This window comes from Copidosoma floridanum, unplaced genomic scaffold, assembly GCF_036245765.1.
Source record: "Copidosoma floridanum isolate Cflo_tuat_1 unplaced genomic scaffold, Cflo_Japanese_pri ptg000009l, whole genome shotgun sequence".
Taxonomy (NCBI): Eukaryota; Metazoa; Arthropoda; class Insecta; order Hymenoptera; family Encyrtidae; genus Copidosoma; species Copidosoma floridanum.
The window spans coordinates 6,266,382-6,410,560 of record NW_028321886.1 but is presented as its reverse complement, the minus strand read 5'-3'; the positions used below and the strand labels follow the sequence as shown (position 1 = coordinate 6,410,560).

The 144,179-nt window shown below is 43.0% G+C and overlaps 6 protein-coding genes and 4 non-coding genes across 10 annotated transcripts; 5 read left to right on the top strand and 5 right to left on the bottom strand.

Annotated features, from left to right (window-relative positions):
- Nucleotides 1-45,298: 45,298 nt before the first annotated feature.
- LOC106636112 (muscle-specific protein 20) lies at nt 45,299-67,082 on the bottom strand. Its single transcript, XM_014348403.2, has 5 exons — nt 66,812-67,082; nt 55,648-55,729; nt 48,350-48,479; nt 45,883-46,003; nt 45,299-45,774 (listed from the first exon to the last, which is right to left on the bottom strand). The coding sequence occupies exons 1-5, from the start codon at nt 66,833-66,835 to the stop codon at nt 45,583-45,585; spliced, it is 549 nt and encodes a 182-aa protein (XP_014203889.1). The 5' UTR covers nt 66,836-67,082; the 3' UTR covers nt 45,299-45,582.
- Nucleotides 59,132-59,272, bottom strand: LOC111643220 (U4 spliceosomal RNA). Its single transcript, XR_002759668.1, has one exon. It is a non-coding gene; the product is annotated as a U4 spliceosomal RNA (small nuclear RNA).
- Nucleotides 60,577-63,490, top strand: LOC106636113 (myophilin). The gene is made up of 4 exons (XM_014348404.2): nt 60,577-60,722; nt 62,012-62,211; nt 62,274-62,394; nt 62,475-63,490. The coding sequence occupies exons 1-4, from the start codon at nt 60,717-60,719 to the stop codon at nt 62,655-62,657; spliced, it is 510 nt and encodes a 169-aa protein (XP_014203890.1). The 5' UTR covers nt 60,577-60,716; the 3' UTR covers nt 62,658-63,490.
- A 1,450-nt stretch (nt 67,083-68,532) lies between the features above and the next one.
- On the top strand, nt 68,533-68,614 carry TRNAL-AAG (transfer RNA leucine (anticodon AAG)). Its single transcript has one exon. It is a non-coding gene; the product is annotated as a tRNA-Leu (tRNA).
- A 6,721-nt stretch (nt 68,615-75,335) lies between these two features.
- On the top strand, nt 75,336-75,409 carry TRNAT-AGU (transfer RNA threonine (anticodon AGU)). The gene has a single exon. It is a non-coding gene; the product is annotated as a tRNA-Thr (tRNA).
- Nucleotides 75,410-75,751: 342 nt separating this feature from the next.
- TRNAS-GCU (transfer RNA serine (anticodon GCU)) lies at nt 75,752-75,833 on the bottom strand. Its single transcript has one exon. It is a non-coding gene; the product is annotated as a tRNA-Ser (tRNA).
- An 852-nt stretch (nt 75,834-76,685) lies between these two features.
- Nucleotides 76,686-80,528, top strand: mal (molybdenum cofactor sulfurase). The gene is made up of 6 exons (XM_014348241.2): nt 76,686-76,903; nt 77,038-77,194; nt 78,081-78,731; nt 78,803-79,734; nt 79,824-80,218; nt 80,290-80,528. Exons 1-6 carry the CDS (start codon nt 76,825-76,827, stop codon nt 80,473-80,475), a joined length of 2,400 nt encoding a protein of 799 aa, XP_014203727.2. The 5' UTR covers nt 76,686-76,824; the 3' UTR covers nt 80,476-80,528.
- LOC106636017 (migration and invasion enhancer 1) lies at nt 80,500-81,340 on the bottom strand. The gene is made up of 3 exons (XM_014348243.3): nt 81,189-81,340; nt 80,981-81,078; nt 80,500-80,872 (listed from the first exon to the last, which is right to left on the bottom strand). The coding sequence occupies exons 1-3, from the start codon at nt 81,227-81,229 to the stop codon at nt 80,709-80,711; spliced, it is 303 nt and encodes a 100-aa protein (XP_014203729.1). The 5' UTR covers nt 81,230-81,340; the 3' UTR covers nt 80,500-80,708.
- Nucleotides 81,341-82,023: 683 nt separating this feature from the next.
- On the top strand, nt 82,024-84,662 carry Rab27 (RAS oncogene family member Rab27). Its single transcript, XM_014348250.2, has 5 exons — nt 82,024-82,220; nt 82,608-82,676; nt 82,827-82,943; nt 83,234-83,346; nt 84,352-84,662. The coding sequence occupies exons 1-5, from the start codon at nt 82,074-82,076 to the stop codon at nt 84,536-84,538; spliced, it is 633 nt and encodes a 210-aa protein (XP_014203736.2). The 5' UTR covers nt 82,024-82,073; the 3' UTR covers nt 84,539-84,662.
- A 19,789-nt stretch (nt 84,663-104,451) lies between these two features.
- On the bottom strand, nt 104,452-126,463 carry LOC106635970 (uncharacterized). The gene is made up of 9 exons (XM_014348169.3): nt 126,394-126,463; nt 110,646-110,909; nt 110,065-110,542; nt 109,608-109,965; nt 108,866-109,498; nt 107,744-108,567; nt 106,344-107,143; nt 105,484-105,824; nt 104,452-105,243 (listed from the first exon to the last, which is right to left on the bottom strand). The coding sequence occupies exons 2-9, from the start codon at nt 110,866-110,868 to the stop codon at nt 104,701-104,703; spliced, it is 4,200 nt and encodes a 1,399-aa protein (XP_014203655.2). The 5' UTR covers nt 110,869-110,909; nt 126,394-126,463; the 3' UTR covers nt 104,452-104,700.
- Between the last annotated feature and the right edge of the window lie 17,716 nt (nt 126,464-144,179).

Genomic DNA, 144,179 nt, shown 5'->3' with positions numbered 1-144,179 from the left:
AAATAGAAACAAACAACGGTGTAAGTACGTATTATTGATATTGCGAGAGCAAAAAAATTAGACGCGCGAGAAGATGCATTATACATATTATATAGGCGGCATTTGCGATACGCGTAATGCAAATCGACGCGTATACACACCCACGGACGCACGACTACGTTAATTAAAATCCCAATGCAGGGCACATAAATAACGCGCATAGCGAGGGAGGGGGAGAAAAATATTTGTCGCCCTGCAATTACGGGCCCGCGATGAATATACAATACGGTTCATTATTGAAAGATAAATAATAAAAGGCGGGCAATGATAAATCAATAGAGGACGAACTGAGGGGGGGCGGGGGAGGGAAAGAAATCGTTAATATTTCACGCTGGCTTGTTGAACATGGGTTGCAGTAGCGGCGCGATTGGTTTTGTTGGCATTCGCGTCGCGCACGCACAAGCTGTCGAATCAAAATTTACCCATACCCTGTGTCCGTGTACACAGTGCAGCCAAATCATTCCGAATATTTCTCATAATGGGTGGGAAATATCATTAGCTCGCTGTGAAAGCCGGATAGCGCACATCGGCGACGTCACGGCATTTGCATCGTCACCTGTGATCTACCATACCATACGTACTGGAGGGTGTGAAAAAAAAAGTAAACGAGTTAGATTGGACCGTAGAAAACGGCATTTCAGTGCAAAAAGGAAGCCGGGCGAGTATCCGTACGTACATGGCGACAATAATCGGTTTACGTGGGCGGAGGGAAAAAAAAAGATGCACCAATACAAGTACATGCAGAGACGCAAACGCTGATGCTGCACGGACACACGCCAGACGTGTATATAGGTATATGTGTACGAGGAGAGGAGAGAGGAACTCGTCACGCACGGGCGCTATCCCTCCATCCGCGCGGCCCTTCGACGCCACCGATACAGCAGCAGCTAAATTACGTTTTCCCATAACGCGTTTACCCGCGAATCACATTGCGAGCGAGCCGTGTAACTCGAATGAAATCTACCGATAATCCGACTGCCAAGACACGTAGGGAGGAGTTAAAATTGGCGAAAGTACGAATAAAAAGGTATTCGTGTAACGCTTTACGAGTCTTGGGAAGTTAGAGGAGCCATGGCTTACAAAAAAAAAAAAAAAAAAAAAAAAAAAACGTACAAATTTAATGCGGGAGGACAAAGATTCTAAAAGGACATCAAATACAATTTTCAATTTTTAAATTTGTTTTTTTTTCATCTTTAGTTTATTTTTGTCGTACAAGAAGCTTCTGTCCTAAAATAGTGGAACACTCAGATTAATTTCAACTGTCGCAATGAATGTATGGACTGAAAAAAAAAAAAAAAAAAAAAAAAATCATCAGGTATACAGATTTTAGAGGAAATGGCAAACCATGTGTACAGCCTCGCACAAATTGAAAAGTAAAAATGCATGACCACAAATCTTTTTCCCAATAACCCAACCGATGCCGAAGGTTTCATCAAGAGTCGTAAGTGCGCATAAGCAGCGTATACATACATAAAGTGAAACTGCATCATCGAAAGTACACATTAGGGGGGAAAAAACCAATTTGATTTATCATCGGCGATCGAGTGTGCTTAAGCAGCAGCAGTAGCGGGTCAGAGTTAATGGATCCACGTAAATCCTTCGCTTGAAACAGTGCCTTTTTCAGCCTCCCTATACACCCCCACCAGCAGAGCTACACTTGAACGAAAGAGGAGGACAAAAGTATCAGTACTTTTATTGCTGAGCGTGTGCGCGTAAGTATACACATCGAGATGCCGATGCACAGAGAGAGGATGGGGAAGGGGGTTCGTGTAGGTATAGCCGGCTAGCAAGTAAGGGTGGCTTTAAATCAATGCGTGATGTATAACGCGCGTCGTTGGTAGCTCGATAGGGGTTGGGCGCAGGTAGCCTACCGTATAGTTACACACGCGCACGCGGCGTCTCTCCTACGCTGCACATTAGGCTCGATCGGGTTAGCCTGGACGCGCCCGACCCTCTCTCTCTCTCGATCTTTCGATAACCTCGTCGCACCATCGTTGCAGCGTGTGTGGGGGTGGGGTGAGGGGTGTATTGGATTACCACCACTATATGCGCCGACTAGGGGCTCAGGGGGGGGTGCACAGGCCACTCTCTGTTGCATTGCGGTGTGGCTACTGCCCTCCTCCACCACCCGGCTGAGCCAGTCTCTGTGCACTCACTCTCGAGCCACCCGGCCGCTCTCGTACATTTCATTCGGTCCACGCTACCTACCCCTCCGCCACCCTCCCCCACCCCTCTATTAGCTGCACACACCCGCACGCACAAAATCTAGCCTATCTAGCCCGCTCACGTTGTACACGTACACGTACAGTTTCCTGGACGCAAATACGAGATGAGCCAACACATAAACCAGGATGCATATATTATACACGCGTATACATTAGGGTACACGTGTATTATATGACATAGGTATATATTATACCCATATATATATATATATATATAAAGCAGCGTAGAAGAGGAAGGTTGGGAAGGCAGAGCTGTGCAGCGGAGGTGAGTATAGGGAGTCGGGTCTCCGCAGCCTCCGGCCAGAGAGATATCGTTAGCGTGCCTTGCTAATCACGGACTCGATAATAATACCGTGATTGATAGGACGAAGCTCGTGTAGCTGCCCCCTTCTCTTCTCTCTGCTCCCTCCCCCTTCCCACGCTCCCGATCTCACGTATATACGCTCGAGTCCTTCGATGGTATATATATATATATTATACCGTGCGTACAGCGGGGGAGGAGGAGTGCGTATCGCCGTTCCACTCCTCGATGGAATCCCTGTTATTTGAGTTTTTTCCCCTCCCTCTATCCTAACCTGCTCCTCTTTTTATACTTTTCTCCTCCCCAAATGACTTTTATCCGCAGCATTTTAACCCTCGACGAATAATGTCATTACACCTGTCCCTGTTTCGTCTTCGCGGGGGTTTCGGAGCGGACGATGCCGATCTGTCGGACGCTTTTATTGCCGCGTTATTGGGTTGTACGGGAATCGCCGGATGGGATATCGACAAGTCGCGGTCCGATGATGCGTTCGCTTTTTCCTTTTTTTTTTTTTTTTTTTTTTTCTTTTATTTTATTTTATTCCGGTAATTGTTTCATTGTTGAATACGATACGATACACTATTTCTTATTTTTTCAGGAGGAATTGAGGATGAAAAAAAAAAAAAAAAAATCTTTAAAGATGGTCGCAAAAAAAATGAATGGCACACCTTTACGAAATTAATAAATGCGCTACGATAGGACGCGTGGGCATTATGATGGCCCGAAGAAACGGAAGTCGAGCGAGGGGGGGGGAGATAGGACGCGGCGTTGCATTCGCGAGCGCAGATTTTAAACGGCCGAACGAGTTTGCACCCTCGTAGCTATATATACACACTGCACGATGCAGCAGCACTCGTGTATAGGTATACATATATTCCTCGTCACCGTCTCTTCGGACACCTCGGCCCGTGTGTGTGCGTACGACGTGATACCTATACGTGTGCCTTTACTTCGTCGCTGTTGCGAGAACCGGAGCACGTTCCCGCAAACGAGAGAGGGAGGGCCCCAGTCCACGGATATATATACCATTAGCATCGGTGATTAATGTATGCCGAAGCTCGTTTCACGCCGCTGCCCGATTTGCCCCCGTCTATACCTTTACATCCATCCATCCATCCATACATACATACATACATATATGATACCATAAACATCAAAAGTAGCTATGTAGACGCGCTGCTGCATGATCATGTATGGCCAGTGATTGACTTGCCTGCAGCATGACGAACCTTAACTCGCTTTCTCCTGCATCCCCTGGCCCGCCCCCGAATTCATCCCTTCTTCCCCGTTCTCATGATTCTCGGGCTCTTCCGGGCTCCTCTGCCGTGTACCTATATATACTTACATGCGATATATCGGGAGCTCGGTGTCAGAGTCTCACAAGTGATACTCTAGGATTAGGATCATATAGAAAGCCGATGCGCATGCACCCCCACTCCGTCCCCCGAATGACCCTTCGAGAATCGGAGGTGATATAGCAACACAATGCAAGTACGAACACCGCTCCCCCCCCCCTCCCTCTCTACTGTATGCTAATTGCTGGCAAATTGCGATCTCTCGCGAGCTCTCTTCGTCCCGGTGCCTTCGGTACCACCTTGTAAACGATATTCGTCATCGGTCCACTCGATAAAACAACCATTGCTCGCGGTTACCGCAGCACAGGCAAACTATACCGTATGTAATGATAACACGCTCTTATACACATGTAATGTATGGGTTATATATGATATTACAACGATGCAATAAAAGAGGTAAAAAAAAAAAAAAAAAAAAAAAAAAAAAAAAGAGTACACTTGTCATAGCGTCAAGTGACGGCCTAGAGTGACGGCCGGAAGCTCCGAAGACGGACAGGTCCGACTCTTTTATAATAACGCGTGTGTATATTTTACTCGACGCGACCATTATTCGGAGAAACAACGAGAACGACAAAGCAACCCCTCCTCCCCTTCGACCCCAAACTACACGTGTCAACCAAACCGCGCAACGGAACAGATATGATAATAATATGCGCTTCATATTATACGTACCAACGATACATATCACTCATCTCCGCGGTCGCGTGCGCCGGCGCCCGTTCACGCTCGTCTGGCCCTTGGAAGTTCGAAAGAGGGGAAAACAGAATCAAACGATAAATTTCCGTCCCGTGTATTTTATATAAGTAAGTATATGTATACACACGGTGCTCGGTCGAGCAGTGGGAAAATCGGCCGAGGGATATCGATCGCCCATACCTATATGTATATGTCTACACGCTTGTACGTGCATACATATACACACATAGAGCTCGGAAGAGAAGAAAAGCTCAGTCGCTCTTGCTGTACCGTGTATACAGGCGCACACACGGACGCACACTTGCTCCGAAACGCTGCTGGTATAATAATACATACGGTGTATGTGACGACGAAGGCTCGCGAGCCTGGAACACACACCCACACAGCAGCGTGTATGGCGAGAGAGAGAGAGAGAGAGCGGAGACGGCTTACAAAGCGGCGCCCTCCATTAAGTATTTATTAACTTTACGAATTTATAGATGCCTCGTGGGGTGCCCCCTGCCTCCCCCCCCCTCCCCGAGTGAGCTCGTGCCCAACGGCGCCACCACCGCTGCTACCGTCGCCGTCATCGTGCCTTATATTCTCCGTTCCTTCTACTCCTCTGTGTACTTCGTTCCCTCCTATCCCCCTCGGCTGTGCCCGTGATGCAGTTCTACGTTTCGGTGCCCCCCCCTACCCCCCATACATACATGTACAAGGAGAGAGGCCAATACCCAATACTCGGCAGTCGCTTGGTATTAAAATGAATTATTTAATATTAAACTTGGTAATTTTTAACGGCACCGTGGCACATACGACATTATTTACGATCTACTTCGTCGCTCGAGCAACTCGGCGTCCTCTTCCATTTTCTCCGCCTCATCCCTAAACTTTTTCTCTTTTTTTTTTATTCTTGTACTTTTACTCCCTTTGTTTTTGGACTCTTCACCCTTTTTATGGCCCCACGAGGGTTATGCAAGTCGATGCCTGTTGTTTTGCACCCGTCATGATTCAAAAATTTTGTTTTCAAAGATAAAGAGGTTGGTTGCTGGTAAGAGATGGAGGACACCGGGACAACCCAGCAGCCCAACCACTCGAGAATTAGGCTAGTTTGGAGTTTACAACTGCAGGAAATCTCTTTGAAATGAAGAAAAATCAACAATCGTGTACCATTGTTCTCGAATTGCGAGACAAATGAAAAAAAAAAAAATTAAATTCTTAATATCTGAAAACACGGGTATACAGTATAATATATTATGATGAAGGTTGCAACTCCATCGTGCTCCGAGAACGACAACGACAACGAGTATATTGAACAAGAGGATCGGAAAAGATGAGCTTCTGTTTACATACAACTCACAGGTATAGCCTGCTCATCAATCCTATACATACACTCACGCGCTTATATTTATATTACAAAATCCAACGAAACACACGCACATCGAAGTAAGTATACAGGTATACAAATACACGTACGATATGATACAAGCACGAGCTCACGTAACAGATAAACAGACGGTCAAACCCAACACGTGTACATGCGTTTTATATCGTAACATGCATACATATAAACCGCGATCAATAAGATAAATATAATATTGTTGATTCGTTCGTTATACAGTTGACGTGCAGGGTATTTATACGTTATATGTATGTATGTATGTATGTATATATAGCGAGAAACATATACATACACGGGTGTTCGCATTAAATGGACTTATTTCTCAAAGTTAACATTAATTAGCGAATGAATTAATTGGGTGTATTGAAAGAGGGCAGGAGGGAAGCACAGCATAACAACGACGGCAGCGGTGTGGTGACTGTACTGTCGAGGGGGCATCATAACAATGATAATAATAATAATATCGAAATCCCATCTAAACAAACAAGCAGGAGGAGTATATATAGGAGGGAAGTGCACACGAATGATTAGCGCGATTGTTAAGCGCGATATGCGATACGAAGAGGGTACAGGGGAGGGCGGTTTATCGGCCAGAGAACGATACGGCGGCGATATCCGCGCGTCCGCGCATAAACTATACGTATTGTGTCCCGAACACCCACCCGCCGAAACCCCCGTTTGCTTCCGTATTAATTATTACGACGCGAAAGGCAAATAATTATTATAATTGTCCGGCATAATGACAGAATTCGCGCAGCGCGACTGCCACCACCGGCCTCGCAGCACCGAAACACATTTAATGAATGTGAACACGATCGCGCGCGCGCGTGTGTGTGTGTAAGTGAGTCTTTGGAACGCAAATCCATGTACACCCTTTACACGTATACCCACACGTGTGTGTGTAGACCGAAAACTACGATACAGGTTTCTCTAAATGTGCGACTTCACCCCCCGACTCGGTTGCGTGTGCGCGCTTTTGTTCGTTGATTGGCTGCGCGCGTATAAGTAAATCAGCAGTTGCTCGTCAAGAAATCAGTGCGACTATACCCCCGTACAATCTCAGTCGTATTGTACCAATGCGGTGCGTATACAAACACGTCTCTGTACATACAGGTATGCTCTCGGCGATGACTATTATTTTAGGCGCGTGTGTACCACACAAGACATTACGCGCGACAGTGTTGTCATCCCGATGGGAATCTCAAATATTTCGCCGGGCTTTTTTATACGTGCGCGTGCGAGCGCCCTTGGATTCAATTTTGATCTTTTTTGTACTCTTTAGCAACGAAACTCGCTGGACTGTTTCAATTTTTGTAAATATTCATATACACGAAGACCAACCGAGTTTTATTCCTGGGTGGCGGGAAACAACGTATTCGGGGAGCGGCAAATAATCAATTCGAGTAAAATTCGGTTGTACTTAATAATGAGTATAGTGTGCGGCAAACACAGCTTGGGTTATTCATAAAGAGCATCGTATATTTTATACATACCCGTGTAATGCGTCGAGTTGTGGGATACCTAATTAGGTCGAGGAAAATTTTTTATTTTTCTCACTTTACATCAATATACATCTATTACGTCTGGGTTGGGCGTCCGGGTATTATTGAGCACACGTTGTATTATTAGATCGAAATAGGCCGATCAAACATAATTTTTACATAATACATAAGAGTATATCAAAGTACCGACGAGTTCAAGTTGTGTGTATACGGATAATGCGGGGAGGACGCGTATCGGTTGTCAATGTTCCTTTTACCGTACAGTAAACTAGACAAACGTTCGTTGCATCTAGAAAAAAAAGAAACGAAAAAGAAATTGACATCTTTGGCTTATTAAAGCAATCCAAAGCAACAACACACTTGAGCTGGGAAATTGTTTCCTTCCCGTGTGAAAACAAAGTTATCCAGCAAACTCGAGCTCAATCGGGTGCGAACTGCCAGAATTAGTACGAGGAAACTCGATTATATACGCACACGTGGTGTAAAAAAACAGGTATATCTCGGACCACCCTCCCACCTGATGTTCAAAATTTTGTTTATCCCCCAAAATAAAGGGACACACTCGCGATTAAACTTCTTGCTCATCCGGCGGGTCTTTATACGAGGGACGGTTTCGCCGTTGGGTGTAGTCGTGCAGTCTAAAAATAAAAACAAACAAAACCACTCGCTCGCGCATGCGGTCAATTTTTCAGAGGAGCCGGTGGGCGTATACGGATGAGTCAAGAACTCGCGAAAATTCGGCTGGCTCTGCAGCTTTGATCCCCCCTCGGTGGGCAGCTTTTTAGATTTAGCTTGGTGGCGCTATATTTATACACACACGCGCAAAAGCCCGCCACCTCCCCTGCACGCATGCACATGTGTTATACGACGTCACGGGGTTGGGATTTTCGCGCGCTTGTGAGAAACAGCTCTAGCTGGATCAGCCTTTGCACGCGCGTACAACTTGTCCCGGTGCTCCCGACCCTCCTGTTGTTGATGCGTATATATACGTGTGCCCCACACCTTGCGGGTGTCCGAATGAAATCTAAATCGACGACCGGGGCTTGCGGAATATGCCCAACTACATTGAGATAGAGCTGATCGAGTTTCGCGCGGAAATATGGCGTTGGATCCTTTTTTTTTTTTTTTTTTTTTTTTTTTTTTTTTTTTTTTTCTATCGCTCTTGTCGAGCCAATGGCTCTCAAGATTTGGTGTCAATTGGGACAACCCCGTAAGGACTCTTTTTGGATTCCCTGCAAACTCATAGATGCCGTTTGGTGATTTTCCATTGCTTGAAAAGACTCTCGAGTCTGATTTTTTACTACGGACTGAAAAGCCAACTGATGTTTGTGGTGCCGACTATTTTCCCCATTCTCAAGTCGAACGTAAATCGACTCGTGAAACAAAAAAAGAGCCAATTTTCAAACGAGTGTTTGTCAAAGAGGAATAATAGTGTAAGGAACAAAAAAAAAAAAAAAAAAAAGATAAAAAAGATAAAAACAGGTGCACGAGATGATTGAAACGTATGATTGTCTTCTCGTATTGTTAATAATATTAAAGTCGGTAATACACAGCGTTATGTAAAAAAAAAAAGAAAAAAGATAAAATTCCAAGACTCTTATGTAATTATGTATATCGATTCGTGCTAGTCGAAGGTGGGTCACGGCTGGTCTTACGCAAGTAAAAAACAAACAAATACGCGCCAGTACGGTTACAATGATCACGAGGTGTACCTATATATACACATGTACGGGAGCACGCGCTATCGCATGTAATACTTATCATCCGATTGTATAATATACATATATAACCCATAGCTGACTGGCAAAAAGAATGTGATACGGTGATCTGTTTAGCATGTGTAGGAAAGAACGGAGCTTTTCTCAATGCCTAATCGCTGACCTCTTTGATTGGGTTGTCGTTATATATATATATATATATATACACCTGCAGGTACACGTGCATCCGAAGCCACTGCTTGTATATAAATGTACGATATCATCCGGTATTTATTAATTTCCGTACGCAGGCGACGTCAATCACGGTTTTCAGAGCGGGACGTTGGCTGTGAGCGCGCGGATGAATATTCAAACTCCAGCTGACGATTTAATTGTTTGCCGGTTATTACCCGTTGGATAATGTATTGCCCAGGTTACGCGTATATACTTGTACGTGTATACGTTGAAAATATGTATAGGTAAACGACTGTACGATACGATACCGACAAGTGCAGGTTATCCCTCGAGAAAGTCATTTGATACAGGCGAACTCGACGCTACTTATTACTACGTGAGCATCAGTTGGAGAGACAAAAAATAATCAATAGGTCAAAATCCAGCGTCACTTTATCGATCTCTTCGTGCCCGTGTATTTGTTGAGAGTCTCTGTCATCGAGCGATAAATAATTCTTTTTCGCCGCTCAACTGAGCTCGTAATGTTATTCGTAAAGCGTCCATCGATCCGTCAGCAATGAGCTTTTGTCTTGCTCGCCGGAGCGAAAATAACGCCGACTCGTAATTGACGTAATCGATCGTTGTATCGCTTCACGCGCAGGTATATATACGTACACTTGTGTTGTACAATGATGTATTTTTTTTTTTTTTTTTTTTTTTTTTTTTTTTCCCTGTAAAAATCAATTAGCCGTCAAAGTGCTATAAAGAATTAAATTATCATCGGGTGTATATTTGTAACATTGAACGACTGCACTGTAGATATGATCCGCAGTGGATTTTCAAATTCACTGTCCATCTTCGCCGCGTACACTCAGAGTTATAACTCGATGCACGCTACGCTAATTCGACGATAACACGTCGGTAATGTACTTATCGCTCCAAATAAGTTTCTTTTTGAAAACCACTCGTATATATTCAGCAGCAACAACGATTGTTGTAAATTTTACGATTTTGAAATGTTATTGCGTTTTTTGTAAAAATAATACTTCAACGAAACAAAGCTCGATTCCTCAAGTTCACGTACGAAGAAGCAAAAAAAAAAAAAAAAAAAAGAAAAAAAAAATGTAAACGCATCGAGTTGTCTATTGTCGTAATACTGGAATCCGAGTGAGTCATTCAATATAATTTCACGAGCCGAGCATCGAGTACTATATAAGCTTCAGCAAATTCGAGGGAAAGAGCTAGAAAATTCAACGTCTCGCTAATGCAATGCACACACGCGTGTGTTTGAAACATATGCATTATATCAAGCGGAGCGGCAGTTTTGTTCGCCATACAACATAGAATCGTCATCACACAATTATTTACAGACAGACTACAAAATACAGGTTGCAGCGAAGCAACGCTGGGCGGCTACCGATATACCGGTAAGCCGTTCACGGGCGCCACGGTGAAAACGCCTCGGAAAACTATAAGCACGGAATTTATCGTAATGCGTGTATACACAGTGGGCACGCCCACGCATCTCCATATAATAATGTATTAAACTCGCGCGTGTAACATCAATGGCAAATATCCTTGAACGCGTTGGGTTTTATTTCTTACACTCGCGCAATTGCAACCAACAACACAGACGGTGCAAAGATAGCCGCACACGCGAAAGAAGAGACTATGCTCGCGCGGTGTGTCCCATCGGAAGCTTATGTAAATTCCAAGGCACGCTTGGATAAAAATTCACTCCCCTCCGATAAATGCGCCAAGGTCTCGTTTCCGCTTCCTGTCGAGCGTATAATATATACCTGTATATTACCGATCCGGGCGCCGGGACTACTATTATTATCATCATCGTCGTTGTCGTCTTCGTCGTATTGGAAAAATCGTCATATTCCGCACTTGTATGGACGTATACTCAATAATACTAGACATGCAGCACTGAGAAAACAAAAGTATGTATATATATACCAGAGGAAGACGTCTTTTTGTTCGCCGACCAAAAATTATCGCTCTCCCAGGGAGTCCTTACATACGACAATGGCCAATGCAGGGGAGTCGGGAAAAGCAGCATCAGAAGCGATATTTCAAGGATCGCCGGCCATTTATTATCCCAGTGCTCGCTGCCGCGGTCGATGGCTCTTTCGAAAAAACAGTGAGAAATATAAAGTCAAACAAAGGATTCGAGAAGTCCGCGCAGCTATACACATACATATATATGTGTATATAAATATGTATACCTATATGTACTCATATATGAAAATAATGAGTTGATTGCTGTTCAAATTAAAAATATCAGAAATATATGTTTTTGTATAAATATTGAACACAAATTGTAATTAACAACAAAGTTGAATAATCTGGAAAGAGAATAGAATAAAGAGATCTGAAAAAATACTATTTTTATTTTATTATGTACTCATTTTGAAAAATTTTCATGAGAGTATTTATTTAGGCAAATTAAATTCCATTGGAATTTTAAATTAGGTTTTTTAAAACTGTTTTTTAAGTTACATTTTAGTATGAGCTTTGATAAAGCTCCATTTGAACTTAATATAAAATTTTGTTTAACTTTTTTTTTAGATACATGTGCTCATAACTTAGACAAAGTTAAGTGACAAAAAGCAAAAAAAATTTATTCAATTTAGAAAAAAAACTTTTTACAAAGTTCGAAGAAACTTTTTTCAAACTTGCGTTTAAAGTTCTGACCAAGTCTGTCTCAAGAAAAAACTTTTTTTAAACTTTTTCAGAACAAGAACAAAAAAACTTTTTTCAAAGTTTATTAAACTTGATTTTTTTTGTATACAAGGGAAAGAAGGAAGGAATCGAGCCGCCCACTGCAGTCGGGAGAGCGCGGAGGAAGGAGCAAAGGGGAACTCTCTCTCTCTCTGCACCGGGGGGACCACACACACGCGAGGCGAACGTGACCGAGCGCCGGTCCCGCGAGTTTTCATATTGTAATGCCCCCTCTCGAGCTCTCCTTCTTTCTCTTATTATTCGCCCCCCCCCTTTCAATCTCTGCATGATATGTTCGCGGTGCATTATCGTGCAGGTACTATACATGTCTATACGCTCCGTTTAGCAACTGCTTCCGTTCGTTCGTTGATTTTCTGTATTTCGTGTACACTCAATGTGCATATGTAAAGGGTGAGATAGTTTTGGCTCTGGTTTTTTTCGTTCTCTTTGTGTTGCCAAGTGTCCTCGAGGGCCTTGAAAGCTTCAAAGGGGATATATATGCTTTATAATTATTTGTACCTAAACAGTGGGGGATAGGTACGCTTTCTTTTTTTTTTTTTAGATGTCTGATTGCGGAGTAGCGGTTTTGTCAAACGCGCAATATAAAACGGCACCTCCAAGGAGTAAATCGATACGAGGGATAAGTGAATTTCGGTCACGATAAATAGGCTTGTAAATTGTTGCGTGTGGAGAGAGAAAGAAAAAAAAAAAGAAAAGAAAAAAAAAAAAACGAGAGATGGAGCAAAGTAAGTTGTATTTCTGCAACGTGGAGAGAGAGAGAGAGAGTACTGTACGGGAGGGAGTAGGTGTATAAAAGGAGAGGAAGAGGGCACATGTACGTGTACCGTACAGGGGAGGAGCGGAATTGAGTTGCAAGAAAATTGAGCGGCAGCCAGCAGCAGCAGAGGAAACAGCGACGACTGTGGGCGAGCACATATTGTATACAATTCCAAGATAAACGAATCACGTATTATTATAATGGCCAGTTGCTAAATGGTTTTTTTCAATCCACCGCAACTCTTGCGCCCTTCCCTTGCAAAGCTCACCACCACGACGATCTTGGCGTATACACACATTTCATTGGTTGGAGCGTATATTTCATAAATATACACCTATGCGGCTTCGTTTTCTCCCTGTTTGCTGTTTCCACACACACACACATGCATGTACACGATCGCCGCTCCCGCTTCTACTCGTCGCTTAATATTTCATTACAAACCACGTGCTGTGCATGGGAATAATAAGATGGAATTTGTGCCGTGCCGACCACGGCAATGTAAACACACGTGCACCCACCCCCACGACTGTAATTCCACGTCGATCTTCTTGTACATTGGCGAGTTAAATAAAGAATAAGAAGAAAAGAAAAAAAAAAAAAAAAATAGTAATAACAGTAGACGAAAAAAAAGAAAGAGAGGAAAAAAAAATTTCCAACCATGTGAAATCGCTTGTGCGATGTGTATATCGTTTGTCTATGTAAACGCGGACAAAACGGCAATGGCGCACAGAGTACAAAGTATATGTATATAGTTCCGCGATTCACGGATAGGTACATCACACGAGAATGAAGGAGAAGAAGAAGAAGAAGAAGAACCTCCGCAGCGCCAAGATGAGGGATTTTCATTAGCATAACTTCCCTCATTCCCTCTTCTCGTACTCTCTCGCTGGGCCGACAGCTTCCTCGCTCGTTTTTCGACCTTTTGCGGCGGAAAAAAAAAAAAATAAAAAAAATAAAAATGAAAAAAAAAAGAGGCAAGAAGCTGCTCCCTCCCTCATACACACGGCAGTGGTGAAACTCGCTCTTTCCTCGTCCTCCCCACTCCTTCCCCGTCCGTCTTGCGCAAAGTAGCAGCAGCAGCAACTCCGAGCCTATCATTATAGAGAAGGAATCATTGGATGATCTTAATCATGCGAACCTCTCGCCGGGCCTGCTCGTTGGCCAATCCTGTGGGCCGATTTCAATAATGGCTCATCCACTCTTTTCTGCCCGCACATAAGTATACATACGCGGAGCTAATAGCCGTCCGCCAACTTCCCTCCCCCTCGCCCATCTCTCTCTTGCGTATATATATATTGTGTACGTAAAATGTGTACATATATATATATATATATACAAGTGTATCTACGCATGAGGATTTGCAAACTTGCGGGAGTTATCAAGCACTATAGGTACATACGCCCTCCCTTGTCTATATTTGGATGAGCACTCGTGTGTTAGTATCATACGTATATCACAGGGATACATCGCCATTTTTTTTTCCCTCGATGATTGTTTCATCTCGAGTACCTGTTATCTTTGAAAAAATTTAAAAACTCCATCAGCCACTTAAATCCATCCTCGCACCTATATTTATATGTTTACTGGCATGCATAGCAGGTATTCATTGTGTACAATGCAATAGCGTTTCAGGCTGCGTCTTGAGAAAAACAATCACACCTAAATAACCTATACGTATATTAACATACCGATCATGAGAAAATGAGAATGTTTTTTTTTTTTCCACACCACGTACACGCGTACGCCCACTTTGTGTGAGTTTGCACGATCATTTGCATAAGTTTTAATATGCTTATATCCGATGCGCGAGAAGGAGCGTCATATATAAGATGGGAGTGGATTATTATGTTACGACAATATAATATATAATAATATCGTCTGTTATGGAGCCGATCGGATGCGTGTGATGTTGTAATGATACAAAGGTATGACAGTTTGTCTATATGGACACGTACGCTGCTGTGAAAAATTCTAGCTAATAATCCTATACGAACCATGTGTATATAGAAAAAATAAACAAGCGATGATAAATCATCATTTAGCGCTCGTAATATTAAAAGCACCTGCGTGTATCGTATAGCAGTGATGTTACGTAAGTTGGAGGATAAATCTACGTTTCTGGAGATACCGATTTTTCTTGATAATAAGTTGGGTAGGTATATGTTGCAGTTTACAATATACAAGGTAGCCTTCGATCGCGAGCATTTGAGGGGGAGAAAGAAACAAGAATCACACGGACAAACGTTCAAAATAAATATGAAAGTCAAACCATAATACGTTTTTTGCGTACATGCAGCAACAAATATACAGTCACGACATTATTGTGGTACGCCACGCATCGGACGTACCGAAAGAGCCAAGACCAGGGATACAAGGACCAAAGCTCGGAAATCGGTACGCGTCTGTTACGGCACCTCGAATTTCGGGGTGAAAAGTAAGTAAAGAAGCCAGATAGATGCTCGTGTAGCCGAGTCAAATAGTGGAAAAGCCGGTAGGAAGAGAAGAAAAGGGAAAAAGTGGACAAAGTTCCGTGCACCAAGGAAATCTGAACCCTTGGCCCCGGAAAAACCCATGAAAACCACCACTTGTTGCCTCAGCCTGGAGTAAGTAGCTCGATTGAGCGAAGCTTGCACGTATACATAATATACGGAAGTGTGCTACTGTCGCCGTACGGCTGTGTTACATGGGCACTGCTACCTACCGAGGGATTCTCTCGGCTGTTGCTCTTGCCGCTATCCTGGAAAGTATATATACACTCGTGGAAGCTTGAAGCGAGCCAAAGGGATGAAAGGACAGAGGGAGATGGGGAGTCAGAGAAAAAGGGGGTGCTAACGCGTGCGCGAACAGGAAGCGACGCGTGTCGCGCATCCGTATGTTGTATCACGTACACCTGAGGGAGTACTCGGGTTTTGCTGATTTATTCGAGTGAAATGGGTTAATTACCCCATTGCCCTACTGTATATTTATACGCCTTTTGGGTGCTTGATTTTTTTTTCCTCTTTTTTTATTTCATTAAGTTTATCGTTTATAATACCATTATCATGACTACACTGAGAGAAAAAAATTATAAAAATTACTATGGAATAGTAATCTAGTAGTGTTTGGTCGTCCAGAGATTTTTTACTATTTGAACAATAATTTTTTAATATTTAGAACAGTAATTTTTGTTGTAAGTATAACGATTTTTATTGCTTTTACCTCGGTTTTTACAATACAAATCACTGTCCGGAATGGGTAAAAACCAGATTACTATTCTAGGAGGGGAATTTTTTTTCATTTTTCTCTCTCAGTGTATAGATCGACAGACAAAGACGAAATTCAATCGCGTAGATGTTTCGTATTTTATTAAATCAATTAAAACGAAAAGACGAAATCGAGGGTTAAACGCAACTCAATTGCCCAATTGCTCCTTCTCTGATGGCATAATTTTTTTTTCTCTTTCATGCTTTTCTATACTAATATGCGCTACGAACGCAACAACGTGTGACGCAACGCGCTCGTCCTCCCATTCAAACACACGGGCATCCTATTAGCTTAACAAATACGCTCGATTATAATATTACAAGTTAGTTATTTGCACAGCATTGTGTAGCAAACAATGTCAAAGTAAACATCGTTATGTAAACAATGACAATATGGCATACATCACGGTGGTATGTTGATTGAAATACAAAGCGTCGCTAACTTTGACATCATCACCACCGCCGTACAGTCGCTGAGAATGCACTCGTGTACCTACGATCCTATGGAAAAAAAGGGAAAAAAAGTAATGATGGGTAGTCGGGCCAAAGTCGGGCTTCTGAAAAAACGACAACGCGAATCATAATTCCCCCGACGGGAGAAAATGATCGGAGGATGATCCATTGTTGTTTTTTTCTCAAACTCCGAACGAGAAAGTCCACACAGTGGCATTTGGGCTACGTATACACATGGCATAGAGATCGAAGCAAGGTATTAGAAAGTCGAGCGAATAATAAAGAAGAGGCGCAGAGTGCAGCTACACAGGCTCTCCGAATTAGAGACAAAAAAAAAAAAAAAAAAATCCGAGCTCTCTTTCGAGATTTGAGGCCTCGACCGTACCTGTACTATCACGTATAGGCTATATAACGCTCTGCTCCCGAGTCGCTGGTCCCGCGGTAGCATTTGCATGAGCAACGTGCAATTTCCCCGTCCCTCCAGTTTTTTTTTTTTTGTTTTGTTTTTTTTTTTCTTTTGCGCTGCGCCAACTTTCTCTCTTCCCCGGTGCACTTTCTTCCACTCTGCCCCTTTGTGCTGTCCAGCTCTCTTTTTTGGAAGGCTTCGGCAGTACAGTCGCGCAACCTGCACTTACGATCGGCTAGACGCAAAAAATGTCGATGCGGTAGCCGATGCCAGTCATCAGAGAAAGAGAATCCATCGCTTCGGGCAACCGTGTAATCCCAGCGCCCGCGAGATATATAATATAATATTATACTCTCGTCATCGGGAAGCCACGCGTTTAGTCGCCCGTATGAGCCCCGTCATATACCTGCGCTATACTTTTATTCGCCTCTTGGTTTCCGCGAGCGTTATTTATTGTTACTTTTTTGATTTTTTTTGCAGGTCGCGTATGCGATGTATTATTATTGGTACGTGTGCTCGTGTGTATACGCGACGCTTGCAGTTTTATAGGCGGGAACGAGGGCTACCGGGTATACCACCGAAATTAGCTCGGAGAACGGCAGCCGATCGATGTAATCATCGGTCTCTCACCTGCGCGTTGTGCGTCCTTCGCATTTTTCCTTTTTTTTTTTTTTTCTCTTTTCTTTTCCTCGTCAGAAAATGTACAAAGGTGGCAAAAGGGACTCGTAATTCACTGTGGGCACACACGTATGGGCATTCTAAACTTGTGCACCTATGAAAATTGCGGCCTGAGAGGACGAAGAGATGAGTTCGGATGTTTCAGTTCAAAAAGTTTCTCAGGTTGTGTATAAGTTTTTTCTTGGCCCCTATCGGGAGAGCGAAATGACGTTTCAAGCAAGTTTCATGATGTCTCAGGAAACGTTAATAGCATTAAAAATGCCTGTGAGATGGCACTCAAGTGGTGATAACTCACACTAATCGCAGTACATCTTCCCGCAGGTATTTCAACCTATATTCTTGTCTGCACGTTTTTTTTTGTAAAGTAAAACAATTATTTTTCACACAAAAAAGACGAGAAGTATACTTGTAAAAGGAGTCGAACAAAAAAGAAAGAAAAGGTAGAATAAGCGCGTTTTCGCAAAAGTTGCATCCACGAGTGAGCAGGATGATAACGTTATTAATGTTGCTCACGAGTTTGGGTGCAATTTCGCAGACCAACGTGTATACAACGTATCACAATGTACAGCAAGCAAAGCAAAGTTCGAGTTCCCTTGAAAAATAATAATTATGCATTTGTAATGGCGGGTCTGCTGCGAGCCTATACATATATAAATATATGCTCACAGAGAACATCACATGCGCGCACGGCACATAATATATATACGGAGGAGCGCACCGTAATTTCGCGGCCAGCTGTCTTAAATACGTTTCCCGAGCCAAGCAAAATGAGATAAAGAGAGTGGGGGGAGTGGATAGAAGGATGAATAATGTGCGTTATCGAAAAAAAAGTAGAGAAATCCGCAGCAACTGCCTTAAATGCGATTAATCCCCGCTCGTTCAACTTTGTTGCGAACGTGTTTTTTCACGCGTGTGCAACACTTACGTGTACCAGCATATACGTATAAGAAGGAAAAAAAGGGTTGGAAAGAGGAAGGAGAAAAGTCCTTTGTGCAAAGGATGGAGAGGGAGAAAAAAAAGCGATGGAGGGCAGATAGCCGCTTAGCGTTGTGATTTATCGCGAGAAATTATTCGAATGCTAGAAAACAGCGTATGATTATCCTGTCCGTGTGTGTTGCATATTCGATGCACCCCGGACGCGCATGGGTTGTTCATCCGATACCCTCAAAACCGCGCTCGTCTTACACTCACGCACACACACACACACACACACTTGCACACGGCGTTGTAATAACGCGAGCAACAAAATACTTGCATCCGACCAATTAACGCGAGCTGTATCGGGTTTCTTCGCGCGGAAAATCATCCCCTGTAAGGGTATAAATATATACACGCCCGAGTGCGCCAAAGGGACTTTAAATCACGCGTTTGGCCGATCGTTTAGCCTTCCCTCCTTCCTGCCCTTGGTCGTACATACGTATATATATATATATATATATATGGCAAGCATTTTTACAAGTGACCCTTTTTATTTTTATTTTTCCCTTCGGTTCTCCCCCTACACGTATCTCGTATGCATATGTATATATACATACACCGCACGTTGTACCTTTCGTCTGGCTCTTTTAACGTTCGCTTTGATGCTCCGCCAAAGGGAGATGAGACGTAACATCCTATGCAGGCATCCTAGAACGAGAAAGAGAGGGGGTGGGGTGGGGTGTAAGTGGGCTTTTTCGGTTATTGGGTTATACGCGCGTCGTGTGGTCGCGAAGGCAAAAGGGAGGAAAGGGCCCATCGAGGGGGGAAACGCCGAAAAAGCAAAGACGAGCTGCTCTCTCTCTCTCTCTCGTGTGTTGTCTACCGCCGCATGTGTATATGTATATAGTAGTCCGGGTAACCGCTTTATCGGAGCTTATTTGCGGGTAATTTGGTACCTACCCTTCCATCTCTCTTTCGACAAAGACATTATCGAGAGAGAGAGAAGTGGACCTCGTGTACGTTTTGCACTAAATTGCGTTACTGAGTATACATGCATGCACCGCCTGCGTTTTCATGCAGCAACGGCGAGCGTATACATATTGTTCGATTGAACAGTCTCCTACACACTACCGTCCTGGTTGTCCTCCTCTTTCTTCCATCTCTCTATTTCTCTTTTGTGCGATATGCCCATATATTTGCGCCGACATGGGAACCACAGCAGCTATGCGCAACGTACAAGAAGGAAGTATATGTAATACGCTCACTTGACTCTCAACGGAACAGATTGACTTTGCATTTCGCGACCAAAAAGTGGTTATACGGTATAACGTGACCGCTTGAGCTTTGATGTAACGATGGGACGAAGGTATTGTTTTATTGTACATTTTGTCACTTCATTTGCGGTGGAAAAGGTCAACAGGAAGAGGTCAAACCAAAGGCTTGTCCAAGTAAAAAGTATTTTTTTAATCTATATGCAACAAAAGTCAAGAATTTATTCATTTTCTCTTCACTTTGAGCATGACGCTTTTCGCATCGAGGAGCGCCTCCACCCCCGATAGAAAGACATCTCGTGGGATTCTGCTCACGTATGGAAATTAAATCGAATTCTGCCAAATGCCCACACACAAAGAGCCTGATCGATCCACCCGTACGGAAGATGGATAGACGTGTGCGTATATGGACCTACAATTTAGATTACCTGACGCAGCATCCGTGAGACAAACTCCCCCTCTGATGCGCGTTTTTGCGCTCTCTTACACCGATCTGCATATCACCGGTCTCGACCGGTGTTGTCATGCAACGATGCTTCGAAACGCACATGAAAGGTAAATTATACTTATTCAATAACAATAGTTGACCACGTACCCATGTGTGTGTGTGTTCTTTCTTTCCAAGGACAGAAACTGGCAAATGAGTAAAGGCAAAACAAACAGAGAGAGAGAGAGAGAAATCACTCAGATTTTTGCAGGACGTGACGGAGCCTCTAATCGTCCTCATCGGGGAAGAGACCACCTGTGCGCTCGGCTCTCCCTTAAACGTCGTCCTCGTAGTCGCGCGGGTCATACACACGTACACAATACCCGCGCTCGTCCTCTTCCCATGCCCGGCATACTCCACCGATCCGCGATCTCTCTCTCTCTCTCTCTCTTTCAACTGTTGCAACCTCGTACATGTATATATACATACACACACACACGTACGCCTGCAGTTGTTGCATTACGCGGAGACGTAGCATTGCCGTGGCACACTCGGCTAATTTCAGGCTCGAAACGTTCCATTAAAGATTCAGCATGTAATTGCGGACGATCGCGCGCCCCGGCAATGCTCTCCTTGCCTACTCCCCGCAGTTTCTCCTTTTGCCCCTGCACTTGCCCTCCCGAACGAACCCACCCCCCCCACCACGATTATATTCTTACTTTGTTTCTTTCCTCGTCATGTGTATATATATATATGCGGCGCTTTTAGGTATTATAATACGTAGGTATAAGTATTATGTATGTGCCTCTACTCTCTCGTTCTCCTTATTGCCACCTTTCTCATATATGTACGAGGTAGAGCCCACGCGCGGGGCCACCTATCATACATGCATACATCCATCAAAGGGCCAAGCGAAGGGAGTAAGAGAAAGCAGCTCCCCTGTCTATCACATCACAGTCGACGCTCGAAAAATCATTACGTGACGCGCACTCGTCTCTTTGGATGATGCAGGCCTATAGCTCTTTCTCTCTCTCTCGCTAATCTTTCCCTTTACCCTCTTCTCCCCTTGCCACGGCAATTTTTTGTTTGTTTTTTTGTTTCTCTTTCGTTCTCGTACAGCCGCTTTCGCGACCTGATATTTTGCGTATACACACAGTCTCGCTCTCTCAAATTGCATTTATTTTTTTGAAGCGGCTTGATTTATAATTCAAGCCCGCCTGCAGATGTGCACGCGGATGCATTAATTCGCTAATGAGACACGATCAAGCTTTCTGATGCGGTATACGTTGCTATACGTTGATGCGGATGATTTTGATGCGCTGTAAGCGATCTCTCTCTCTCTTTTTTTTTTTTTTTTTGTTTCTATATCGTGTACAATTCAAGGGTTGATGCAAGTTGAGACGATTGGCGGTTATTTGGAACAGGCCCTTACTCAACGGTACTTGAAGGAAAATCTTCAGCCTCCATTCTAGATTTAACTCTATTTGTTAAAAATTCATTTTAAAATTTAAAATTCATCGTATAATAGATCTTTCTAAGAACCCTTTATTCGTATGACATGATTATTACAAGATTTGTCAGTACAAGCAATTGACAGAATTCAGTTTAGTATCATTAGATACTTGAAGCACCCCTAAGATTTTTTTGGTACGAATTGAAAAAAAAAAAAAAATCCTCAAGCTAACAATGAAATAAAGGCAGATTCTAGTTTGACGCAAAGAATTGATTGTTGGGAATACAATACCCAAAAAATCGAAAAAAAAAAAAAAAATGTTTTGAAACTTGCAAAAGTAAAGGTCACAGAAAGCAAACCGACAAGGATCTTTTTTCTTTCGCACAAACGCGAAAATTACTCCGATTAAATAGACATCGACATCGGGAATCCTGAGATCCAACTGATAATATAAATATGATATACACTCAGAGACGCAGAGGGAGTATTTCGATTATCATTGCCCGACATCAGGAGACGGTAGTCAATGTACACACATGTACCTATAAACACGAGGGAGGATATATATATAATGATTCGCTCGCTCCCCTTCCTTTTTCAAGCCACCGTGTATAGGTATATCCCGCGTGTCACTCGTGTGCGCCCACGACAATTATCGTTAATAAATAAAAGCGCTGTACCGCCGAGGTATAGATAATACAGTGTATACGTATGTACACGTCGATTTCCATCGGCTCAGCAGGCCTCTTGTGGCAAAAATCCACTGCCTGCTTGGCTGCCGTTCATCGAGATTCTCGGCTCCGCGGGGCTTTTTTTTTTTTTGCCATGAAAAGAGAGGGACGGCCTGCCTGATTCTCATAAAATTCTCATTCGGCTCGTGAATTATCGATAGGTGCGCTAAGCTCATACACGCATACCGATGGGTATGTATAGGAAAGGGACGTTTACAAAAGAGACGGCGTAACGTCAACGCGCACCACTCGCTGCTGCTCCCGGAAAATGGCCTTTCATACAGAAGTTCTGGATTATTCAGACGATCGGAATCCAGCGCGTGTACGTACAGTAGTATATATAAGCACACTATAGTACAGATCGCGACTGCACAATGAACTTGCAAACTCCTTCTTGTTGTATATAGGTATATACGTGCACATCCGTATAGGTATATAAGGTATACCTCGACACTCGATTCTTTCGTCGAGTTTACTCCCCGTCTGTTCGTACTTTACTTGTTTTATCGCGATTATTTTTTCCTTCTCGATTTGATTTCGCTGTACAAACGGATACGTGCGAATTTTAGTGCGAGGACAAAAACGATGTAGGTTTTCACGATCCGACGGCTTTTAGGAAAACCTAAATATAGCCGCCGCTATCTGAAAAATTTAATGTTTGCCGTCTGGTGTAATTATTAGCTTTTCAATCTGTAAGCATTTTGTTTTTGTTTTTATTGATTTTAAAAATGATTTATATCAAAATGATACTGAGTCATCAAGAAAACCAAGCATTGGATAAAGTGACCAGAAATTTATGAGCTACAGGGCGTTGAAGGATGGAGGAAGGAAACATTTGAGCTTTTAAAAAAATGAAAAAAAAATTTTTATTTTTTTTTACGAGTATTTGAAGGGAATAACAAAATAAATTTTGAAACTGGCTAAATTCTTATAAATGAGCTGAAATTTCCCTTTTTTCAGTCTCATTTTTTTTTTCAACTAATTTTTAATTCGACTCAAACAGTCTTTTCTCAACAAAATACTTCACTGAGCTAGCTTAGCGACGACGTTTTTGTTGCAGCTCCAAAAAAAAAAACTGGCATTGAGTACTTTCGGCAAACAGCGTTGAAAAATGCATGCGCAAATGTTACACGCCTCCCCCACAAATCCAAACGCGATCGTTTATCGACCGAATATACACAGTAAAAAAGAAAAAAAAGAAGAAAAATCCTCAAAATCGACTAAATTATACAAGACGGTTTACGTCCATTTTTTCCACCACACAACCCTTTGTCCGCGTGATCGATGAATCGTTAATACGACGGATCGGAGCACAAGAGCTTATCGAACTGTTGGGCCGGAGATAAAAAAAAAAACAAAATTGCTCTCACACGATCGATATGTGTATATATATATATATATTTTTCAAAAAAACTACACCATAATCTTGGTTATAAATTTGCGCGTAGTAACGATAGGACGATAAATTTTTGCAAAGGGCTCGCGATGCGCGCGCGCGTCGTCCTTCCAACCGATTATTTCGCGTGTTGTAAAATATTATACAAAAGGCGGGCTGGCGCAAATTCTAGGCTATCGCGCTGAGGTACACTTTGATCGGATCGTGAAAATATTTCTCCTTCCCCCCCTCTCCCTCGATCGGCAAGGAAAGAAAGGATAACCGAGCGATCGGTAGTTATAATGGAGAGGCTCATCGATAAATAATAATTGTATCACGAAAAAAAAAAACAAAATAAAATAAATAAAAGAAAGAGTAATAGGGGCACAAAAAAACCGTCGTGTGGGTATATAATGATATTGTTCGAGGGGTATCGGTAACATGCAAAAGGCTGCAAGTGAGCGAGAGTTGGGCGGAGGGGGCAAGGGATTGTAATGGGTACGTATCGATAGAAAAGTTGCCTGACAGCTCTAATTAAACAGTGCATTTAAGCGTTCATTGAAGGTACTCGAAATCAGTCATGCTCGCTCGTTATGCTCGTGTGCTCCGGTGCTCACACACGCGGAGTAGGGAGGTGGGGTGGAAAGGAGGAGGCGATCGAAAGGTTATCCGAGACTCTTGAGGCGAACGGCTCCCTCTTCACTCCTCGCACCCGATATCATTAATAATAATTATACAATTACATGTATAGACATGCATACATACATACATATATACTATGCGCGTGTATATACATTATACACGCGGTATCGGACGTATATAGTTTAGTGGCGTGTTATTATCTCTGCGCTCTCGAGTCGGAGCAACATACAGATACACGTATAACATGCACGTACGGAGAGGAAGAGAAGGACAAGAGAGAAACCCACGGCTGATGGTTGTTGGTCGGGCCGGCACGTATACATATATGTTATTACTTATAATATTTCATCTTCGGAATTAGCGGTTGCGCGTTTTGTTTATGCCATGGGAACGCGTGCAGCGTAGGTATTTAACGGGCGCGTCCTCTCTCGCCACGCAAGTATATGTTATACGTGTGTATACACGGACACGTACGTGTACTGTATAATACTCGAGCGTGTTTGTGCACACTCGGAAAGATCCATATCAAACACAAGCGGAATATTTTAAAGCTGATGAAAAGCACATGGAGATATTATATAAAATATTTCACCGGTTCCCTCACTCGGCGTCAGGATGGACAATACAATACACGTACTTTCGCTTAATGAGGTTTTTGAATGGATGAGATGATAACATCGGTTTCCAAATTCTACGTTACGCATCGTGACGATCATGGTGATTTCCTTTTTTTTTTTTTTTATTGTTAACGCCATACACGTATACATTTTATACATCGTAGATACAGGTGCTAGAAATTGCAATTTTCTTAGCAGTCATTGGGCATATAATATACATATATATACTTGAAAGAACGAGCGTCCTCTGGAGAATCCATCACAAAAGTTTCACAAGTGAATAAAGCTCGCGATGGGGAAAAAGAAAGACTTTTGCTTCTCGCGGATTTATCGAGATCGACGTTCGCATGGGAAAAACTGTACGTGACTCTTGAAATATCGGCTCAACTTACGTGTCCACCGTACGTACATTTATATACCGCGTAACTTTTATCGTACGGTCAACACTAGTTAACGTTTGAGCGACGAATTTAGTAGGCACACACTGCTCGTCTATGCGCTCATAATATGCACATGTAGAAAAAAAATGAGGAGGTGAGATGAAATGAAATCGACAAATGTCTACTGTATTACCATAAAAGGCACATACGTGTTTTGGACTTTTGCTTGCAATATGTTATGTATGGATCAGGTAGCAAAGGTGAGTTACAAAAACACACACACGGCGAGCGCAACCCTTTGTTTTCCTTTGCGCAGTGCTTGAATTTTTTTTTTTTTTTTTTTTTTCTTCAAACGACGCCTACATGCCGCAAAAGTAATAAATTTCCTTCGGAGCGTGTATTTACAAGTCGCGAGCAAAAATTAGATGGCAACAATAAATTCCTTATCGCAGTCAGATGGCAATAGAAAAGGAGCGCGTATACGCTGTGTATGGTCTACGGGCTGTGTATGGTTGGTAGTGGCGGCTGAGTAAGTAAACTAATAACCTGCCACCTCTCCCTCTTTTATAACTTGAGTTGGCGAGCGCGGCTTTTTTTTCCAGATAACGTCGTTTCCTCCGTACATATAGAGCTATACGGTACAACTCCGGCATTCTTTCGCTTTTACTTTTCTTTGCTCGCTCGAGCAGAGCTGTACACCTCGATGTTTTGCCATTGCAATTATAATCGCCGGTTCTTGTTATAGTGTATTATACCACTCGAGGGTCGGAGCGATTTATGAAATATCGTTTAATCGAACACGGCACACGCACGCGCTCAGCATTACGTATTATGCATTGTTTCGCGCATATTTGACAGTAAAAACCAATACAAACTCCGTCTGGTTAAATATAGGCGGCTCGTTGTGCTTGCAACTCCTTGCACCTGCTACGCAGCAGAGGCGGAGGAACAAGAAATTGCTCAAAAATAACCCTTTGCTGAAAAGAAAAGTTAAGTCATATCAGTTGTGGTGTAAGTGTAGTGTTAACTGCCACGCAAATGGAAGTAAAAGAGAGAAAAAAATATACATGTCCCACACATACATGGTGGACGGAGGAAGGAGCTTGCAAATATCTCATGGACAGTATGTACTCGATTGCTACCAAAGAACTGGATATTGTTGTATGATTTGCTTATAGTCATCGAAGGTGTTGATCAAATTCCTTATGAGTATAGGGTTGAAAGCATTCTTAAGAATAATGACGTGATAAAGATACATGCATGAGCAGTTGGTTCCGCATATACCTTTTTCTCTGCTGCAATTTCAATGCAAGAGAACACTCCAATTGGACATCGTATACATCGACACTCCATTACATAATAAGCACCTACATTATATCTGAGTGTGGAGAGACGTACACACCTTAATGTTTATTATGAAATATCGATTTGTAAAATGTTATTGAAAACTTGTTAAAACAGACCCACACACTGAATAATCGAACGAATCGTAAGTGTATCTACATTATTTTGTAATGAATATTTGAGTCATCCATTTGGGCTACTTTATGATTCATGATCGCATGAATTTGTCAAAACGCGCAAGTTTTAATGCACCGCAGGTAAAATAATCGTCGCTTTTACATAATTCATTCGTACAATGTAAATATCTGCGTAATGAGACAGTGAATTTTCACGTATACGATTCGGGACGGGGGTTTATTTATAGAACTCGCTATCGAGGGGGGAAAAAAGTGAACACCAACAAGCGAGTGGGAAGAGAAAAAAAAAAAAAAAAAAAAAAAAAAAAAAAGAAAAGAATAAACGATGACAGAGTGTCGCGAATTGACTTGTTCGGTGGGTCTATGCATAAAATATACGTAAAAAGGCTGTCGGCAGGAGAGGGGAGTTATTAATGATGCAGAGAGTAATTTGCCAAATTGGACATGACTGCGCGACAAGGTGAGAACAAGAAGCCAGGCCAACAAGATTGCGAGACCTCCTCCTACGTGTATACTACCTACACACACGCGCGAATCGCAGGGGCTCGTTCATTATCGTTGTATTAAAAGTCCAATGTACGTACGTAGACACACGTGTGACGAGCGCCGGTGTTTAATTTCACACGTCGTGACAATTATAATACGAAAGAGTTGGAAAAGAAATAATCGGTATAACACGCGCCACGAGCCATTATCACACGTGACCGAGAGACCGAGGCATGCTGATATTGTTACTACAATAACCAGGGCGGGGGGACCACCCAACTGCTCGTTGTTATCTTATACCGTATGCGTTACCCCCTTTTTTTTCAGCGAAATGCGAATTTTCCATTGCTCTCTCTTCGCGATTGTTATAGAGTACATCTACTATATTTTAAAAATAAATACATGAAATGAGCTCAATTACACTTACTCGGTGTAGCTACAACTTGTCATAATTTTCAAAGGGGGTGACTACTACTGCTGCCATTTGGAGGTAAAAATCGGCCAAGCCGGCTATTTTGTCATCCGTTCGTTGACAACTCGCGATGACCTTCCCCCCTCGACCGCTAACTTTTTCACGGAGACGCTTGCTCGCGACGCTCTGGCGCGTCACTCTCGAGAGCGTCCCTCTTTCTCCATACACCTATTATCCTGCAGGGATACTCGCCCCTTGGTTATAGTTAAAAATGTTGGCGCTATGCGTCTTCTTCCCAACACATTCTGAAAGTTTCTCCAATGATTAATCGATCGGAGGTAAGTATATTCGTATGACGGCGTCCCAATTATCCCCCGAATAGATCCGTCAAATGAAAACTGCCGATCGCGGGCCTGTGGTGTACGGACACGAACGAGCAAACGAGGGAGATCGCGTATCAGATAAAACTCCATATATAGTCCTTTCATCCAAGGTAATCTGGGCGTGCATATTATACATATAGATGGCAAAAAAGAGTGCGCACATGTATGTATATATATATATATATACGCGTCGATCGTTAAGTGCAATGGGGCCCAGGGTGCTCCTGCCGACTCTGATAACAGTGCGCGCGGTTGTGCGGCCGTCCTCCCGTCGATGCGTGTGCCCACAACACCGGGCCCCCTCTCTCTCTCTCTCTCTATATGTTTATAACGCGCATACACCGACGAAAGGGCACCCTGTATATTATAACGTGCGAGCGCGTATACATCCCCTCGGGGGCCCCTCGCTTAAGCATATTTTTCGAGCCGCGAATCCCATGTATTTACGCGCGCGTTCGAGCGTTATGCGCCCGGCACGCCTATAAAAACGATACGTATATGTACATATATATGTATATATATACGCGGGGTGGCATATCGATGCGAGCACGAATGCATTATCGGTAGGAATAACAACAAAATCGCCAATTATATGCATACGGAGGGATATATGGCGTAAGAAAAGAAAAGAGAGGCAATAACAATAACAATAATAATAATAATAATAAGAAGAAGAAGAAAACGAAAAAAGCAGTAGTGGGGTACAACACGGGGTATAGTCAAGACTGGTAGCCGATCCGTCCGAGGCCCGCGGCCGTTCCCTCTCTCCCTCGAAAACCCAGAATTACCGGAATTACCGGCAGTAGTAGCCGGTGCTCATATAGGGCCCGGCCAAACAGCGCATTATCGGAGTATGGCCGATGCTTTCCACTCCCCCTTCGCACACGTACATATTATATACACACGTTTAATGTGCCTCCGTAACGATACGACACGCACACGCGGCTTCTTGGGGTGATGTGTTTTTTCCTCTCCGCCACCCCGTTATCAAGGCGAAAAATATCTGTAAGCGCACGTTAGGCCCGTGAGATTCTCTATTTTTTCCTCCTCGGCTCCGCCAACAAAGGGAATAAACTTCTCACGTTGGGTGCGCGCTGTGCAACTTTTACTTATACTTTATTTCAGATAACAAAAATCCTCCCGATACGTCCCGATGACTATGTCGATCTTTGTATGGACGGTGCTGATTTGCGTTTTCACAAACTATTTGGATAATTGTTCACCGAAGACTCGTTCGGTCGAAATACGTATATGGGTTTTCATTCGAGTCTTCAAGACACGAATAAATGAAAAAAAAAAAAAAAAAAAGGAAAAAATGTAAAAACACGACGTTAAAACTGGCTGAATAATATGTTTTCTCCCCCATGTCGAGGGACAATGTTATTGTTGTACAGTCGACTACAGCCTCCGCAATATTTTTTCGTCTTTGTCTCGATTCGCGGATTGTGCGCGCGAGCAAAAGATGAACCACGTATACACACACACACACCTCCCCCGATCGGCATTTGCATATTTATAAGCATCAGGTATATAGGAGGAGGTAATGGCGTATATAGCCGATCCTCTCGATCGCTAGCGCCCAGCTATACCATGTATATGTATACATTGTACCACTGTGGGCGCTTGTGTATGCCCCTTTTTTCGCAGCCGAGGAAAGAATACACGACCAAAATGGCGGCCAGATTCGAGCCCGACATGCGATCCCGATTTCCCCTCCGTTTCACGATGCCTATACATATATATTACATCGCAGATAATATACCTTCTCTCTTATTTCTCGGGGCAGCTTATATACAGCGAGATACATACATATACTTAATTATCGGGTAGAAAAGCGCTTCCGACAGACGTACCTCCCGGTCTCCTTCCTTCGAATCGGCCCAAGAAGCCGCGGTGAGACACGGTTGGGCGTATCATCTTCGGCTTGGTGACCAACACTTGTGGGTTTATTGACAGCAGCGGGGCACATTTTTTTTTTTTTACTCCCTTTCAACAACCCCCGAACTGTGCGAATCGCTGCAACTCTGATGCATTGATTGTTTGATCAATCACGCCACAGCTGTATATATATAAAAGCGCATCATCGGCCATTACCTTGCACCGCTGAGTCGAGATAATGTATATACATTATACATAAACGTGTGCTCGGCAGCATCACTCGCTATTCAAAACAGTTAACCTCGGCCATAATCTCTCTCTCTCTCTCGCTTTCTTCCCGCCCCCTTTTTTTTATCCTGCTCCTCCTACTTGAATTTTCTCGCGAGTGATGCACATCTCGTGCGTATACGTAATACACACACCTTATACTCGTAGGAGGTATACGGGGGTCCAGGACGGGAGGTGATCGCGTTGTATACACACACATACCTACCTATAAGTATATATACATATATGCGCTTTTCTCACGTGATTGGCGGACATACGGGTGCACCATGTACATGTGTACATGTACAGGTATACCTATGAGTTGTATGAGGTAAGTTTTGTACACATGGACGAAAGTGCCCATGATAAGTCAAAAGTATGGAGAAAGGGAAGGTCGGCTAAGTGCCGGCAAAGTGGCAGTAGCTTCTCCTCTCTGGGGGCGCATACATATAGGTATATATAAATATGTGAGCGACGAGCTGGGAAGTCGTCCCTCGTTTTCTCGGATAGATAGATGTACACCTACACACATATAATATATAATGTCGTACCAACCAACCTGTATAATACCGTGTACGTGTTTGTATGGATATGTACACGTAAGCTGTATAGGAGAGACCGGCAGCGCAGAAAACAGCAGCGGCATCAATGGTCACGATCGGCTTGTTACCGGCGAGGCTTGATCACGCGGATCGTGAAATCATCTCCTCCTTGCCCCCCCCCCCACCGACTCTTACATGTATATGTATGTAGGTACATTTTGCCCCCGCGGTGTGTATCATGTCTTTACGGCTCCCGAGAGCGATCATACTGCTTAGCGAGGGCATTTGGTATAATGCATAATTCCAGCAGCGACTGCGCCTGTCTTCCACTGTAGAGAGAGAGACAGCCGCGGCCGAGCTTCATGCTTCACCTTCTCACGAGAGCACGAGCAGTTTACCAGAGGATAAAAGGAGGTAAGATTGCTATGATACCTCGTGACTGCTGCTTCTATACGGCCGAGGATTCAGACCAGAAACCGACTCCTTCGCCTCTGGTTTTCCGCTCACAGTACACGCTCGATTTATACGTATCTGGATAATACATACATGTCGGTATTACATCCGCAGTTGGGTCCGAGTCGGGGATCATTCGCGAATTTTCATCGCAATCGAGACTCCATGAATACATATATATGTATATTTCTATGTGTATTTCAATTATATTGTATGCGTGTATTTGTATAGTATCGATAAGAAGCAGTCGCGTCCTTTTTAGAGATTAACCAAACTGTGTGTCGTTTAATTGTTAGGCGATTACTGTAATTTGATGTAGGGGAAATATTGAAATAGCTGATGAACGCGAAGCCAAATTACATGTGGGCCACTAAACGACTAAAGTCGGCATATTTGGTGTATTATTCCTCAAGTTTGGGGAGAAAATATCTTTTAAATTTTGTTGCAAATTTTGGAGTGGTTTTTATTGTAATCCAGATATTATTTCTCAAGAATGATAGAAAAAAAAAAAAAAAAAAAAAAAAAATGTACCCATTTGACATTAAAATAAAATAGACCAGTTAGTGCTTTACGAGGCATTTGAAGTTTTTTTTTTTATTTCCAAGTACTCCTCGTGAAACGGACAAAAAAATAAAAAAATAAATAAAGTGCAATTATACCGGCAACTAGCCCTCGTCTCTCTCTCTCTCTCTCTCTCTCTTGTGTAAACAAATACAGAAGTGCGCACAAGTGCAGGGGGCACGTTGAGTTGCGACAGTTCCAAAGCCTGAAATTGAAGCGTTAATCTTTTTAGCCGCGGGGGTACGCCGTGTGTATGAACTTACGCGCGTATAAATACACGCAGTCGCTGCTGATGTTGCGGTACTGGCGACAGCCCCCCCCCCCTTTTTTTTTTGCCCAACTCCAACTGCTGCGTATACGCAATGTACGTGTGCTTTCGGGGGCCGAGTAATTGGGTGAAAGCCGAGCATGTGGATATTATAGAACACGAGAGTAGGAAGGAGGAGGCCCCCGACGATCGGAAATGATGAAAGTTTGATCGACAGGAGGGCCTCGTCACGCCCGGGGTAACCTACCCTGCGCAATGTGGCCAGCCGCGACGACACTCCTGCTGGCGGGTATTGTATATACGATGGGTAAAGTCGAGTCAGCAGCGTGACCTGTTTTTTTTTTTTTTTACCTCTTCCTTGTTTTCCAAATAAATAGGCGAAATAGGCAAAGTCGACTCATTGTCGTAATGAACGATTATGTTCGTTTATACTGAATGATTCGTGAATTTATTTCGTACAGGTTTCAAGGTATTATTTTCATCCCTAATTGGTGATTACGGAACACCCGAGAAAAGTACGGGGAGGTAACGTTAATCGTCATCCAATTTAACAATTGGTCTATGATAAGCTGTAAATATTAAAACGAACAACGTAATGTGTACATGCGTGCACGAAAAGAGTTACGATAATCGTTAATTCTATTTAGTAGTACCTACACCTCGACCTCTGCGTTAAAGTAGAAAAAAAAATGTATTATTTAATCTGGAGAAATCGTCGAGTAGCGTTTAAAAATAAATATACTGCAAGGAAAAACCAGAGACTCGGTGCTTGTACTACTATATGGCTGCGAGGATTTACCGATACACCGCACTGTCTGCCCAAAACGAGTCGTACTACTTGAGACCTTATGCTCAATCTGTAGGAAAAAAAAGGATGAGTAGTAACAACAACAATGATAGCAAGTAAAAAGTGTATAATGATGACTGAAGAAAAGCCATAGTCTCTCCGGGAGTGCGAGGACGGAGTCGTAATAAAATTAAAATTTCGTCCGTTGGGAGCCAAGGGGCAGGATAGTGTATTTAGTACGCACAAAGGCCCAGCGTGTCGTCACGCAAGGACCGGCCGCTTAAGGACATGATTACAATATCCATCCCCAATCGAATGATGGACTAGAAAATAGTAAGCTCTTGAGCGCGCAACTGGCTGCTCTCCCGAGGACCCACCACGCCGCACTCGACTCTGCTACTATTTATACCCCTCCCCGCCGCTCGCATATGTCGAGTTTTTGTACCCTTGTTCGCTTTTGTAATCCTTCCCTTCCTCCCCCGTGGCGCCCGCGAAGCTCACCCGAACTGCAAGGCTCTTGCGGAATCACGTCTTGTCCGCGGCTGGTCCGGCGATAAATTTAATTCGATGCGCGTCTGACGCACTGGTTTCTCGGTTTTACGCGCCATCGCGTTCTCGCGAGTGTCGCCGGTGCTAATGGCTCGTAAAAACCGAGACTGTCAATCTGCTCGTTATTTATTCGCCAACGCGAACGTGTTACCTGCCGTGCGCCCGGCCACCCTCGTAAATTTACAAAAAATACGTTCATCCGTTGTATAGGCGTGTGAGTGCCATTTTTCTCTTTTTTTTTTTTTTTTTTTTTTTTTACCATCGTCTAATTATATTGCCAAACGATAAGCGTACGGTTTGTGTTTCGATTGTAAACGCGACACCCACAGACATACCTTATACAACTAAGTTCTCCCCAGTTCTTGTCTTTAATCATAATAATACATAAATAAGTTGTGGCGTGCATGTGTATATGTATGTAATTCAATGACCGAGTGAGCGTTTGTATCAGAGCAGAGCCCAGGGTATGATTAATTTTACGAACGCGGGGCTTAGTACCCCGAGGACGTGGCAGCGAATGGGCTTTGACTGAAACTTTGGCACAAAAGGCAGAGACAATGGATCGGAGGTTACGCTATATTGGCGGACCGACTGTACAGAACTGGTTTTCCTTTACGTATACAATGTAAGTATTGTACATTCAATAGATCGCGGATTTACGATCGAGTGAATTTTTCACGAATAACGTCCAAGAAAGTTCGGCCGTCGAAGCGACCGATGAAAAATACCACGGACCACTTATTTACGGGTTTGTAACGCAGAGGAGTGTGGAACAGATACATTTATACAGAGACGAGAAAGAGATATATACATGCAGATAAACGAGTGCAGAGAGGCACATTGTGGGCATGTATATATATAAGTATTGCTGCGAGAGAGTCGGCGTCGCGGTTACTCGGACACGGGCCGGTACAAGCGCGCAGTTAATTGACGGTACAGTTACAATTTACATACTAGGCGCGCGTTTGCAGCAAAAAACCGACAAATCAGCGTCGATTTTTAATACCCTTTATACGCAGGCTTATCCGCAACTGCAGTGAACACCTTTTACACTTGCATCCAAAGCCGCAAAAAGCACTCTCTCTCTCTCATTTACAGAGTCTGTTGTTCTTGCGATGTACATACATTCTATGAAAACAAAAAAAGGGCACTGTATCAGTGACTTGCAGCAGGACGACGACTCCGGCGGTGGCGGTGCAGACATCCCTCGGGTCGGTAATCGTCGTCCTGCAAGCCCAGCCCCTGAATTATGCGGCGCAATTACGACTGAATTTTCCACGAAAGCCGCCCACTCGTCGCTGATCTCGACCCGGCGTCCACGTACCCATGCTGTATTATCCACATATACCTATAAACACACACACACACACGCGCGTGCATACTGTTTAATATATACATCCTTTATTATTGTAAGCTAATGTTTGCACGCTGTCCGCAAGTATAACATGGAGACATATATATACGTAATACAGAGTTGTGTGGCGTATACTCTGCGTCCACCGAAGCGCGGCTGTATACTCTCGTACACCCGAGAAAAGCATTCAGGGATGCACGGAATCGTGACAGCCTCACTGTAAATTAACCCATTCCCAAATACCTACATACATTATAATTTTGGCCCATACACGTGGCGTTACATGCATTCCCGTATCATGTGTGCGTGTGTAGGTTAAAATGAATTCTTGGTGTGGGGGGGATTGTCAAGATTTTGCGGATAATCCATGGATACCGATGCGACGCATACACACACAAGCGATTCTAGACTGGGAGCTGCATCATTTCAAAAACACGCGACTCGATTCGCGCTATCGCTCCTATATATTATGACATTATATACTACTAGTGCACACTCGCGGCCGCACGAGCGTGTCGGTGTGCTCTCTTGGGTGTATTATTGGTATGGGCTATACGGTCGATTGATTTCATTCAAGTATTTTGTCAACATACGGGTGCAAGCATCGGAGGCACGCTATATCGGGAGCGCTGTTTTTCCTTCGTTTCTTTCGTTCTCTTTTCCCCTTTTTAACGACAAAACTCGAGCTAAATCGTCGCTACGCGTTTTATTTGTTAAAAAAACACTCGAGGATTCCGTCCATTGTCGCATTACCTACTCGTACGGGAGGGTGTGCACATGAACTGTGTTCTCTATATATTAAAAAGCACGCCCGTCTCTGTGGGTGTTGAATTCAATAAACGTATAGGTAAAAAAAGAGGATATTATTATTACATCGGTGTCCACACGTATATGCGCAGTGTAATGGGATACCTGCTTATCTTGAAGGAAAAAAAAAAAAAAAAAAAAAAACAGTGAAAAGCGCTCAATTTTCACGACGCTTTAATAATGAATCGCTCTTCCGCGGTTGGGTTGAGTTATTATCGATTCCGATCGGCAGCAGTAGGTATAGTTATGCATGAAAAAAAAAAAAAAAAAGAAAGAAAAAAAAAGAAAAGGAAAGCGTAGAAAAACAAAATCGACTCGACGCTGATTGTGAGTCACTTTGTTTTAGCTATCGTGTAATGATTTGCGCGACGATTTTCACGATAATCCATGAAAGAATGCCGAACGAAATCAACATGGAAGGAAAGTATATTGCTTGTTGTTTTTTTTTTTTTTTTTTCTTTTTTTTTTTTTTTCCTCCATTTTCTCAAACAATCGCGCTTTGTGAAACGCGCCACGTATTTTCTTATCTCCAAACACCGGATACGGATTGATTTTTTCTTTTTTTCTTTTTTTCTCATTCACGCCCCCACTCGGTACTTATCGTGAAAAAACAAATTCATCATCGTTTATTTAAAAAATATGAAAGAAAGAAAAACACACGAGCGTAACAAAGTTTATTTCTCTCCGCCCACGCATCAACCTCTCGTTGCCCCAGAAACATAAAATAAAATTGTACACAGCCGTGTATCCTATACTATATATTAGTCAAATCAAACAAACCATCAGCGTATTTCAAGAGGGTCACTGAACCACACACGACCATCAGGCACTCGGGGGTCGACGGAATGACGTTACAGCACAGCTCAGACAGAGACGGCCGCTTATTTTTATATACACGTATAAACACACACGCACACACCCGCGTATATATTAAGCTTCTTGCTCGTGTATATAAATATATGTATATGTACATGTGTACACGGGGGCGCGCACACAGTATAAATAAACTTGCACACACATCGCGGGCCCGAAAGGAGGAGAGGAAACACAAAGTCGTGGGGCGGGTGGGTTGGTTAAATATTTGATGAGCGAGGCACCTATATATATAAAGAAAAATTCGAAGGAGGCGCAAGAAAGAGCGAAACAGCCTCCTGAGCGGCCGTCTTGTGGAAAAGGAGAGAACGAGGAGAAGGAAAAGAAGCAAGGGCCGAGTCATGGAAGCGCGAATCGATTGAACCAACATTAGCGTGGAAAAGAACGCAAAAAAAAAAAAAAAAAATGTAGATGGAGACGAGAAGAGGGGACAAAAAAAAACTGTATTTCACGAAGCGGTGCGGTATATACCTACGTATATACGTTTGTATATAGTACATGGAGAAAAGGAAGGGCAAACACATTAAACATTTAGAAGGCATAATAACTTGTGGGCCATATACATGTATGTATATGTACACATATGCCCTCAACATCCCCCCGAAACCCTCGCCCGTCAGGCGACAAGGGAGGCAAGCACGCGCCTCCGCTGCTCCCGTTCTCTTTCATTCTCTCGTATATTACACAGGTGGTGGACTATATAGTTACGTGCAACATGTACGTTGGGGTACATACTTGTACTCATATACGTATTGCAGTGTCGCGACACAATTGTCGTCCTCTCATCTTCGGCGACACCCGCGGCTATAATACATGACAAACCGTCCCGACATCACAGGCTTTTATAATAAAAAAAAAAAAAAAAAAAAAAGGAAGCATCCACGTACGGATTCACACAGTCGCGTCGAGCCAATGGAGATACGCTTACAGTCACCATTGGATATGATAATTATTTTGGGTGAACGAATAAAAAACCAATTGATGTATTTTTAGAGTTTTCACGAAGAGCCCCGCGCGTCGATGGCCGAGAAAAACGTAAAACACCGGCGTTGGGCCTTTATACATAAATTCTTAATAATCATTCAACCTCGTATGTGCATATATTTACATTCGCACCTCGCGAGCACATATTATAACACAGGCTTTCGTCCGCTTTGGTCTATACATAATGCACACTAGCTCGTTGCTCGCTAGTCATCCGTCTGTGCCATAAATATAATTTTCTCCCTTATCAACGACGCGTTAATATATATATATAAGGGCTAACCCAAACAAATAACCCTTCCTGTGCTGCGTATCGGGGCGAAGGAGAGAAAATAACTCGAAAGGGGGTGGAGGGGGGCGACTTTGACACCGACTACGAGATCCGCATTCGACGAGATGTACACTCGTTTATTTGTAAAAATAAAAAAAACTGAATCGAGAGTCGATGCAATATACAATATATACGTAGCAAACACCCGTGCCCCTACACGTTCTACCTACAGTTGACAGAGGGGCAGGGGGGGGGGGTAACTGGATTACGCCGCGAAACAAGCTGTAGCGAGCGTCGTAAAAATACAAACGGCGAGCGGGCGAGGTAAAAAATATTAAAAAGTTTAAGGAGAAAGAAAAACGGACGGGCGGGGGGGTGGAGGAGTAGTGGAGTTGAGAAAAAAGTTGGGCTAAGGAAAAGGGGGGCTCCATGACGCTGTACTCCCATTTACTATTGCTACGCTCCGCCGAAAGGGGTAGGGGCGGGCTGGCACGTTGCTTGTACGAGGGAAATTAATATCCGGGGGATTTCTCGTACTTGGAGGGGGAGGGGGGCAGTGTAGCTCTCGTGATACTTAGTATACGTGTATATATACGTGAACGCAGCGTCGCTCGCTCGCGAGGTCGCAAAAACGCGCGCTCGCTTTTATACACGTGTATATATATACATGTATACATACAGACGGAGCGTAAGCTCGGCTCTGAAAACCGAAGCGAGCGAAAGTTTGGAATTTACTGCCCGACATATTGGCTGCGAAAGCAGCCGAAATTAAGGCTAGTAAAACATTCTTCTGACACGTAGCCGCTCCCACCCCTGCAGTTCCGCCACGGGTAGCCCCTTTACTCGCGCGCATTGCATACAACGGAGCTCGCTTGCCGACGGTCCGACGAGATATACTTGTATTCGATACTGCAATTGCGCGAACGATTATTTAGGACTCTCTAGTTGAAACGCTGATGCCCAAGCGACAAAGGATATGCGTACACATTTTTCAATTAATGCCACCCCCTATATCCACCAACCCGTTTTTTTCTTCTCCCCGACGCGGAGTTTGCACTTTTTACAGAGAGCGACAATGTTTTTAATCCGATCTCTTGTACATCTATACTGATTTTGCTGAGCTGTGCGCAGAAACGAGTACAGTAGTGCGCTTTCACCATTGCCGATTTGGACGAAATGGAGCCAAAATCGTGACTACCGTTTGCACATTTATACATATAGGTAAAGAGGAGGAGGAGCTGGACTTTTTGAAAATCGATCGGATGATTCCTCGAGTTTTCTTTGGCTCGTCTCCTTTTATTCCTTCCTATACAAACATGTACCTGTACCATAATATATATATCGGGTGTTATTGTATACGTGCGTATAATATAATATGGGTAGACGTGCAGTGCGCCCGCGTCTATATGAACGCGAGTGCACAATGGGCTGTATTTTGATTTAATCTCGGCGTGCCCTGGAAAACGATATTACTTTTGTTCTTCTCCCCGGTCGGGCTAGAGACAAAATATTTTTCGCGGCAAATGAAAATAGACGTCTCGTATAACAATGATGTTGAATCTCGTGGAGCAATATTTAAGCAGCCCCGACATGTGTCGGAGAAAAATATGTATGAACTTTTGTACGCGGCTATGATACAGGTGTATTTTTAGGCGATTCGAGCTCTCGAGAGGGTAGTGTTTATTACGTAAGCGTGTTTTCTTTGGAAATCGTTTGAAAATATAGAAGAAAGTGACAAGATTGTGTAGGGGAACCCAAAATTTTTTAATGAAAAGTAAGTACAGGTACATATGCGCGTGGATGAAACAGTTTTTTTTTTTCCTTTCAAAAATGTATCTGTACATCGTTGTCGAACTCTAGCCATTCATGCGGGATGATTATTTGCCGTGTTAAATGTACCGATTTAACTAATGGATAAAGAGATAGATTGGTGGATTTACGAAAAAGATCTAAGTAAGCACAAGTAAGTGTGAGCAATTCGAAGTTATGAAGTAACAAGACATTTGCTTTTAAACTAAACGAAGATTGTACACTTACGTTATTACAACGAACTTGGGGACAGGGTCCATGGATATTTTTATGAGTTTCGTAGGAAACACTAATTTATTCTAAATGAACAGAAATTGCAATTTATCGTACATGCTATGATTATATTATTTCGTAACGTCAAAAAAAGAATTTTCATTAAAACTGGTATAAAAAAAAATTTCAATCTCATCCAATTTACTATATTAACGTACTAATTTATATGTTTTGAAAGTTGATTCACAGGAAAAACAGTATAAAAACAGCATGATATTAAAATAGCTGGTCGAGTCATAGATTTTTTGAGAATTTTATCCGAGTATCGCCAAATTAAAATTTCTTTGAATATAATAAACGCACCCACTTCCAACGCTACGTCCTAATTGAAGATTAAAATCTAATTAATGTAAAGCTTTGATCTCAATTTGATGAGAAGAGTAACAAAAAAGTTATGAAGAAAATGAAACTTCGAGACAAGAAGTTTGGTGTTAATCATTCAATCCACATAAATTTCGTTTGCATGTGGAAAAGATGCAAAAAAATACTGTTGCATATTACTATTTATTAAAACGTATTTGCCCAAACAAGCTCGTACTTTCGCCATCTCCTGGTTGACAGACGTACCAGAACTTATGTGATATTCGTCTGCTACAGCAGACTCCCGATCGGCGATCCATCATTACTGCGATGGTAAGCTCGAGTTTGTAAAAATTTTTGTAACAACCAGTGTTTGCGATTTAAATAATAAAAGTGTACATAAAGTGGTAAAACAAAGTCAAAGACTTACCAAAAAAAGAAGGCAAAAGCTCGTGTGGAAAAGCAACAAACTGCCATCTGCGAAAAAACAAAAAAACGAACGTTAAAGATGAAGTATGTTAGCAACGAACAACCCAAGTAACTTCAAAGTAATAAGAAAAACATTTAATGCCTGACCATAAAGAAACAAAATAAATAAATAAATAAACGTGCCGAAACACTTGTTTGCAAACATACCGGTGCACCATACATGTGATCGCGCACACTCCGTGTAAATGTATCCGTTTGTCGCGGTTGATAAAATCACAACAGATTTTCGCTCGGTATATCTCTCGGTAAGTCACTTAGCAGCATCAATAAAGTGACGATGAGAGAGAAAAATACTTACACAAGAGACAGGTTATTTGTTGTGACCACACACGTCAAATCTGCTGCAACAAAACGAACATTGTAAGTATGTAAATTATACGCCAAGCACACGTAACAGTACAAAAGTGTATAAATCATTACAAGTGGGTAAGTAATACGTTACGCAGAGAGACACTTGCGCACACAAGATCGTTATGTATAGAGAGAAGAGCGCCGAAACAACCACTTGTGGATCCATGCAACTAGACTGTAAAAGACAACGTGCCATATTATACCCTGGCGAAGGTATGAAAAGTCTCGAGCGTCGCGGCGGTTACTCACATTATTTGTAGAAACTCGACGAACAAGAAAATGAAAAAAAAAGACGTTCGGTTGTTGTAAAGGTACTTTTGTGCGTTCACGTTCTTGTCTCTTCTTCTCTCGGAGCTGAGAAAGTGAGAGCTACAGGAAGAACGAGGAGTACGTGTATATGTATATGTACAGTGGAGCAGACAAAAAAAAGGAAGACCAAAGGCGCCGGACACTCGGCGGCGGTGCAGGCGGTGGCGGCGCGACGCCGACGCTTTTTATCCGCAAACAAGGCCCGCGACAGAAGAAACGGGGATCTCGAACTCTCGGGGTTTGCAAGATCGAGTATCACTTTTTCATTCGTCTGGAGTACTTATAACGAGTCTACTTCGCAATCGCTGCTGCTCTTTTCGTGTTTTCACCTGTAAACGGGTAATCTTCCTGCAGGACAATGCTTCCTTGTTCACCGGTGCAGCGCAGATTTGACGCTTTATTCTTCCGCTGCAGTTTCTTTCTTCACCCGGTCACTGAACGACGCGCGGCGGTACGAATGCCGCCATCTTGCATTGATGAGAATGACTGTAGATGAAAACGGGCCTACACGACAATTTACCTACGGCTGGTAATTGATCGAGTTCGAAAGTGATCAACTGCCGCCATCGCTGTTTACATGTTCGTAATAATTTAACGTGAGTTATCCTTGTTCTCCTTTGACCACGAGAAAGTATACAAATGTTTAATAAAGTGCGATGATCAAAAATGTTTTTTTCAATTGAAAGACATAATAATAACAAGGTCAGCAAGAACTTGAAATCATTAATATCGTCCGTGGAGTACTTAAGTCAAGGTATAAAGTGTTTTTTTGTTTATTTGATTTTCGAGTTATTTAATGTCGTTATTTTTTCCCCATTCCTCACTCTAGTTCAGTTGTAATCGAACAATCAAAATGCACGAGAAAAATCTTGGACGACCTCTGGTTCAGTTACTCCATCATCTATAGGTACGTGGAAATCATCCATGGGGCTCCTCTACTGTAAGTTGTTTATTTAGTTCTCAATATTTTTTAATATTTCAACTCTACTTACTCAATGAGTATAGAACATAATATCTTCTGTAATGGAATCGAATATGTATATATTTCGTATATATTTCCAAGAGCTTGCACGTAAGAGTAACCCGTATCATTTTAAATTCACACCATTTTTTTGTGGTATAGTTTTTACACAGTTAAACATGATTCGATATCCAACTTTGTCATCTTAATGATGAATTTCAGCTTATTGTTGTGCGCCACGTTAATAATAATGAAGGCCGGGTAAGGAATTTATAAATTAACAAATGAATCACGAGTTATGAATCGGTAACAAAAGTGTTGAAATAGCAAACTGTAACCTTAAAACTGCTTTTGTAGGTACTTAATGGCGAGTATAAATAAAGGATCATAATGTTCATAAGAAAGGAGCCGAAGAATCGACGAAGCAACAGCGCAGCGATCCTTTATCGATACTCGATCGAGGGCACAAGTAATATTATAGAATCGTATCAGCGTACTCTCGTTCAGCCACCGAATTAGTGAAGCAACCAAAGAAAGTTTACCTGGCGTTATCAGCCAATGAGAAATCGTAACTTATTTTACAGCTCGCGATTCGCAAATGAGGCATCACTAAACGATATCCCTACTGTTATACTGTTGGTATTGAAAGACACGTAGCGAGCTTGCGACGAATCGTACGCGAGCGAACGAACGAGCTGATCGAAGTTGGAGGGACAAGCACGAGGTGAGCGTGCCAGGGCAGCAGCTTCGCCGAGCAGCTCTCCTAGACGTGTAATAGAGAGTCAAACTCTTTTCGCGAGATTCCCAGCCTCGCCTTTTGTCGCTAAGCACTTTTGTCGATCGAATAGAGACGACGAAACATCCGGAGAGCAGAACCCGGCCGGAGCACAACTCGTACATCCGCTGCTTTAGACTCCTCCTCCTCCTTCGTTTCTTCCGCCCTTCCCTTTCACTCGATCTCTCGATAGTGGCAATCGCTGCTGATGCCGTTCACTCTGCGCCAATGCTCTCGAACAGGCGTGCAGGAGTCGCCTCAAATGTTTCAAGACATATTTCAGAGTCCGAGCTTTTCTCCAAGTTTTTAAATTTTCTCTCTTGTTTTGTTTAATCATTTTTTTTTTTTTTTTTTTTTTTTTTCATCATTGTCTGTAAGTTAACGTGTAGATTTTTTCCCATTCCTACATGGAAAAACGTTGCAAGCTCGTTGAAACATATTATTGTCATTGCACAATATCTATAAGTACATATACATACATTTTTTTTCATTTTCACCCATGCCATTTGACTCCTTGCTCCAAATTTATACTGATTCCCATCGTAACATGGGATGGGTATACATTAAAACTAATTTCCTCGTACACGAAGGAATATTCAGTCGAGTAAAGAAACGGGGATAAACATATTTGGCTCGATTCTCTGCAACAACAACAAATAGTAATATACTTGCCCGAGTATACCTATAGGATTGAATTTAGTGTACTTTACATAGCATAGGTGATACTTACTTACAGGTGGATTCATTTGGTGGAAACAAGACAAGTGGGTACAGTGGGGGCATTCGCCGGCATCATCCGGCCACTCGGCGGCGCTCCCCTTTCGCGAGGATCGCAGAAACCGAGCAGAGGTTTCGCGGTACGGATAATGTATACGTATGTACATACAAATGGTATAGCCAGCTCTCTCTCTCTCTAGAGAATGCTTCTTTTTGTACATGTGTACGTGGTTCGCCAAGTCGCGGGGGCCGCGAAAAAACTGGGCGACCGGTAGCTCTTCGCTCGAGTGTTCTCCTGGTGAGGAGGGTCCCTTGGAACTGGCCTACCCCACGCGGACTCTCGAGCTGCCTCGTATCATATTTATGCGCTGTACCGTGTACAAGGTATACGTATACATATATATGTCGATGTATATACATCGATGAGACTCGCGAATCCCCCGAGTGTCGCTTGTATTATGGATGATACGATCCGTGGTTTATGTGTCTTTATGTGTCACACGATAAATGTAATATTTTGCCGAATTGTAGTTTCTGTGCCTGAGGAAATACCGGAATGAAACAGGTTACTTTAATAAATCCAGTGAATACAAAAGGTATCTTCTTAAGTTTTGCTTCATAGGATGCTCATATTTTTCAACATTTTTTTTATGAAAAAATAACAATTTTTAAAATTCACATGAAATCTTTCATGATTACAAAATCGTCAGTAATCCGAGTTTAGCTAAATTAATTTTTTTTTTTTTTTTGCTACCGAAGGTTACACACAAAATTGATGAAAATAAACAAAGATGATGTCAGCATTTATCAGTCCAAATATACAATAACAATCTATAGAGTGCTGTGTAAATCACAGGTTTTTTTTTTTTCATCGTTGTGATGAAGAAGTATAGGTAAATTTTACTCTTTCTTCTATTTGTATAGACGATACACTATATTATGTACTCGTTGCTTTGCGCAAAAAATTATAGATTGCTTTTTTAGTATAGTAGTAAAAATTAAAAACGATTCATTCATTTTTTCAACTTCAACAAGGGATATAATATGTGTGGTACACTGCACGTGTTCACGCGATCCTTTGCTTACGAGATTTAACGTATTTGTAAGAAAGATGAAATAATTACTTTTTTAATTTTACCTCTGGATGATTTGGTGCTTTATTTAAGTAAAGAAATACACGTAAGGCTTACAGTTGAACTTCTAGTCACCAATATAGAGCCATCAGCGGTTTGTTTACAGCTAAGCTTTAGCGAGATCTATCTATTTCATTTATCGAGTGTCAAGTGGACATGATTAAAATTAACGACCGTATTAACGGAGAAAAATTGTTTCTTCTGTCTCAAGTGGGTACAAGAAGTGTGTGTTACTTATATAAATAGGCGACATACTCAATCTGTCAATAGAGTTGTGATATGCATTACAAATGTAATTTTATTTAACTTTAATAATATCGTAGTAAGAAACTACTTGTTACAAAAATTTGTTAGATATTTTTTTTTTCCTTTATAATTTTCGTTAAAACGGTATAACATACAACGAAACACATTGAAACGCACTTTAACATTATTCTTATTAAAAATGAGAAAATCTTACGCGCCAGGAAAACTATACTACAATAGTTTCCACTCAATTTTCAAGCGATTTTTATACCATAAGAGTGCAGCGGTGAATAATAGTACAATGCAAGTGTGTGTGTGTGTGTGGGTGGGTGGGTGTGTAACATATTGATGTTGTAGATTATTTGATTTGTTGTGTAAAGGATGACCGGTAGTGATTACTTTCCAAATATGATCTTTCGAGACGCACCAAAGTTCTGGCCGGATTGCGTGGCTCCCTTGTTGGAACCGGCTTGCAGGCCGATCACGGTGTCACCGGCCCTTAGCTGCTCCGGGGAAAAGTATCGCTTGTTCTCGTCCGCGGGCTTGGGTCCCAAATACGGGCCCCTCCACTCCGGGTGCTTGTAGGCCTGCAAAAACCATCGTCAGTCGCGCGTACACGTATAGACACGATACTTCCATCCCATTCCCCACACCCCGTGAGGTGAACCTGTATATATACATATACGTGTACTTACCGCGCGAGCGATGGCGAATATCGTGTTGGTGACCTGCGAGATGTTCTTGCGCTCCATCAGGTCGACTGCCTGGAAAAGATCGATTTCCGGGACTCCGTATCTGATGCAAGCCCTTTGGAACCTGAAATTGGGAACGGAAGCTTCAGCGAAAGCTTTTTTTTTTTTTTTTCACTCCATCATTGCCTATACATACGGCGATCGGTTGTTTGGTTCAGGACAGCTTTTTAAATGAAAAAGAAAATAAATAAACGAATAAGGTAAAAAAAGCGCTATTCATCCCACCGCGGCGTGTGTACCATGTGGCTTGCAGGTATCATATACATACGTGGAACATGTATCGCGTTTCTAGCGCCCAAGTCGATGGCATGAGGCTCTTGACCCGGCGATTCTGTGCTCCGAGTACGTCGAGGGCCAAGGGTTACTTCCAAGGGGTCTTTCCCCCCCCCTCCCCTGCTTCGCCCGCGCGCGCTAACGAAGGGGAGCCGAGAGCTTCCGCAAATTAAAAGAGGAGCAAAAACAGAAGGCCGCGAACAGCTGCGGGAAAGCTCCTGCCGGCGGCTGTTCGCCGGGAGCCCCTACTCGCTTAGCGGAGCCTCTCAGCTGGCGTTAATCAGCGAGGGCTACTAATTAGCGCCAGCAAGTCCGAGCCGCGAGCACTCGCCTCGAGCGAGAAAGAGGATGCGCGTGCTACGTATATATATATTCATCGTTCGGACTCAGGAGCATTGCACGTGTGTATACATGGACTTGGCCATCTGTATATTATATGTACGTACATACGTACACCCGCAGGAGCGCCGTCTAGCGGACATAGTGCTAACCTCTCTATGGGTGATAAACGCGTTAACGGTGAGTCAATTTTGCCTAAAGAGGACACTTGATACGCAATACATTACATTGGAAAAATGGTTGAGCCATTGTAATTAGCAAGTATTAGCTGTAAAAAAAAAAAGCTATGGAGAAACATTGTGGAAGTGGACAAAAAATGTTAAAGTGATCTTAATCGAGCGATTGTAACATACATTTGGACAGGCAACCTAACGGAGTCGAAAAAATGACTTATAGAACAGTTTATGTCCAACGAATGACGTACATACACTAATGAGCTTGAAATTGATATGTAGTTAAAATGAAAAATTAAGTAGTAGTAGTAGGGATGTGGGCGGTGCGACTATAATTACGTTGGCGTTAAATATGGACGCTTCGAGGCACGTAACTGCACCTACACTTATGTTGAAACGCACGCACGACTTCCTCGTGCCTCATGATTCTCTTGTAGGAAGGGAGTTGTGCGGAGTGGCTGCGCTGCGCATCTTTCGCCCCCACTACCTCTACTGCTCGCGGGGCACGCGTGTATTTCTCAATACGAACATTTTTTTTAAATTTCTTATTGCGAGTTCTGCAACTGTAAAAGTACCTATACTTACATATTAATCTATATACTTATTGTACACACCGTAACGGGGAACTAATGGAACAGCCAAAAATGGTACGATCATGAAAATGAAATTTTATTCAGATCTCGCGGAAATTGTTGATTCCACATCCGAAAGATGATATGGAAAAGCGTGAGAGATGGCCCGACGTTTTTTAACAAGTGGCTGAGTCATAATTATAGTTTCCATTCAATCGCGCCCTTATTATAATGGTACGTACGCGACGACAATCACATTTCTCATTTTTTTTTTTTTTTTTTTTTTTTTTTTTTTTTTTTTTTTTATGTAAGGACGCATTTTCATCGTTATTCTTTATTAATATCGTATACATTATTTCATGAACGATTGAGCAATACCTTTGACCACACTGTAGCCGAGAAAGTGCCATTTATAGTTTTGTATGAATTTTCTGCGGAATAGCTCTTTTTTTTACCAAAAAAATTCACTCTCACGGTTTCCGATACGTTTCATCACGATTTTTACTTTGCAAAATACACGCTGATGAAAATAATCATACACACCCCTGAAAAAACGCCGTATACTCCCAACAACTGTATGGTGTATTTTAGATTTCTAACAAATTATCGCAAATTATACTGGTATGCGAGTAGCCATCAGTTGATTTTATACTGCCGTGTGATTATAGTTCAAGTTCAATGTATATCGTTGGTTGGTTCCTGTACTGCGCTCTCTATAACACAATATACCTACAGCTGCAACTACCTAAGCTCTGTCGATCGCGCGAAGGCGACTAGAGATCAGGATGCGATGAATTTGAAAGAGCAGAGACGAGCTACAATATGTAGGTACGTTACTGTGATTATCTTTATATCACATGGAGGGACGAAGCGCGTGTGAAAAATTAGTTTCTACGTTAATTTTTAGAAATCGAGCAGACGGTGAATAAATAATAATAAGGGTATCATGGCCAAGGGTCCTTGTCGGTGTGTTATCTGTCACTGAAGAACTTTTTTTTTTTTATATAGTTGTACGCGTGTGCAATGGGTATGAAAAATACGTGATCATCTTACTGATTCAGATTGTCCATCATTTTGTAGTCACCTCCGGTCGTGTTGACTTTCGATACGATGCCGGGGCACAGTCTGTTCATCAGCATGCACAAGATCACGCCGTCCCTCAGGGCATCCTCGTAGCTTATGTCTGAAATCACGTTGATTTTTATACTTTTAATAATAATGATATTAACTAGAGTTTAATGTTATGATGAAATGCATCTTTAATTAGAAGAGCCAACCAGAGCTAAATTTAATACAAGTACTACGTTAATCGACCGAAATTTGTTGTAAAGCTAAAATTTTAACATCTACGTTATGGTATTCCTAGGAATACGCAATTAATTATCTAAACCATTTTAAACAGACGCGTAAGCACATGGTAACTTTACACAACATAACAGCAGGAGAGGTTTAATCTAAGCAAATAAATAACAATCATCGACATTGTAAGGAACAGCAAATCGTACCCTTCATATCCCCCCTCCCACACATTACATAAACGACGAATAAATGATCGTTTGATTTGTCTTTGAATTCGTAGGTATATTTGTCATAAAAGACATTGTCTATGTAGGCGCTTGTATCACAACACACGCCTGCGCGTCCAAGCTTTTTTTGCCACCACCATCCTACATGTGTATATTACCTACGTATACAGTTCGGGACTACTGCTGTCGTCATGTTTCCCGCGAGGTATAAGCTTCACTGCGCATCATTGGCACGTGAGCGCGAGCATCAGTCAACGCGACGCAGGGGGGGGGGTTTACATGTATATAGGAAAAAGGGGGGCTTCGCCGAGAGTTACGTGCTCGCTCATGGCGTCCGGCTATGCCAAGAGGCTCGTCAAGGGGGCCGCGTATGGTTGACGCGTGGCCACCGACCGAGTAGGCCTCTTTCCTCGAAGGTTGCCCCTCCGAGCTCCAGTCCGGGAAGATGTACCGTGTCTCGGGCTCCCAGGACGCCAGCTGCGCCCAAGAGCCTACCGCAGCCGTGCCTACCTTGCAAACATACGTTGATAATCCACGCCCCACTAGCCCCCACCACACCCCACCCCCAATCCAGACGCGTTACACAGCGCGCGCGCGCGCTTTTCATGCCAATCGAGACCCCGGAAGCTATAAAGCTCGCGAAAGCTCGCCCACTCATGTATAATTGAAACCACGCGAGTCATTTACGAGCATTTGGAAAAACCCTTTTTTTTTGAGAGGGGGTAGCATAAATAGGCCCTGAAAATACTCGTGTGCCATTTCGGCCATTTCGGCCATGGGCATATGGGGCGACGGGGCATCACGCGACATGGCGTATGTAGCCTCCAATGGTTGGTCGCGCCATGGGGAGTAGGTGTATGTATGTATATATATATATTCCTAGGTATACATGGGCGTCGGTCCCGCCCGAGTCGGGCTACCCGTGCCAGCTGCGCTATCTGCTTGCCTGATCGAAAACTGGTCGTGCGCCTGGATTCTCGATTGACGAGCCATCGACAGCCGATTGAGTGGCTCATACAGCTCTCCCTTCTCTCTTCGTTCTACCCCCTCTCGAGTTCTAATCGACTATTAATTGACTGCGCCGTAAAGTAGTGCAGGTAAGTGTGTAAGCTCTCTCTCTCTCTCTCTCTCTCTCTACCTGTGCCAATCGATTACTCGAAGGGAACCGATACATATGGAAGAGAAAGCCCAAAAGTATCCTCCGACATTTCATTGTATATACATATGTGCGTGACGGCAGAGGTTGACCCGCGAATAAAAATATACTGGTCACACGTATACATGTAGCGAAGACAATCGAGCGGTGAACCAACATATATGTTTATAAATATATACGGATGCAGCTGTGCCATCCCTAGGGACTCCCCCAGTCCCCTCACTTACCAGGATCTCATGTGTGCCGCTGGTAAAACTCACAGCCACGCCCCCCCACGCTTCCACGCAAAACCTTATACCTGTATATAATACACCTACACCGCAACAAACCCTATATTTATACTGTGTCATTATATCCCCTGTCCCTGTACCTATACCACCAGCTATAGGTATATCATACATATACGTCCTTTATTCATTTTTCGTTCCTGCGTTGCAAGTTGCGTGATAAATTCCTCCATATCGCTACCTAATACGGATTAAAAGCGTCCCTGAGCGCGTTCTGCTCGCCCGGTGTCGGCAGCGACTCCTCCTCCCCTTTGTCCGGCTACCCAGCAAACATAGCCTCGACGCGGTGGGCGTTCCTCCTTCCCACCCCCCTGAACTTTGTCTCTCGGATGGTGATACGTCCCTGGTAGTTTCGGGTCTCCGTGAGATGTCGTAAACGCGAAGAGCTGACAGGAAATCGATGCTCCTCCTTCGGAGACTCCTTCCATCCGTGTAAGGGCCTCCGATCCTCCTGTATACGCCGATGCTTCCTATATGGCTTATACTTATGTGTACCGATGCCGAGATACGCTCGAGCGAGTCGAAGAATAATACATGCACCAGATCAGTTATGGTTGTGTGTAAATATACACGAGGGGCCGATCGATTGTTATCGAGAGTCGATAAGGGATGCCACAAAATCCGTCTCTCTTACCCTTGTTTGCTTTCGAACGACCCGATCGATCGCTGCATGCTAGCCGGATATTTTTCAGACGTCGGATGTGTCGCGCTACCGCCTTGTACTACTTGCACGGCTGCATGTTTTTTTTTTTTTCATGATATGTGTGTGCTTATACATGTAGAAGGTTGGCCAAACGAGAGAGATGCATCGGTCCCGGATGGTTTTGGTACATCATATGGACACGCGTGTACGTATCTACACGGGTATCGATGGAATATCAGTTGTATGGAAACCGCGTCTCGATATGGTTTCCTGCTACGCTGACGTACCGCTGCGACGATGAGCTCCGTCCGAGTGACAAAAAAAAAAAAAAAAAAAAAAAAAAAAAAAAAAAACAGAAAAAGTTTTGAGTCAACATTAAGAGCTTTCGCTCGATGAGGAATACTGGCGTTGGTTTGTTTTTTATTTGCCGAGTGAGAGAAACTTACAAAGGGTGTATACGCGCTCGCGGTTGCGTAATTACATATTTACAGCATTTATTTCTCATATTGTTGAATTTTTTTTTCTAATCATCGTATTTAGTGACAAAGTGTTAATTTTTGTACGTTCACCGATACGATAGTTGTATAATGTATGCAACGGCACACCGTCTATGCACTCCATATTCACGTGACTTAATTTATCATTTTATAATATGCTATTAGAAAAGAAAAAAAAAAAAAAAAAATTCCAAGAACAATATATACCAATCCAGTGTTACCTTACTTTATGAGTAAACGTATGAATCCAGAAAACGTCGGCATAAGGGTGCACAGTCACGCATACAATATACGTATGTACGTATATCAGCTGTCCGGAGAGTATACACGTGGTACCCGGTAGGTATCGATTAAACGTCAGAGTCGTGTCATAAAGACGTCAAAGGCAAGATTTTCACCAGGACAACATATCCTGCCCTCGAATTTACGAGTCCACGGTCCTCCGGTGCAACAGGTCCCGCGGGAACATGGTATACACCCCGCGTTCCGTGCCACCCCCTTTTACCGTGTCCTCCCGGTTTCACTCTCTATGCGCAGAATCGTCCCGAGCTCCGACTGCGAACTTTGGCTCGTATGTTTTCTTTAACAACGATCAAATACGTTAGTCACCGATGGCTGGTCTATCTCTATGTTTTTTCCCTTGCACCCCTCGTTTCAATAACAACGTCAACCTATTTTGCAAAAGAAAAAAAAAAAAAAAAAACAACTTATGTAAGGAACGGAAGGAAAAAAAACAAAAAACACACACAGCGAGCCAAGGCTACCCTTCGAGTGGCAGCCCGACGTGCTCGGAGAGCGCTGGCACGGCGAACAGGGTGGCAGCGGTGGCGGCCAACTGTTGCGCGAACTCGTAAATCTAGCCCGGGGCTGTAATCCTGGTAAGCCTGTCCCAAAGTGACGTCATTGACGGACCTCTGACAGGTGGCCGAGGATCCGCCGGCTTATCGATGACGCTTTATCGGTAACCCTTCGTATACGTAGCACGCGAGTACTGGCCAGTCGGCGATTTTGATTGTGCAAAGGACACCCGGGATGCTCGTTACATATGTATATTTATCTGCTATATGTGTGTATATTTTTAACCGGGACGACGAGAATAATTCTTTCACAGGGGGTGGTGGGGGTGGTGCTCGTCGGGAGGAAACGTACATTCATCCACCGGTCTGGTCTTGCTTTCCTAATACAACGGAGCTTCCGTGACGGTGCCTGACGATTCTCGGACTCTTTGGTGGTGCTTGCAAGCTCTCATGACATCTCCTTGACCCTCATTGTTCGGGTGGGTATGCACATACGTGTACCAGTACTACAAGCTGGTGTTGTGCACGGATGCCATATACTAATATTCCACGTGACGGGAGTCTCATATATGTATAAAAAAAAGCTCTTCCATCCAAATTAGCTTAGGATGTCATTAAAATGTAACTATTAACAAACACGGTTGACTGACAATTGATCGATGTGTGGCGTGTATGTACAGGCTGTACTTTATTTCCGCAAGCTCGGACAGTTGTCCAACTTTCATCAGGTGCTGGTGTATCGATCCGACGACGATAAGGAAGAGTATGGTAGTGGAGGGACCAGGGGCGTTGGTGTCAAGCTGAATAGCGGCAGTGGTATAACTTCACCCTCCATAAATCCCTCAACTGTCTGCTGGTGCCCTGGTGCGACCGGCTGGCTCGCGGCGTCGTGACAGACAGATGACTGACGTTTGCCAAGTGCCACCCTCCACCACGACCCCACGACCCCACCTGTGTACAGGTTCCTTCGATTCATCCGTCTACGTCTCACGTGCAATCGACTCAAAGGCACATTGTACCTTTCTTCGTCCTGCTTGCTTAGAAGCTCTGCCTCGATTTTATCGAAGGGGTTGCTCGGAGCTTGCGATGCCGCGCGGACATGCAGTCCTGGTCCCTCGGCGGCCGCGCGTCGTCGCATGATGAACGAATGACGGCAAATCGATGCCACTCTCCGAAGCGCCCGTATATACCATCCGAGCTGCAGCTCGTATGCACCTTATTTTCTTTGACCAATGGTTTTTTGCTCACATGCACACGTGATTGTTGAAACTCAGTTGGTCGTGGTGCAGCTTTTAATGCACGGAGGCCGACGAATCGAGTTACAAAGCATGAACACCTCGGGTCGATCATTGGCCGGCTGCAGGTGTGCCCCTTACCGAGAGATCGACCCGCTCGCGAGCTTGCGACTCTCGGCGCCCAGCTCTGCTTTCGCTCTGCTTGCTATTCGGGATCCGTCGCTCGTGCGATGCAGGGTAAGGGGCTACGTAAGGATCGTGCCTGGCATGCGTCGCAAGCTTCCGAGACCAGGCTCGCATGCACGGAGCTTTGTTCCGAAAGCTCGGCCAACCCCTCCCTCCCCTCGCCGAGCTTTCCACGCGTGAGCTTTTCTTGCCGTCGCGTCTGCACACGTGCTCGTGGCGTCGAGAAAAGTCCCTTCCGGTGCCTACACTCTCGTCCATCGAAGTTGAGTTTGAAAAACTAACCAGTAACATCAAAAGCCCGGCCTATCCGGCTCGCAGCCTTGCCCGGAGGTTCGGCTCTTTGGACGAGCTTGCGACTCTATCCGGGCCTAGACGAGGAGCACCCAAGACGCTTCCTAGTCACGGGAACAGGCTAACAGAAGGGGTCGTGTGCTCGACGACTACCATCCACTCGACCACCCCCACGACGAAGCAAGGGCCAACAACCCTCTCCGGCTCTCTTTCTCCCCGTTGGGCTTTTCCGGCTACGACTTTACCTGTTTCGTGCCGGTAGACGTATCGGACGAGCAAGAAACCTACACATGTGTTACGATTAGGAGGGGTTTCGGGGGTATAATATAGCCACCGGTTGATCGACGGTTCTCGTATATTTGTAAGTGTAGGGCGAGGAGGAATTTTCCGGAGGCAAAGTGTCGGGGGTCGTGCGGTACATGTATAGACGCCTAGGAGGCGCCGGTGCGTCTCTCGACAGGTGCGCCCCCGATCGAGAAAGACCAGGCGCTTACTCGGCGACGAGAGCTTTTCCGCGCTCGCGCAAGCTCCCACCTCCCTCCTCCACCGACGTCGCGATGCTGTCGGAGGTTCACGGCGGGGCACGAAGGGCAAAAGCTGCTCTTGGCGCTTGAACCCTGATGGCCGGCACGTCGCTTTCGGATACGCACGTGCACTCGAATCCGTTGCACCAGATGATCATTGACCGCACTATATTGTGTTTATACATATATAGAGAGAGATAAGCTCGCGGTTTCGCAAGGGTAGCTTCCCAAGTCGGACAAAGTGCAGGCTGCGTCGACGCCAGGCGTGTTTGCCGGACCAGGGCTGCATGATCGGCTCACGACTGCCACTGGGGGGTGGTTGTCGGAGGCACGGCCGGGCTGGCGTAGCTATAGGGGCTAGGGGGGGTCGGGGCGGTCGTGGCTGCCGAAGTAACCGAGCGCGCCTTTTGCCAGGCGAGCAAGACTCGCTCTCGTGTCTCCTTACTCCCGACCAAAGTCATCTTGGGCCGCTCCACCCCATTGGCTCGTTGGCTTAACTGTTGCACGGCAGATGGTTGCCGATTGGGGGAGAATGTCGCTTCCGACGTCACCTGGACCGACGCCGACACCCGGCTAGCATGCGCGCCGTGAAAGCTCCTCTCGATGGGCTACCCCTGCCCGAATCCCCCGACCTGGTTGTACACATACACGCGCCACTGGGCGTCTCGAGTTCGTGTACTTTATTAATAGCTACTGTGCGTGAGGAGGGTGGGGCAGAGAGGTCGGGAAACGCTTGCGGACGTGCACCCTCGACGACTAACAGGGTTTCATATGTACAGAGTCGTGCGAGATCGCGACAGAGCTTTTCCTTTCCCCGCCACTTTTTGTGATTCAGCGTGACTATTTGATTTTTATTTCGATGTACATGTATAACCGTACGTTTTGTCGCTATGATCGTATAATAATGTATTACAGCAAAAGTTAAAACTTGCAACCCTTAGCTGTCCCGGTCTAACAGGGTTACATAATTACGTACAGGTTGTGTAGCGCGACTCGAAGGGGCGAGGGTCGATAAATGTATGTATATATGTTGTACATACGGTACATCAGGGGAGGCATCAGCAGATATATATATATATATGTATACGGGGAAAGGCTTTGTGGCGCAACTTTTAAAACAATTGACAAATGGCTCGACTGTGGACAATTTTTTTTACATCATCATTATTTTATTTTTTATTGTGTGTACGAGTATAGCAATTGACTCACCCTTTGGAAATTTAAATCCAATGACTTGTTCGATCCAAAGTTGAGCTTCGGCCTCCTGGTCTGGATCGCGTTTTCCAGCAACCTGAAAAGTTTAGGTTTGATTTGGGTATAAGTATAGGCTTTGGCTCGTTGATTTATTTTAAAACGATGTTTTTCTCAAAGTTAGTTTTAACGTTGCATTTAATATTAGAAACAGTCGCACGTGTATATTTAACGTCTAATTTGTCATAACTACTTGTTTACTAGAAAAACGGCTGCGACATTAACAACAAGTTAAAAAATAACACCTCCAATGCCGCGGTTCCGTCTTCTTAAAAATACTTTTGATGTCAACGATACGTCATAAGAATTGTCGATAAAAAGTTTACAATTGAATTACACAATATTTTACATTTTTGGGTCTTGCGCGTTAATGTAATGTTAAAACGGTGTAATTGACTCATTGTTTGGTCCTAAACATTTCATGTTCCTCGGATCCATAAATACCTTGCATGACGTAAAAAAGCCAGTAAACTGATAAAAAAATTTTTCTATTGTCAGAAAGCACCACCTTGAAAATAACTTTTAATTTTAACTTAATGACTAGCTCTATCGAATCTCATTAGATGATGGACTTTCCACTTTCACCCAAAGAATGGGAATGTCTCATTAAGATTTAATGACCGTTTGATTAGCTTTTTATCTCCTTCAACTGATAGTAGTTATAATAAATGAGGCAATAGTGTCAGAAGTTTTTCGGATGGTGCCCATAGGGGAGACCAGGGTAATCGTGGCAGTCTGGGTCTGCGTGGCATTTAAATAAAAAGAAAACTAATGATAATTTTCAGGTTTTTTTTTTTTTGAACACCTATACTGATGTCCCTTGAATTCCCTTAAATATTTTTAGGCATTATAATAAGTATTTATTCATTTAAAAAAAAGTTTTATATTTGTAGTATTTACATTGATCGGATGATCATTTTCAACGGCTGTTTAAATATAGCCTATTACAGCAACATTTTTACAATTGGGCTTAATTGAAAGCTGGACTCGTTAGCTACAATTTCCTTTTTTTAATTTTTTTAGAAAATAAGTAACAACAAAATTATAACAAAAACAAGCAAGCGTGTCATATGGGGCACAGCGTAGCATCTGGCTGGGGCAGAGCGTAGCCTGGCCGCGGCAGTGCGAGCGCTGGCGCGAGCGTTACACAGCTGATTTTTAGGTTAAGTTTTTTGTAGAACAATGTAAACATTAGGTAGTTTACCTGTTAAGACTACAAAAAACACGCGAAGAAATTCACTGAAAGCTTTAAATATTAACAAAATAGTACAATTAAATGAACATCTGAGTGCGAATTCTACTATTTGCAATCGGAATAATATATCGATTCTAGACTGCCCAATCCTTTTTGCTACTGATTTTCCAGAGGAACAGAATTTATTTAATAATTTACTTTGATTTAATGCAGTGAATAACATATTCAAAAGCCAAAAAATTTTATTACAGAAATTTAATGTGTTCATGATTTAGTGTTATGAGTTCACTTACAATGTAAAGAAAGATTCGAAAATAAATAAATAAATTACCTAATTTTTTTTTCTATAGCACACACCTTTTAACTATTATGTATCCTTCACGCTACGAATGCCCCAGCCCGTACCACACCGTAAGGTAAAACGCCCAATACTTGGACAAAACTGAAATTCAGACCGATACTTGGACAGTGGAAAATCAGTCATTGTAGCAAATAAAAAAGAGATATTTTAAAAAACGTAATAGATTAATATTGCTATGATTATTATTGATGATATACTTGAATTTTTAAAAAAATTTCAGCAACATTTAATACATGCGAATGATTCTAAATTTCACCGTAGGCGCCATAAGACTGCGATAATTTTTCTCCGTTTTCTATGATTTTGATAATAGGTAATGCTCGTTAAAATTAATCCAATGCATTTGTATAAATGCTGTATGGTATTATTTTACAACTTTTACATTAATTAACAATATTTCTAATGTAATCGTGGACAAAAAAAATTTTTATAATGTAAAATTAGCTGTCCAAGTACACCTCACGATTTCGTAGTAGTTGGACAGACGTGGAGCTCTTGTCCAACTTCAGGTCATAGGCACAAAAACGTCGTAGCCAGTACATGGACATACAATCAAAGTTGTTTACCTTTTAACGTAGTTAATCTTTTATGCGAATTTTTTAAACAAAAGTGTATAAAAAGTGAAGTACTTTGTAGAAAAAAAACACTTTACTAATCAGTTTTGTTGTTAAGGGGTGCACCGCTTTAAGAAAATTGTTTTTTCAACATTTTTAAAAGTTAACCTCCAATTCACTGTAAATACAGATGAAGTATGGGTTCTGAAAAGAGGAAAAATGTTTTTAAAAAAATATAAAATAATGAAAAAGAACAAAAGTGGAGGTCATACAACAAAAACAAAAAAGAAAAGTAAGAAAAATTATAGTCTTATTAAAAATAAATCTTAAATAACAAAATTAAAAAAAAAACAGTAAAATTGGTTTTACACTATCTCACTGATAGAATAATTGAAAAAACTGAGTACCGAGGTGAGAGCTTAATTGAGTTGGATAATTCGTTTGCTATTGAAGAGATGCAGTTCCTTCTAAAGAAAATTCAAATCAAGAAGGAGAAGTGCGATTCCTCACAATTGAAAATGTTGAAAATCAAAATGCACCCTGAGGGATTTATCTTGCATTTAATAAATTATTTTTGGAAAAAAGATTAATAATTTTACTTACGAATTTTACGTAATAAATTTGTTATTATTTATCCCCTTCGTTAACATTTTTTCGTTATAAGGTATTTATCTAAATACATACTTTAGTTTTAATAAGTACTTGTGCCTTATCGTAATTTATACAACTGTAAAATCGTTTAAGTTAGTATTGTCCAAGTACTGCTTTCCAACTTGTCCAAGTACTGCAGCATTGTCCAACTTTTGGTTTTCAAGGTTGTCCAACTACTACGACAGTCGAGAATGATTGTCCAACTACTCCGATAAGTTGACATGTTTTAAAATGTACGATAACTATTATTTAAGAGCTATTTTAAAACATTTTTTGTGTGTTATATAATCCTAAGGCATCCTAATTACAAGTAATTATTTAAAAAATATGGAAGTATTGCACATTAACTTCGGAATATGAGCGTTAAAATTAGTTTCGAAAAATCTGTCCAAGTATTGGGCGTTTTACCTTACCCCACCCCTGGGGCATAGTAGAGCTTTTTGAGAACGAGCAATTTTTTTTATTTTAAATTATAAATGTTGCACAATAATTTTTTAACTTGTAGGCTAGGTCCACAAGTATCATACTTTTACAACACAATTTTTTGGCCACTTTAATCCTCATTCCTTTAAGAATTACAGCTCAATAAAGTTAGAGTGCTCTGCGTGCCCTGGTCTCCCCTATGCACAGCATACTTATACGCTGCTGAATAAGTATTTTATCTTTATTATGACTTGACAGTTTCCGTAGAAACTTTCAAAAATTGCCTTAGCCGATGGTATTTCACATCGTCTTGGCGGGGTATTGGTTAAAGTTTTCAACTAGCAATAATCGCACCTCGGTAGAACCTCATTGGTTACGATATCGCCACTGCGCAAAGCTAACGTGTTCGAGTGTCGGGATCGAATAAATAGACGCGTTCCTCCATTCTTTCTGCGTGTAAGGAAATCTCGTATTCCACGTAGCGGACGACGAGTTAACTATAGTGCCCGCCAACTTCAAATTTTTGTGCTCGGTTTTTCTTCAACTTCGTACAAATTGGAAAACAATTTTTTTTTCTTTTTTTTTCAACTACTAGTTGAAGCTCTACCGAGTTATAGCATATTCTCTCGATCATGAATAAGAAAAGAAAAATTATTAAAGGAAATCCCAAGAAACATTAAAAGAAAAAAACCAAAAAAAAAAAAATGATCTCTGGCTAGTAAAAGCGAGCTTGGAAGCGATAAATTTGGAAACCCGTTGATTGACGAAAAATCTAAAACGGGTGGTGGCATCATACGTAAAAATGGCTGGCATCCAAAAATTACGATGCCACGAATGAACGGCACAGGCAAATCGGCGTATCGGTAGCTTTCATCTGGCGGATTTCCACTGCTATATATATTTCTTGTCCCCTATTAATCCTTTTTTTTTTTTTTTTTAATATGTATAATACACGTGCAATAAGGAAATATACAGGTAATGGGTGTACACCCACTTGTTTATATCCCTGTGCTCCGATGTGTGTGTGTTCAAATATACCGTCCACGTCCGCGGGCACAATGACGTCCGTTCACCCGTTAATGTCTTCGCTAACCTTCTATCTTCGCGCGATATACAACTAGAGACTTTTTCGCGAAAAATATAATATTCTTTGGCAACGTTGCGGGCAACGAATAGCCAATTAAATTTTCACGAGTATCGCCGTCGCGTCATTTTATGCGTGTTTTGTGTTAATTATCAAACTAACGTCTAAACGGGGGTACAGATTTAGAGATGATTCGACGATTTTTTTCCTTCTACTCTCGACGCAAGTAATTTTATTTTAATTTCTCATTTCTCTAATAGCACCCCGATTTTCAACAAAGAGACCGATGATAAGCTACTCGAGTGATGACTTGTACCCTGCACTTTTTTCTCAAGAGCCGTAAAACACCAAATGCAGTCTCACTTACACCCGTGAATATTGCTAAGAAAAAAAAAAAAACAAATAAATAAATGAAAAAAGTCACAGGTGATTAGGTAAAAAAGCAAGGGAAACACGTAAGGGACAAAGAGGGGGAGCGCAGAGAGTGCGGGAGGTGTGGGAACCCAAGTGTATGTGTACACATAGGTACGAGACGGGCAAAGTGCCAAGGAGATTCTGGTAGTTGAAGATCAGTAGAACCGAGGAGGAGAAAAGGAGGGGGCGAACGGCATATAGCGTCGCGACGCCCGGCATTCGACTTAGTCGTCACTCTGACCGGCAAGTACTTACCATACAGTTTCTCAATCCGATCGAGCTTTGCCGACACACGGGATCCTTGCAGCGTACACAACTCGCGGAAACTTTGTCAAGCTAATCGCGATGCCGGTAAGTATATGCATATACCCATTGAATTTTTCTTATTTTTACAAATTTGAACGACAAAAAGTGTTACAAACTACTACTTTCGACCCAACGAATCGGTAGTTACTGCCTTTGTTATCGACAACTTCGTTTGATCGCTTTGTCGACACGGCTATCGGTAGTGCGATGATTTTGTTTCGAGAAAGTATTTACTGAAAATATCATCATCGGTAAAACTTTAGAGTCTAGAGCCGAATATACAATATATATCCGTGAATCTGGAGAATGCTATTTCGGTGAGCCTCCCTTCCTACACGCGACCGGAAGTCTCTTGTACTTTCCTTTGGGTAATCTAATAGCCTTGAACGGGCTTGCGGTAAATTAGATTATGATACGCTTGAGAAAAAAAAATTGATTCATGATTGCCGTCAAATTTTTTTAAACGTTTGAATGAACTGTTAGTTAAGTTGTTTCGTAGTACTGCACAAGAATCGTAAGATACCGAACGCCTATATATTAATTTATTTATATGTATACTTTTTTTTTTTGTTACTAAGAATTTCGTAAAAATTGGCCCATGTGGTACAATGCAGAAAGTAAGCGTTACGCTGAAAATAATCCCGCGAGAATAAAATCAAACTGGCGGGCTCGCAGATTATATTTGCGAGGCGTGTAACGCGTCAGTTCGAGAGTAGCGTTTTATATACGCAAACGCAACTCAAGCGTGGCTTTCTTTGCTATAAATAATAATTTATCGTCGATTCGGACGTAGACCAATTTGACCGATTGCGTCAACCGGTTAAATCTGTATTGTTATTAATCTCGAGGCCCGTTGAAAGGAGTCTTTAAGAAATAGCCGTTCGAACGAATATAAATAAAAGTCCCCCAAAGCAAAGACCAACGACGGTTTAACGAAAAAAAAGAAAAAAATCGGGTTGCTCGAAAAGTTGTGAAATCCCGTGAATGTAATCTCTCGAACGAAGCTTTCATCTTTTGCGTCGATGTAATCGAGCATATACATATATATATATTTTAAAGAAGTCACAACAAAAAAAAAAAAAAAAAAAAATACACGTCTACGTGTACTCTTCGAGTATTTATACATCAGCTGGCTGCCGAGGTCTATTTTTGTGCGAAGACAGCGTTTTTAAAACCTTCATATTTTGGTCCCAAGTTACGGCAACGCGCACGTGTATTTGCGCCAAGTTACGGCTCCAGAGCTTAACAAATGGGTTCGAGAGTGTGTATTTTTATCCAAAAGGAAGGTATGAAGAAGAAACAAAAAGATAAAAATTTGTCTCCACCCCGTACAGCCCCGCAACAAGGAGCAAGAGCAGGAGGTGCTCGAGTGGATCGAGAAAGTACTGGGCGAAAAACTACCACCCGGTAATTACGAGGACATCCTTAAGGACGGGGTCGTTCTTTGCCAACTGATCAATAAATTAGCTCCCGGCTCCGTCAAGAAAATCCAATCCAAAGGAACCAACTTCCAGCTGATGGAGAACATCCAGAGGTGCGTTGTGGTGATGGCATGCAAAAAGCGCGTGTACTTATGCATGCATGTTCCTGTTTCAGGTTCCAAGCGGCCATAAAAAAGTACGGCGTTCCGGAAGAGGAGATCTTCCAAACTGCCGATCTGTTCGAGAGGCGGAACATCCCGCAGGTCACCCTTTGCCTGTACTCTTTGGGCAGGATCGTAAGTGAAATATTATATTCCATTTCGGCCAATCGTTGCGATGTAGTATGAATGTTTTCAACTTATCGACGGGATTGCAGACGCAGAAGCATCCGGAGTACACGGGACCGGCTTTGGGGCCCAAAATGTCCGAGGAAAACAAGAGAAGCTTCACGGAAGATCAGCTTCGGGCCAGCGAGGGACAGCTCAATTTACAAATGGGCTTCAACAAGGGGGCCAGCCAATCTGGCCACGGAGGCTTTGGAAACACGAGACACATGTGAATACTTCGTCTTTACTTCTAAGCGCCACGCGCCTGTACATTGTAATATTATTATTATTACCATTATATTATTGTAATTATTCTTATGTCGTACAATTAGGGACGCAGTTTTAAATATACATACAACAAACACTGCACATACCATAGACAACGTGCACGTAATATTCGTGTACATTTAACGCGATGCTACCTTATGTTAATAATTTTAACGTTGTATTTAACAAGCTCGAGCGCATGCTAATAATAATGATATAACGTCGTTTACTATTGTCAATAAAAAAATAAGAGAAAAAAAATACCGCGTAACATTTGTAAACTCGAGTGTACTTAATTACATAGTCTTGCCCCAACTGCAGTATTTCATGACTGTTAAGTGAGCATCTCTTGGGGGATGGAAATTTTCACATTTTCCCGCCATTTTATAATAGTGTACGCATGGTAACGATGGATAGACTATTTCATGGAAAGTAAATATACGAGAAGGCAGAAACAAAACACGCAAGTCAAGTGATGACTGAAAGACACTTGGACGACAACTGTACACAACATGCATACGTTTGGGACAACTCTTTTGGTTTCCGTTATAGGAGTATTACATACTGGTCTCGTGCCAAAAGTCAACGATTACGTTGCGCGTTTTAACTGTTCAGGTCATTAACATATGCGTTATGCGTGTATTTTCATCTAATGATTTTAGTTAAAATTGTTTAAATACCGTGTATTAATTGGCTCAAATTTTACATCTATCTTTATTGTATCCTGTTCAACATAATTGATTTACAAGAAAATTGTATACGATGATCGGTTCAACTCGAATAAAAGTAGTAAACATAAGGTATAGGACATTTTTAATAACGAAATATATAAATAATTACTTGATTCATTAATTGTACTTGACGTATGAATTTGCTTTGTAATAAAAAAAAGTTTCGTAAGTATCGATTTAAAAAAAAAAAAATGCATCAGTTTATCGGTGAACTAATAAATACGGTATTACTTTAAATTTAAAAATAAAATAATTTAAGTCATCTGAAAGTTGTATCAGAAATGTGAGGATTGTTTACTGACAAAGTAACTCAAAATAAAAAAAAATATAAAGTTGTATCTTCATACAGCTCTTGCGATTGTCTCTCACATTTTTACCAGAACTACTACAATTTTTTTATAGATTTCTATAGGTTTCAAGCTTTTTTATAACGCCATTGAAATTGTAAGATGCAGAAAATTAATAATAACAAATTTAACCCCAAAGTGTTGTATGTAATATGTCGAGAGCCTGCCAGACATCAAGGCAAATATCGTTGCCACGCCCAATAACTTTGACTTTTTTACTGTATGGTTTTTATTTTTGTTTTAATTTTTATTAATTTATAAAATTGTATATTAATGTTTTTCGTGAAATGGATTCAAAATTAGTACAATTAATTTCATTAATATGTAGTTAACTTTTTGACGACTAGAGGAATATTTCACCTACAAGATAATATTGTCTTGGTTAAAACGGTGAATGGTGAACAATCTTTAAAAAAATTTGTGTTGAGTGAAGATATGTCTATTTCAAGCTGTAGATAATTTTCTTGACTAATTTTAACTATTGAAAGTGAACAATCCTTTTGGTTTCTTTGTATTGTCTTAAAAATTTAATTTTGCCTATTTTTTGAATTAATTTAAATTTTCAGTTTTCTTAAAATGATTTTGTTTTCTATACTCCAAACTTTGATTTTTTTTTTATTGATTTAAATTCGGTCTAATAATATAGTATAATGTAAAATTTTACTTTTAATTTTGGTCGTACAGTGAGTTGTTCAAAAATATTAGACCAGTGTTTATTATTTGTTCACGTAAACAATGATTGTTAAAATTAAAAAATGTTAATAACACGTAATTTGCTGTATGTTTCTACAACCTTTGAAACGCTATGTGTTGGTTGACTATTGTTTATAAAAAAAAAAAAAAAAAAAAAAAAAAAAAGAATATTTCGTATAACCTGTTTGACATATGTAATGAATTGTTTCATGCCAAAATAGAATTGTATGTTGTGAAAATAAAAAAACTTTTTCTTCTGCTTGCTACATCTTAATTTCTATCAGTATTATCCTAAATTCAACTGAAAAAGTATTTGATATTATTATTAGATGATTAAAATTGGAGTAATCTATTTCATACGATTTTTAAGTTTTTTATTTCGTGTCATTAAAATTACAGTGTTTGTATGCTGTCATTTTAAATCTGCGCAAAGAGAAAAGAAGTTTCAGAAATAGAATAACAATCAGGATATGATGAATATTAATTTTTAACTCACTCCCCAAATTTTAATCGCAAATGCAAATGTTAAGAAATAGCAGTAAGTAACAAAGAAAAAAAATTCACTTACTAATTAACAAGAAATTAAAAAAGGATTAATCCAAAAGATACTTGAGCTAATCACCACCGAAAGCACCTTGAATTTTGCAAGATGCGTATTTTTAGAAAACAAATCGAAACCCATGAAAAATATTAATATCAGATCGTACGCGTGATAAAAATAAAATCGGCTCAATTTCGATTAAATAGATATAGGGTACCTCCGCCTTGAAAGTCCGCTATCGGCTTTATAAATAAAATTTTAACAAATAATGAATCGTCGATTTCGCGGACGGAGTCAAGCGAACCGGCAAAAATAGCAATGAAAAAGCCTGCCTGTGCAACTCCAAGGTTTGTTTACACGCAACGACATGGAGCTCATCAACAAAGCCGCGCTCCCCAAAATTCCCGCGGCGTCTCTGACACACTTTTCCCCCGTGAGTCGATTAACGCCCTTGGCCAAAACCTCCGTCTGCCCACGAGAGGGGACGCGGCGAGTTATTTACGGATCATCCTTTCCAATGTGCAGCTGATCTCCTCGAAAGCTGGATCGCTACACTGTTATTGTTGTTGTTGTTGTTTGATTTTTTTTTTGTTTTTGTTATTAGTATCGTTGTTGAAAAACCCAAATTGTAAAAATACCATGCCTCCGATAATATTGTTTTCTTGGCGTGTATTTTTACACTCATCCATGAGTAAACCGATTTTTATAAATACACCCCAAGTAATCGACCAACGTTGTGTACGCTTCAATGCTTTTTTTTTAGAATTTATCGAGTATACTATACTTACATGAAGTGTATTTACATATGCATCGTGGTTGATTTATTTCAAAATATCACGAGGTGTTGATTTTTCGGTAAAACTAACACTGCTTTCGCGCTGAAGGCAAGCGTCACGCGCCAAAACAACTATTTTTCAACTGTACATCTGTACACAAAGAACGTTAGTGACAAAATTCTATTTAAAGTAAAACCATGTTTACCCGATGAGTACATACGTATATAATACGTGTTCGCGGTTACCATAGGTGACTTTCAAAATGAAGTGAGTTAGCGGTGATTCAGGGGCGCCCGAGAAGGTGTCAAGGTTATTTTCGATTCTATTAGGGGAACGCGGCGAAATTTATCTGAGGGGTAATTTCGGAAGACGCGTAGATTCGGACTACGGCGCGTGCAAAGCGCCTCGGATCCCCTTGGAAATATTACCAAGACGGATGCGAACAGAAAAAAAAGTCGTCGTTGCTAGATCGGTATTTCGACGCGAGGCTGGAAAAAACAAAACATCGCTGCCGGGAGGAATTGTTTTTAAAATTAGAACATCGTTACGAGGATTAAGAATACGCGCTCGTGTCACTCTTTTACGAGGGAAAAAATGCTTTTACCAGACCGGCTTCGTCAAGCAATAAATTTTTCATCGATCGTTCCAAATGACGAGAAAAATGCTTTACACAGCGCCTGCAGCCAATAATACATAATATTACCGATCGAAGGCAAACCGTTACTCGGCGCTGTTTCATCGGTGTGTATGAGTCTGTCTATAATTGCGTGTCTGTCACTGTGTATACGATCGAATCAGAGGCGCGGAGGGAGAAGCGTCAGACTCACGCCGACAGGCGCAACTGGCTGTCACTCGCCCGTCAATCTCTGCGGATCGGTGACTACCTGTACGCGCGTGGAAGCACCGATCTACAAAATTTTATAGGATTTTTACGATGTCCATCGGACAATGCTGTGTCTTGTACATACAAGGACTATATATAGTAACAATTGCCTGTACGTATCATGCACTTTTGTATAAACACTGGCTTACCTGCCACAGCGGACGTCCCGGCATGTTGACTTGCTTACGAAGAAGAAAAGATCGGTAATGTACAGACAAGCCGTCGGCTATTTTTCCTCTGTTAGGTAAAGTGTACCCTTTCTGTAAAACGAAAGCACAAAAAGTGTGCGGCTCGCGGTCCGGTCCAGGGTATATATCGGTGACAGCAGGTGTGGGCGCGTGTTGGTGTGAAGAGCTTTGGGGGGTGCTGTTGGGCTATATGTGGAGCACACGTACAGCCTCATGCGCTCGCGCCCGAAGTCACTTGAATGTGGTTAAGCGCACGAGTGTGTGCGCGCGCGCATGTGTCTTGTGTAAGTATACACTTGCGCGAAAAAATCCCATTTGATCCCCCACCCTCGATCGTTTGCGTTTTTACTCCCTCCGTTCCTCCCGTGGAGTGCTGCTTAGATGTTGCTCGGGTATCTGGAGACAGCTGCCCGGCAAACTTTGACTTGGCTTTTTGTATGAGTGCGCTTGGACATTCCTTGGTATTTTGATGGGGTATACGTAAATACAACAGTGTTTGTGACTGGAGGAGCCACGGAACGTGCTTATTTTTTTTGTTGCCCATCATGCCCCTTTTCCTCGACGCGCTTGTCGTATGATCTTCAGTAAATAAGAAAGAACATCCGAAAACTGCATTTTACTCCGATACCGACCTTCAACTTTATTTCATAGGTTTTGTAAATACTCACTCAAATCCTTGACATAGTATTTTGTACAAATGTTGTCTTTGAATGAAAAATTTTAAAAACGTAGGTACCACAGCAGCGTTGGAATTAATAAAATTTTGCAACCGGCCAAATTGGCATCTGCTTACTTTTACGAGATAAGCTTTAAATATAGAGCAATGAATCACGAGCGAGAGATTTGTAAGGAACCGCTATTCTGGAATGTTTATGAGTGCGCACTTCTATCAAAATCGTTTCGAATACTCTTAACCACCGAATAAAACGAAAATACTGGTTGAACGAGAGTATTTTCGTGTGACACACATGTTTTACGGAAATTAATTTTTGAAATTTTATATACAAACGTTTATTTCTACTTTTACTTCTTAATAATACCACAATGAACCATGCGATGATATTTACAGTGGAAGAAATGGATCATCACTGATCTTGTGATCATCTTAGTGTTACATGCATTCAAAGCGATAACGTCAGCAATTTCTTATAAAATAGGGATATATCAATAAGAAATTATAGATATATTGATCAAAATTATGAATGTATTAATATGAATGCAGCAATCCTTGTTCACATAAATTTATGCAATAACTTTTATTTGGATTTGGAAAAATTTTAACCCTCCCAATTTCATAATATTTTCGTAAGCGATCCGCGTCGTCAATTAAATTTAAATTTTCTCGAATTTTCTACATCTTAAGGCTAGAATAATTTTTTTAATTTATAAAATCTTCTCTTTTGCTATAATTTATTGTAACTGTTGAAATCGTAATACGAATACATCCTCATCTACTCATCTGTATGGTAGTTGAACCATAGTATATTAATAATTGTGGCAATAAATCACTATTTATTAATTAATTGATGTATTATCCATATACGTGTATAATATAAATATAATGTAAGCAAATATCTCTCTAGAAACTTGATAATACATAAACTTGGTAAATACTCTGAAAAAATAATTCGTGTGCACTCGGCGGCAATTCTGTAGTGTGTCGTTTGCATGCGGCGGCCAAGGGTAGCGTGGCCGAGCGGTCTAAGGCGCTGGTTTAAGGCACCAGTCTCTTCGGAGGCGTGGGTTCGAATCCCACCGCTGCCATTGTTTTTTGTTTCTTTTATTGTTCAACCTACCCTCATTCCATAAACATATTTTATTTTATTTACAAAAACACCAAACTTCAGTTTTTCGTTTTTTTTTTTAGCAACAACTTTGACCAATTCTGTCATCAGTTTTCATCATTTCGTCACACGCATAATCGATAAGAGTAATAAATGATTACATTTCTTAAAACAGCTCACATGCATGCAAGTAAACAACAATCGGGATGAGGAGAACGGAATCAGACGTTGGCAAAGTCGAGCCTGCGACACTCCTCACTTGGCTCTATAGCTCGCACGGTTCATTTTGTTTTCGATACAAGCCGCGGGGCCGTGGCTCTCGGCGATGTGGTTTGCGGTGAGCGTAATATTTCGTATCACAAGCATGATTCGAAAAGCCGCGATATTTGCCCCGTGCCTCGTGGTGGCTGATACGAGTACATATTATAATATGTGAGAAGAGCGCGGGAGCAGAACTGCTCGCTGCAGTGACGGCTACGCCTTCGAAGGTCCAATGGGTTGCGTCGGTACGCGGCTCCGTGGTTCACACCTAACAAGCCTCCATGATCACGCAGGAGGTGGCTCGTAATACCACTCAATGGCTGCTGCGGCTGTCTTTCTATACTTGCCCGCGCTTTCCTTTTACCTATATATGTATATATTCATTAACCTATATATAATGCTTTTGATTACTGTAATGTCATTTATTAGTGTACCTATACACTCGTTGAATAAATTGTACGCAAGTACAATCCACTTTGCGTTTTAAGTGTGCCGTTGCTTCAAAGCAGTGGCCTCGGCAAGCAAAAATCGTTGCGGTAAAAAGATACTTCTATACTTATTCGATGGAAAAATAGTTTACCGGGTGGATAAATTTTTAAAAGTTCCCAAGTTAATTTAAAACTTTTGACGAGTTTGACATCGATGTTGCAAACATTTCATCCGTGTAATCCATTAAAACACGCCGATGAAATGACACAGAAACTAGCTGCGTGTGTTCGATACGTGCAGGGCGCAGTGCATCCTTTTGCAATTGTACAGGAGGGTCGTCGCAAAACACCTGTTAGGTGGACAAAATTTGCCATGCTCACGGGTAAACGGACAAGTGTTAACGACGAAGAAAACAGACGATATGTACGCAGGTAACGGATGTTGGGTTACAATGTGGATACGATGTGCGTCCCGATCGGAGATCCGAGTCCGAGCTCCTGAGTACGAATGGGATCCTGTTGCGGATGTTGTCGACGGGGGCTCGCCGTGCCCGGCCCACCTTTGGGTTTTGACGGAAGATTATTCAACGCGAGCCGCGTACCACCCGAAATCCTACACTCTACTTACTTGCAAGATGGTTTGTTAAATAACCCACTGGTAAGTACATGTACACCTTGATGGTTGGGCTACATGAGACTAATACTTGTGTACGTACAACCACGTGTATACGTTGTTTTTAAGATGGGAAGGGAACAAGCATCATCAGCGGATGTACAAGTAGGTATGTGGGAAACTGATGTGGCGCGAGAGCGTGGGCATACATAACGACGCGACGTATAGGGTATCGGAAGATGATCTTGTGTATACAGCGGTGGGAAGAAAGAAGGAGAGAAAGAGCGAACGGGAAAAACTGGCTCCCGCGCGGTGTGCTGCCCTGATAGAAGTTTCATTCGAAAGATGCCACCCCGAGCCACGCCCCTGCGTAGGTACACGTAATATTATGTATGGTACTTAACGCAATACTATTCCATGTATGTATACGTAAAGAAAAATGGATCGATGTTTAACATGTCGAATGGCATTATGTTAACCCAACGCGCGGTGATTGAACACTTTTACGTGTAATAGGTGCATACTTTGCGTGTACTCACCTTAAACTTTGATCGTTTTGCGCGTCCGGAGAGATAGAGTTAGTTTTTCGTCCTGAAAAAACGATTGATCCTGTGTGTAAAAATAGTAATTCCTAGGATTACTTTTCTTAATGGGCTTCTTATTGTCAAATTATGCACTTTTTTGCAATGATAATCTGTGGGTAGACAAGTAAGAAGTGTGTATAACGTATACCTACGAATAGATAAGTAGTTAGGCATAAACTTGGAGTTTTTCTTACTTTGTGCTGACGTATACCAAGTCACACAATGGCTCGGTCGGGAGCGTGCCTGCCTATAAACCTTGAAGGCCGGGGTTCAAATCTCACTGTAGACAAAAATTTTTAAATATAACGGGGGTTTTTACTGAATGAGAATTGAGCTTCAATAAATCCAACCGTAACTGATTTATACTTATCCCACCGTTTCATCGACCGATATCCACCATAACTTATGGTAGAATAACAATATGTGGTGCCAAAAGAGCCATGCCTTATGAGCCCCTTATATAGGGGACAATAAACTTAAACCTACCGATTTATCCACTTACCCCACCGTTTCATTTACCGATAAATAGCCAACTTATGGCTAAAACACGGTATATGGTGTCAAAATAGTCATGTCTGAGGGGGCGATGAGTTACAAAAAAAAAATGTACAATACAATACTCAAGGAGAAGGTCAACGTAAAATTTTAGATTTCAGCATGAATAGACGGATTGATAAATAAATTACTTGATACAGACAAAATTGCTTGCAACAAATTGCTTGCAACCATGTCAGTAAGTCTATACTACTACTCCTACATTGCAACTCCTACACGAGTCCAAGGTGTATGTAGGCATCGGTTAGTATAGTAAATATTATACTTATGTGCGAAGAAGCGAGACTCGATGTGAAACGAAAATTATCGCGCTTACATTCCGCATACGTACTCTGTCGTAGCAGGAGAGCATGAGAGAGCGCTTGATTCTCCTCTGGACGCACGAATTCGCGCGGGTTGCCTCGCTCGGCCCCTCCTTGTAACAGAGCCGCAGAACAGTGCAGAGCAGGGGCCTGATCGCGATAGCGACTTGACGTCAAAATACGCAAAGGCGAACCAACCTACTATTGTTCAGGTTCCTTGGCCAACCGTCTCCTCCCGCTCCCTTTGCCCTAGTGAGTGCGTTTGTTAGTCGTACCATGACGTCAAATTTTTTTATCTCGATTAGACCCCCCCCCCAGTGGTACGTATATAGGATACCTATAGATATAGTTTTCGTATTATCTGCCACCTATGTTTATATAGCTGTAACATATGTGGCTCTCTTCAATGCTGGACTGACTTTTGTACGTGTATAAAGGGTATGTGATGTACTGTAATATTTCCTTGCAACAATGAGCTTTTTTCCACATGGCCGAATTCCATTTGCCTGGTCCTCTGCACTTGCGTCATTCAATGACAGTGACTTTATATTACTTGATATCGCATCAAGTAAGCCAACAAGACTCGCAACATTATTAGGCTGATGTCAAACTGAGATTACAATAACGTTGACGGAAAGAGTGATGTATAACACACTGAGGTTTATCAGATCGGCTGGAGGTCTGATTAATATTACTTCTAATGATAAGTATAGCTTCGCTCGTTTTACGCACGTACGCGGCCATTGATTTTATACACGTTCCCCCTAACTTTTAATCACTTTGGCGCGATAAGCAACTTCTTGGCCACCACGTGCCCCATTATGCTAGCCTGATGCTAAACACCGGCTGATTGAGTCTAAATGATTACGGTGTGTTAATCATTAACACGTACGTAAGTTATGCAGTAAACGTTATCCGCAAGCTGCTCATTTAGATGACGTCAACAAAGTCCTCTCTCTCTCTCTCTATAGCTTCAAAAAAAAAAAAAAAAGTTGTGAGCTGTTGTTTCGAGGCTACAAGATCAGGGATAATGGTTGCCATGCCCCGAGCTTCAATTGCAATTGGCTCTTCGATCATTGCCAACTACTTACATAGGCACCAATGATTGTTCATCGTATGCGTCTCGTGTAATCCACAATGAGATTTTTCCGATAAATCGCGCCAATGAGCAATAGAGATGAATAGTGCTGTAATAGTAGACAGTGAATTGAAAAATCCTCAAATGGCGTAAGTTGACTCATTCATGGGCTTGTACCTAATACTCGCATCTTTGCGAGCCTCGCAGGTATAGGTATACGAGTACTCATATTTTATATATGATAAGTACGTACAGAAAGAATATACTGCAGGTGCGCTGACAGTTGCTACATTTTCATGTAACAAGTATATATATGGATACGTAAAGTACTTATATGGTGCCGAGCAGTTGAACCAAATTTTGGGCTTGCGGTGAATAAGTATACCTACAACTTACCTCGTGCACACATCATTATAAGTACTTTTCAGCCCTCTTTCGTTCAAATTTTCATACCCTGCAGCAGGGTGCGAGAATGGACATAATCAAGAATTTAAGCGTTCGGAGAGCAGGCGAGCAGAAGGCCCCGGGAGCTTGCAAACGCGAGCCTACACACGGCCGAGTCGCGAACACGAGTGGACGACCTCCCGGGGCTTTCTGTTCGCCGCGGCTCGGAAAGACACAATTTTGAGGAAGAGCCGCGCGGGCCCCGAGACCGGGCTGACGTCGAGCCGGTGGATTGGTCCGGTCGGACCCTATCTAGCTCTCATTGGTCCACCGACACCACCGCCGGCACCAAATTTCGGCAGGACCACCCGTTTTGCGGGTCCAAACAGCTCGGCCGCCGCCTGATTCTAATACGCGTCTTTGTTGCCTATCGCGTACACCCGAGCACCTTTGAGCGCGTGCCACCGCCCCTTTGCCCCCTGGGAGCCCGTCCCACGCCGCGGGGACAGTGACACCGTTTTTCCCGAAAAATGACGGAACTGCCGGCCAAGCCGACACTCCGAGGACACCGCTCCGGCCCGCCCTATTCAACGTGGGAACGTATATAGGTGCGCCGCGTTTTGCCACGACGCGCGTGCGGCTCGCCGGTTATATACACGACTGGCCATCGTCGGACTGCAGGCTTTCCCCTAAAATTCACCGATGACGCGGAGGCTAACCTCGTGCCGAAGGTGGGGGATCCGTGGCGCGGCGACGCATGCGTTCCTGTTGAAAAAGTTCCTCGCGACCGAGCGCGGACGCGCCGACGTCGCGTCCGAGTCAGCTCCGGGTTTTCGTGCGCCCCTGATACGAGGAGGGGCTTGTTGGGACAACCCGCGCGAAACTCGCTCGGCTCTCGGAGCGCGACTGGCTTTTCGGGGCTGATGCTCGCCTGGTGCCCGCGAGCTCGCATGCGGGATGTGGGCACGCACTCGCTGCTGCAATGAGTGTATATTTTGTGCACAACACCCATGGCGTTGTCACAACATAACGTTATCATCAGTATTTACCACCTGCGAAAGTGAAGATGATAAATAAAAATTACGTGAATCAGTGGAATTTACTTATCCCCGCTGTTTGTTCGCTTGTGACTTGCGTAATTGTTATTCGACGATTATCACAGGAACAAATTTTTCAAGTAATCTACATGAATAAACTGCACTTCCATAGCCATCATGGGCGTGGCCGTTTTTTGTATCAATAGCTGTATACCCTTATCAAGCTGCGAGTCTTCGTACCGTGTAAAGATAAAGTTAGGCTGACAGTCAGGGACTGACCAAGTGAAGCATTACAAGCTTTATTTGAGATATCCTTGTTTCTGCTCGGGTTGTCCATGTCCAACTCTTAAAGTAACAAAATTTAACAACTGAAATTGTCCAAATTTTGATAAGACTTATGTATAAAATAATAAATTCACGCCTTATCACGTTGTTGATTAATTTCCAGGGTTCATGAGACTCTGTGTATCTCGTCAATTTCAGTATTGGGATACACGAATGCGTGGTTGGTCTACCATCAATTTACGAGAATAGCAAGTTGATAAGGTCGAAACGAATGGCGTTAGAGATTTGGATTGATTAGATCACTACCTCAGTAAAAGTTTAAGTAAAAGTTGTTTTAAAATCGACACTAAATTGTACTTGCACATCAGTGCATCAAAACAGCTCCGGTGGCGCAATGGTAGCGCGCACGACTTCAGGACAAAAGGTTGAGGATCAAATCCAAAGGCGTACACTGTTGTTTGAGACATTTACCTATTCCTTCAGAACCCAAGTATCTCTTACGTGTTAATCTTATCTTAAGATTTTCATTAGCAATGAGTAAGAATTTTCTTTTACATGAAGTCTTACGATATCAAAGTATGTACTTAGAAGCAATTTCACCGTAACCCATTTAAGGATCCATTATTCTTCTTATAGAGTCGGCACGAAATCATACATAAGCATCGAAAAATGTTAAAAATTAATGGTAGAATTTTATGTTACAATTAAATGAACTTTGTAATTGTGACTGAAATCTATCTTAATTTTTTATCCTCGTTGTATTAATAAGACTCCTAATTTATACTATTCATTGATTATACTTGTAAGGGCCTAAGGCTCTCATAAACATTGAAAAATTTCAATTTCTGAATAGCAGAGCTGCAATTCTACCATGCCAGTGTCAGCGTAACTAGTTACCGACAGTACCTACCGACGTTGTCCCTAGGTATGCCATACCTCTGACTGTTCACTTGCTTCTCGAGGATCCGAGTTCTCAAAAGAAGAATTAAAGAGAGTTGGTATATCTGTCTCCCTTCTGACTTTTTCACTACAATAATTGTAACCTACGAACATTGTATTTAAATAAGTTATACAAGTTACAGAATTATTGTTGAACGAATTACTCCCATGTGTTAGTAGTGCCTAAAACTTATAGTCATGTACAAGGAAGCATAGGAACGGGGCCAGAAATATCGGCGCCGTGGCTTAGTTGGTTAAAGCGCCTGTCTAGTAAACAGGAGATCGGGGGTTCGAATCCCCCCGGGGCCTCACAATAAATTTTTTTTTTTGCAAAAAAATCTTACTAAGTACATCTTCATCGATGATAAAGTGGGCCTTGATTAATTTTTTTATCCAAATACTTGGATAGACTAACGGAAGGTTTGTAGATTGAGTTACTACTATGCAGATTTGTTTTAATTGATTAAAGTATTGTGGTCAAAATGTTTCGAATCAAGAATAACTGATTGATTTTTTTAAAGTGTTTGTTGATAAAATTAGCTACATCTTCAGTTGAGTACATGAATCAAGAGTAAAAAAATTAAAAATTAGAGATTAATAGACCTCAAAAATCTTGAATTCATAAGGTAAACAATGCATCAACAAAAAAGACGACGAGGATGGGATTCGAACCCACGCGTGCAGAGCACATTGGATTAGCAGTCCAACGCCTTAACCACTCGGCCACCTCGTCCTACTGAAGGCCGGGGCGTAAATTCTCATCATGCCTCAAATTTTCGTTTCGCACAACTTAGTCATTCGTGATGTCTGAAAGTAAAACAAAAAAAAATTAATTTTTATGCTACCTGATAGGAAATTAATCGTTTGATTGATATTTATTGACTTTTTTTTTGCTACAAACTTGAACCACATTGTTTATAAATTTAACTTTGTTTTTAAATTGCATCCAGAGATACATAACAATAGATTTTCTAAATAATGTACATATTGTGAATAGTACAAACTACAGTTGCACGTAAACGGCTTTTGGATAATATTTAGAACCATAATCGTTTAGCAACGACCTTGCACAGGAAGTCAATCATGTACAATAATGTATGCAAACAGGTGATGCAATGCAAATGATTAAATTTAAATGTTAAAAGAGGTCAACTTTCACTTTATTACTTTAAAACATGCGTAGCACATACAAGATTCATATACATGCGTATAAAGATGCGTGTAAAGATTATCTGAAAACTAATGCGCTCAAAAAAGTAAGTGTATCTAATGCGGTTGAGAAAATATACAAGCCCGAATGGAAAGTAGAACGTAACTGCTGTTTTGATTGTTTTTGTATAAGATATTGCCTATAAAGTACGTTTCAAAGTAAGCAGTAAAAAAGATAATTGTTTTAACAAGTTTCAAAGCTGATTTTTTGTTTTCAACACACGAAATAACTAAAAATGATTAAAATAGTTAAAGTGATGATATACTTTGACGTGATTCAATTGTTCATAATGGTACGATTTTCTTATCAAAGTTTTCGATCAGTTGAGCTTATGACGGCAAGTGGTTGGCTAATGGATAAAAATAAGTACTACTGCAACGAACAAATAAGTATGTAGTCACTGGAAAAATATAAGTTTATACGTGCGGTCTCACATCTTACGTAACCTAACCAAGTATGAAGCTCGTATATCGTATTGTAACGAGTATCATCGTTGTGGACACCGGTGGCTGGCATGGACGAACTTTCATACTCACCTGTTTACAATGAAAAAACGCTACATTTTTTGGATCAACAGTTTTCACGAATTAATGGTGAGCATTACTTATATGATTAATTTAGCAAAACTGCAATCATTTAGTTTTCTCAAATAAATAATTAAATTACGTTGAAATATGATCTGATTAATAATGCCAGATTGATTTGTAATTTTTGGCCTTTTTAATAGATGAGTGTTACGTGGACCATGCAGGTGCTACATTATATTCCAATGAACAGATAAAAAAGTCTTCGGATGACTTGTTGCGATCATTATATACAAATCCTCATTCTCATGGCGTGAATGGCAATTTAACTGAGGATATTGTTGACAACGTTCGATATAGGTATAACCAAATATTAAATCAAGTATGATTACTCTTTTTCGGGCGTTTTGAAATTATTGCATATTCTTGCGAAATTAACGAGCTATTTAAATTAACATTTTTTACTTCTAAAACTTATTAAAAAATCAAGCTTCTGAGTTTCGTTAAATGCCAAAGTAAAAAACTAACTCTCTGAAATTATTTTTCCAATATTGTAATGCGCTAAGTTTTTTTTTTTAAGCTAAGTATTAATTTCATTATAGAAATGAGCGAATGAGTATGTAAATACCTTTAAACTGACACTATGTATTTTTAAATATTTCATTTTAAACATTTTTTACCTTCGTAAAAATGAATTTTTAGCAAGAAAATAATAAGAGTTTTTGCTTTCTTATACTTCTAAATTAGAATTGTATTTCATGGTATTAATTTTAAAAATAACTGGTGCATAAATGTATCTTCAACAATTTTAAAAAATTATCTAGCTCGTTTTAGCCACCGAAAAGCAGATGTAGATATAAAAATGGCCAATTACAGATGAAAAACAAAACGTTTTATCGGACATATGCTAACCGAGGTCGTTTATCAAGGCTTTATAATATTTTTATCTCATAATTGAGATTCATAAAATTTGTAAAGCTTATAAAATGTATTTTTTTTTTTTTTTTTTTTTTTGTTGCAAGATAAGAAAATTTTGTATCATTGTAGTTTTTGTTTACTAATATTTGATTTATAAATTGATTATATACATTTTCAGTAAACATATAGTTCTATTAGGAAAACATTTCAGAGATTAATTTGTATCCGAAGTCAATACGTTACACCAAATAATTATGATTTTAATTTTAAACTTTTGAGAAGAACTATACTTTTTTAAACCGTTTCGTACTAAAAAGTATTTTTTCAGAATTCTAGATCATTTTCATACAAATCAAGATGAGTATTCGGTTATTTTTACATGTGGTTCAACGGCATCATTAAAACTTGTAGCTGAGACATTTAATTTTAATAATGATGGATCGGCTGAAGCGGCTGGAAATTTTGTTTACCTTCAAGATAATCACACGTCTGTCCTTGGCATGCGGGATGTAACTTCTCAAAGAGGAGCCAAGGTTGTTTGTATTGACCACATCAGTGCCTTTAAACTTCTGGGCTGCAACAACCGGAATAATGATTCGCCTAAAGATCGGAAAAATAATTCTCTCTTTGTTTATCCAGCTCAGTGCAATTTTTCAGGATTGAAGTATCCCTTAAATTGGATTAAAAATATAAAACAAGGATGCCTGAATGCCCATGTGAAGACTAATAGTAATTGGTTTATTTTACTTGATGCTGCTTGCTATGCTGGTACCAGTGATCTCGATCTTTCATATTATAAGCCAGATTTTATTTGCCTGTCATTTTATAAGTTATTTGGCTATCCTACTGGCTTGGGAGCTCTTCTAGTCAAGAATGATAGTGCTTTTACTTTACAAAAAACTTTTTATGGTGGCGGAACAGTGGATATAGTTCTTAGCTCTAAAATGCATCATGTAAAAAGACAATCGTTAAGCCAGAGGTACGATTGAATATTTTATTATAATTGGTTTTTCAACGAAGAAACTTATCGTTACGTGGAACATTTTTCAGATTTGAAGATGGAACGATTTCCTTCTTGTCAATCATTTCTTTACAATATGGGTTTCAAATACTATCCAGTATTACTATGAAAAGTATAAGTAAACACGTATTCTCACTGGCTCGATATTTACATCATTCTTTGCTACTTTTGCATCACGAAAATGGTGCACCAGTGGTGAAATTGTATGCAGACACAAACTATAAGGACAAAAATTTACAAGGTGGAATTGTGTCTTTTAATTTGCTAAGAGCCAATGGAGACTATGTAGGATACATGGAAGTTTCAAACATAGCAGCTTTACATAAAATTCATCTAAGAACTGGATGTTTTTGTAACCCTGGGACATGTCAACGCCACTTGGGTCTCACTGATAGACAAATTTTAAAAAACTATGACACAGGATTTACTTGTGGTGGTACAAGTGATCTTATTAACGGAATCCCAACAGGAGCTGTTAGAATATCTTTTGGCTACATGTCGACAGTCGAAGATGCGAAAATAATTATTAAAATGATAAAACAGTGCTTTGTTAGCGGAAAAGAAGTTTTGAAGGTTCCAAAATGGTGGAATGATTTTGAGTTTCAATTGAGCACGAAATATAAAGGAGTAGTTACAAAAAATGATAATGATTTCAGTCCAATTAAAACTGTATCAAACGAAAAGTCTCCAGATTGCCAAAATGTAATTACTAATTATAACATTCAAGTGAGAGACAGGAATTGTAGATTAGCTAAAATATTTATCTATCCCATTAAATCTTGTGGGGCATACGAAGTTCAAGATTCTTGGAAGTTAACTTCCAAAGGATTGCTGTATGATCGCGAATGGATGATTGTAACTTCCGCAGGAGTTAGTTTAACCCAAAAACACGAAGTAAGACTTTGTTTAATAAAACCAGTTATTGATTTGAAAAATAATGAATTGATATTAAATTATCCAGGTATGTGAAAAAAAATACTGTCACGCAAGATTCCCATAAGTTGTACAAAAAAATTTTCAATACCCTTAACTTTGATAAATAAATTTTAGATGTTCCATCGATTAAAATACCATTACTCATTTCATCATACACAGCAGAAAAAAACGAAATATGTAAAGGAAAAGTGTGCCGGCATAAGGTTGAAGGAATAGATTGTGGAATTGAAGTTTCTGAATGGTTGAGCTTAGCTTTGGGCAGACCTAATCTAAAATTGATCAGGCAGTGGGGATCAGTTAAGCAAGAATTATCTTTTGCTAGTCAAAGCCAATATTTATTGGTCAATCTATCCAGTATCTCATGGCTTGCAGATAGAATTCCAAAAACTTCAGATTTGGATAAAAGTACAATGTTGCACAGATTTCGAAGTAATTTTGCCATTGAAGGCTGTGCTCCGTTTAAAGAAACAAACTGGAAGATGCTTGAAATTGGGAATTGTCAATTTGAGGTACATGATTTGACTTAGATTAATCTCAAAAACATTTTACATTTATTAAATAATCTTTTTATGAAACTCAGGTTGAAGGAATATGCAATAGATGTCAAATGATATGTATTGATCAGAAGACTAGTGAAAAAACTGTGGAACCTTTACGTACTTTGGCTGAAGAATTTTGTGGAAAAATTAAATTCGGTATATATTTAGTCAACAAAAATAATAAAAATAATGTATTAAAAGTGGGAGAAGAAATTAATTTCAATTAAAATATATTGTATTGTTGTATCAGTAAAGCTTGAAATTATTCAGCTTTATAAAAAGTAGCTAAAATTTTTTATTGTATTTATGTATATTATAACTCGACTCTATATTTTTCGAAAAATATATGCAACTTTACAATACACAAAGGTATATTCTTATTACGAAAATTTATACTTAAATCTATTGGAACGAATAAAATTAAAAAACTTGACAAATAATAAATAGAAAAAGTAAATAGTTAAGAAATTATACAGTCAATTGGCTGCTGTTTTTGTATTTTTAAGACTGGTTTTCCTTCAGATACGTCCTTTACCATGTTGGTGACTTCGTTAAAGTCTGGAAAAGCCATTGTTTGCAGTTTTGAATAGACTAGTTCATCATTTACTTGTACTTCGAAGGAAGCTGCAAGACAAGGGTTAATATAGTTTTAATCCAAAACCAGTGTGAAAATTTACGATATCGATAAATATTCTCTTAAATTATAACTTAAAAATTAAAATATCATTTAACCTTGTCTTCCTGGTATCCCACTAACTTTTGCTTCTGGTACAGACTCCTTAATTTTTTGAGCCAATTCGACGAATTGTTTCAAGTGACCACAAGTTCCGCTGGAAATTTTTATTTACCTTTCAAATGTATTAGAGTACACGTATTACATCATAGAAAGATGTCGTACACCTATATTAATTATTTTATAAAGAAAACTGACTGAACTTACCAGTATTCAACATTTATTGATACTTGTAAATTTTCAGACATACTGTTGGGCTACTTAAAAAGTCGTAACTGTTAATCTCTATGTGCAAAAGGTAAAAAAAATTGATTATATGAAGCCACTTGTATATTTACAACTCCAAGCAGACAGCCGTCAACGGAACTCTCACGTGCTCGTAGGATTGCACTGCATCATGTAAATGTGTTACAACTATATAAATACACAGGGAGCTCCTTGAAAGTTATTTTTACTCTCACAGCTCGTTTTCCATTGAAAATTTTTAAATAATTTTTACCTGAAAAATATTATAAAAGTACGAAAGCAATTTTATGCACCGGATAAAAAGTTGTGATAATAGTTTTGAAATGTTTGTACGTGAGTAATTTACCATTTTTTTGACGTGAAAATTTTCATCGATAAATTACCGTGGGTGACCCAGTAAGAGCCCTTGATGTTAATTAAACGTAGTTCCCGAAAATCACGCATAGGTGGAGCCACGTGCCGCAGCTTGCACTAAATTTCGCGCTCTACACGGCAAACGGAGAGTAACAGCCGCAGTTTGATTATTTGTTGAGCAAACCGTTGTTGCTACTCGTATAAAATATGCATACGTGTACGCGTTAAAGCATCTTGTGTCGTGTTTTTAAAATAATATTCTGATCTCATCCACAGAACTCGATAGCTTCTTGTATAAACTTGAAATCTCGTTGTACACATATACGGACAAAAACGTCCAACAGCTGTATAGTTCGTGGATCACAACTTGAACTAAGCATACTTACTTATTCGTATCAATCGTGTAATAGACAAGGCCGACTTTGTCGAGGCGTTATGGCGGCGTAAGGACAGACGGGGAAACACTCCGGGCTGGTCGAGTTATCATCTGGAATGGGTAGTAGCGATTGTTTGCTCAAGTTTCTCGCGCTCGGGGACTCGGGCGTGGGAAAAACGAGCTTTCTATCGTATTACAGCGATGGCACGTTCAACTCGAGCTTCCACTCGACCGTCGGCATCGACCTCAAGGAGAAGCGACTGGTAAGACAAATATCCACTCCCCCCCCCCTCCACCCGTCCTTTTCTTATCTCTCAAGCTCCCTCCTAGCCCCTTCGCTTCCGAAACCTTTTTCCGGCTGGAGCAAATTTTTATCCCGCAAATTTGCTCTCACCTCCGGTTCTTTGCGCTTCCTCGCAAAAGTGATACCTATGCTTACTTACTTAGCTCTTCTTTTAGCGGCACATTTGCCTCTTGTCATAGCCACAAATTTTCTCGCCGCAATAGTCGAAGAACAACATTTATCCAAAAGCTCGCCAACCGTGCGTCTTTTAATCGCAAGAAACTTGATGGCGAGTGATTCAACGTGGTGTATACCAATGTGTATGTTTATTATTGTTATTATTATTTTTTTTTTTTCTTCTATGCAGGTGTACGAGTCGATGGACGGACGCAGCCAAAGCGTGCACTTGCAGCTGTGGGACACGGCAGGCCAAGAAAGTTACGTGATAATCGTTGACGTTGCTCGAAAACTTTGCATTGCTATTTTTTTATTTTACCGCCTCTTGAGCATCAATTGCGACAACAAACGGCAGTTAAGGTAATTCACCTCGTACAGTGTTTTAATTACACCTACTGTTTGCCTGTGCAGGTTTCGGAGCTTGACCACGGCATTTTATCGAGAATCCATGGGCTTCTTCCTGATGTTCGACTTGACAAGTGAACGGTCCTTTCTCTCGTTACGAAACTGGTTGGATCAACTTAGGGTATTTATTGTTATTGTGGATTTTACAATTATAATAATACAATAAAGTTAAGCGTTTCTATAAATTGAACGGTAGTTATATAAAAAAAAAATAAAATAAAAAAAAAGTTGGTAAATGATACAAATGGGGGTATGATGAAACAAAATTTTTAATAGAGATATCATCTGAAAGAAAGGCTTGAGTATCTTGCGTTAGATCGAGTAAAAAAAATGAAAAAAAAAAAAAAAAAAACTCATACCTCCTGAACCATTCAAACTCTAATTGAACTTTGTACGGTGAAATGCACGCAGATGCACGCCAACTGCGAGGAGCCCGAGGTGGTTCTGTGCGGCAACAAATCGGATCTCGAGGACCGACGGATAATTAGCGAGCAGAGGGCTCGCCAACTGGCGGAAAAATACAAGTAGGCTTGCAGATCTCCCACTTATTTCCCACTTACGAGACGGACAGTAGTAGCAGAGAGAGAAAGAGAGGCACTTTTAAATTGCTTCTTTTTTTTGCTGCCATCATCATTCTCTCCTATATATGCAACTATCGTCGTAAATAGTAAAATTGCTTCTCCTTCTCGTACCGTTTTGCGAGATTGTACTTGTTTGTTGTGTTGCTTTTTTTGAATTTTATTTTTATTTTTTTTTAAACCATTAAAATTTAATATTACGTCTGAATATGCTAACTACGTGATGGATATACATGGTAAAGCATGTGTCGCGTGTTGACGTGAAATTAAATTTGACCGCTAGTTTAATTAAATAATGTATAAACTTTTGTGTCCACACAATTATCCAAAAATAATCGAATGCACGTCAAAGTTCTCCACATAATTACGTATTTACATGCGCTTTTGCACCTTTATATTAACTGACGGACGTGTAAATTATGTTATTATGGAGATGATTAGGGGGATATGTAAATGATTAAAATTATTAATATAAAATAATTCCATTAGTTTTGAATAGTGCATCGAAAATATTTCAAAAGTTTTTTTTTTTTTTTTCTGTATAAAACGTGTGTGCATAACTTGAAAGTGAATACTTGATCAGCTTTTTAGAATAATAAGTTTTTGCTTCAAGTATAATGATTTATTATTTGTGCTGAAAAAAAATTTTTTTCATGTACAGCTTGAAACACACTGCTTAAAAATTTTTTTTTTTTTGCAGCAATAAAAATGCATGAATGTTTCAGAGAAAAAACAAAGTTGAAATAAAAAAGAGAAAATGTTATGTTAAAAAGTATTCAAATATTTTATTTCAGATACTTTGCAATGAACTTTGATATTCATAACGAGTTGCACTCAATTGACAGAAAAACAGCTTTTTTTAGGCGTTGAAAAATAATCCATAAAATAATTGTACCCAAGTCTGCGAGTATACGTACAAGTGATAAATTGTAACCACCGCTTGATTATCAGCTTGGTGTACTTGGAGACGAGTGCAGCTACTGGCCAGAATGTAGACAGAGCCGTTCAGATACTATTGGACCGTGTGATGCGTAGAACGGACGCTGCTGTTGAAAGATTGATTCGACCCGTCAACCGAGTAAAGCTACCCTCCGCACAGAAGCCATACAGCCGCAGAAGGAGATTGTGCCGTTGCTAGACGACGTTAGACTTTTTTTTTATTTTTCAGCTCTATTATCAACATTATCATCTTATTGTTGTTGGTTAAATTATCAATGTGTGTAATCCATTGTCATCGGAATAGATCAATGTGCGAGCATTTATACGTTTTAGTTTTTTTCTTGTGGCTCATCTCGTAAATCGTAAAATACCTACAAACTTATTCATTCTTATTTTATTGAAATTTTTAGAGATTCATTTGTATACTATTTCAACAACTGCGGATTCACATGTTTTGTTGTAAGTCGCTGACTATACATTAGTATAGCGGATCTAATGAAGCTATTAACCTTGAAAAAAATGGAACATTGTCAATTTTATTAGATCTCTGGTTGCACTTACTGGAGGGTCTCACCGATAAGTCGATTATTCTCGAGTAGAGAGCCAAGTGGCTCTTGGAATCATCAACGGCTCGAAACTGTAAGAAAAAAATTCAACACCATTTCAACTTTTATTTCACAACTTTCTCTGAATACTTGCCCCCTTAAGTATACGCACTTAAGCAATTTGAGTCTCTCAGCTTCTAAAAGCAACAAATATCCGACGGTACGTGCATGGGGATCCATTTGGGCTATAAAAATGCTGTTCCTTAGTAAGTGCTACTAATTAGTTTTTCTTAAAGAATTTTTGAAAAAAAAAAATAAACGCACACTCACGATGAGTTCTTACTGCACCCCTCAAGACGGTAAAATTATTATTTATACATGAATGATTGCAATCATTGACGCATGTGAACCTATGACTGAATTAAAATATTTACATGAACAACTGTCTATACATGCGCATAGGCGAAACGTGTAAGCTTAAATGTATATTTTCCAGATTCGGAGTTGAAAAGGCGATGTTCATACCATCACGTTGACACGATGTTCACATATTGTTAGTTTTGCTCAAGATTAACTCAGAGTTTTGGATTGTTGTCGTGATGCACACATACCCATGCATTACAGAAACGAATGTTTGTTGCGCATTGTTTTACAAAGCTTCGTTGATTGATTCAAATAAGCATTTTTAATTCTTTAGTTTGAAGCTGCCGTGCCGCATAATTTCACAGAGCAGGTATATCGTGTCGAGTGAAATTTATTCGCGACTGTGCAAGCTTTGCGACACCGTACTTTTTTAACGAATATTTGCAAATGGTCAAAGGCGAGCACCGGCTTGCGCAAAGACCAAACGAACGCAAATTTTCTCGCCCTAACTGGATTTCGCGATTCGAAAATTTTCAATCTCAATTTCGCGACGTCTAAAGCGAGTAAGCACGGGATGCAAGAAGCCAGCAGGGGGGCCCGGGCTATCTATAGGTTCAAGTATGGAGCGACACGGCGCAAAAGTTCCCGAAACCTTTATGGGAGTTGGATGAAAGTTTTCGAGTCCGGCTCTCTTGGTCTCAATTATTAGGCCAGAGGACGGCTATTTATGTAAGCTGATATACCAGCTAGTGCCGCTGCACGAGTCAGCCGGACGTATTTACGAGCCCCGAACAAAGCGGGGGAGAACTTGCTGCTCCTCCTGTCGAGTACACCGGGGGGTGTATACCTACTCCTGCCGGGCGAAGTTGCTCGGGAGTATCAGCAGTGAAAGAGTCACTGGCTTTGTCTGTGGCTTCCTGTGCTCTTTTACGCGCACCCTCGGCAATTTTTTTCCCGTACTTATCTATCCGTCAAAGATACAATCCAACAACATTCATGCATCACAACACGTTTACAAATATTTCGATGACTCGTATCGCTTGATTTTGCAGTTCGAAGTCACATCTACGAGCTGACGTTGACAAAAATCCGTTTTGATATTATTCGTGAAGAAAATTTTATAATACTGAAGTACACGGCATTAGCTTCAAACGAAGGTTTATTCCCGAATAAAGTGCATTCTTATTGCTGGAAAAGTTTTTTGTTCGCCACTCTTCACCATACGACATCGAGAACACATTTCTTCCTGCCAGATAAGTACAATGCACTTCAGAGATATTAAAGCTCATCGTAAAATGTATGGAACCAAGGTTTTTTAATATTTCTTGAAATACTTTGTGCAAACACTTGGTTTTTTCTGTTGAAAGATATTTATTCGAACACAGTTTTACAAGTATTACCTGCACTTGAGAAAATGTTCTTGGCATTAATTAATATTGTATTAAATTGCCAGCAAAAAAAAAAAAAAAAAAAAAAAAAAAAAAAAAATTGCAAAAGTCCACGTGCTTGTAGCTCCTGGCGTTGATAAGTACAAAGGCTATGTATATTGCTCCAACATCAAAAGGATAAAAGGAATTATTAATCAGAGGGCTAATTAGACCCTTTGCTCATACAACTTGTAAAAGGTACCAGCAGCAGGTTTCAATCCGCTCTATTTTCTTTGTTCTTGTTCCTATGCGTATATAGTTGTACAAACGCTTTTTATGTTTCACTAAGCCTGTATAAAACTCTTTTTTGGTAAAAAAAAAAAAAAAAAAAAAAAAAAAAAAATTAAGTCGCAAATTAATGCTCGCGTATACGCAAGTCCAGTTATATATTACACATGTAATAGACACGTAGAGCAGGGGACGCCGTTAATCACGCTCGGATGAGCATATAAACGATAACACATAGTGCACACGTGTATACGTATGTAATGTAAGCAGTATAGAGGGCGAGATATCGTGACCTTGTAATATACGTATATGTATAAACATATGTATCACACGGTTCGGAGTGCGAAACATGCGGGTTAAAAAGGCCCCCACTTTGCCCGTACCTCCGCGGTCTTTTTGTTCTGAATAATGTACAATTATACTTTGGTTACACCACGGCATGGCGAAGCGTGAATGATACGAACACGCGTACACACGTTATACCAACCAAGTCGTACGATGCATAATGAAAAAAAAAAAAAAAAACTTTTGTGCATTGTACAACAGAGTCGCGTCGTTTAATGATTATACTTATACATCGCTGCAAGCACCATCATAGGTAAACGCCATCCCGTATAGAGACTACCATGTCTATTAGACGCATATTACTTCTTTATTTTTGCTGTCTCGCGCTTTGATATATCCCGCAGAGGTTTCACCGCCGCATTCGAGTGCAAACAATGCTCCGAAGCCGATACACGCCTCGAGGGGGAAGGTCGCGTCGTCGATGCCGCCACATCGGAGAAAATCCAATTGCGCGCAGTAAGTACAATTACATGTACCATCCACACCTCGGCACTTGTGCTTTACAAGCATAAGTTCACGAAGACAGCGGAAATAAGCCCCGTGTGCATGATATTTTGTACTTACCCATATATACCCATTTCTACCGTATACCGCTGATACTTTTATTGGTTATAATCAAACTCCGACTGTAAGCTATACACTAGCTTCCATAAGGAGAGAAAGTTGACGTAATACAGCTTGTTTTTTTGTCTTCCCTCTCGAGAGAGAAAAAGCACACTAGATGTAATATACTAGGGAAGCGAACGGGGCGATATGGGCCGCTTCGTTCGAGATTGCGAAACGCCGCGAGCTTATAACACATGCATCGTAGGTACCGTCAGTCGTGCGTGTACAAAATATACAGGTGCATTGTCGCCCAATACCCGCGTATGTATATTGCGTAAGGTATACAATCCATCCGAGAAAGGGGAAATGGAACGAGCTTGGCGACAATGGGTCTCCTCCGGTGAAATGGGACGAGGGGTAGTAATGTGCACGTGCGTGTAAACGCCGTACGTGCGGTGGGATCGAGGTAATGTAGCAGAGGCCACTTCGCAAGCTCCTTGTGCACACACACATTATATACCTGTATCCTTTGGCCCCGTCGTGAATCGATCCTCTTTTCACCTCGAAAGCTATGGGCGGGCTAAAGGTGTCGGTGAGAGCTACTCTATTCGACGGCTCCTCTTTACCCCCAACTTTTGTGCATGTATATATATAGCCACGCAGAGCTAGCTCATCGTGCCCCAAATCTATCGATTTCTTTGTTTTTTTCTCCCCCTTTCTTCGGACGTATGTACGGTACATAGGTATCCTTTTTGGACCTTTTTGGAGAAAAGGCAGAGACGCATCACCCACGGAGAGGTCGAAATTTTCGATTGTTTCTCACCGGGGTATAACGTTACAGGCACCCATGTGTACACACACACTTTTAGGTAAAATTTACATGTATATATGGGTAAACGAGAACTCGAGGATAATATTATTATACGGAGAGAAGGAGAAAGGGCCTGCTCGGCGGTATCCGATTCGGGAACGGGTATACGGTGGAGTTCGGTATTATCAAGATGTATCTCTCGGCAACGACGTCTGTTTGTACACATACGTACCCGCATAATGTGAGAATGGGCCATTATGCGCGATACAAGGGGAGAGATGTCGACTACAAGGGTACAGATATACATATAATATGTAGATCGCGGAAAGCCAAAAGAAAAAAAAAAAAGAAAAAAAAGGATCTGCATCCGAACGGATAGAGAGCTGGTTTGTGCACATGCACCGACGCGAGCCCGACGTTTCAATGGAGAGCCCTGATTTTGATTTATCCGTGCACGCGGTGGCATTTCTACGCGTGTTCGCACACAATACGCGGTCTCTCTATTTTTGTCCGATCGCGTATACTATACGATCGTTCCCCATATTTATACGTTACCGTCTTTGCACACAAAAGGGTATACATGCAATATGTCTATATATAGGTACATGTACGGCTCCTGATAATTCAACTCCACCCGGCGACAACTCGATCGTCGCCGGTTCTGCGATGCGTAAAGTATATGCGCGTCTTGCTCCTTCTCGGTCTCTGTGTACCTACTTTGTACTTGGCCATCGGAGACTGGGGAAAAAACTCACAATGGCACAGAGCGAAAGGAGGGCCATTCCGCGCATTGTAACTATATACGTATACGCGCACGTACACCTGCGGGGCCATCCGCGCGCACGATAAAGAATAAGGAGAAAATTCGTCGTGCTCAGCAGCGGCTGGCTCTGTGCGCGCGCGCGTGTTTGTAATAGAATAAAACAGACTGCATCAGAGCGGGGTACAAGGGAGTTCCTATATGTCCCGGAAAAGGGATATTCCGCTCCGAAATGGAAAGCAAGTATAAAGCGCCGCAGTTGGGATATGGAAATTTACGAGGCTCCCTTTCCGCTCCGCGAGCAGCTCTATTATCATTCCTGTCTTGGGCTTTTTTTTTTTTTTTTTTTTTTCTCCTACCCCCCTTTCTCTCTCTCTCTCTCGCTGTTTTTGAACTCCCGGCGCTGCACCAGCCGCATCAGCAGTCGTGCACGGTGGCAGAGATACGCTCCATGCCCCTCGTCTCCCGCCTTTGGTTTTCTCTCTTTTCTCTACCACCCGCTCAACCCCCGTTCCTTCTTCCACTGTCTCACAGTATACGTTATAAGATCACGGCCCTCTCGTCACAAGATATTGTTCTTTAGGCAAGTCCTTTCGACGCTCCTGATGTTCATGGTGTAGGTATACCATCTCGAAGATGATAATTATAAGGGGTGTCTCTATAAAAACAATAATATAACAATTGATGTCAATAAAGCCACCCACAAGTGTGTGTGCATCGAACGACTTTTGGCTGCCGGCGAGGTGTAACAGGCGAGAGAGAGAGAGGGCGGTGGAACCTACATAAATATAATGCACAAACCGCATAAGCTGGCAAATAAGGAAGATCGGAAGCTTTATATACACGGGGGATGATTGCTGCCTGTAATATGCGGCTGACAAAAAAAAAAAAAACAGTTTATCTCGCGGAGGGCGAGCGAGCGCCCAATTCCCGCATTTTCCGAAGCGGATTATCGCTCCGGGGGGTAGGTACCCTCCACCCGTCCCGTGTGCGCACCCATCTCGCTTTGACCTGTACACCGTCCTCGTTCGCGCCGGATCTCTCTCTTTGTGTGTGTGTGTACACACGAGTGTTATACATGGCGCGTATTGGCGACCGGCCAAAGAGAGTAGTACTACACACTGCTGAGCTGTATAATACCTGCGAGTTCGGTTCGTGCGTGGATAATGCCGTTTGACACCTTGGCGCGCTGGCCTTTTGATTTGCCGGGGCGAGCGCTTCGATGGGGGTGTATTGCGTCGTTTTCCAATCGATGATCCTCGATTCGCGCGATCCGACGATGGAATCGATTTTCACATCTGCATTCGTGCACCTGTACACTTTTCGAAACAAAATTGCTGATGCACTCGTTAGTTGGAATAAATTAAAAAAAAAAAAAAATAAAAAAAAAAAGGCGTAACTGTAGTGTAAACGATTGCGACATAAAATTTAAGTACATTATAGTAGGCAATGCGCGTCTTGAACCATTGGTACGTGTATAAGGCAATACGATATATATTGGAGGATGAAGTTTTACGCGAAAATTTGTGTCACGTGCAAAGGTGCATAATATATTATAACCCGTGCCCTCGACGTAGTATTTCATTCGGCGCTTCTACTGTATATATATACATATACATATCTTCTTCGTCTTCGAAGCAAAACTGAATTCAGAGACGTGACATCGTGTTCGAGAGTTGGGATTCAAAGGGGGAGAAGGAGACGAAAAGAACGCTGTGGATCGATTTGACGAAGCTCGGGATAGAGGTTGCCGGTAGAAGCGGATGAGAATAATAAAAAAAAAAAAAAAATGAAAGAAGGGGAAGGAACGAAAAAATGAAAGTTCTCGATCTTGTAAGCTCGGCTCAGCCGTAACTTGGAGATGATCTTGCCACTCGCGGGAAGGGGGAGGGGGATATCGGCCCCGTACGCCCCACACTTGTCGAGCCAAGGATTTACCAGTAGATATTCCCGGGGAAACTCTTTTTACTTATTCCCTCCTCCTCCTCCTCCTCTTCCCTTACGTATTCTCCTTGCGCCTGAATTTGCGAAAAATGTCAGCTCTCGCGCCCGCTCGAAGCGCAGTTTCAGCACGTATCCTACCTTTCCCGCGTGGGTACGGATAGGTTTTTTTTTTCTCGCTCGCGTCGTGTTCGGATCTAATTGACGTATCACATCAAGTACCAAAGTTCAAAGTCTGGTTCATCCGATTCGAGCGATAAATTGTATACAACTGTATTAACGTAGCATGTGTCTCGCGGATGTGCATTTGGCGCTCTGGCATATACGTACGGCTGAACGAGCTAATTTTCGCCCCTACGTACTCCATTGACGAGAAGATATCCTATGGGTGTGGACACACGCCCTGTCCGCAAATTCCATACCTGCGTCATACCCGATTGGTCATTCTCGTGCGCCACAAATACGTGAAAATCGCACACGCAGCCCTACCCCTCAAATCAACGGGCTAAAGCTCACCCCTCCTCTCCCCCTCACCATTTGATCTCCTGTACATCCCCGGGGACAAATTGAGAATTAGACACAGGTACACTTCACACGGGGCCAAAGTACCCGGAACATTGTGCAACCAACCAGGTACACGTGTGTGTGTGTGTATATGTGTGTAGGTGCAGTGTACTTAGAGCCGATGATGATTGAGCCCCGGGATCGCTCGACCGATCTTTCCTGTGCCCCCGAAAATTGTAAGCTGGACACCCCCTCCGACTTGACAATTAATCGATCGGCCCCTCCCTTCCCTCCTCTCTTTCGCCAACCTTTTCGGGTGGTTACATGCTATTACGGGTGTGGCAGTGCAGCCGGTGTACCCCGTAACTATTGTGTGCCCTCTCTCTCTCTCTCTGATCAGCCTCGCCTTTTGTTTTTACGCGTGCACTCCCTTATGGCACGCACCGTGCATTTCGCACATGTTACCAAAGATTCCACGCGTTAATTTTGATCGCGTGTGTGGAATTCTCGTGAACTTCGTTCATCATATCCCTCGCAACCGGCTGCACACACTTTTCACGCATGAGATGTACCACTCGGGGGTATTTCTTGTAAGTCGGGTTATCGGTGTAGGTACGAAATAGCTCCTTGAAGTTCCCGAAAAGTTGAACAATTTATTTCGGCGCCACACACATACACCGGAGCTCCGAGATCTCAACTTATTGCCGCGCACCACTACCCCTCTCTCTCTCTCTCTTTTGAGTGTAAGAGCTCGTCACAGTTGAAAATTGCATCTTGCGCCCGAGCGCCGCTGCTGCTGCAGACTCGCAAAGTTTACCCAATTCGTATGCCTTTTTACTCTTATCCCTCCCCCCCTCTCTCTCCCTTCCTTATCTATATACACACACACGTAGTTGCGCCTGATAATCTCGAGTGAAAATTATTCGACGTAACTTTAAAGTAGTGGCGGTGGTGGTGGTGGTGGTGGTAGTGGTACCCACAATTGGGCTCGTGGCTGTGGTTGTAATTTAACGATGATTCGGACCTCCCCGTGCGTCATTTCAAATGGAAATTTCATGGTAATCCCTCGCAAAAGCAGCGCGTCTGCAAGGGCGTGTACGTGTGCACGGCAACGTATATACTTTTCCCCCGAAATTTCCATATCGAGAATTTCATTGCTCATTTCGCTTGGCTCCGCAACCGGTATATATCAACGATAATTTCGCAACGATGACTCTGTGTGTCCGACAAGCTTGAGCCTCTCCGTTATACACACGTGTACAATAATTCGTAAGAATAAGCCCTCTTTCCGCAATAGCGTGTACACCTATACCCGTCGTGCCCCGCATATTTTGTTAATGACTCGAATAACCGAGTATACTATAATAACTTCAGTCTCGTGCACGTAGGTACATTTGTATATATACCTATACGTATACGCTTGTAATGGAGGAGGGTCTACCGCAGAGACGCGCATCATCAGGCTCATTTGGCGAATGGAAAATTATCCAGCTTCGACCGCAACGAGACGCAAAGGAGTATAATGAAACAATCCCCGAGTTAGGCATGCCTGATGAGATGTAAAAAAAAGGGGGGGGGGAACGGTAGAAATAGGATTCAGCTCCTTATTGCCTCGTTTTGGGCTCGCGATTGCACTCGTGTCGCGAGATGATGCACCTATCGCGGATTTCAGGGAGCCTCGAGCCTTTGCTGGGCTCGTCCGAACCCTTGTCTTCCCAGGCACCCGCGTCAGCGATAAATTCAACTATTGTGGGACTTTAGCTGGTTTATGGATTAATGGAGAGCGTTCGTTCACGCTACGATTCCTAAGCGCTCGGATGATTGTTTTTTTTTTTTTTCTTCTATATTTTATTCATTGGTTTGTTCTTCGATAAGCAGTACAATACGTCGAGACGGCCCTTTCGCACACCGATTCGTCAATAGTATTAATTTTCTTGTCCAGCCACACCTGGAAAAGTCAATTGTTCATATGAACAAAGATTTTTCCAATCTATTGCACGATCTCCAATAGTAGGTATACGTGCAAACAACCAAATATTGTTCTTCATTGCAGTAAGATGTAATGTTACCGAGGAGTCGTCCATGGCTATGACGCCAGATTGCACGTAACTATAGAGAAAAAGAAAAAAAGAGAAGAAAATTCATGCCGAGGTTGTTGGTACTTATCCGCTCACCAAGAAACGCACGTGTGGTGCATGTACGACCCAAGACGCGGCAATCCAAGTCGCAGAGGAGGAGCAATCACGGCTCTTTTTGGCGCTGAAACAAGAAATAGCTATTGTCCATATGGACGATGAGTACTGGTATATTTATATTGCGCGTGCAATTTTACTCGTCGTCGAGCCATGGCCATTGATCGCAAAACGCCATGCAAAAAGCGATTAAACGAACTCAGGTCACTTTATACATCGGAGACAAAAAGTCGAGCCTCTCGACCCCATTGGTCCCGGACTCGCTGTAATTTATACACCTTTGCACGAATATCCCAAACGAGCAGCCCTCGAAATCACATTCAATTGGATATCATCGAGCATTCAAGGACCGTACAGGAGTGTATACACTCACCGAAAACGTAGATGCAAAAACGTGACTTATTTTCTCTCTCTTTTTTTTTGGTTTTTTTTTTGCCATCACTGTGCAATCGGTGCTACTCGTCGGGGTGATCGAAATGGAATAGTTGCTGCTTTCTTCCCGAATGACCTTATCGAGCGTTGCGGGCCGGGAGGCACGAGAGAGGGAAAATCGAGGGTGTACACTCCAGCAGCGCTCTCGGAGGAAGAGAAGGAAGGAAGGAGAGGTGGCGTTTAAGGTGCAGTTGAACGCCTGCCAAAAGGGTTGGAACGACAAGAAGAGGGAGGCGGGGGGGGTGGTTTTGGAGGGAGGGATGGAGAAGAAAAGCCGGGTGGGAAGAGAGAGTGATAAAAAGGGTGGTTGGCGCTGTACTAGCCAATTCGAGAGAGAGAGAGAGAGGGAGAAGAGCAGCCCGGGACGAGGGGTGTAGTTTAGCGGTGGGGGGAGATGTTGGGAGAAAATGGGAACGAGAAAGAATGTAGCCGGTGCGGAACGAAGCTCGTTCTTATACTTTTCGAGCACTAGCGGCAGCCTCCACCGCCACCGTTGTTGTTGTTGTTGTTGCTGCCGCTGTTGACGAGCACCTCTCGCTCTAATGCTTTTCCCCACCCCTTTTTCCCTATTACAAACTCCCTCCCTTTCTCTCTCTCGGCAAAAGAGATTTTTTTTTTTTTTTTTTTTTTTCATTCGGGTGCTCTTTTTGCGTGTTTCGTGCACCGCTGTAGCTTTTCCTGCAGTCGGTCGTTCTTGGATACCTTCGTTTGGTCCGAGAACGAATAGAGAAAGCCTTTACTTGGAGTTTTCGCACGGCAACCACCAACGCGAGATATCGATGCTTCCCAAAACTTCTCTATGAATTGATCCGTCGAGTTGGCGAGTTGCGTTTGACTTCACCCCCTCTTCCTCGTACCCACCCTGCGTTTCCCGCGTTTGCCTCGACAAGCATCCTCATTGTCTGCGAATTTTCTCTCGCTCTTCCACCTCCGCGCTTCGAGCTCTTAAGGTGATTACTTTGACTTAGTATCGTGTAGATTGCATTGATTTTCCAGTATACACTTGACAACGTTTAAGAAATATGTACGTACCAGGAACAAGCGCTTTTCTTCTTATTCCCCGTCCAACCACGCTATATACATTCCACAAAAGAAGGAAACGAGGCATTTATCGTCGTAGTATTACTATTAAACTTTTTTTTCTTTTTTTTTTTTGTATCTTTGCTCTACTCACCTTGTTTATTGTTTCGAAAAAAAATGAGAGGATCCCCCTCCTACTGTCAATGAAGCGCCAGATATTATTATTATTATTATTATTTCTCACCGAGCACGCGCGTCGCTGTGTACAGCGGCTGTAGATCATTTTTTATTGCACGGCCCGTGAATCTTGGACAACCCATAAATTCGGGAGATTCTAGCGGTGGCAGCAACAACAACAACAACAACGAAAGCACGGGGCTATATTGCCACCATCACCACCACAAGGGAAAGGGGGGGGGGCACAACAGCTGCTGACACCGTGCAAACGCGCCCACCACGAGGGGTTGGTTGGTTGGTAGGTGTACAGACTCTTTGCTCTGTATTAGATACACCGCAGTCTCCGGCTGGTACTTTGGAATTATGTCTGCTGCAGAAGACCGTCTGCAATATTGGATGTTGGGTGGATGCCCGTGTGGGAAAATATGTGCCAAACGCGAGGCTGGAAGATATAGGTGAACCCGAGAAGCTGATAATCCCTCGATATATAATTATTATCCGTCGATTTCATTCTCGCGTACTTTCTACTTGAAGCGACGAGTTTTATTTTTTATTTTTCAAGTATACAAGGTATGTTTATTTGCGATTTTATGATAAAAATCATGCTTTTTTCACTAAGCTGGTCTGTCACTACATACTTTTGTTGATCAAATGGTTTCACATTCCTTGGATAAGTAGTCGAAATGAAGACAAAAAGTTCCGGGATATTTTCCTCCAACTCTTCAAATAGTTTTCGTATGCAGATATCGGAGAGTATCGAAAAGTCCACATTTTTCATTCATAAATAGGCATGTCCCGTACACCAACTAACAGTAAAACAGCGAAAATGTAAGAAATAATTTCATACCTCCTTCTTTCCACAGATGGTATAAATTTTTTACCCGATACACCTCGCCAGAGTCGCGTTTTTCACGTTTAAAAATGTAATACCACCATATATACCCGCACGATTTAAAACGCATTTAATATGTTGTCTTTTTCGATGTAGATGAATGAGCATTCGAAAGACTTTTTTTTCCTATCACGATAAGACGGAAGGTATAGCGAAGTAAGTAAGTACATTTTGTAAACGAGTCAAAAGCTGTACAAAGTGCACGAGAGAAAAAAAAAAACCAGCAGCTCTCGTAGTTAAGCGACCGCGCGTTACCGCTCTTAACCTCGCGAACAAAGTCATTAACGGAGATAATGATGACTTGTCCGGTTTTTTTGATAGTATACAAGTGGCAGGAGAGTTTTTTTTTTTTTTTTTCTCCAGGTGAACTAATTGCGGGCCAACTGTTTCCTCGTGTACTCTCCCTTTTTTTCTCCAGGTCTAGGCTACACCACCCTTTTCGTATCAGCCCCCACCTCCCGCGTAAAATTTGAACTCGCGCGTTAAAAAAAAAAAAAAAAAAAGAGTCCCATGGGAACGAGAGCATTGTTTGACGATGCTGTTGTACCCCACGGGCGTCACAGACGGATCGTGGTGGGCCTCGACGGAGCATCAGGCGTCTTGCAAATTTTTCGCGCGACCGAGGAAAAACACGCACATCGCCTCCAGCGTAATACTCACACGCGCCTGAAGATTACTCCCCTTTTTGCGCGCTTGGCTTTTTCTTTCCGACTCATCTACCATTTGCCGCTAGGACCTTTGTCTTTGTTTTTTTTTTTTTTTTTTTTTTTCCCAACTAGAGGTTGCGGCCCTCTTCGTTTCTACCATTTCAATTTCTCGGAACGCTTGTTTATTTTTGGTTTTTCGTTTGTAACGTTACTTTACTACGCGGTGAAGCTGTAGTGTTTCATGATATTAGTTGTTGCGCTGTTACTCTGCAGCTACAATAGGACGCACTGCAGTTACATTGTAAAAGTACACGTGATGGTTTTCCAGGACAATTGTTCGGGAATCATTTCAGCTGCGCTTGTACCAACGTCAATTCATATGAAAAATCATAGGGATTCGTTGTAAATTAATGTATATATTGTACGTACAGTTTTATATCGAAAATTTAATTTCTCGATTTACGTATAAACATTTATACGTGCTCTCTCAATTGAAACATCACTGTTAACTGTTCACCGTACTTTTAATTGAAGTTTTTAATTAACACGAATTTTCTGATCGTATAATTATTACTGTTATCATTTTTTAATTTTATCTTACTCCTGAGGCTTCGTAACAATTTTTATGAGCACAAGTAAATAAAGTCGAATATTGGCTTTTATGAACAACAAAAATATGAGTTTGTTTGCTAAAGACACTACTTTTGGTTAATTGAATATACTAAAAAATGATGTTTTTTTTTTTTTTTGTTTTCAACATGTAAAAAGGGAATATTTACAGTAGTGTCAAGTATACGGATTTTGTTGGAAAAAAAAAATTGTTATTTATTTTATAATAGTTTTGACTCGCGACAAAAAAGTTGTTATTGAATCCGTGGCTAAAAAAATACAAATAATGCGAGACCCGAATACGTTTGTAGCTCTTGACGACAAATACTTGTATCTTTGAATTACCTTTGACAACAAAACCGCCGAAAATTTACATCTAAATGTATATCCAAATGAGTCCATAGCTTGCTGTGCCAACCAAGTAGAAACAGACAAATAAAGGTAAGACCAAGTCACGATTGATTCATCCCGCGTATGTGATGTACCTATCATTTGAAATGTTAAAACTCAGTTGAATAAAGCTGCACACCTTCTTCTCACCAATGTATATTTAAAGAAATGTATAATTTGTTCGTTTGTTTTGTCTTAGTTTTAATTTCCGTACGTAAAGCCGAATAACATAAAAACACACAGAGCAAACGCGAGGTCGCTAATAATTAGGGCGCGATTTGGAATATCCATCAGCTATAAAGCCTGCAAACGACGGCTCTGAAAAAATATCGGCCAGCGGTAAAAGCACCTCTCGAAAGCATTGTGATTAATTCGGATTATTCGGAAAACTTCGCAATCGGGTGAGCACGACTGAGCAAACGAGCAAACAGACAAACAAACCCGCGCGGCATTCGGCGGTGCTCGCGCGCCGGGAGGGAAATTTATCGTAAAATCAGGAAAAGCGGGGGCCCTCCGGTGTAGAAGGGCCACATCGAGCGGAATATCAAAAGCGGGTTGGCCGCGCGAGCTCGTTCTTCCGGTGAAATTGCCGCAACTGCTGTGGCTCTCCATTGGGAAATTGACGCTGTACCGTTGCCTCTGCCGTTGGGAACTCCATGGCCAATGTTTGCGTACTGAATGCCTGCGTATGTGTTTTAATCATACGATCCACTGGTCCTTTTACTCAACCGCTCGACGCGTATACTTTTTTTTTTTTTGTCCCTCGAAAATGCAGTGATGATTTTTTTGAAATTTTAACAACGTCATTTGGCACACTTTTGATAGATACTCCGGTGGGTATATTGCGCATGAAGTACGATAAAGTGTTTATTATAACCCTGTCGCCAATGCAATTAAATTTAATGGCTCAGTCGTAAGTGCGTGCAAAAGAAAAAAAAAAAAAAAAGAAAAATAGAGTTGGCTGACTTTAATTACGCGTTGATTCACACGAGAAAAACAATTTTTCCTCCACCTAATCCTGTTTTGATTCCTGCACTGGTTGATGAAAGCCGCCAAGTCTCTGGCGCACTCGACGTTCATTTTTACTTTCAGCCACTCGACGTATCTGTATACATTCACTCGCCGGATCATGCGATTCTACGTATTGCTCTTCAATGTTACAAAAATTTTTCTGACGCTATGGAGCCAGAAAGAAAAAAGCCTCTATACCCGATTTTATCGACATTTCAATATGTTTCTTTGACAATGTCTGTTTTTTTTTTTTTTTTTTCATTGAAAAATATAAAATCTTGTGCCGTTTTTTCCGATGCGCTGGATCCAAATGTCCAGCACATAAACGAAAGACTCAGCGCGGATAAAAAAAACAAGGTTGATTGAATGAAAAAAGAACAAAGAAAGTAACAATTACACTTGTACGAGAGTTATTCCTGCATTCTGTTTTTATTTTATTTATTTATTTTTTTTTTTTTTCGTTTTCTCTCCCATCGCAATTTCGTACGTGGCCGAGGTACCGATGTAAAAAAGTTTCGCCACCGCGGCCAGCGAGCTACACATGCACACACACACACGTTTACCAAGCGAGTAGTTTCTAGGATTTACCAATTTCACATGCCGGCAAATCGCAGGCCATATACGTACAACATGCGCCCGGGGCTCATTTATTCGAGGATCCGAGGCATTAATCAGTTATGGAGCCAGTCGAGGAGAGTAGCCGGACCCCAGCCAAACTCTCGCTTCGGACTAATCCTAGATTACAACCTCAGCGCCATGCATGGCTCTGCCTGTAGATACCAACACCCGCTCCTACATATATATATTCTCTAGCTCGTCTGTCCCGTCGCGATAGCTGAGCGCATTTATACACGTGGGCACACTCCTCCGCGAAGCCACTCCATGTGTATGTATATATGTATGTACATGAGCTTTGTACAAATGCAGTCTCCGCCGTCTGGGTTTAAGTGTATTATCTTGCGCGCGAGGCGAGCGAAAAAGGGGCTACTCTTTTCACCCCCTTCGACTATTTATCACTCCCGAGAGCATATTTCTCGAGACCCGAGAAGCCAAAAGTGAGATCCGAGAACTTTGCTGATGGACGCATCAATTGATCGTACTCCCGTTATATGTACAAAGTTTTGAGCTGTCGAGTAACGAGCGTACACCTACACATGTACCAAATAAACGGTTAAACCGAACGAACTCTGTCGACATACGGTATATGTATATATAGGTGCATGTACTTACCAATCCCCGATGCATCATTGAGCGGCATATTATAATATTCCCAAGTAGGTATACAGGTGTATCGTGTACAGGGGACGAGCAAGGGGGTAGTTTTCGGGTGAAAAACGGACCTGCCGGCACACGTATTCCCTCCGTGACTTTTTTACCCCTAGGTTTTCGCGAATTTTCAATTTTCCAGACGGGCTCTCCTCTCCCTCCCCCCTTTCCTTCCTATACCCACGCACATAAGGTAATACGTTCCTCGTACATGCGTACACAACATCCCCACATATATAGCTGATGCCTGAGTTTTTATAATAACATGCCTTGGCCATTTCGCTCGCTACACCGCGTGCATGTACAATATAGTACCCGTGCCTTCTAAGCGCGAGTTTCTGCTACGTTGCAGCCAAGGGTGCAGGCAGGAGAAAGTTCCGGAGAACTGAACTATGATTTTTATAGCGCTGCTCTCGTCTTTTTTCCTCCCCGATCGCTCTCGGGGCGTATTTACCCTCAAGGAGTATGCATGAAATTTCAATTTGCCAATATGACCGTAAAGTAGGTATAAATGTTGATGTATTTTCTCCCTACTTTCCCCCCCCCCGTGTATTTTCTCTTTGACTCGTCGTTTGAACTTTCCGAGGAACCTATATTTTTTTTTTTTTTTTTTTTTTTTTTTTTTTTTTTAAACTCGTAGCAATCTTCAATACATCGCACGTTCATGCAGGAGGAAAAGCAAACTGCCGTTAAGAAAATTATTTATCCATTTTTACGAGCACACCGCCCGTTGAGCTTCGAGGGGGTACAATCTTCGGTGTTGTTTCAACCCTCGTATACCTCCTCCTCCTTCTCCTCCTTTGAATTTCCTTCCGTTCAATTTCTGCTCTCTCTTTACCTTTGCTCCTTTGCTCAGCGCGACATTCCGTACGAGATCATTTTTTTTTCCCTCCCTCCCCTGGGGGGGGGGCGATAGAGCCATTCCCAACGAGATTACGAAGGAGAACGGGCTTTTAAATCCACCCGACCCTTTTACTTCCTTCCTTTCTTCCCCCGAGATTTGACTGCCGCGATATCCATCCCTGCAGGATACTTCTTCTTCGATCTCTCTTTCTCTATCTCTTTGTTCATTTTACCTATATATGTATATATACAGAAGAAAGAGGTAAAGAGTCATACGTATTATATACCTTTTCACACAATCGGGACAGTTGTCGAATCAATCTACCCCCGATCTGCTATTCAATGTATTCGAGTGAACTGTTTCACCGTTTTATCCCGATAAGATATCTCGGAGAGATTATTTTTCCTCGTCCCTCGCCACTTGCTCTTCTTACGGGTAATCGATTTCCATCGAGAGCGCACCTATATGTATACCTACAGAATTTTCATAGCCAAAGTCTTTTTTTTTTTTTTTTTTTTTCTTCTCTTCTTTCTTTCTTTCAGCTCGAAGTAACAAATATCTTGAAACTCTAACGATGCGTACAATATGTACTTCAAATCGGATTGTGCTGGGGGGTGGAAGAGGAAAATGTTTCACTTCGTGTACAAAAATATCTCTCTCGCTCTCTCGACGTTTCGCTCGTTCCGCCAAATAATGAAAAATACGACAAACAAACGTTCAATGCGCGTGGTGCTCCAAAAAGCTCGTGCATCCCTTGCAGAGAAGAAGGTCGCGTGGAACGAGTAAACAAAGCAAAAAAAATACAAAAAAACAAAAAAAAAGGAAAAAAGAAATCCCGGAGACCTTGCGTATGAAGTACACGTAACGTGTATATGCAAAACATTTTAAGAGCGCGAAGCTTTTAAGGGAGGAAAAAAAAAAAGAAAAAAACGTCCTCGAGCGGGTGGTATACATTTCGGTACAACAACTGCAGGGGCGAATAATAATTTTCGAAATTGCTCCGCGTACCACCAGTCCCGTTGTTGTTATGATTATTGCAAGAGAACGCACTAGTTTGCCCGAAAACGAGGGACGACGAGAACATGCATGCGCCCAAACTTTTTGCACGTACATACACACACACAAAAACGGAGTTTCCTCTGATGTTTGCTTTGCCCCACAAATATTATGCAATCAACGAGCTGCATGAAAGAAAGCCCGTTCTCTGCTGGCTCCCGATCTATTATTACCATCACCCCGTGAAAGAGAATAAGTTACGGAGGGAAAAAGAGATACATGTTGTGCAAAATCGCTACATGCCCATCGACATATAGTACATGTGTACATTGTATTAAGGTATATGTCTTCTCGTAGGAATATCAATTGAGCTGCGTGCGAATGTATAAGTTTGCTGATAAGGAGGAAAAGATACGTGCGAGGGAGAAAGGGCGCCCAAGTGGGATATACATGCAGTGAGCGTGTATACATATACCGGGGGAAGTAAAACCTCGTGACATGCGGGGAGTGGGTGGTGACGCTGCTGGTAATTGCTGACAAAGCAAAGGGAACGCGCGCGCCAGAGCTGTAAGTGCTGCAGGGGATAAAGAGAAAACGCACACGTCTGGTGTATGTACACGCTGCAGCTCGGCGCTTCTCCGTACACTCGTATATTTATATGGGGGGTACAGCCGACGTCGTTGTTCCTGACGCTTAGTATATATATGTGGGCGCCCGACAGTCGGACCAGAAACTCCAAGAATTAATTGTATTGTCCTCGCCTCTTTGCCGTAATTGCATTACAATATGCATCTCCCCCCCCCCTTTTCCCCAACAACTTCTCGCGACTTTTCTCGCGCCCGCGTGGGTGCTCTCACCCGTGACTTCCTCGTTGCGCTTTGGTTCTCCATTTATACATGTATATACACATACCTAGACGTTTCGGGTGATGTTTTAAACGCTTTGCTGAAACTTTGATGCTCTGCATGTACGCAAGAACTGCATATTCAACGCTGAAAGGAAAAAAAGCTTCTGCGTTTAATAATGCTGTGACTGCGTATACATGCATATATTTTTTCACTGTCTTTGACACTGGTACCGATTATCTCAGTGTGCACGAATGAAGGATTTTATTTTTGATAATTTTTTTAAGTAATGCATTTTCGGTGTATGTTGGTGCAAGGCCCCGCTCGGCTGGAAATCATCTTCGAGTCTACAATTAACTTACCCACTGTGTATACGAGGAACTTGCTCTGTCGGAGTGGTCCTCGTGGGCGTGGAAGCTGCGAGGAAATGTAATTTTCGTCAAAACGAAATGGAAAGAGAAAATTTAAAAAAAAAACAAATAGTCACCTTGAAAGTCGAGAAAAGGGAGGGGGGGGGGCGACAGGAAAAAGATTTCAATTTATTGTAATAGTTGATTAGTTTTTATTGATCGATAATTCCATTATTTTGCTTATGCGCTTAGATACCTTTTGTCTATCTATTTACATGGATTCTTAATACAATTAGTAGCAAATCGGGACGATGATTATCGAGAAAAACAGTTTTGTCTTTTCTTTTTTCCCTCTTTATTTTTTTTTTTATTTATTTTTTTTTTTTCTTCGCAACAACTCACGAATTCCATCGATGTTTCGTTGACCGATTGCTAATTTTATTTTTATTTCTCTTTATGTATAGTGTATATATATATAATGTATACTTTGCTTTTTATCCTCCAACTCATCACTACCACCTCGCGGCCCTTCACTTCTACTATACGACTAACCTGGCAGGATCTCCATCGTCTGTTTAACTGATTAATTCGCTGTTGTCAAATTGATATTACTTCGTATCGTCATCATTATTATTACTATTTGATTTTAATTTTCCTTTCACACCTCGCGTCGCTCACACGTACACATATGGATCGGACGCGTATAAAAAACATACTCCAACACACAACGACAACAACAACAACAACATTAACAACGATACCAACAATAACAACAACAGAAAGAACAACAACAACCTCGTCGTTATCGTCGTCGTTGTTATATTGTTTACGATTAAAAAGAAAAAAAAAAGAAAAAAAAGAAAAAAGAAAATGTACACAACGACACTCGTCCGAGTGTGTGCATATACAACGCACGCACGCACGCACACTTTTATTACGTATACGTAAGCTCGAGAGTGAAAAAAAAAAAAAAAAAGGAAAAAATCGTGAAAAAAAAGTCAGTCTTCTTTAGAAAGGGGACCTCGAGGGATGCTGGATGGATGGGATAAGGGAAACGCCCCGGTACGAGGGCGCTCGGAAATCCAAGATTGAATCGACACTGCGGAGCGCAGGTGTACATATACACGGGGGGGGGGGGGGAGTCGGATTCGAGTTCATCCAAAGTAGTCGGTGCAGGTGGCGACGGTCTTGAGCTCGACGTCGCGCTCGCGGCCCCGCTGCTACGTGATGAAGCTCGGGCAGGCGTTGTCCGGGCGGTTGTCGCCGCTCTGGAGGGAAAAGTGCCGGTAAGAGAGGTAATCGGGTGGATGGGCCGCGGCGAGGGGCTGCTCGCGCTTAAGGGCCGCTCGTTGCTTCTTCATCTTCATGTAGCCGAGGACCGAGATGAGGACGACGAAGACGACGAAGCCCATGCAGCTGCCGACAATGAGGCCGAGCCGGCGGGTGAGGATGCTGGCGAGGCTGCCTCGCTCGGCGGCGGGTCCCTCACCGAGGGGAGTGCCCGGGGCTTCGAGGGTGCGCACCTCCGTGCACCTACTCATGGGCGAGTTGACCATCACCGGGTGGGCCGAGCCCTCGAGCAGCAGCTCGTCCTCCTCGGTCGAGTTCCACGAGGAGGCCAGGAGACCCGGGGACTCGATGCCCTCGGCCGGTGGGGCGCTCCAGCTGCCCAGGCCCAGGACGCAGATGAGGTAACGCGTGTCGGGGGCCAGCCGCGCCAATCGAACCGACCGGGCCTTTGGCTCCAGTAGTTTGCCCCGCACCTGAAGGCAGAACCCGCGCCGATGGGGCACGATTTACTTTGGGCACCAGTGCTCGACTTTTAGGGCGCAGCAAAACAAACGTTTTCTCGTCCACGATATACTCTGGGCGTTATGGATGTATTTATACGTACAAAGTTATACTTTTTACAAATACGTACAGGTACCATATTATACTCGAAGGATACATCAATTAAAAAGGTGTATCGAGAATTGATTTGTTGAGGTAATGAGGGCACTAACCTCATCGACGTTGCCCAAGGCGTGATAGGCGACCTGGTAGCCGTGGAGGCCCGAGTGGTTGCGGCTCTGCCAGGAGACGAGGACGGAGAAGGGCTGGATGTCCTGGATGGCCAGTTTGAGGACCAGCGGTACCGAGCAGAAGGCGTGGGGGTCGAGATCGAGGAATACGAGGCCTCGGAGCTCGGGGGGTTGCTCGCACCTCAGGGCGCTGGCCTCGGTCTCGCTGCTCAGTCCAACGCCGCGGCCGCGGCCTCGGCTCGACCCGGAGCCTACGAGTTTCTGGTGGTCCCGCAGCCACTCCCACAACTCCTGGGACTCGCAGCCGCAGTTCAGGGGATTCTCTGCGCACGAAAGTTCGAAATGGCCCGAGTTACGGTGCTGGTATGATATGCGCGCGGGGTATTTCTTTGATCTTTACCACCCGTCAATTGATCCGTTACAGAAATTAATTTCAACGTTCCTACTAACGGGTAACGGCCCGCTTTTTTTTGTGCATGTTTTTTTTGAAAAATAACCAGGTTTTTATGAAAATTTGCTTTACCCGTTCGCGCAGTTTTTTTCCAAGAAGAGGCAAATGAAATTCTGTGTAAATTTAATGAAAAAAAAAAAAAAAAAAAATAGTACAGCGACTTTCATCGAAAAACGACGGTGAAATAAACAACAATTTCGTAGAGATGATTAAAAAACTTTGTCGGAGAGAAAATAAAAAAAAAATGTGCAGAGCAAATTACACCGACCTCGTTCATCACGCCGTTGGACAAACGAAGATGGAAAATGCGCGAGGAGTTGCCCACATTATCGCATAAAATAGAAAAAAAAAAAAAAAAAACTGCGAGGAGGAAAAAAACGGAGTGGCTTACCTTCGGCGCGCAAACTCCGAATCTGCGTCTCGAGGGGCCGGAAGGCGTTGAGGGGCAGGTTCTCGAGGTAGTTCCTGCTGAGGTCGAGGAGCCGCAGCTTCTTGAGGGGCCGGAACGCCTCACCGGACACGGCCGATATCCAATTGCCGTATAGGTGGAGCTCGACCAAATTGACGAGGTTCTTGAAGGTGAGCTTGCCAACGGCCCCGATCTGGTTGAAGGACAGGTCGAGCATCTGGAGGGCCTTGAGGTCCTCCGGGAACTCCTCGAGCTCCTTTAGCCGGTTGCGGGTCAAGTTGAGGATGCGGAGGTGCTCGAGGCCCCGTAGCCGCTCCTGGGGCAGGATGTCCAGGCCGTTGCCGCCGAGGTGGAGGGTCAGGAGGTTGGGCAAGCTACGGAAGGCCCCAGGGGAGACCCGGGATATGCCGTTGCGCCCGAGGTAGAGGTTCTGCAGGCCGGGGAACGCCTCGAACTCCTGGCTCGTGAGGATGCTCAGGTTCACCTGCTCCAGGTGGATCTCCTGGAGGAGGGGGTAGGTGGCCTCGGGGGATTGCTGCTCGCCGTGGAGTCTGCCGAGGGGGTTGGCGGTGAAGTTGAGCCAAGCGAGGCTGGGGAGGTTGCGCCCAGAGAGCGCGGCCGCGGGCAGCTGGTGGAACTTGTTGCCGGAAAGATCGACGCGCCTGAGCTGCGGTGAGTTGGTGAAAAAGTTGGCCGGTAGGGAGTGGAGCTCGTTGTGGCTCAGATCGACGGAGAAGAGCCGCGACAGGTTGGCGAGGGCAAAGCCCGACATCGACTCGACCCTGCGGTGGAAAGTACTTACTGGTGAGTTACTTGACGACCGACGCGTGAATCGGGAGAAATCGACAAGCGAGAGAATAAAACCTGTTACTCGCACAATAAAGATTTCCACTTTTGCGTCTGCATCTTTGACGTTATTTGTACGCGATGTACTGATTATCTTGTATAAATGGCACGAATTAACTAAAAAATATGTGCATATACATAATTTTTAATAACAATTACCGAAACCTGAAGGTGACACAGTTAAAAAGTTATTTACTAAAATAGCAATCGTTGTAGTAATATATAATGCAATAATCGTTGTAACGTCATTGTGTAGGTATTTAGTTTATATTTGGGGAATGGATCAACATTTACACTTAATAAAAATTATAAGCCAGAGTAATAGATTTTTCATCATCTCACTTGACGATTTCTCCGTAAGGAGCCAATGCTAATGTCCGTGAATGGTGCCAGATGTCATTTATCACAAATTGAACAAACGTTAAGCAAAAACTCCTAATTTTACCGAAACACAATACCTATGGTACAGGCGTTTCAAATAATTGTAACTCGAAGCAATGCAAGTACATGTAGAGGGGGATAAAGAATGAACTCACAGGTTGTAGCTGAGATCGAGCTCGCGCAGCTGTCGCAAGCCGGCAAGGCTCGCGACGTCGACCGCCACGACCTCGTTGTGCGCCAGCGAGAGGATCTCCAGGTTCTTGGCCCCGACGAGGGCCGCGTAAGGCAGCCCGGCCAGCCGGTTCCTCTCGAGCCGCACCTCGCGCAGCCCCAGCAAGTTGTCGAAGAGACCCGGCGGCAGACTCCGAAGCCCGTTGCGCCCGAGCAGCAGCCGCGCCAGGTTGACGTTCAGCACGAACAGGCCCTCGGGCAGCTGGCCCAGGTCCGCGCCCTCGAGGGTCAGCTGCTGCAACGATGGCAGCCCGTGGAGACTGGTGTCCGCGAGGCCCTGACCGCCAAAGCTGTTGCCCGACAGGGTGAGGGCTTGCAGCCCGGAGATCCGCAGCCGACGCAGCGCCGAGGCGTCCAGCTGGTTGTCCTGCAGGTCGAGCTCCAACAGCTCACCGAGACCCCCCAGGGCGCCGTCCTCGATACTCCGGATGGAGCAGTTGCGCAGGTTCAGTCGGCGCACGGGCAGCGCCTCCCGGAACACGGCCTCCTCGAGGACGCCTAGCCGGTTGTTGGCCAGGTCGAGGACGCGCAGCCGTTTGAGGGCCGAGAGGGCTCCTGGCTCGATGCGCCGCAGTCCGTTGTCGCGCAGGTGGAGCTCCTCGAGTTCCCTCAACTCGGCGAACGTGGCCACGCCGATCTCGGTGAGCCGGTTCTGGCTCAACTCGAGGAACTTCAGGGCCTGCATGGGCCGGAACGCCGCGTCCTCGATCCGCGAGATCGAGTTGTTGGTCAGGTACAGCCGCTCGACCTGCAACCCCACCCCCAAAAATAACAATTTTTCCCGAGTACACAAGTTTTTGGCGAAATGTCAACCAAAGTGTAAAGTGGGCCTTATTCTCACGCCTCGTCCGATTGGGGATAAAAAATCAAAAATAAAGAAAAAGAAGAATTTAACCCTCAGCCGAGCCATAGTTTTTAGGATAAAGTCGAAAAATATCATTTCTTATTTATGTAAACAGGGACATTAAAATGGTACAGTAATAGCAAGTGACCGATGATGAGCAAAAAAACAGTGAATGAAACGGGGTAGAAAGGAAGAAACGGACCTGCAGCAGGTCCCGGAAAAGCGGCGCCTGTAGCCGCGTCAGCTTGTTGTGCCCGAGCCACATGACCTTGAGCGAGGCCTGACCCCGGAGGGAGTCGTTGTGCAGCACCCCGAGCCCATTGCCATCGAGCTGCAGCGAGACGAGGGCCGAAGAGGACGACGAAGGCTGGAAGACGTCACCCAGCACCGTCAACTGGTTGCCCTGCAGATTCACGTGCTGGAGACTCCCGAGGGTACTGAAGGCCCCCGACTCGATGTCCTTGATGGCGTTGTCCTGCAGGTGGAGCTCCTGGAGGCCGGGAAGGGGCGCGAACACCCCACGCGACACCTCGGCCAGACGATTGTCCTGGAGCCGGAGCTCCCGCAACCGGCCGAGACGCGCAAAAGTCCCGGGCTCGAGGTCACGGATGCGGTTGCCGTCGAGCGAGAGCGAAGAGAGCCGGGCGCAGCAGTGCTCGAACACCTCGGCGGGCAGGCGCTCGATGTAGTTGAGGGTCAGGTGGAGCTGCTCGAGCTCCCGGAGACCCGCCAATCCGCGCGCGTCTATCCTCCGGATGGCGTTCTGCTGGAGGTAAGCGACGCTCAGGTTGGCACTGCCCGCGAACGCCTCGGCCGGCAACTCGAGCACGTTATTCTGCGCGCGAAACAACAATCATTTATATTCATTCGTCACTCTCATGAAAAATAATCCATGATTTTTCAACAATTGGGGCAACCACGAGGATAAAACGCACAAGACCAACCTCGGTGAGGTAGAGCTCGCGCAGTTCCGGGAGGCCCGCGAAGACGCCCCCGATGTAGTGGATGTGATTGTGGCTCAGCTCTATGGTGCGCAGCCGGCGGTTAGCCCGAAAGGTGGCCGCGTCCAGGAAGACGATCTTGTTGTGGCTGAGATCGAGGGACTCGAGCTCCGTCAAAGAGACAAAGGCCTCCCGGTCCACGTCCTCGATGCCATTGTAGTAGAGCGAGAGGCTCTGCAGGAGGGGACACGGCCGGAAACAGTCGGGCCCGAGCCGCTCGAAGTTGTTACTGCTGAGGTCGAGCACGAGCAGCGACGCTAGAGCCGAGTGACCGTCGTCCGGAAGCTCAGCTATCTCGTTCCTTTGACGGGGAAAAAAAAAAAAAAAAAAAAAACCAAAAATAACCCCAAGTCATATAGGTCCCGGCGTGGCCAAGTCGCAAGCTACTATACTCCCTCACCAAGCCAGTTTCAGCGAGTCCAGGCTCTCCAGCCTACGGAGTGCCGGCATGGGAAAGTGCTTGAGCCTGTTCTCGGCGAGGTCGAGCTCGGCCAGGTAAGGCTCGAGGCCCGCGAAGGCGTACTCGGAGACCTTGGCTATCCGGTTGGCCTTGAGACTGAGCTTGACCAGCTTAAGCCCGTAGAAGCAGTACGAGGCGAGCTCCTGCACGAGGTTAGCCTCGAGGTCCAGGGCCGCGAGACCATCGAGTTCGGCGAGGGCGCGTTGCGGCACTTGGGCCAGGCGGCCCGACACCAGGGCCAACGACTCGAGGCTGGACCGCAGGCTGCGGAACGCCGTCTCGGAGACCTCGCGCAGCGACGAGTGCGACACTTGAAGGTGCCGGATGCGCGAGCCCACCGGGAAGAGGGACTCCCGCAGGACTTCGATCCCCTTGTCCAGCTCGTAGACGCTCAACGATTGCACGAGCGCGTGCTCCCCTGGGGGGTAGGGGGGGCAATTTTCGTTTTTTTGAAAGAGTATAAATATATATATATATTGGAAGAAAGAAAAAAGGGGAAAAGTCGTCTCCGTATACTATACCTGCCGCGCTGACGATGCCGAGCATCGTGGACCTGAGGGTGTCCTCGGTCGCCCCGGCGCACTCGAGGAACAGGCCGTCCTCGAAATTGTAGCACGGGCAGCCGGGAATCAGCTCGGACGGTGGACATTCCGCCGTTTGGGCGCGGGCCGGGACGAGCAGTGGAGCAAGCAGGGCCACCACCACCACCAGTGCCCCGGAACAGCAGCGCGGTCGTCGGTTCATCCTGCGTGCCGTCACATCACAACCGATGTATCGTCCGACACCTGCAACACCCAAAGACGGGCACGTGTCATCTTTATCCATCCATATACTTGTACAAGTACATCTATACGTCTCGTTGTGAAAAAGAAATGTAAATTCATTTTTAACGCATTTGTAAAAATGTATTGATAATAAGTACCCAACGACAAAGGGATGGCGTGAGGGTATAGGGGATTTTTGTTCATAATCTTTTTCTTTTAAAAGTGTTAAATATACGAGTACACCGTGAATATAGGTCAGTTGAATAGTTATATAATTAATCACAGAAATTCCGTGCTTCCAACCGGCGAGAGGGAACGGCTTCATTTTCGAATTTCCGAATTTGTGCGGTAAATCCTCCGAGAGCAACAAATTTAATTTCGTTAATTAAGTACATTCCACTCTACACTCATGGTTCTCGTATACATACTCACAACGAAATTTAATATACCTATATATGTATATTAAATATACTTGCATAACAGGGATGTTAACATTTTGTATATTTAAATACGGGTTTGTACGTGCTCAATCACGAGAATGAAAACAACATAAAAACAAGTCCTTTGACGACTTGTTGGATGATTTGTCTACAAGATTTTTATGTCCTTTGTCTCGTGTACATGTTGGAAAAGGAAACGAAAAAAAAAAAAATGCTTATAAGTCAAAAGAAACAAAGAGACACTCGGTCTATTGAAATTTCGTTGGGAAAAAGGTGCTTTGTTGATTTAAACAGCGAGATTAACGCAAAAGGAACAACAGCAGCTATGGGCAAGCAAGATTGCAGCGGCGACGCGTCCTCATCCCGCAGTCTCGCGCCGCTTTTCACGGACTCTTATTTGCTCTTTGTCTCTCCGCAGCTTGCAAGAGCTTACATATATATGTGTGGGTAAGGCGGGAAGAAAAACGGACAAACGGCTTCGCCGCGACCCGAGGGTGCATTCCTGGCACGCTCGCCATAAATGCATTTATTTCGAAAGGGGGCTTTTCTCCTCTTTGCTCGCTCTCTTTTCTCACTCGTGTTTCTCGTCCTCTCGTTTTTTCATCCCCCCCCCCACCTCCCACCCTACACCCGGCAGGCCCCTTTGTCTTCTCCTCTGGCCATTAATAACATCTGTTTTTGCTACTTTGAGCTCATTCCTCCAGACACACACGTGCGTTTCCTACCCTGTATATATGCACACCAGATTATCCACACCAACCGCTTTCGCTCGACGGAACATCTTTGTATGATCGACCTACATCGTCCTGTACATATCACGTAGGTACTTATGTTATACCCAAAGATAACTCGTTGCGTCGAAATACGCGATTCAGCTGAGCTCTACCGCAGACATTGAATTTTATTACCCACCGACACAATATTAATCGCGTTTGGCCTTGAGCTTTTCGGCTTATGTATGTGGATAATTATACATTATTATTATGAGCTGTACTGTATATGTATAAGTACGTGCAAACGTATTGTAATGTGTTATTACATGGGGATTTTTCGTACAAAAAGATTAATTTTCAAGCTAAAAGAACTGGTGGGGGGGGGGGGGAAATGAATGGCTAATAGAGCATTACGATCTTGATTTCCTAAAAAAAAAAAAAAAAAGTTGTCGGCCCCGAGTTTCAGGTATACCTGTTTGGATTTCATCAACCATACGATCAAACGTACCTTCCTAACATCTAAGAGTCGACCCCAGCCCGAGTTAGTCCTGTATTTATTTTGATTTCATTTAGAATCCGTGAATCAACGCGACGTAGTTACAAGTATATACACATTTTATACGCACGAATCTCGTAGTGGCGCAAATAATTTGATTTCGGGTGTGTCCCGGTTAACGGTGACTTGCTCCTGACGTATTTCAAAGCCACACGGGGGCAACGTTATCTTACCTACGTGAATATATGTACGTATAGGTATACGCACATCAGCCATAGGTATAGCTGGGACGTGAAGCACAGCTCGCTCGGCTGGCGACGTGATTTGAATACAAGACGCGCGGGTGGTTCCGAGACCCCGAGCTTGCACCAGAAAGCTCCAAAAGAAAGTTGTAGCGCGGCGCCTGCACTCGACTGTATACACGCACACGCAGTGCCTTACACTCCCGTGCCCAATCTCGAGGATTTTTGCTCTCACATGTACGGGTATATTCGTGTATAATACACGCTACCTCCCGGAATACCTTCTTGCGTTGACGTCTCCTTTCTCCGTATCTGCCACCAGGCCCGGGGGGTTAAAGGGAAAAAAAAGTTTTGCTGCCTTTGAATCGTTCGTCTGCATAGCTGTGGATAAAATGTACAAGTATCCGTATGCAGCATGGGACTCGAGCTCGTACTTGAACAATTTTCTGGGGGTCTATATACTGTGGGAGTTCGCAGCTCTATAGAAGCTTTGTACGTTTAAGTAAGTAGGTATACATTTGATACTTACTTGTCAGGGCGTCGCTCCTGAGCTTTGGGAATGTTAATAAAAGCTGGTCCTAACGCGTTCCACCGCGAATTCATTTTCTTTTTTCCCTCGAATTTGATTTATTTCTTGCTACTCTGCCGAACCACAACTACACACAACTATGAATACTGAAATCCGCATTTCATGCATATTTTTGTATAATCTCGTTAACTCCTGTATACTTGCAAATTGTTTTCGTTCTCAGTTTGGCGGGTTAAATTGATTTCTCGTGCCCAAAATAATACGCCATACGGTGATGCAAAAAAAAAAAAAAAAAAACCGAAATACAATTGTACAAGCCCCCCATATTACTTGACATAGGTACTCGTGGAAGTGGGCGAGGAGCAGAGAGAGCTTGGGCTGATTACGCCAAGCTGTATTAGAAAGAAAAAAAAATATATATATTTATAAGAATAGTAATAAAAAACAGATATATTTGAGAGTGGCTGTTGTAACCAGAGAAATGGTGAGTTACGCAAGGGTGCGCAAAAACGATAGAGGGGTGGGGGAAAAGCGGCATGTGTCGTAAGAGCGACCGAGTGAGTGTGGAGGTCCAGGGTACAAAGGGAAAATGCGAATGAAAGAGGAGAGAACGGGGGGGTAGGGATGGCAACGAAATGAACGCACAGCGAGATAAATAGATGGATAGAGATAAAGAAAATGGACGCGGGTGGTGGGTGGCGGGAGGGAGGAAGCGATCGAAGGGGGTGGGGCAAGAGAGAGGATGCGAATGAAAGGGTACGCTTGCCGCTCGGCTTGTTCCCTATATTGATTTCGAAATAAATTCGCCGGCGCACTCGCTTTCCAATTCCCGAGCTACCACGCGCCGGTGTGTGTGTGTGTGTGCACACGTGTGAAGCTGCAGCCCTCCCTCGCTGCATTGGGAGTTGGGAGACGTGTAGAATTGGTACGTATTTGTGTGTGTGTGGGGGAGGAGTGCGACACTTTAACCATCGACTCGTGAAACCGGCGCCCTCTACTCCGTTTGCACCACCACACCCCCCCACGCGTTCCACAGTCTCCGATGCTCGGTCGACGTTAATATGAACAATCTAGCCAATCTGCTTGCTCGAGCTTATAAGCATTTTTCTTTTTTTTTTTTTCCTTTTTCTCCTTCCCTTTCCTGATGATACCACCACTGTCACCTTTTCCTCGTTGACGCGCCGATAGTTGTTGTTTGTTTTCACGTGTCGCTCCCCGGCTTTGGAATATTATATACCTATATACGTATATACCACCGCCATTGTTGCATCGGATACTACACGCGACACCGAATTTTTCGTGCACGCGAGACCTTTTTTCAGTTTGCGTTTCGCACTCGCGATTCGCTCGAATTAATCCTCGCGTCGGAGGGCGCGTGCAAAAAAGTTCGGTGTTGGACGCGCGGGTAAGTATACAAAGCGTCGTTAAACTCGGGATACAGAAGAAAAAAAAAAAAAAAAAACAAAACCATCCCAGCATGAGAAGAGAAAAGCAAAAAAAAGGAACAATGAGGCGATGCAACTTCTGAGCTAAGGGTAAAAAATATATGGGCTTGTCGACGAGTTGTGTATACATAGTTACGTGAGCGTTAATGCTGGGCCGATGTTTGTCTAATCGTAGATTTCGGGGATGGTGCGGTACAGCTTGTATTAATTTGTTGGTTGTAGAGTGCATCAATATCGTTGACGCTACTTGATTTTGCCATACTTATTTCACGACTACTTAAATGTTTTCCAAAATATTGTAAGTTCAACATGTATATTATAATTAAAAAATAAAAAAAAATGCAAACTCAAGTATATGCGTATGGATTAATCTGAAAACTAGATGGGCTTGTTTAAATGAAGCACTTTTCTTACCTCATTAATTTTATACTTCAAATGTATAATTAGAGCGTCAACTCTTGTTTCGTTACTGTAGTCACAAAATTTTCACGTTTATACACGCGTAACACACGAATAATTATTTTGGTAATTAAATAGGACAACGAATCATTTCCTTTCATGAATTGTGAAATGTACTATCTGATTTTTTAGTTCCAAAAATGTACCTCTTCCCATTATTTTTAATTAGGCATTGTCGTGCATGCGTTGTGCAGTGCATTGTCGGATGGAGGAAAACAATGAAATAAAGTTTGCAAAAAATTTTTTGAATCAAATGTAATATCTACATCAAAAATTCAAAACGCGAGTTGGAGTTACCTGTAAATTCACAAGTTCTCGCCAAACCGAGCTCTGGAAAAATTTTGATCATTATTTTAAGCTTTTATTCCTGAAATTCAACTGAACGAGAATCGGATATGTATTTATCAAAAATTTTTTTTTTTTCAATCATCAATCTGCGGATTGACCGGTCAAAGCTTCCAATCGATAGGAAAACAAAATTTTTTTTCCCACGTTAAAGTGGAAAAAATGCATTCGTAGTTTTTACAGCAAAAGATAAAAAAGAAAAGAAAAAAAAAAGTTACAATGAACTACGCCCACTACACTTTTTAAATTGACTTGGAGATTTGAAAAAAAAAAAAAAAAAAATCCTCCGATAAAAAGTAACATGTACGACACATTGCGATTGAACTTATTCAAGCGATGGTCGATTTTAATGAACATTCACGAGGTTACAAAGTAAACCCAAATCACGTGTAACATTACACCACCGAAAGCAGTATACATATCACAGACGTCCCTTTTATACGTAAACAGTATAAATGGAAGAGCAGCTTCGCGCTTACAAAGTCCAAGCCCTTGGATTTTCTAACGAAGAAAAGTTTTGTACTTGTGATGATGCTCAGTAAAAATGCACTTCATAAAGTAGGTATATACAATGTACACAAGCTCGTACACCGCGATGCGTGCACCCGGGACGATTGGTGCAGGCGCCACGATTGATTATTTTATGCGTGTGTGTATATTCATGGTGTGGGAGCGGTATACATATATGTAGGGATGGGCAGGGTGGAAGGGGGATGAAGCGACAAGCGTGGTTTGGGCAGTTTGCTTGACTGGTGGTGGGGTGTAGGAAGGAAGGATACGAGAGTTTCAGTTCGTTTGGCTGATGGTGATGTCTGGCCTCGAGGAGGCAAGTGGATTATATACCCATATACGAGTAACACAGTACAACTACCCATACGTATGCGCCGTAGCGAGAGTATATACATAGAAGGGTGAAGTAGGGGGAGACAGGAGTGCTTTTGACTATCGTCGGGGGACGCTTAACGTTATTAGTCGTCGACGTACGCGCATACACACGCTCCGTTCAATATTCAAGCACGTCGACGTCCCATATATATATATGTATATGTACGACCCACCACTCGCGCGCTGGACGCTTCGATGTACTCCCTCGCAATTGCCTGTCCCTTTCGTAAATATTCCGAAACATTTCGAAGCTCAGTTTTATTCGCCCAAAGTCGAGGGACTCTTTCCCTTTCTCTCTTATTTTTTCTCTATACCCCCCCTATATGTGCCACGGTGGTGTAAATCACAAGGGACGGGGTTTCGTAATTACTTACAATCCCATCATCGCAAGCTCTTTTGGGTAAAAGCTTTGCGAAGACTAATATTTTGATATTCCATACATTTCGTGATAAGTCCCTTTTAAAATCTCCTGGGCCAATCACTGTTTGGCTTTCAAAAGACACTGATTTCTCAAAAGCATCTATTCGAGCCCCGGCTTTGTTTTTTATGTCAAGGATATTTCTGTCGCGGTTTACAAATAAAATATAAAACCGATGGAAATAAGTGGAATTGAAAAAACGGACATGCATGCATGTGTCTTTTTTTTTTCTTTTTTTTTTTTACAGTATCAGTTTTCAAATGAAAAATACAAGCTTTTGATACTACAGAGCTTTATATGCTGAACCTTTGAATGATTTATCCTTTTTTCGAATACGGCTTTTGAATAAAAAATGATACTTATCTTTCATTTTCACCCCATTATGTTGTTTAACGATTCCAGAGCGAATCAATCATGCAAACGATAAAGTTTGTGTGTAAAGGTAAATATGTTTTCAGGCTGAGTGCAGTAATTATCATCAAATCCTGTTGAGCTAATATTTACAATTCCAGAAGTCTCGGAAAAGGGAAAACACTTCTGACACAATTGATTTTGTTTTTTTGATAATTTACTTAATGATGTCGCGCATGAGTCCGTTGCGGGGGAAAAACGTAGAGCTCATAATAATCCAAATTTTTTAATATTTTAAACTTTTTAACAAAATGTTGCCCAGAATTTAATCCATAAGCTCTATGTGATGCAGAAAATGTACGACAACAATATACAAGTTGCTTTATAGCATCCAATTTTCACATTTGACATTTAGGACAAAGTATTCCATACAAAAGTCGCAGACTTTGAGAAAAGGTAACTTTTTGCGCGTCACGCGTTTTTTTTTTTCTCGACATCATGGTTCCAATCCCCCAGAAGCAAGTAGATAGAGAGTGGGTTTTTTTTTTCGCGAGGTTTATCGATGTGCAAAAAAATTTTTTTTCATTAACCGGCGCATTGATGGACGGAATTGCTGGGCTAACTCTGTTACGCACACCCAAGGCTCGCTCGATACATAAAGAAAAGAAGGAGGGAAAAAAAGAGATAGGCAACGGGTGATGCTCGCTTTTCCTATTATTTCTCCCCTTACCCACGTACAGTCCCTGTACCTATATGACTGCCCGCACATGTGCACACGGAACTACCAAATGGAAGAGCAGGAAAAGTGTAATCGAAGGATGCACACGCTCTGGGCCCCTGGAATAACTCGGGCCTCGCGTCCCTCAATGTAATATAACATACACGCGTCTAGCCAGCCTTTCGCGAGCCAGTTATCCTTTTTTGCACTCTCTGTTAGCTATACGCGTATACATATTTCCCTCCAAAGCGACACGGGTTTATTGGGCCTTGCCACACGCGGCTCGTAAATATTTACAGTTCGACACCCACCGTGTACATAAACGCGCAGATGCACACATACACGCATATTATACAGACACGTGTAATATATATATATATATATATATATATATATATATATATATATATATACATATGTATGTATGTATGCTGCTTTTCCTCCGATCGAAAGCTACTTTAACGAGCAGAGCTTGCGCGTCAAGGCAGCCGAAGCGCTTGGAGCTGTTGTAAATGTAATCAAAATGTAATTAAAATCAGTGGCTCTATTTGCAATTGTTCGGCCAATCGGTTAGTTTATGACGTGCTGTATGTACGTATGATGATGATGATGATGATGCTAAAAACCTTTGATTTGGTATACGAATATATGGTACACGTGAGTGAAAAACTGAGCATTTCGGGGCTACACGCTGGCAGCTGCGAGATATACACGTGATGTTTAATCAACCGGGCAACATATTAATCATAAACCGTAGTGGTTTTCCCAAGCGAGAGTTAATTACATAGCGCTATACCGTACGTATAGTAATAATAATAGTAATGTTCTTCCACTTGATGTAATTCATGCTTGAATATTGTTTATCCTCATCCATCGTCACATCATGATGAAGTATACATGATGTTACAATTTGCTTGAAAAGTGTAGTGTGCAGTATTCGCTTATTATTGTACACGCGTGAGCAGGTGATGTAATAGGTACCTACAAGCGTAAAAACAAGATTCCCATGCATTGCATCTCGGTGTACTTACCCGTGTACACCTGTACGCGAGTAAGATGAACTTTCTCGATGATATGGGTGTAAGTACGGGATGATGCTCTGTCGTCGTCGATGAAATGCAATTACGAAACTTGCAACGCGCGCCCGGGCTTTTCAAGGTGAGAGGCTGTATAATATACGCCACTCTGAGCTCTCAGCCGGTGAACTCGATAATTAATTATCACCCTCTACGGAAGAGCATCCACGGGCTGATTCCTGTCCATACGACATCTACATAGCACGCGTACGTGTACTTCAAGAGCGTGTCGTGCGTGGAGTGGTGAAAAAAGTCGAACTGGCTGAACAATGTTCGACTATGGGTGTAGGTATTGGACGCGCGAAATCAGCGAGGTTTTGGAAAACGAGCGAAACTTTCGAGGCGAAAATATATACGGAGACCGCTCACACGGACCTACAGGGCTCTGTGGTTGGGTTAATTGAGAAATTTTACCCCTCATGGGGTGGAATACGCGTTAAAAAAAAAAAAAAAAAAAAAAAAATTACTATGGATTAAATTTCGTGCTCTCAACTCAATTTTGATATCGATAAAGATTATATACACACATAGTAAATGCCAGCTTGGGTATTCCTTGCGAGTGACTTGGTCGATCCGATTGATCCTTAGTGATCCGGTTCATTAGAAAAAAAAAAAATAAAAAATAAAAAAAATACACCCCACAGCACCCATGGCTCTTCGACATCATCACCGGGACTAGCGCGAGAAAGAGAAACGAGAGGTGTATACGAGCAAGCAAAGTAACGAGGAAAGGGTGGGAAAAAAACGAAAGGAACCAAATCCAATCGTATAAAGCTGGGGCTAATGCGATGGTAATCAGACGGGCTGACGTTTGCACCGGATACTTGTTAACCCCTCCCGGAGTATAACACTTTGGTAGGTAGGTACATATGTACACTTATACCCAGGATCCGGGGCAGAGAGAGAAAGAGTGTTGCTACTGGATATCTCTCCAGGGACATTGAAAATTTATCGTAGTCGTCTCCTCTTTGGCTTCCATCCATCTTGGCCTCAGTGAAGCAGCAGCAATCGTACCCGTATCTCTCTGTGTATACACATACCTCAACATACACACACACATATATATATATAGAGCACGGCCACGGCTACACCACCTCTAAGTTAAATAGAAGTTGTGCTCTACGCGTGTAGGTGCCACGTATACCTTTACACCCGATGTAACAATCTCTCTCTCTTTCGGCAGACTACTTGTACCGCATACGCATATACACCTAGGTATTCCTTTGAACTCGACCTCTGGAGGATCCTCCCGATAGTCCCGATATGTATAGGTACATCGAGTCGGTATTTATTCGTAACTGTCCGGGATCACTGTTGGATTGTATATATGTGTATATCCATGCACCATACCCATATATATACATATATATTCCCAGATGGCCGGCTAGACCGAGATAGCTACGTAAGGGAACAGTATCCATATCTGTAATATGTATATACACCGAGGGCTGGCTATAGCCGATATATCCCCGGATTCCGGGGAAATATTAGCGCAATAAAAATGCCCATAAAAGTATGCTGGAGCGGAAAGTCGCGGCGGATTGTACACTTTACTCCTCCTCCTCCTCCTACTCTCCAGCTTTTGCCATTACTTTGGCTTCTTTTTTTTTTCTTTTTTTTTTTTTTTTTTCTATCTCCACTTCTTTCGGCCCCTATACTCGGGGCATATTCTCGTATTTCAGCGCTACAGCCGCATGAAGAGATCAAAGAGCAATGAAGCGAAAAGTCGGTCTTCCAATTCCCCTTTCTTGCAGCGGTGGCCCACATCTTTTTTTTTTTTTTTTTTTTTCACTTCCTGCGCATCAGCCTCGGCATGCATGCACACGTACACGACCTCGCGCTCAACACACATATACACACACACTCACACTCGTGAGAATGATACATCGTGAGCTATTGTCACTTGAAAAATTTCTTGAAAATTTTTTCGTTGCTCGTACGGCCAGCTTCCCCCCGTTTTCTCTTTCTTTCGCGCGGCACGTGTCATGCCTCCTCGACAGAACTCCCTCCGTAATATATACTCACAAAGTATACATATCCTATACATATATATTCACATAGCAAAGAAATCGCATCAGTGCATCGGGTTTTTCTCTCTCGGTTTCTGAAGCAATTGAAAAATACCTGGTTATGGGGTTCGATGTCAAAGTGACGAGTGGATGAATAGAGAAGGGGGAGAAATAGGATAAAGAAAACGAGGTCGATGCTGCAGTGAGCGGCAAACAACGCGATACTCGATTCTCGCGGTCCGAGGGATATTTTCAATTTGTTTTCCCTCCTTCGCTGTGAACCGTCATACATATGCATACGTATACACACACTCGATGAGGTTTACCACCCACGCTGTTTTTTTACATGCATATATATATATATCATCCACACGCATGGATGTAGCAGCCTCCCTTCTCGCCTTTCCCACACACGTGTAAATTAATATACATGCGTGGATGTATTTGTCAAAGGGAGAGAGGATCAAGACAATCGCGTGCGATAACAGCCGTGCAATTAAGTGAAACACTCGCGATACGGTCAAACATATAGATACATGTATAATATCCATGGTACACGCAAAATACATTTGTATATACCTCGCAAACCATCAAATTTAAGTTAGAATTGATCGATTTGATTCCTGCGATGTAGATATCTCGTGCGGATGAGCTTAACCGTGCCGTGTATACGTGCTGAGCACATAGGAAGAGAGGCACAATTCTCTCATCCTGCTGCCACTGGAGTTTTGTAAGTTAAATAAGACGAGTTTTGCGGAATAAAGGGTTATTTGATCAAAATTTCTTTTTTTTTTTTTTTTTTTTTTTTTTTTTTTTTTTTTTTTTTTTGTTATTTAATGCCAAAAGTACCTCAAATAAAATGCAATATACAGGAGCAAAGCACCGTCTCGGTTTCGGCAGTTTGAAAACCCCCGAGTTGGACAACGAAGTGGTTGATAACTTTGTCCGGATTGGAGGTGCTTCTATTCTTACCTTCCCACCTCGAAAAGCAACGACAGCAGTGGCGACGCCATCAAGTTTGCAAATGAAAAAAAAAAAAAAAAAAAAAAACAAACGCGTTTCCGAGACTCCGCTCTACCCTTTCAACAAACGTGAGGTAGCCTTTCCTTGCCCCTCGGCGATCTGAGCCCACGCTTTTTCCTCGAGTCGTCGAGATTTTTAAGACACCCTACACGTACACCTGTAATGATCCCATCTATAGCTTCCAGGCACCTATTTCGGTCTGAGAGCAGCCCCGAGCCAAGTTACGAACGTCGGAACCAATGTATATCGATTTGCGATGCCAGAGACGCCCCCGAGCTACGTAGACACTCGCATTACAATTTAACTCGTGATAAGACAAGAGAACGAGAAACTGCTGATGCAACAAAGTCGTAAGTAGGCTACATCCATACATACATATATAGGTGTACGTTATACTTGATGATGCAAATTAAGCCCATGGGTCCCAGATTATCCGTCAATTCCGATATACATATGTTACGAGTGACCACTTTATTGTCCTTTGCCTTTGATTTTCCCTCTTATACTTATACTGTTGTCGGTTGCTGTTAACACAAGAGTAAAAAAAAATAATCCGCCCAATGTGACCCTTCAATTTTCTCGAAAGCGCGTATATATATAATATAAAACCCAAGGACGCGTTCTATATACATATATATATATATATATATATATATATATATATATATATATATATATATATATATGCACGGCTGCTCTACAGTGAGCCCACATGTCATACCGTGTCCTCTGTACGATTTTTCCTCTTAAAAGTTATCCAGCGCGTGAGGGAACGTCCTTGCTGGTGTTACGAAAACAGTGTCCAACACTTGTAGACAATATGTACAGACGAATACCTTCCATGTGTTGGCCGGGGGGGGGGGGAGAGGAGAAAATTCGGTCGTGCGCATAATACAGGCATAACTTGGGGATGGGGGTGTCTGCCGGAGAAACGTAGTGTCCTCTCGAAGCGGCTGACGGACGGCATAATGTGGCCCGACGCTCCGCTTTTTCCACGCTTTTCCCGGCCCATCCCGAAGAGCGCCTGTTCAACATCTGTGCGCGCTCTCCGGTCATCTGGACCATATGCATGAGTGTATATATATATATATATATGTCGATCGTGTACGTGTGTGCCTGTCGTCGAGCTATGAGCTGTACATTATATACCTATACGTCTGTAATGTAAATCTTGTTCCGCTTCGCGTGTCTTGTACCCTGCATCTTTACCGTGGAAAAAAATTTAAAATTTACAATTTCATAGGAATTGTATTTGATCGCACTTTTAAAGATAAACTATCGGTATGACTGTGTATGAAACGCTTATTAGAATAAAACCAAAGAAATCCGAACTTTGACAATGACAATTTAGAGGTATAGGTCTGATTAGATTTTTCCCATCTGCGTGTCTTCGTTCAACTGGCAATTTAAAGTTATTTTTAATGCCATATAATTTTATCGCATATCATGAACCACGTAATACTCGAGCGTATACATTATAGAGTACCTAATCAATTCAATAAGTACCAAAATCTAGTCATCGATTCAGATTTACCGTATATGTATGAGGTATATCTATATCATATACGTGTATACCTATACACGCGTAGTCTAGAGGGGTGCGGAAGTACGTGCTTATAATGTACCGCCGCTGGTCAAGCCCTTCGACTTGCCATTATCTTCTCTACGGCATGTGCATGTATATACACAGATACACGTACACCTACACAATGCACCGATGTCCTCCCATTGTACAATGCACTTCCCCTACACATATACATGTGCATACGCCTATACGTATATGTAGCTGTCTCTGCAGCCGATTCGTTGATTCATATATGGCGCACACGGAGGAGAACTACATGCTTCTATATGTATAGGTGTATGCTACATATATGGGACTGTGCTTCCGATATGTATAGGTATGCGACAGACGGGGGTCATTTTCAACGCTTAGCTGATGTAGAGAGCACGTTATTGTATTCTGTACAATTGCAATCAAAGTTCAAGGACTCGGTGCAATCTGCAGTATGCGATGGGCCCTCGATATGTATGTATGTAATAAATGATATCAATTATTATTAGTATATACCCAATAATTTCAACGATTTGCTTGAGGAGAGGGAAATAACGCGTTCACAGCCCTTCTTTGGTGTTTTTTTTTTTTTTTTTTTTTTCCACGCGTTTCCTATGGATAAACGATGGAAAAACCGTGTGCGTATATAGGTGCAAAAGACACGACTGCGTATATACGGAGCGAGAGGTAACAGTTATATTGTTTTCGCGAGACACACAATACATACATGTATACACGAGAGGGTACGAAAGCGGAAAGTGTAATGCAAACAAATCTCGATGAATCAACAACAGCGTCAGCGGTATATAGCGGCGGCGGTGACGGAATAACAGATATTGGGGGGTGGTAGTGAGGGGGCAAAATCTGCACATGTGTGCGAACGTATATAAATATATACATAATGGGAATGAATTGTCCACTCCCACGTCCAGGAGCAGCGTACGCCTCGGGTTTCTTCGCGCCGCTATGTGTGAGTACACGCGACACAATGGTAATGCACGCGCGTGTGTACATACAAGTATATACGTACAACTACTTTGTATTATCACTGGTAAACAAGAACATCCTGCCATTACTGTCGTCCGAAACAGACGTCGTCTCCCTTGATGTATAATATAGGTATACATGTATTACGTGTGTATCCATCCCGCACGGCATCGAATGAAATGATGATGGTTGAGAGGCAAAAGTTCTCGAGTTGCAAGCTGCTGCCAATACCCCCGCCTTTCCACGCCTTTCTGTACTCGTGTATATATTATATACATATATATAGTAGGCAGCCGGGGCGACGACGCGTATACTTGGTCGGCGTGTTTCTTTCTTCCTTCCTGTTCCACCGTCCGGGGGTCAAATTGGGTCATTAATTCCTCGACGGGATAATAAATCTTTGCCGCTCCAGTGGTTGAGTCGATGCGACTTCCTCGAATGAGAAGAGGGGGTATAGGGCACGAGAGAACGTACAACATGCAAGGGCACGCGTTACATTTTTCTTTTTCTTTTTTTTTTATTTGTTTTTTTCCTCGAGCTCGCCCGCACTACCCCTTTTTTTCCCTGCAAAGGGACGCGCTAACGAAGACTCGTTAAAATCGATTTTAAAACCAACAGCCACCACTACATCTACTCGGTCAGCCATACATATATACATGAATGCGTAAAATGTAGGTATGGCTGGACAATTCGGAAACCATCCCTCTCGTGTTATTTCGTTGGATGTTATACAGTTATGCGCCATACGTAGGTACACGTATATTATAAATATGTACACCCTTATGGTTCATGGAGACCTTTGATGTCTCGTTTGACTCCACGAACATACGGACGCGCAAATGAGAAAGTGTATGAAAACAAATGAAAAACCAAAACCACAAAAGTTTGCTTAATCCCGATGGACTCGTTAAAAGTGTAACGCCTATAATACGTTGCTCTGCGAGAGTAAGTTACAATAGTTGAATTTCCAATGAAGGCCGACGAGTCGAGTTTTCCATTGGAATATAGGTATATGTAACATGCATATAAGTCGGTGATTTTTTCTCTTTTACCCCCCTCCCACCCAGCCCTTCGCGACCTCTTTTTGACTGGAAATTAATGACCCAGCTCGGTGTTTTACCCCCCTGCAACATGTTCCACCTTTTATCCCGCATTATTCAAAGTTATTGGAAACGAAAAGAATCGAGGAATTATTGCTACTTCCAAGCCCCACCCCTATCGATTCGATCGAACGGGAACGCGTAAAAGAGTACTCTTGTGCCCACGTATATATATATGTCCTACGGACACAAAGTTGATAGCTGGAGATTTTTTCTTCTTCTTCTTCTTCTTTCTTTTTCCCGGAGGCGTCGATTATTTTTACACTCCCCCGCGTCACGCACCTGTACGCCTGTGGAGCATGCCATACGTGCCCCAGAGCGGAGCCCATACATAAACGAGGAGTCGCGCGGATAGAGAGAGGTACGCCGGTGGATGTTCTCTCGTCCGACTTGCGCTTCGCTTCTCCACCGCGTCCATCCACCCGAGTGGAAGACGCACCCCTTTCAACCATCCCTACATCTCGAGTTCCCTGAGATTTCTTCTTTCCCTGTTTTTCCATCGGTCCTGGCTTGTACACCGGGAGCTACTATTTTTCGCTCCCTCCCACCCCTTCGTGTATACCTACTCTCGAAAACACCCGTACAAGCGAATCAAGCCGGTAAACAACGATTTTGTCTCCTCCACAGCTTAGCTGCTCGCGTCGAGGAATGACAAATAAAAAAAAAAAAAACAACAACAACATTTCGCGAGCTTTAGCCTCGTGATTGACTCACCTCGATCGGGTGGTGATGATTCCTGTGCAGATGAATTTCTACAACAGCAGTGATAGTTCCCTCGTGGAGATTTTCCCTGTACAACTTTTGCGTGGCCTTTCCTGAAATAAAAAATAAATAGAGTATAAGGATTTTTTTTTTTTTTTCTTTAGGGTGAAGGAGATTGAGTAGAGTAGGTATACATGTGTATAGAGACATTCCTGTAACCCACTCGTATATACATAGTATGGTACCGCTCGGTGTGGTAAAAGGGTGCAGGGCGAGATAGGAGGGGAGAAAAAAGAAGCCATCAGAGAGAGCTTTCTCTCGTGAATCATCGGCGCCCATAAATCGCTCGCACTCCTTTCGACAGCATCAGGACCGGCCAGCCCGCCCGAACGGAGTTTTTTTCCTTGTATACACCTGTGACCCCTTCCCCCTACCTCCCGTGTATGTGCAACTGCATGATGGAAAAGCAGCTGCGTATACACCCGTGCTTGATGTACTGTATAGGAGCTGAGAGATAGTTACGTTGTACATGTCTATATGTTGTCCCCTCGCCATCGGAGGAATCGAGCGACTGTCCAACTCGGTAACTTTGACGAGCCCACACCCCTTCATGTTTTTCGATAGATTTACGTCAAAGAGCATATAATAATATTACGGCTTCTTCTCTCACAAGCCTTTTCTCCCTATCCCAGGAAGGACTCTGACTGGTCGATAAGGTACAATTGTATTTTATGCCAAGGAGATAGTGTATGTCTTAATGGCAAATAGCAGAGAGGAAAATTGTCTCTCGTCTTTTTGTATGAAAAAAAAAAAAAATGTTAGTTGTGGACAAGCGGTGGAGAGGTCTTTTTGCCCGCGTAGTTAAGCATTTCCATGAAAACGTCGGGCCGCTCTCTTGGACTCTTAAATCTGTGCCGAAGACGAAAAGAACGGGAGTAATAGAGTGTATACATATATACACAACGCACCTACCCTTGAGCGTAACAGTATACGTATATGTACCGAGCCAGCCTTTCGCGGGTATACATACTTTCGGCCCTTCGTATCACACCCACACACGTATATATGGCAAAGTCGTCCCCCGTACGGCGTGCATTGTGCGGTGCTTTTTCAAGCTCGTGAGCAATGGTATGTATGTGTAGCGTCGGTGGTGGTGGTGGGCCATAAAGGTCGCGCCGACCCATATATTTCGGGCTTGGCGCGCATTGTACCAGCCCCGGAATTGTATAAAGAAAATAAATTATCCAGCGTGGGAGCGCGCATGAATGCGTCCGCCGCCCAAAAGCTGTATATACACCATCTCGCCTCACGGCTGCGTGTATATGTGTGGGTGTGCGTTCAGCATCAGCAACATTAGTGCCACGAATTTACGTTATATTTGCGAGCTCCGTACTTTCGGATGTACGGACTATTTTGTTTCATTTCATACATTTTTTTTTTTTTTTTTTTTTTTTTTCTCGTTTTCCTTCCTTTTTCCGCAGTTACACTGTGTTGCTGACATGCATTTTATTCATACCTACGTTTTAATGCGTGATGGGCTCGCATTCGCGTAAAATTGGTGATCTTTGTTGCATCATTTGCTCCATTATACCTATCACCTCTGGAGGTAGGTGCTCTGCTCCATACCCAAATGGAGCCGCTTGAGTTTGGGTGGAGGACCATTGCGGTATTCGGGCTTCGTATGTAACATATAAGGGACGGGAAAAGCGTGGAAACTCGCAGACGGGCCGGGATACTTTGGGCGTGAATTCCCGTCCGTGAACACTATTAGGAGGTATCAAAAGAGAAAAGTCGATAGTAATGGTGAATTGCAGTGAATTCAATACAATTTGTTTGTATGCGAGTAAATGGCCAAAGGGTAACTTGGCGAAATCAACATTTTACTCTTTGGCAGCTTCCCACGGGCAGTTCCCACGTCGTGAAATGATAACAAAAAATCAATAAATATAAATAAATATTTGTACGCGTGATGAATAAGTGAAGCGGATAAAGGGGCTGAAAAGGACAAGATCGTCAGAGCGGTGTGTGGATGGAGGAATGATTCGCGTAACAGCAGCCGTCAACTCGTGTTTTTCCACCCTCAAAGGACCTTTTTTCCCTCCCTCTTCTCTTCTTGCGACAGAATTTTTTTGCCTACCCATCTATGATTTTTTTTTTCAACTTTATCTCTCATCGAGCGATACCGGGGAACGGAAATTTCCCACTTGTGGGTAAGCTATGTAAACACAGGACTTTTTTGTTCGCAACCAAGTTTTACGAGCAAATTATTTAATCGATACTTCAAAACGTTACTATTGAGATGTATATACACTAAAAAAATTTTCTTCGGATGGTTGACCAAAGGAATCCTCGCTCCGATTGAACTTCGGACTGACTCTCTAACGTACAGTAGTGTGGCTGTCATTGTGTGCACGACACACCGTAGTGGCTGGGTTATATAGGTGCTGTACGAGAATCACTACCACCAGCCAGACAGCTCTTGACCAACATCATCAATAATTGCACTGCCAAGAGCTCTCTCTCTCTCTCAATTCAAATTCGAATTCTCTCTCTCTCTCTCATGGTAAGAGAAAAAAAAAAAAAAAACTACTAAGAAGCCAAAGCAAACATACGCCCATATATCCCAAGAGGTACCGTACCAATATTGACAGCTTAATTTAACGCAAGATAGGTAATTTTATTTTTCCATTGCCTCACGGGTAGGTACATGAAACTACTGTCGTGCAAGTCACAATTTCTTCAATGACATTGAATATCGGTAGTATATACATATCGGTGGGAGCACCGTCGTCGCCATCAAGTAGTGATAAAAGGCAAGTGGATTTACGAGAGAGTAAACGCCTATTTCAAAGTATACGAAATCGTTAAATCCGAGTATACATATACCCCGTGAAAAGAATCGACGATCGCGCGTATAAATAAGAAATAACCGCGCTCGAGTGTTCGTTCCTTTACGATGCCACAACATCCCCTTTTTAAAGATGCTCCGTTCTCCTCTCGAACACAACAACACAACAAATACCCCCCCCCATCACTTTATCCGCAAAAGCCTCGGCAAAGCTTTTCTCGCAGCGCCCTCCTTCTGTTCTCTCGGCTCGACAGCTCTGTTGGCTGTACTGCGCGAAAATCGTCGACGATTCGAATTTTTAACTTTTTTTTTTTTTTTTTTTTTTTTTCCAAACGCGAGCATCGAAAAGCATTTTTCTCGGCACTGAACTTTCGTTTTTAATTAAAAACGGTGCTTTCCACGCGCACACGGGACGAGCACTCGAAGCAAACAATTCTCCACTCTCTGCAACCGCCTTTGACTCCCAACGCCCAGGCACCCGTCAGGTCCAACTGGCTTTGCTCCTCACTTTTTCTTTTTTTTCCTTTTTTTTTTTTTTTTCTACAAAATCGACGTTGATAACGCTCGAATCGGCATCGCCGGCCTGGTCGAGCCTTTGTTTTTCCAATTACTCGCAAAGCACTGCCTTGCCGTCCTGCAAACCCGTTCTTCCATTGTATTTTTTTTTTCTTTTTTATTGTTCCTGTACTCGTTGTCAGCACAATCCCCGATGGATTGCCTGCCGTTGTCGTCTTCATTGTCGTTAACGTGTATTTGTCCCGTTTCCCCCGTCCCAAGGGCTGCGGGTTAGACACCCATGGGCATTAAAACCTTAAAACCTACATACATACATACATATATTTGTCCCTCTGACGAGACTGTACACTATGACCGTTCCATTAAAAAAATATTGCACTCGAGTTTGACGTGTCCATCGGAGACCTGCAGTGGACGCAGCATCCGCGGACGAGAGCCAGAAGAGTCGAGTTTTCGCGACGAAAGATCAAGCGCAGGCCACGTATAAAGTCCAGTGGTGCAGCCGCGATGGAAAATCACGGGAGAGGCGCCGCCAGTTGAGATGTAAACACCAACGCCAAATACGTATGTGTGTGTATGCAAGGCGCGTCATAGAAGCGACGCAGACAGAGAGCAACACGTATACCTATAGAGTATGAGAGAGAGAGAGAGAGGAGTCTATAGCCGCAACACTCCGAGTCGCGCGCTAATGGAAGCGGCGCTCTGCTACTTATATCCGATGGAGGGTGGTTGTTAGGCACTCGAGCGTCGACGATGGCGGTGGTTGGTATGGGGAGGTTACATACAATACACGTGGTATCCCTGCACAGAAGCGAAATAAAATTCTTTGGGGGTTCTTCCCATGGGGCACAAATATGTTTGTATTTATGCATCTGGTATCTCCTGGTCGGTGGTACGGATGGTCGAGCGGGGGGTGCAATTCTGCGAGGAACAACGAGGGGAGAATTCATGCTTGGTGCGAGAAATCGTCTGTGAGGGCATACCTGTATTATACATTATTATACGCAAGAGGCTTCATGATGTACATATTTATGATGTATACATCAGAGGCCGAAAACTCTGGTGCTTTATACCTTTAGTGAGCCACCAGACACTTTTGCTACTTGATTCTTTGACACCTCGCCCATCAACCCTTACTCGTCATTAAATGTATTATACGGGCTTCTGTCGCTAAAGTAACGTTGGTTTCTTCATCATATACCAGCTTTCTCGCGGGTACGGCTTTTTCAGTCGAAATGACGCCCTCCTTTGAGCCATTACGGAGCTCACGTTTTTGAATACACGGAAATGCTAAAGGGTGTCTGGCCAACGGGCGACGAAGCACGAGCATTTTACCCTTACGCTCGTTAAGTTTTCTTTCAACCGCGGTATTGTTGACTCGCGTAAAAAATCACGTCTGCGTCGAAAGTTTATACGTTTCCATGCACCGAACGTTACATCGCGGCCATAACCGTCAACGCGCACTTGACAATTAAATCAAATTAATATACGCATACTTTTTGAGTACATCCAAACGCTGTGTGCGCCATCGATATTTTTGATTACCATTTGTTTTTTTTTTGTTTTTTCCCTCGCTCCGCGCATTACTGCAGGTATACGCAGTTGAGGGTCCACAAGCCGTGCAATATCGCGTTCAGCCGAGGTGTTGTAATTGCAGGTACGATTTTCCGGGGTCGGGCACGAAAATTGGGTCGAGCCGCGGTTTAATTTGTTTCCGATGAACCGTAAGTGCAGTTGGGGAGATAACGGGAGAGCTTACACAGCTTCGCGGAGGCACTGGCTCTTAGCACTTGGTGGACTTACTTACATGGACATTCGCGGATTAGGGGGCCGCTCTCCGATGGCAACACTTTACTTTTGTAATTTCGTGCCATTATATTATCTAAATTGTGCATGCTATACTGTGTGGGTGTTGATGAAAAAATACTCGGGGCGGGGTTTCATATGTTTCATAACTGGTGCGTCAATGTAATTATCCGTTCGATATAATCCTCATGCAATTCGACTGAACTGGTCGAATAATATAGTTGGTGGTGCAATGATTTCGTAATCATCCAAGTGCCCTCGTGAACATTTAATGAAGGCCCACAAGCTCGTTGTCGTGCAAATCGAGACCTGTAGTTTAACTCACAACTGTGAGCGAAACAATCATTGTTATACTCTCAATGTAACACGAATTCCTCCTCCCTCCCTCTTTGATTACCACGGCATAAAGAACAAAGTTGCGATGATCAATTAACAAGTGTCCAACGACACGCCCATAAACTCGTGAAATAAGAGAGGAGCTTGCAGCGCAACGAGTATTTACATGTACACGTATACCTGCAATGATCAGTGACGTGTGATGAGGCCTCGCTCGCCAAAATACATTGCACAGCTAAAGTCGGGTGGCACACAGTCTCTCGGGTATAAATATATGGTCCGTCACGTATCGAAGTTGTTACACACCCTTGATTATACAACTTGTGGAAGGGAGGAAGGGATGAGCACGTCAGCTATACGAGCCACCGAAGGAACACTGCACGGGTGGATACATGTTCACGCGTTACGTATATAACCTGTAACTACACGATTAACATGTGTATCGTACACACACGCACACTTGGATTTGGTTATATCGAATCTAGCCTGTAGAATCAAATTGTATATATATACACGTCTTTGCCGTTGGTAATGGGGTTACTCGGGCACAAAGTGTGTTTTCTTTGCGGGTGTTTGTTACGTCGTACATCTATACATACCCTTGGCCAAGGGGTGTCGTCGTCGCTGAACTTACACCCCCCGGAGATCCGTTACAGTTTGACGGACGCGAGATTTCGGCCAAAGGGGATAAGACGCGGGAAGATCGATGTCCCATGTAATCTCCATTGGAAGTTGTTTTGGTCTTTGTGTTGGTTCCCCTTCGTTATCCGCAGCTTTCGCAACTTGTGCGCCTTTTTTTTTTTTTTTTTTTTTTTTTTTCTTTTTTGTAGCCAATAGCTGTTCTTTCGGACTCGCGTGTATGTGCGCGTCCGATGGACCGAACATCGGCGCAAATGGAGATAAAAAAAAGGGGGAGGGGAGGAATTGGGTCGAAGCGCTGATGAAAGTAAAGTCCGTTCGGTACTGTGGAAAACACCGAAAAGGAAAAAAAAGGGCCATCGCACGCTCGTTGCTTTCGGCGAGATGAAAGCCGAAATAAAATAACCCTGGAATGAATCGACCTGGAAATTGATTCGGACGCACGACGCTTACGCTTGTTACCATTATGCATATACGAGGATGTATGTACGGGTGCAACAAGATTTACAATTTACACTGCGAGTGGTATTTTTTTTTTTTTTTCATTGCACGCGTGCGTATACGTATGCACAGCGATTCAATTTAAAAGGCACGTCGGCAGAAAATCATCGGTATTCAAGTAGCGAAGCAACGGGCCATTTATCAAAACTCCTCGTCACTGTATATTGAAATTTCAATATTTGTGGCGCCCAACGTCTAGCCCTCGAGTCATCCCTATCCATGACGCGAGACGTGAGGTTTCGTAAAAATTGTCACCACTCGCGAGTGAGTCCGCAGGGTGTGTATTTTTTCTCCCTTCCCCTCTTCACGCGGTACACGTATGTATGGGTACAATCGACGCCACGAGAAAAAGAGAAACGGGAGGGAAGAGAAATGGAGAAGCTCAGACGGGAGGGATGGAAATAGCACGAGTGAGACGACTCTCTTACAGTTCGATCGCTCTCCCTCGATTTCTCGTTATAAACCCACTTTACTCGGGGTGCAGGTACAAGACGCTTATTTTTTCTCGAGACGTGCTGAAACTTAAAAAATAATGAGGGTACGTATACGCGGGGAGAAAAAAAAAAAAAAAAAAAACCCCAAAATGATCGCTAGACTGCCTTCGCACCCCGAGACGGTGTGGCGCGGACACGCAAATTCATTTTCGATGCTCGAAAGCTCGAACATTTGTCTCGGCAGAGAATTTTTTTTTTTTTGTTTGTTCGTTTTTAACCCCCCCTCAGCCCGGCTACTCTGGCGTTATTTTCGTGCCTGAATTATTCATGAACCGCGTGCAGGGGAAGGGAGAAAAGGGAGGGGACGCAGCGGTGCACATTGTTGGTCTTCTTTCGCACGGGTCGGGCATTTGTTTTCACGATGAATTTCCGCGAGTGTGGAAATGTTTTCCCTGTTATCTCCTCGTTGGGCGGGCCAACAACGATCCGGTCCTGGTAACACCGACCCGGATCGTCATTAACGGCGCCCAGGGCTTCGCTGAATCCGTTGATAATCGGGGAAAAATAATAACGGTAACGATAATGGCCATTAAATCGCGAGCCCCAAAGTATGCACCGAGCGGGGGTAGGGAAGTGAAAAATAAAAAAAGGAAAAAAAACACACACAAGAGAGCCAATGCATATATATTAATGGTAATAAAAAGGCCGCGAGGAGGGACAAACAGTGGTAATTGCTCGCGTGTACGTTTATATGTATATGTATACGTATATACACAGGGATGTTCACGCGAGCTTTAAAGTAGCTCGCGTGCGCGAGGGGTGCTAATAACGACCGATGTAATATTTCAATTGAAATAATAGGTGCTGATTATTCGGCCACTCGTCTTCGTTAAGCGGCCTGTCAGCTGCACTGCGCCCACCACCAGCGCCAGATATTATACACACGCGCGCGTATACTCCATAGCGATGCTGCTACTACTACTACTACAACTGGTCGAACACCCCCTTTGTCCGACATTGATTTTCATCCGCAAAAATACGGTCTGGCTGCTGCTGCTCCTCTTCTCGCTCGTTCCGACGATAATAACGGCACAAAACTTTCCAGCCCATTTCTCTCCCGCTTTGTCCTCGAATTCATTATTGACGTTCATTATTCTCGTCCTTACACGTTGAATCCGCTCGGTATATTTATCTATGAAAAAGCAAAAAAAAAGGGTAAAGAGCTAATTACAACTATACTATCAGCTAAAACCCGTGGGATTTTACAATCTATAGATTTCACGCAAACGTCGTCAATTGGAACGTCGCCCAGTGTTCCAATCATTAGAAGATTTATCTCTGATGTTTCGAGCATTGCACAGAATACGCTAAAATTCAGGCAAAAGCGCGTTTAAAGATCTAGCACAGCTCGAGGGTTTAATACCATATTTTATCGTGCACCAACTGAACAGAAAATCCCCAAAGCTTTACCAGCCCCGAGGCTGCGAATCGCAAGCTCCTCGAAGTCACGCGAGCGAGCTCAGTTCTCGCTTGAGTTCCAACAATATAGTACCTCGGAATGTCTTTTCACCTTTTACACAGGACATCCTTATAATATCATGAAATCGCTGTTATTTAGCTTCTCGCGAAAAAATACATACAACACACCTCCAAAGTATCTCTTAGTACAAAACTTGCAGCTGTCGTGCACTCGACGAGGAGAACCATAGAAGAAAAAGTCGCGATCTCAGATCCATAAAACAAATCTGTATGTGCAACCATCAAACGAACTTGCAAGCTCCGTGAATGGTTGAACGTATTAGAGTGCTCGCATTGCGCAGGGGATCACAGGAATAAAGCTTTCGTTGCAAAAATACCCGAGGTTGACAATGTTCAGCTGTGGGGGCTATGTAGTTGTATACATTGTTAAAAGCTCGTTTCACGCAGAGTCTATATATTGGAGCCAAAAGCTTTCGTCACATCATCATCTTGGATGGATTTAAAAGCATATTATATATATATAAATTGTGTGTGTGTGTGTGTATATATAATATGCACGCGTCGCTAGACGAGAGTCAAGCCATGCGTAATGTGCGCTATATACGCGACACACAGCCGCGGGAAAAGCGAAAAAGCTCATCGTTTATGCCACAAAGGCCACATACCGTCGCCTGCACACATACACACAGAGAGAGAGAGAGAGAGAGAGAGACACTCGAAGCTTGCGGTAAAAGCCGCACTCTTCATACCGCGTATATACACCAGTAAAACTCAAACGTAATTCTCTCGCTCTCTCTCCCTGCCCTTCTTCTTCTCTCCAGAGCTCTTGTATTTTTTTGCCGAGCGCGAAACTCCGCTTTTTCCTCTTCTCTCTCTAGCGTAGCGCCAGTGTAGAGTGCACTACCCCCAGGCACGTCGCCTGAGCGCGCCCCAAGTTGTCGCCGACGCGTCGTCTCGGGTCGTACTTGCCGACGGGATCCTGGAAGCTTTGAAATCGCTACGACGCGCCTCCTCCTCCGCGTGCGCGCACGCACGCACGCACACACACACAGATCGAGACTCGGTCTGTACACGTGATACGCGGTGCTGGAGCTTTTCTGCCACCAGCACGTGCAGCAGCCGTCGAATTTCAACGATCGGAAGGCCGGAACGACGACGCGCTGGATACGGGGGAGGGTTATTCATAGGACCAGGAGCGCGCACTTTCACGGAACTCTGGTGCTATTCGTGGTTTCCTTCTCCCCCCTGCCCCACCACATCTCTCTCTCTCTCTCTCTCTCTCTCTCTCTCTCTCTCTCCCTGTAAAGGCATATTGCCCGTATATTAGCATCACGACTGTTGCTGCTGTGACTACGGGACGTGACGCGTATATAATACATGTGCACGCGTATCGTGTGTGTGTGTATATGTATGGTTATACGGGGTGAGAGGAGCGATGGGAGAGACGAACGCCCAAGTTGCTATTTTTAGCCATCATCAGCGCAAGCTCCCTGCAAAAAAGCCCATCGCGACCGACTCTGTAAATGGATGTATATATATTTATATGGACGGGCCTTTTTTACCTCGTCAACTATCTCTCTCTCTCTCTCTCGCAATTTCGGGACAGATTTTTGCTCCGGAAGATGCTACAGTGTCGGGTTTCGTAGCGCGTGTATTAATATGTGCTGGGTAAAATTTTTCAGGGGTAAATTGTTAAGTCACGCCCCTCTTTGTCTCAACAACAAATTTTGCATCGATCACGAAGTTGATTGAACTATATTCGTACAATACTATGTACGTTCGAATTCGAATTTTTTTCATTTCTTTTTTCGAAGGGATCATAATACTATTTGTATACATCTCCCATTCCTGATACACCAACGTGTTTTAAAAAATCACCCTTGGTGCGTGGTACACATCCACCAATGGTAAATAAACTACAGAGAGTGTCGTGTGTGAATAAAAACAATGGCCACGTGCCCTGGCTAGATCCAACCGTGGGATCGATCGTGTCCATTATTTGGCCTTTTCTCTGCAACGGTGTACGTATATATACACAGTGTAACATGTATCCAGGTATACCGTGCACTTTGGTATACATCTTGCTCGACATCGAAAAGGGGCAGAAGCGGAAAGGACATCGACACCCTGCAGTGACATCGAAGCGAGTGATCACAAAAAAAAGAGAGTGCCTTTTCAAAGTGAAATACATGTATGGGCTTCACCGGGTGTTTGTACAAATAAAAGAGAGCAGCGACCCTGACGGCCTATACGGAAAACTCGTCATCCGTGAATTCACGTACCTATGCGTCAATGTTCCCACAGAAAAAGGTTGGGGCCACTAACCTAGGAAGGGCCATTATCCAAAGTAAATCATTTTTGGACTTTTAGAGCGTCGATGGTCAACCAAACGAGAGTCAATGGGTGCGCATACTTAGACGACAAAGTTGGGTCTAAGGTATATACACATGTATGTGTGGGTTAACCCCAAAACAAGTATTAAACTTGGCGTGTAAATGTCCCGGAGAAGTGGAAAAGTTGGTCCTCGAAAATTCAGGCCAGTGGCGGAAGATCCTCCAATCCGAGTGGAAAAGCAAAAAGACCCATCAGAGGACGAGATAGAACACAGTACTCGGAACGTTACAGAGTAATCGTATAATAATCGTACAAGCAGCGGAGAAAGGGAAGTCGGAGGCAACTGCACCCACACCCGCTCGTACAATAGCGTAACATAAGGCAGACGCACGGCGGTTGACAGGCACGCCTGCTGATGTCGTTACGCCGCGTGGGCACGCCCGGGTATATATATGTGCATACAGTGTGGATAGCGTGTACCATAGTCGTCGACCATTGTCACGGCCCATAATGCACGTACACACGTGTATAGGTACGCGGTGGCTGTCCGTCTTCGCCAGCCCGTGACCCGAAAGCCAGTCCCGAACGGCACACACCGGAGAGCCGAACAAAGTTTGCCAGTTTACTCCCGGGGTTGGGGGAGCCCGCGAGACGCGCCGCGTACGTATATACCTATATACATACGGCAGCCACCGCCGCAACTTTACTTAGTTATATCCCCATGCAGCCGCGCGGCCCGAGTAGTTGGGAAAAGAGGGAGGGAGAAACCGTATACCCATTTCCGAGGAATCTCCCCTCGCTTCGCCCAACTATTTCCTGGGCCTCGCACTTCCGCTCCCGACGCTCCCTCGCTATATATACATACATGCACGCGCTCCCTCTTTATCTCCTCCTCTCCCTATGGTCCCCGTTCGCGTGATTTGTCTAACGTGACGTGCCGACGCGTCTTCCTATCCGTTCCAATCTCTCTCTCTGAGCTGCGAGCCCTGCACCGGGACACAGACAGCCGGCACCTCGATTCTAATGAATCTCTTTTCCCGAGTATGGCCACCGTAATTGAAACGCCCCCTCAAAGCTCTTCTGGTCAATAGAGGCACAAAGAGTTCATTCGTCGGAGCTTTTGCCCATCGGAATCCGAATGGTAGTGTAAGTATATGGTTCAGGTGTGTGCTTTGTCGGGATTCCAACTCTACCAAAGAATTTTTTCTTTTTTATATATATATATATGGGGCCCAATGCGAACTCAATTTTAGATGGGCTTGGTGTGCGCACACCAGCGTGGTTTACCTTTATCAATGATCTTTATTGTTACATCCGCAAAGTCGTGTCGTGACTATTTGATGTATAACCATCGTGTAAAATCATCGTCCCTCGATAAAATATACCTACGTGCAGGTACAATGATTCATCGGTCTCGTTGATGATGACGCCTGTAGCCGTGAAAATTCGTTTGTATGTGCTAAACAATATGTCTTTTGGTTACTGGGTCGACTTTATCCCCGTGGCCAAAAGCATCGTATAGGTTGTAGAGTTGATTGCGTCCGTAAATTATCTCTCTTGATTTGCGAGCCCGCGGTTGGGGCTTCGCGCCTGATGAGTATCATCGGACCTGCGGGGAAAACTTGTTAACTACCGGCGCACCGGAAAAGCAGCTATACCTATACCGACGAGGGCCATTTTTGTCGCGCCCGAGACTCTTGACTGTATATATGTGCACGGAGGGTGATGCGCTAGACGACGACGAGAGAAAGATAAAGAAGAAAGTAACAGCAGCTCGCCGAGTGCGATAGTTGGGAAGTTTAGCGAAGAAAAAATTGTGTTTCCCCAGCGACTTTTCTTGCCTCGAAGCGACCCAAGTTACTTTAGCGCAACGCTTCGTGTATACATATACCCTATTTTCCCTTTTTATTCCTGTGTGCAACTGTACACAGCCGCAGCGTCACTCTCTGATGAAATTTCTTTCTGGCATCGTCATTCCTCCGGCCACCGGCGCTCTCGACTAATTGAGCCGATGCACGGCCTTATCTTGCATGTCTTTGTCCTTTCGCACTCGACTCGAGGTCACTGCCTTTCGTACACTGCGCGACGACACTCGCAGTCGCTTCATTGCCGAACCGATGTCACATCTGTTAAGTGTAGCACATGTATATGTACATACGCAATCGTTGAGCTACGAACTTTCATCAAATAAGCTCGGATCGATGCGTGTGAGGGGAAAAAAAAAAAAAAAAAAAACTCAGACCACAATAATTGGTCGGGATCACTCGATGGGAGGAACAAAATTTCCCGCGGAATGCCGGGCACTTGCCTCCTCGTCCCTTCTCGCGAATCTTCAATTAACTTCAATTGGCTCATTGAGTCTATCCATGGGCTCGATCGCTCGAGACCAATTGTCCTAGAAGCTTCGATGCTCCTCTCTGCTTTTGTACGTATACGCGTGAACCCTGGGTGTTCTCCCTGTATGCCTAAAATATGAAAAAAAATAATAATAAAATAAAATAAAATAAAACATCCAACGACCAAAAAGAAATAAATACTCGGACGTCGTTAACGAGCAGGAGCAAAAAATAATCGAACCGTATATTATAGCTTGGGGTATGTTTTTTTTTTAATTTTATTTATTTGCACCATTTCATTCTTGCAATCGTGCATGAATTGTACAAACAATCAATTGGTTTTTTTTTAATTTTTTTATTTTTTTACTCTTCGCAATGCACTTTAATACATCGTACACTTCGCTGTTAACAACAGCTTATACTCATGTTTCTACGTGCCACAGGTACATTATTTTCCTCGCATTTTTCTCCCCCGCAACGCAAAATATTTGCATTTTAATTTTCTCACATCGAAAGCTGCAATAATAACAGAAGTTTCAAGAGCCCGAAGCATCAACCCGGAAAGTTATAAAACGTGGCATTATCTGACGAAGCGAGCCGTATAATAAGCAACAAATTTAATGAAAAATTTTTGCAAAACAGCTTGCTATCAAATCGAAATCAAAGTCTATACGTGTATACTTGTGTTATTAACATATGAGAGGGAGTTGATCAAGCAAACCGTAACAAAATTAAGCTCACGGCGCAATCAAGAGAAGGCCAGGGGCTTGCAGGAATATATTTATATACACCGTAAAATTAATCGGTAGGATATTAGGATCACGTTTGCCAAAGCGGCATATATTATACACATGGCACAGCGGTGTCGTCGAGACAAAGTTGAGCGACAGGATCGAAAAGTTGTGGCCAAAACACGTGGGGCAGGGGGGGGGTGATCATCATACTGGGGCGAACTTTCACCCGCTGTGGATTCACCGCCCAACTCGAAGCACGCGCCCTTGGCTTTTTGATTCCCACTCGCCCCCCTTTCTCCGCGATGGTATAATGTGACGCCTAAACGGGTATAAGGAACTCCCCCCCCCCCACAGACCCGTCCTTCGAGACCCTCTTTCACTCTGCTCGCTCGTGCGTATGCAAGCTTCGCGTAACACTACACACATAAGTGCTCGCTACCCCTGCTCGGATTCAATCGGAGCGGCGTAAATCCTGCGGCGGTCCAATCCATCAGCCCGAGAGAGCCGTGTATATGTATACGTACACCACGAATGTATATATATATATTTCAACCAGCAAGGGGCGATTGCGTTTCTTACCCTCGACCAGAGAGGGATCTTCTTCTACACGGGGCTTCCAAAGCTCTCGCCTGCCCTTCTCAATACGATTTTTCTGACGCTCCCCGTGGATCTTATCCGATGCCTCTCTCGTGTCGATGTGGCTCGGCTGATACGAGGGATGACGGTGGCGCGTGTATCGCGTCGTAGATGACGTAAGACTCGAGTTGACGCGCAATCACCCCGAGCCCCCCCCCCCCCTGACTCGTTGTTTTCAACCTCAGGATACGCGCGCGCAAATATGTTACGCGATGTCATGGTATATATAGTGCATAGTTCTTTTTTTTACTTCATGGGTTCACCGGAGGATTATTTTGGATGATAGTATCCGGGTTTAATGTGGAGCGGCTCGTCGAAAAGGGGTGCATGATTGTCCGTGTAATTTAATGTAAGACGCTCGGTGTCTCCCCGGGGGTTCTGCGCAAAACTCCGTTTTCGGAAACTTTTCCAATAAAAGTTAGCGGGAAACGGATGCAAAACCGCCTCCCCTTCCGATAATTCGCCCCCGAGGCTACAATGGGTATATATATATACGTGTAACCATATTATAAGGGACAGATCGGCTTTGTAAAGCTATCAGTGCTTCTTCCTTGTTATATAACGGGAGTGAACGACACGTCGCGTCGATCGTACGTTTTATGGAAAAAGTGGGCAACGTTTCGATAAGCAGGATTTAGGGCTTTACACGACTTTAATGAACCGGGTGTAAAATTTTCGTGAAACTATACCATATCAAGTCCCGAAAACGTGTGTGGCATAAACTATTAGCTCTTCTTATTGTGGCTATACGCTCGCACGCGATGAGGTGTTCGATAATTAATTGTTGCCACACCAACGTGACAATATGGTCATTAAAACTCGCTGCAGCCGGTCGACACGTCAACGGTGCAAATAACCGAGAAGCTATATACATTGTACACGTTTATCTCGCGGGGGGATTTTCGTGACTGATTTTTCAAGCTCTCCGTAATCTGTCGTATACGTCATATTAGGGAGCGTGAATCGGCCACGATGAGGTATACGTATAGTTATCGAAAGAGTATGTAGGTACGTAAACCCGGTCGTCGAATCGTGACGATCATCCCTAAAGTTGTATATGTACCACTACGTCACCATCTACGTCTCGTGTGTATAGAGGCTCCGTCATTGACTCTCTCACCGACAGCTTCGCTGACAAATGAGACGGTGAAGGGTTTTGAAGCCTATGCGCCGGAGATAAGAAAGCAAGGGCTCTCGAGGGCGGAAAGATGCCCGTGGTTGATGTACCCTTGAACCCTTACTTTTTTTTTTTTTTTTTTTCTTTTTTTTTCGGTAAATGATGCTTTTTCGCTACAAGTTAGCGGATAAGAGGGGATTTATCGCGGTATAGAGGTTGAGTTGACGTAGAGTACAACATTGGCCATTCGGTGCATCAAGCGCGCCGAGATAAAACCCCGTTGGTTTAACTCGGCCAATCCCAACTGTACACATAGGTACGCGTGAGTATACAAGCACGGGAAAAAAAAAAAACATCCTGGACAACACGTTACGCACACAGACGGGACTGACGGGACATCCTCTCTCTCTCTCTCTCTTCTTGTTTGTTTTGCCACGGCTCTCGGAATACAGGCATGATGAGGCAACTCGACGACGCGCGACGTCCCCAAAATCCTGTACGTCACGTGCGGAGTAGGTCCTGCCGATCCATCAAAATCACGGGCCAACTCGATCTATACTCTGTATTAAGTTGGTGCCTCCACGTGTCACTTATCCGACCTACCTCGCCCGATTCGCTCCTACCGCGGGGGTTTAGCTCGCGTGAGTTTTTGCTCGTTATCCCCTATACGCTACGCGGTCTGGCTACCAGGGGGTAAAGGTTTTGCAAAAAAAAAAAAAAAAAATCTCAGCTCACCTTGTACCGAGGAGGAGCTCGCGGGCTTTGCACTTAATCTTCTTCTCGTCGGGGTTTTCGTTCTTTCCTTTGTTCGGGCTCTGTGTGTGTGCCCTCGTGCTCGAACGGCGGAGAACCTCGTGAGGTATATACGGCCAGCCCGCGTATGGGAAGGGTAAATTCATTATGGCGCGAAGGGTTGCCGGAAAAAGGTGCCAACGAGAAATTCGCGCATCTTTGGGGGGCTTGAAAAAAAAAAAAAAAAAAAAAAAAAACGTGCGTGCGTGCACCGGAAAAGCCTCAAGCTCTCCACCCCCGCGAGTTTTTATCTCCGAGCTGTTTATTCATTACTCGCTCCCCGGCAGCCGCAATCTAACTTTGCTGCGTGAACGTGTTTTTTCTCCGACGTGGACTCCTGTAGTACCTTTTTTATGCGTTGGAAAAAAAAAAAAAAAAAAAAAAAATTGTTCACGCGTTATCCGAATAATAGGTGAACACGTACATACGCGAAAAGTCGAGGTACAGCAGCATCGGTGTGAATGACAGTATATGTAATATACACCCGCGTCAGTGGTCAGCTTGATTAAACTCGAACGCGTGAAAAGTCAGCTCATCAGGGCTCTCATGTATTTATATGTACGTAAAATGCGATGAGCGCAAAAGGTAGATAATTGGCCGGTTTTGATCTAGATTGTGATGTCGTTTTTGCACTTTAGAGCCGAGTTTTTGGATTCGTCCTGCAACTGTATGGGTCTCGTTTGGCTGGACGGCCGTTCGCAGCAAAATGACGATCGTTATAGTGCATGCGGTATGAATTCTGTACATACTTTGTCAGGAAGTATAATCGAGAAAGTTCAAACGGGACGATAAAAGGCAGAGCTTTGATGAAAAAAAAAAAAAAAAAATCTGGTGGAAAATAACTGCATCGAGTAGCTACACACTCGGGGCAATTAGCGATCACTGTATCTATACCAGTGGTTGTGGGTGGTAAAAATATCAAGGAGAAGAGTACACCTATCCGTCCAGCGATTCAGGGTCGATACGGTACGGTACGTATTACATCGCGGGTGTATACACCGGACGAACGCTCGAGCAGTCACGCCCTCGAGCTAGGTGATGGACCTATACATATATTATACACTTACGTTTGCAAGCTCTTTGCTTTGCTCTCGACCCTCGTGTAAAGACTCGCTCGTTGTCTCCCTTTCCGGTTGAGCTTTTATTAAATCTTTTCAATAAAATCATCGTTTCGACAGGCCCCCCCCCCACTTAACTCCCAACCCTTACAGCAAAGCTCCTCACTTCCTCTTGTCTCCCGCGTCTGGGGCTAATTACGTATTACCTACCTGTATAGCTACACCCACATAA

Excerpts from the sequence above, each read along its gene's own strand:
- LOC106636113 (XM_014348404.2), top strand. Across the intron at positions 62,212-62,273 it reads CTGATGGAGAACATCCAGAG|GTTCCAAGCGGCCATAAAAA; the intron begins GTGCGTTGTGGT and ends TTCCTGTTTCAG. Across the intron at positions 62,395-62,474 it reads TGTACTCTTTGGGCAGGATC|ACGCAGAAGCATCCGGAGTA; the intron begins GTAAGTGAAATA and ends ACGGGATTGCAG.
- LOC106636112 (XM_014348403.2), bottom strand. The coding sequence starts at position 66,835 with ATGCCGGGACGTCCGCTGTGGCAG. Across the intron at positions 48,480-55,647 it reads TGGATTTAAATTTCCAAAGG|ACATAAGCTACGAGGATGCC; the intron begins GTGAGTCAATTG and ends ACGTGATTTCAG. Across the intron at positions 46,004-48,349 it reads ATGATGGACAATCTGAATCA|GTTCCAAAGGGCTTGCATCA; the intron begins GTAAGATGATCA and ends TCCCAATTTCAG.
- mal (XM_014348241.2), top strand. The coding sequence starts at position 76,825 with ATGGACGAACTTTCATACTCACCTGTTTACAATGAAAAAACGCTACAT. Across the intron at positions 78,732-78,802 it reads AGACAATCGTTAAGCCAGAG|ATTTGAAGATGGAACGATTT; the intron begins GTACGATTGAAT and ends AACATTTTTCAG. Across the intron at positions 80,219-80,289 it reads TTGGGAATTGTCAATTTGAG|GTTGAAGGAATATGCAATAG; the intron begins GTACATGATTTG and ends TATGAAACTCAG.
- LOC106636017 (XM_014348243.3), bottom strand. The coding sequence starts at position 81,229 with ATGTCTGAAAATTTACAAGTATCAATAAATGTTGAATACTG. Across the intron at positions 81,079-81,188 it reads TCAATAAATGTTGAATACTG|CGGAACTTGTGGTCACTTGA; the intron begins GTAAGTTCAGTC and ends AAAAATTTCCAG. Across the intron at positions 80,873-80,980 it reads TGGGATACCAGGAAGACAAG|CTTCCTTCGAAGTACAAGTA; the intron begins GTTAAATGATAT and ends CTTGTCTTGCAG.
- Rab27 (XM_014348250.2), top strand. The coding sequence starts at position 82,074 with ATGGGTAGTAGCGATTGTTTGCTCAAGTTTCTCGCGCTCGGGGACTCG. Across the intron at positions 82,944-83,233 it reads ACTGGTTGGATCAACTTAGG|ATGCACGCCAACTGCGAGGA; the intron begins GTATTTATTGTT and ends AAATGCACGCAG. Across the intron at positions 83,347-84,351 it reads CAACTGGCGGAAAAATACAA|CTTGGTGTACTTGGAGACGA; the intron begins GTAGGCTTGCAG and ends CTTGATTATCAG.
- LOC106635970 (XM_014348169.3), bottom strand. The coding sequence starts at position 110,868 with ATGAACCGACGACCGCGCTGCTGTTCCGGGGCACTGGTGGTGGTGGTG. Across the intron at positions 107,144-107,743 it reads CTCGATCTCAGCTACAACCT|GGTCGAGTCGATGTCGGGCT; the intron begins GTGAGTTCATTC and ends TTTCCACCGCAG. Across the intron at positions 105,825-106,343 it reads TCGGAGTTTGCGCGCCGAAG|AGAATCCCCTGAACTGCGGC; the intron begins GTAAGCCACTCC and ends TTTCGTGCGCAG.